Raw genomic sequence first — 131,426 nt, forward strand, 5'->3', positions numbered from 1 at the left:
AATTGCAAAAGCCTCAGCATCTCGACCAGCTGGGTTGGTGTGACTAGAAAACGGAAGCCAGCTGGAGTTGTTAAAATTAAAATCACCAAGGAAAATTACCTCACTGTTAGGAAAGTTGGACTGGAGAAAGTCAAGTTGCAAAGAGAGGAAGTCAAAGAGCTCCAAGTGATTAGTGAAATTGGGAGAACGGTAGTGACAACAGATGAATTTGACACAATGAGGTAGAGAGATTTTAAGCCAGAGATCAAAGAGAGGAGATTCCAAATTGCTAAGTCTCTGACAGGGAATATTAGAATGGACATATGCACAAGTACCACCTTTGAGGCGAAAGGAATCATACAGCGAATAATTTGATCATCTGAGATGAGCAGTATTTGAATCAACCGATAACTGAGATTCTGTCAGAAAAAGTACATGGGGTTTGGCAGACTACAAGTGGAAATGGACATCGCTGAGATTAGAACTGAGACAAATGTATATTTGTGAAATGAATAAGGAAGTGCTTGGGAGGTTTAGATCTTTTCGCAGATAAGCTTGCTCTATTAGTTTGACAATTCATGGTGTATTCAATAGTAAGAAAAAGTGGGTGGGGCATGCTGTATGAAGTAATCAAATTTTTGGATATGGCATACATAGGGTAAGAATATACCCAGATCTTTGACATAACGTGGCCTCGACAATGCTCTCCGCATACACACTACTCGGATTCCTTCCAGTCACTATCTGGCAGAGTAGAGGTAACAAGATTATACAATAGCTGATCCGGAAGGCTCCTAGACAGTTATCAATAGGTTCGGTTCGGTGTACTAACTAGCGGCCGGCCTGCGAACACCATTTTAGAGCTGTACACTCGAAATGTAAGGAATATTGGATCTCGCCACGATGTTTGTTATAACCTCAAAAGTCATCAATCATACTGCATGATGGAAGTGATAAGGAAGGTTTGGCCGGAACTTCGCTCTAGAGACTAAACATGGGTTCCACCACTTCAAGCCTCCAATAAGCAAAGTGGTGGTATTGCACCAGTTGATGAGAGTCATCTACCACCTAGTACTGCCTGGTAACATAGAGGAGCGGCATTCCTCCATGTGGTGTGGGCGCCACACCTCGACCCCTGCTTACGTTGGTTCACACCTGGGTGGTCACTCACCCTGTACTTTTGCATGGAGGTTATACCCAGGATTAGCATTAGCATTAGTAGAGGCATATGATGCAAGAAAGCAAGCTTATGCAGCATCAGCCAAAAAAAAAAAAAAAAAAAACCCTTCCACTTCACTCCTCTGTTTGTTCGAAATACCTGTCCAGCTGAGCCTTAAATTTATTTAGGCTATCAACTTCCACAACAAGGGATGGAAGTCTGTTCCACCAACCAACTACCCACTGGCTAAAGGCAAATTTCCACACATATATCCTACAGCTGTCTTTCCTCAATTTGAATTTATGCCCTCTCAGGTGATTATTCTGAGCAAGAGGCAGTATCCCATCAGCATTGAGCACGCTCAAACCATTCAAGGCTTTGTACACCTCTATCAGATCACCTCGCCGGTGCCTAGTCTCCAGACACTGTAATTTGTAAAACTTAAGCCTTTCTTCGTAAGAGCAACCCTTCGTTCCATTCACTAAACTTGTTGCACTTCTCTGTAGTCGTTCCAGCAGCTCTACAACCTTCTTGAAATGAGGCATGCAGACCTGTATACAGTACTCAAGGTGTGGCCTGACCATTGCCTTATACAAGGGAATAATCACCCCCCTATCTCTGCTACAAATTCCTGCATATCATTGATAATACACCATGAGCTACTCTCGCAGCACGTCTGCACTGCTCAGAGAACTTCATATCTGCCTGCACAATTACCCCCAGGTCCTTTTCATTCTCTACCACTGTCAGTGTAGTACCACATAGTTGATACGTTGGTCTGGGGTTGCTGTTTCACATATGTAGTACTTTACATTTGTCAATGTTAAACTTCATTTGCCACCTCTCAGCCCATCTGCTCAAGCTTTCCAGATCCTGTTGCAGCAGCATAGCATCAGTAGCGTCCTTAACAACCCTGCCAACCTTTGTATCGTCTGGAAACCTGGACATTAAGCTTGATATACCATCATCAATATTATTTATAAATACAGAAAACAACAATGGACCCAACACTGAACCCTGAGGGACTCCACTAATAACATTAGTCCACGATGAGCAGTGTCCATTAATTACCACTCTCTGTCTTCTGCCACTCAACCATCCCTTTACCCATAGCAACAATTTGCCATCAATGCCACCCTGCTCCAATTTGTGCAGCAGTCTTCCATGTGCAACAGTATCAAAAGCCTTTCTAAGATCCAAATACAGTGAAACTTCTCCTAACGGACACCTCTCGTTAACGGACATTTTCAAATTCCCCAACTCACCTCCATTGGTTTTAACGTGTTTGCAGCTTCTGTCTAGCGGACATTCTCTGTAACGGACGCAGACAGGCAATCTGCACTGTTTCGTTTAGATTAGCACTTAATTTGATCTCCCCATAACAGACAGCGGGCGAGCTCACGGCCCTTTTTCTAGGAACTTTTCTTCCATGTATTGCCTCAATCGTGTGTTTATTTTCTATTTCCGATTCTCTGAATTTTATCAAGGTTTACGTGGCGTTTCTAAACCCTTTTTCAAGAATTTTAAGGCACGTGTAAAACTTCTGATGAATTCGGTGTGTGCAGGGGGGGGGGGAAATTTGGTCGGCCTTTCGTCTTTCCAGTTTCAGTTTTCAGTTTTGTTCAGTGTCGTGTGAAGTGTACAATGTCTTCTCGTAAACATTTAACTTTAAAAGATAAAGTCGAACTCATTAATGCGTATGATCGGCAAAAAAATAGTGTTCGCAATCTCGCTGCAAAATTCAAAATTGGAAAGACGTAGGTAAGCGACATCCAAAAGAAAAAAAATGAACTGCTCAAACAATTTTGGCAACACGGAAATGATCATGATCAGGTTCAAAAATCATTCCCGAAAACTGTTGGACTTCAAATTGACAATGTTACGTATGAGTGGTTTTGTCGCGAATGTGCTAAAAAAATTCCCATTAATGGGCCTATTATTAGGGAAAAGGCTTTAGAGGTTGCGAAATCTATGGGAGTAAATGAGTTCAAAGCTTCTGTGGGATGGCTAGACAAGTTCAAACTCGGCATAAAATTTCTTGGAAAACCGTAAGTGGTGAAGGTGGATCTGTTGATACTGGGGTTGTAACAGAGTGGACCATCAAATTGGAAAATTTATGTCGTGATTTTGAAGCTAAGGATATTTACAACTGTGACGAAACCAGGTTGTTTTTTAAAGCTCTTCCTGAAAAAACAATGACTCTAAAAAACGAAAAGTGCCAGGGCGGAAAAATTTCTAAGGAACGCTTGACTGTACTATTGTGTACAAATATGCTGGGAGACTTTGAACAACCTCTTGTTATAGGAAAACCACAAAATCCTCGTTGTTTCAAGGGCATAAAGTTGAATCTTTTGAATGTTGACTGGAAGTCTAATAAAAAAGCGTGGATGACACGAGATATCATGAGCGAATGGATAAGTCACTTTAACCAAAACATGATTCGTCAAAACAGAAAAATTATTCTTTTCATGGATAATGCTGCATCTCACCCGCACATTGAATTGTCCAACATTCAAATCGTTTTTCTGCCACCAAACACATCTGCAGAGTGTCAGCCCTTGGATCAAGGGATAATAAAAAATTTTAAACTTCACTACAGAAAACGTGTTTTCAGACATCTCATTGCAAACATGAACGATGTAACATGTGCGAGTGACCTTGCAAAGAAAATCAGCATCCTAGATGCGATTCAATGGATTTCCTCTTCAGTAAACGCAATTAGAAAACAAACTGTCGTGAACTGTTTTGTAAAGTCTGGCTTCTCAAACGCAAAAATTGAAGTTGTGAACGGCAATGTGGAGCACCAAGAAGAACAAGAACTTCAACATCTATTGATAATGTACGACACTTCAGCTACAAGTGACCCTGGCTACAAAGGTATAGACTCGAACCTCACTACAGAAGATGGTGCTCTAGATATCAACGACATTATCATTGATATTTTTCTAGAAGTTCCTCATGAGGATGAAGAAACGGAAGGAGGGTCATTCTGTCGAAGAACATATTAACGACGAACCACCGATGAAATAGAAGAAGCGCTCATACAAATCAATCGTTTTAAAAATGTTTTTCGCTGCTGAAGAAGATACAGAAGGACTTTCGATGGTTTCTTCACTCCAAACAAATGTTGAAACAAAATTATCAGCCGGAAGAAGGTGCAGAAGAAAATATGTGATTACTGTATGTATTTTTCTTAAGATAAAGTCATAATATGCATAGCACAATTGTATTATATTATTTACAAAAGTATTGTGCAAATCTGTATATAATTTAATTTAATTTTACATTAAACGTTTAACGATTTTACTTTCTCTCTTGTGTATGTAATTGTATATTATTTACAAAAATATTGTTCAAATCTGTATATATTTTAATTTAATTTTACATTGAACGTTTAACGATTTTTCTTTCTTTCTTTTTTTTTTTTCTCCCTCAGACTTCTTGTTAGCGGACACTTCTCTCTAACGGACACATTTTCGTTCCCCATGGCTGTCTGTTAAAGGGAAGTTTCACTGTATATAATATCAAAGTTATTCCCTGCATCCAATTGTTTTGTGACTACATCATAGGTATCCAATCAAATTGGTCAGGCAAGACCTTCCTTAACAAAACCATGCTGTGTCTGAGCTATATTGAATTCTTGTCAAGATGATCCTGCCGTGCTTCTTTAACCAGTGCTTCAATTAATTTTCCTGGAACAGAAGTTAACCTCAAGGTCTATAATTACTTGTGTCAGCCTTTGATCCTCCTTTGTGAATTGGGGTTACATTTGCACATCTCCAGTCTGTGGGTACCTCCCCTGAAGAAGCTCTCATAATTATGGCTAACGGATTGCTTACTTCCTTTGCTGCCTCCTTTAATATAACTGGATAGATCCCATCCACCCCAGGTGCCTTTCTTGTATTTATCTTCAACAATTTCTCCTCCACTTTACTCTCAATTATTACAAGATCATCTAGCTCGCTGCCACTGTTTACTTCAGCTATGGCATTCTCCTTCCTGAATAACTCCTCATGTGTGAATCTAGATGCAAAATATTGATTTAGTTTGTTAGCTACCTGAGCAGGATCATCAACAGTTGAACCATCGATATCAAGTGGACCAATCTGATTCATCCCCTTCCTTCTAGAGTTTACATAAGTAAAGAACTCCTTGTTGTTTTTCTTTGCATCCCTTGCCAAAGATTTCTCGTAATCTGCCTTCGCCTGCCTAACCTCCTTTGTAACTTGGTTACAGATCAACTTATATCTATCATAGCCTTATGTGTCACATGTTAATTTATATGTATCCCATGCATTTTTCTTCTCTGCCGTATGTCTCATTAGTTCACCTGACATCCATTTAGGCCTAAACCTTGAACAGTATTTCTTAGTTGGTAAAGCCTAGTAATTTCCAAGATAAGTTCTTTGAATGCTTCCCATTTGAATTTGCTGTTGATAACATAGTTGGTCCCACCGTAGTCGCCTTTACGAAAGCAATAACCCTTTCCTTTACCCCTGATGGTAGTTACCTCCTTGAGTAAATCCCACTTCAGCACACTGTGATCACTGCCACCTAGTGGTTTCTGTATCTGCAGATTCTTAATGCATGAAGAATCACTACTGATAATCAAATCAAGAGTATTGATCTCTCTTATTGCCTCCCGAACATGCTGATTTAGAAAACAATCATCCAATAAATCCACAAAAGGCTTGCTAGTGTGTGAGTGACAAACCCACAAATTCCAGTCAATATCTGGGATATTAAAATCCCCCATTATAAGACTCTCTGATTTACTGGCCCATTCTATTTCCCTGTACAGTTTCTTATTATACTCATCAGAGTCATTAGGCCTATAGCATACTCCTACTGTCAATTTTGATCTCCCAATGCTTATGTCACATCAAACTGACTCGACACTGCACTGTCCAGCGATGCCGACTGGCTTCACTTCCTTGGATTTTATGTTTCTTAACTAATAGCATAACCCCTCGTCCTTTCCTATCCTGTCTATCCTTTCTGTAGACGTTGTACTCCCCAAATTCCAGTTCTGCATTACTTATATCTGTGTGACACCACATCTCTGATATCCCAACAATATCCGCCTTTGATGCTTTGAGCAATACCTCAAATTCATCAAATTTATTTACCAAACTCCTAGGATTGGTGTACACGCAAGTATACATGCACCTGTTCTTTTTCTTAGCTACCGTAACACAACCGTGTTTACTTGTACCCCAATGACTCCCAGCAGTCTCTGAAATATCCTGTATCTTATTTTCCAAGTTGCTGCTCATTCCAATCGAAGCAGTGCAAGAATCACTTTCACCTCTGCCAGTGGCTACTGTTAATCTATTAGTCCTTGTATCCCCCTAATCTAGCAGTTTTGCGACCCACCTAACACTGCCTCGATAGAATCAGCAAACATTTTTGCATCCTTTCTATTTAAGTGTATCCCCTCCCTGTAGAAGCAGTCTCTTCTGTTAACAAGTACAGACCAGGCTGAAAAAAATTCTACCCCTTGAGCCTTGCACAATCTTTCCTGGGCCGAATTGATCGACAGGGGTCTCATCATATACTCCCTCCTATCGTGTCTGGGCAGAATTGCAGACACTTTGAAATTCAACCCTAATTCACGGCTTTTTTTCACCAGTGACCTGTACTTGTTAAGTAATTCCACCGGTCTCCTACTCTTAATATCATTAGTGCCAACGTGTACAACTATATCACCTTTTGTGCCCTTAAAAGATAACATCCGCTCTACAACTAACAGTCTATTATTAACAGTCCCACCATTGTGAAGGTGCAAGCAGAGGATTTCGCTGTCACAGACCGTCCGGACTTCGCCGAAATTGGGTCCACTTGACTTGAGTGTCACCCGAATATCAGTTCCATCAGTGTTTTAGACTCCCAGATAGCAAGTGCAGCTTGTCTGGCAAATCTGAGAGAATGTCTGTGACAACCTCAAGGACCAAGTATTATGTTTTGCATCCTGTCCCTTTGTCACTGCATTAGTGTCCAATCAAATTGGTCAGACAAGATCTCACATAAGAAATTCGTGCTGTGACTACAGTATAATTGCATTCCTGTCCAGATGGTCCTGCATTATTTTCCTTGGAACACACATTAAGCTAATAGGTCGGTACTCATGCCAACTTTTGATTCCTCTTTACAAACGGGGGATATATTTGCACATCTCCAGTCAATATGGACCTCCCCTGAACTAAGCATGCACTCGTAATTATGGCGAATGGTTTGCTCACCTCCTTTGCTGCCTCCTTTAATATAATTTGAGTCTCCATCCACTTGAGTTGCCTTTCTTATGTTTAGTTTCAACAATTTCTCTTCCACTTTCCTCTCAGTTATCACAAAATCATTTAGTTCCCCATTAGAGTTTGATAAATTTCTGGCATCTCTTCCCATGAAGAATTCCTAATGTGTGAATGCAAAATGCCTATTCAATTTCTCAGCAACCTGAGTAAGGTCATGAACAGGTAACCCATTGGCATCAAGTAGTCCAATGATTTAACTTCTGCCTTCTACTGTTAATTAGCATTAGGATTATTAGAGGCATACAATACAAGAAAGCAAGCTTATGCAGCATCAGCCCCCCCCCCCCCAAACCCCTCCATTCGTTCGAGATGCTTGTCCAGATCAGCCTTAAATTTATTTAGGCTATTAGCTTCCACAACAAAAGATGGAAGCCTGTTCCACCAGTCAACTACCCGCTGGCTAAAGGCAAATTTCCGCACATCTATTCTACAACTAACTTTGCTCAATTTGAAACTGTGCTCCCTCAGGTTCTTAGTCTGAGCAAGAGGAACAATCCCATCAGCATTCAGCTTGCTCAACCCATTCAAGGCCTTATACATCTCAATCAGATCACCTTGCAGGTGCCTACTTTCCAGGCACTGCAATTTGCAGCACTTAAGCCTTTCTTGATAAGAGCACCCCTTTGTTCTCCTCGCCAATCTTGTTGCCCTTCTTTGTACTCATTCTAGCAACTCTACATCCTTGCTAAAATGAGGCCTCCAGACCTGTAAATAGTACTCTAGGTGCAGCCTGACCATTGCCTTGTATAATGGGATAATCACCTTCCTGTCCCTGCTAGCAAAATTCCTATATATCATTGACAACACTGCATGATCTGCCCTGGCAGCCCGTCTACACTGCTCAGCGAACTTCATATTTGACTGCACAATTACCCCGAGGTCTTTTTCACTGTCCACTTTACTGAGTGTAGTACCACACAGTTGATACGTTTCTCTTCAGTTACTGCTACCCATATGCAGTACTTTACATTTGTCAATGTTAAACTTCAGTTGCCACTTCTCAGCCCATTTTCCCAACTTATCTAGATCCAGTTGGAGTAGCATACTGCCTTTACTGTCATTAACAACCCTGCCAACCTTTGTATCATCTGCAAACTTGGACATTAAACCTGATATACCTTCATCAATATCATTGATAAATATAAAAAACAACAATGGGCCCAACACCGAATCCTAGGGAACTTCACTAATAAAATTTGTCCATTGGTTACCACTCTCTGTTGTCCCCCACTCCAACCATCTCTTTATTCACTGTAGCAACTTACCCTTAATGCCATACCTCTTCAATTTGTACAGCAGTCTATCATGTGCAACAGTATCAAAAGTTTTCCTGAAATCCAAGTATATGACATCAAAATTATTTTTGGCATTTATTTCCTTTGTGACCACATCATAGTATCCAATCAAATTGGTGAGACAAGACCTCCCTTTAACAAACCCATGCTGTGCCTTACTGTAGTGTTGTCTAGATGATACTGCAACGCTTCTTTAACCAGAGATTCCATTATTTTTCCCCAGAACACAAGTTAAACTAACAGGTCTGTAGTCACCTATTGAACCCCCTTTGTGAATTGATGTTACATTTGCACACCTCCAGTCCATGGGGACCTCCTCTGAGCCCAAGGAAGCTCTCATAATTATGGTTAAGGGTTTGCTTACTTCCTTTGCTGCCTCCTTTAATATAACTGGATAGATCCTGTCCACCCCAGGTGCCTGACTTATGTTTAACTTCAACAATTTCTCCTCCACTTTGCTCTCAGTTATTACAAAATTGCTTAGCTCCCTGTCGCACTTGATAAACTTCTGACACTCCCCTCATTGAATAACTCCTGATGTGTGAATGTAGATGCAAAATACTCATTCAGTTTATCAGCTCCCTGAGCATGATTATCAATAGTCAACCCATCTATGTTAAGTGGTCCAATCTGATTCATCCCTTTCCTTCTAGAATTTATATAGGTAAAGAATTCTTTGCTGTTTTTCTTTGCACCCTTTGCCAAAGATTTCTTGTAATCTGCCTTTGCCTGCCTAACCTCCTTTTGTGACTTGATTACAGACTTGTTTATATCTGCCATAGGCTTCTGTGTCACCTGATACTTTATATGCATCCCATACACTTTTCTTTTCTGCCATGAGCCTCATTAGTTCATCTGACATCCATTTAGGCCTAAACAGTTGACAGTATTTCTTAGTTGGAATGAAAATCCTAGTATCCTCCAAAAGTAAGTCCCTGAAGGCTTTCCATTTAGAATTCAATGTTGATAACATCATCAGTTGATCCCACTGTACAGAATTTAAAAACTGTCTGAGACCTCTGTAGTCACCTTTACGAAAGCAAAAGCCCTTCCCTTTAGCCTTGATGGTAGTTACATCTTTAATAATTCCCACATCAGTACATTGTGATCACTGTCACTGAGTGGTTCCTTTATCTGCAAATTCTTAATGCATATTAATATAAGCAGCCTTTGCATTCTTTGGAAAGACTTCTCATAATCTGCCTTAGCTTGCCTAACTGCCATTGTGACTTGATTACAGACCAATTTATATGTACCATAGGCTTCTGTATCGCCTTATAATTTATATGTATGCCACGCATTTTTTTTCTCTGGCAAGTGTCTTAATAGTTCATCTGACATTCATTTAAGTCTAAGCCTTGAACCGCATTTCTTAAATGGTATGAAAAGCATAGTAGCTTCTATGAGTGCTTCCAATTTAGAATTTGCTGAAGGATTTTAATTATGCATAGGTACTGCACACACATCATTTCTACTATCAAGGTAGTTTTAATGCACTGTTTTAATAGTACCTCATATTGTGAATACCTTCAAAATGGCATCCAGCTCTAAGGCATTTAGGCAAGAAATATATTTTAGAATTTGCTGTTGGTCCCACTGCATGGTATTTAAAAACTGAGACCATGGTGGTCTCATTTACGAAAGAAATCTCTTCCCCTTACCCTTGATGTTAATAATATCTTTAAATTCCACATAAGTACACTGTGATCACTGCCACCCAGTGGGTCCTTTACTTGCAGATTCTTATCACGAAGAATCACTGCTGATATATCATACAACGATGAGCCAAAACATTATGACCAGTGATCGTTATGCAAATCGAAGCAATTGCAGGTGAACTTTTTTTTTTTTTTTTGTTGTTGGCGCATAGGCTTCTGTGGCCATAATGAACCTCCCAAGGTTTTTTCAGTACTTTGATCCAAGCCCGAGGCGGGAATCGAACCTGCGACCTTTGGGTTGCCAGACAGGCACTTTACCCACCCGGCTAGCCCGGTCGGCTGCAGGTGAACTACAGTGCGTGCGCAGGTCAGGACACAGTATATAAAACACCTGATACTGAGATCTGTTAATCAGTGTTACTTTTGTTCTTCAGATGGGAAAGGCAGCAGACTTAAGCGAGTATGACAAAGGCCAAATTGTAATGGCCAGACGACTGGGTCAGAGCATATCCGAAATGGCACGGCTGGTGGGGTGCTCACGGTCAGCCATGGTTAGTACCTACTGAAAGTGGTCTGAGGAGGAGAAACCCACAAACTGCCAGTGATGTGTTGGATGACCATGGCTCATCGATGCTCAAGGTGAGCGAAGGCTCTCCCAGATGGTACATGGCGACTGTGGTGCAATTTGCCAGTAATTGGAATGCTGGTGACAGGAGTATTGTGTCACAACACACAGTGCATCGAACCCTACTAAAAATGGGGCTGCATAGCTGCAGGCCACTCTTGAGTGCCCATGCTAACAATGGTTCACCGGCGACAGTGCCTACAATTGGCACGCGAGCATCGAAACTGGACCTTGAGTGATTGGAGGACGGTCATCTGGTCCAACTAATCATGTTTCCTGTTGCACTATGTGGACGGCCAGGTATGTGTGCGTCTAGATGCACCGTCGGCAAGGTATTTGATGGTGCCTAAATGCACCGTCGGACGAAAACAAGCCGGTGGCGGCTGTGTCATGCTTTGGGCAATGTTCTGCTGGGATACCCTGAGTCCAGTCATCCACGTGCCGGGCACTCTGACGTCTACCATTTACCTAAACATCATTGCTGACCAGATACACCCTTTCATAGCAACGGTCTTCCCCTCCTCTCTGGCTGTGCCATTTTTCAGCAGGATAATGTGCCATTACACACTGCCCAGATTGTTCGAAACTGGGTTGTGGAACATGAGGAAGACTTCCAGGTATTGCCCTGGCTTCCAAATTCCCCAGACATCAGTCCCATCGAGCATCTGTGGTTTGTGTTGGAACAGCAACTCTGATCTGCGGCATTTCAACCACAAACCTTACAGAAGTTAGAGGATCTGCTGGTTACATGTTGGTACCAGATACTACAAGACACATTTAGAAATCTGGTAGCATCCATGGCTCGCTGGGTACGAACTGTTTTGGCTGCACGTGGAGGACCAACATCATATTAGGTAGGTGGTAATGTTTTGGCTCATCAGTGTATATGCTATATAATAGCATTACCCCACTGCATCATCCATCTCTAGCAATCTCTCTTAGATGATGTCACTTGCCATACATGATTGCATCATGCCAGCAGCATACACACAAGTCCAGTATTCTGTGCTACTGCAATGTCTGTGTCCACAATTAAAACCACGTAGAAAAAGTGTTGCTGCTGCACTGAAATCAGAAGAACATTCTGCACATTAAATAAAAGGATTCACCGTAATCTGTAAACAGTGGCGCATTTATTATGAAAATTATCAAAAACTGGTAGCCTAAACAGAAAGAAAGGAAGTAAATATCCACAAATGTCTTGTGTAGCTCAGGACAGATTTATGATCCATCTGTGTGTACGAAGCAGATCCTCTTTGACAGATCTCAAAACAGCATGGGAGGATACAGGAGTAAAACCAAGTACTGCTACAGTATGTAGATGCACCCCTATGGGGGTTTAGGGGCACATAAGCTGCCAGGGCTATAGTAGGATTAGTAGCATATCGCCCAAGAACAATGCTACTTTTGACACAAAAAATGAAAGCCAAGCATTTAAAGTGGGAAAATGAGCATGTTAGTTTGAAGATCAGTGGAAATGTGTTATTTTCTCTGATGAACAAAATTCAACTTACATGGTTCGGATGGCCAGCAGACTGTTAGACAAAGAAGAGAAGAATTTCATCTGACTGTATTCAGAGCTTTGCCAACCCAGTGGTGCAAGTGGTGTACCACACCAGGGCGGCAGAAACTAAGAGGCCTTTATAAAGACCAATGTTCGGCAAACACTAAAAGAGACAGCAAAGAATAATGAGACTAAAGGTTCAATGTACTGAAGAATTTTTTTTTGTCGTTTTTTTATATTAACAAATAATGAATTTTAAATTTAAAACTTTTTTTTTTCAATATTTCTCAGATGTCTGACGGAAGGAAATGACTCTGGTTATTAGCATTAGTTGAGGCATATGATGCAAGAAAGCAAGCTTATACAGCATCAGCAAAAAAAAAAAAAACCCTTCCCATTTCACCCATCCAGTCACACTAAATGTTTGTCTAGTTCAGCCTTAAATTTATTTAAGCTATCAACTTCCACAACAATAGATGGAAGTCTATTCCAGCAATCAACTACCCATTGGCTAAAGGCAAACTTCCCCACATCTATTCTACAACTGTCTTTCCTCAATTTCAATCTATGCCCCCTCAGGTTCTTAATCTGAGCAAGCAGAAGTATTCCATCAGCCTGCTCAAACCATCCAAGGCCTTATACACCTCAATTGTATCACCTTGCAGGTGCCTAGTCTCCAGATGCTGCAACTTGCAGAACTTAAGCCTTTCTTCATAAGTGCACCCCTTTGTTCCTCTCACCAATCTTGTTGCCCTTCTCTGTAATCGTTCTAGCAACTCAACATCCTTCCTAAAATGAGGCATCCAGACCTGTATACAGTACTCAAATTATGATGTATGAATTATGCAAACAGTACTCAATTTATGAATACAGAAAAGGAAAAAAATGAAAAGTGACCAAATAAAAAAAAAAAAGAAAAAAGTTCGATTACCAGGTTTCTGGACATCCAGCCACGGCCAGGTCCACCGACTTTGATATTCTATAGCTTTACTACTATTGATGAAGAAACTGAAACATGTGAATTATCACCTGTCCAAGATATTCACACTCCAATTGCAAGTGAAGAAAATTTGGATGAAGAGGAAAGTGAAGATCTTTTGTCAGACAGACACGCATTGGGAAAGTCGAATTGATGTTATAAAACCCCTAGTACACAGTTTACAACAAATTGATGATGCTCTTTATGAAATATATTCAGATTGTGATAATAAACTCGATTTAAAGACAAAACATCATTCTCAGTCATGGTCAAATAAAATTAGATCTTTTAAATTCGTGTGCTCTACTATTATTTGGTTTGGCATTTCATCTAATGTAAATTTTTTAAGCAAATTATTGCAAAATACACAATCGGATATATTAACATCACTAATGCATTTAAAAATATTAAAGGAAATGATTATAAACTTTAGAACAGATGAGCATTTTGTACGTGTACTTGAAACTGCAGCAAAAATTGCTAACTCATTACAAATTGATACTAATTTTCCGAAAGAAAACTTAATGGGAAGAAAACATAAAAAAATTATTTGATTATGAATCTGGAGATGAATTTGTGTCAACACCAAAAGATAATTTTAAAATAAACTTCTTTTTTGCCATTTTAGATACTACAAGAAACACAATAGATGAATGTTTCGAGCAATTCAAGGTTTATAATAATTTTAAATTTTTTACAAAGTTTTAACAAGCTAAGTAAAATGTCAAAAAATGAAATTTGAAAACATTGTTCAGATTTAAAATTATAGTTATCAGATGCCACCAATGAGGAATGTCCAAAAAATATTATTGCTGTTGATCTTGCAAATGAAATACAAATTTTTCAAAATTTTATGTCCATGAATCAGACTCCACAAGAAATTTTAAAGTTTTAAATTCAAAAATAATTTAACCACTCTATTTCCTAATATATTTCATTAAGAATAATGTTAACAATGCCCGTATCAGCCGCTAGTGGTGAGCGCTCTTTTTCAAAATTAAAATTAATAAAAAATTACCTGCATTCATCATTGCATCAACAAAGATTAAATAATTTGGCAATATCTATAGAAAGTGATATTTGTGTTTCTTTAGATATAAAAAAATACTATGTCTGATTTTGCTACAGCCAAAGCAAGACAAATTAAATTTATATAATGTTTTGTTATTGTTTTATTATTATTATTTTTTATTATTTACATTTTTATTTTAAGTTTATATATAGTTTTATTTTATTGTCTACAGCCAAAGCAAAATAAATGTATTTTCGTTTTTTAAATTTATTTTTAACATATTTACTTCATCTATCATAATATATGCTGTTTTGTGTTTAAAATATAAAATTATATATTATTTTGGAATTTTTTTTTAAATTCCCCAAAAAAAATTGATATAAGAACAATTACCATGGGGGGCGGCAATAAGAAGTCTGCACCAGAGCAGTTATACAGCCTGACGTGGCCCTGACTGTATTGTCTTCACAGTGAAACATTCTGCATATCAAATGATATGGAGTTGTGTTTCACACAGAGGAGTTTGTTGTCTTGAATTTGTGAAGGGGACAGTGAATGCTGAGGTGTACAAGAACATTCTTGAGACAAAATTACTTCACAAAATTAGAGATCACTATACGATACTGGCAACTGAATTTTTCAGGATGACTCTGCTCCATGTTATAGAACCAAAATGGTAAGTACTTCATAAAATTAACAAAATTTTAAATTTATGAAATGTTGCACTGTTGATTAAATAAATATAATTTATTTTGCTGTCTTTACTGTCCACAGGTGCAAAAATGGTTGAAGGATAGATCAATTCGCACAATTATGTGACCTGGGAACAGTCCAGACCTCAATCTAACTGAAAATTGCTGGAACAAAATGGGTGGTTCAGTAATGCAAAAGGAATCAAAAAAGAGATGCAGGAGACATTAATCTGTATTTGGTACCATGAGATTTCCCAGGAATATATTCTGAACCTTCTCCAGTCACTGCCACGACAATGTGCAGCAGTCATCAATGCAAGGAGTGGGCTGGTGAAATAGTGGTGTGCATTTCTTTTTCGTTTTTTGGTTATATAGTTGTCTATCCTCCTAGCATGAGCAAAGTAATGAAAAAAATCACTGCTTCCATAGAATGTTTGCTATTATATGAACCATACATAACATGTTGTTGTTTTGGAGAAAAGTACTTATTTCACTGTATATTTACCCACAATGCATAGAAGTAAATTTTTCTGCAATTAATAGTTTCATATGTGTATTGTTATTATTTATGTTCTTTCTGCTATCTCTAAACGATTAGTTGCCAGTATAAGAAAAACAACCTAAAAATGAGGTGGTAGTAGTAGAGGCATGTGATGCAAGAAGCTTATAGAGCATCAACCAAAAAAAAAAAAAAAAACCCCATTTCACACAATGTTTTTGAGCACAATTGTATAACATCAAATTAAGAAAAAAGTGACATATGGTGTATTATTAACTAATCATTAAACATTAATTCGACTGTTTAATACTCAAATATCACTAAATGATTCTGAAAGTACAGCCCATATTGTACAGGGTTGTTAAAATTAAAATATCCCTACGTAGAGGGCTCTGGAGCGAGTCTAAGGCTCATACTGAAGAGAAATTTGGACAACAGGTACAATAAAGAATGCGTGCGGCATTCATTGGAAAAAAAAAATTAGTTACAAAATTTGTCACTGTATGGTGCGTAACTATCTTAGTTATGATTATGCAAATAGCTTACGTTATTTGCATAATTGTAAGTTATGCCACAGCACCACTACTCAGCTCTGCTGTACTGCGTTTCTTCAAAATCATACAGTAGATGTTTGCTTGCACTACAGCAGCAATGCAAACAACGTTGCAGTAAAAGGTGCTATTAGTGAAGCTGTACTACCAGAACAGCAACATGCAGCTGTGGCTATCAGAGAATTCCAGTGTCAGAAGGGCATAAGGTGTGGACCTATGACTGTTTGTGCTGTCTGCAAAATGATTGTGAAATTTGAAGTGACAGGACATCTTGGTGTTCATCCAGGTAGAGGTCGAAAACGAGTGGACTCCTCTGGTGTTGAAGATGTGGCTATGGCTGTAGTGGATTTATCAGGTCAATCTCCATGTGGTAGTGCAAGTGTGCCAGCTGTTTCTCGTGAAGTGGACATGCCTTATTCCACTGTAAGGCTAGTAATGCATCAGGTGTTGCAGTACTACCTTTACAAGATGCACATGCTACAACAACTAAAGCATAGTGATGCTGATATTCGTTTCACATATGCACTTCAGTTTCTGGTGCGAATGACAGTGGATATCACCTGGCCATGGAACATCCTTTGGAGTGATGAAGCCCACTTCTGCTTCAATGGACAAGTGAATATACACATCGCATTTGAGCAACAGAAAACCCTCAAGTTATCCAAGAGGTCCCGTTGCATTCTCCAAGTGACATTGTGGTGTGAATTTACGGCCACATTCATGATTGGGCCATATTTTTTTGCACAGGCAACACCGAAATGTTGGCACATTTTGCAATACCAGAGCTGCAACAACGTGGGTGCCTTCAGGATACCATATTCATGCAAGATGATGCACCACCCCACATCCACCGTTGTGTCCAAAGATTGCTAAGGCAACACTTTACAGATGAACGGATCATCAGCCATTGTTTCCAGACATCTAGGCTTACCCAGTCACCGGACCTCAACCCCATGTGACTTCTGGTTGCGGATTTTTTTGAAGAACCAGGCGTATCAGGAAGGATGTCAAACTCTGGCAGATCTGAAGCACAGCATTAGATGATATGTGCTGCCATGTTCCAGTTGACATGTTACGTTCTGCTGTAGAAAATGCTGTTCTTTAAATGGAAACTGTTGTTGACCAAACTGAAGGACACATTAAATAATTGCAGCACTGTTCAAGTAAATGGCAAGCGCATTCTTTACTGTACCTGTTGTCCAAATTTCTCTTCAGTACAAGCCTTAGAACTTGCTCCAGAGCACTCTACATAGGGATACTTTAATTTTAACAACCCAGTACTTTGCAAGTTACCACTACTACTGTTACCATATGCAAAAGATGTAATTATTGCAGAAGCATGTCAGGATGCACTCCTGTAGTCTTCATGCGTAAAATATGCTGCAGCATTGCAGCAATCTCGTGGAATTCTAGAGATCTCCCATGGTAAGAGTTGGCTTTCTTTAGTTCAATTTAATTTTAATTATTTTATTAGTTTTCTTAATTACATATTTTTCTGCATATACCAACAGCAGGTATTATCTGAAAAATAGAGAGTACATGCTACAGTTTCAAAAATAATTTAAACTGGTAGACAACGATTAATTTAACAGAATTGTTTGGTTACGATTATCCTACAAGAGAAGTGACTGGATACTTTGACAAAAGACTTATATAAATTCTACATTATAGATCCCCCCTCCCCTCCCCTTCCCTTCTGAGTAAGCCATTTTATGTTTTCACATCACAATGTTGATACAGGAAACTCCAACAATAATTATCTACTTTATTAATCAGTATCATTTCCACTGCAAATAGGTGTCTTAAAATAAAGAGTACAGATACAGTACTAATTGTACAGAGCATAAATAATTTTCAGTCCAAATTCATTGAATTTCAGAAAGCCAAATACTATTTCTATCATGGTTAAAAGAAACAGGGGTCAGGATTTTTAAAGCAAAGGATAAAAATTCCTCAAGAATGATTGTGAAATTGTTGCGTGCGGCCTCGCCTTCGGCCAATTAAATCATAGTCACAGTCTTTTTCTGCTTCACTATTTGATGAGTTATCAGAGTCACTGCTATCTGAATAAGCCCCTAGCCCTGGCAGAATTCCTAAGCAATGCAGTCCTCCAGTTATAGAACTTGATTTGTTTATAAAATTAGTTGGTGCTTCACTAGCTGTTGCATATGGCTGGCAATCAGAGGATGATATCAGTTTTCTCTGTGGAGAACTGTCACTATTATGTTCTTCATTACCTTCATGCTCAGCATTTTCTTGTGATCCATCTACAAGGAAGTACAAACATTAATATAACATAATAATAGCAGAGTTAAATTTGCATTTCAGAATCCATTGGTATAAAAAAAAAAAATCAATAAGCAATTTGTTAATCTTGTGAACCATCACAGAAAATTTCAAGGTCCTTTTGAGCTTGAAATTTTTTGTGAAATAAAAAAGTAGGTCACAGAATTTCTTGCATTCTGTTGGAGAAGTCAGTTATTAAGAGTGCAAGAAATATTAAAAACATAAATAAACTGTAACTCAAATCCAGCATTTCTGTATAAGCTGTTTAGATTAATTTTTCCCATTTGTTCAAGAAAAGTTATATTTTATAATCCAGTAAATAAATTAATAAATGTATTTAATCTGTAAACTATTTGTGGTAATACATTTTCTCATTTGTATGAGAAAATCACTACTCTGTCAAAAAAGTATGAAACAAAAAGAACAAAAGGTGGGGGGGGGACTCAATTTCACAGTTAGATCGGCATTGGACAAAATGATGCAAGCATAAGTCACATCAGCTATTTAAAAAAATATAGGTCACAAAATGCCAATCAGTTTATGAAATAAACATTCCTCTGCCATGCCACAATACTTGAGCAGCTGACTTGCAAAACTTCTGGAAGATAGGCAAAAGTAATTCTACATATCATTTGACAGATAAAGGAATGGTTGAGTGGGAGAAGACAGAGTGGTAACAATGGACACTTTTTTGTGGACTAATGTAATTAGTGGAGTCCCCCAGGTGTTGGGTCCATTGTTGTTTTCTATATTTATCAATGATATTGATGAGGGTATATCAGGCTTAATGTCCAAGTTCGCAGACGATACAAAGGTTGGCAGGATTGTTAATGACAGAATGCTACTCCAACTGGATCTAGATAAGTTCGGAAAATGGGCTGAGAAGTGGCAACTGAAGTTTAACATTGACAAATGCAAAGTACTGCATATGGGTAGCAATAACCCCCAGAATAACATACTAAATGTGTGGTACTACACTCAGGTAGTGGAGAATGAAAAATATCTGGGGGTAAGTGTGCAGTCAGATATGAAGTTCTCTGAGCACAGTAGACAGGCCACCATGCCAGCTCATGCGGTTAATTACAAGGGCATCATCAGACTCGAGAGAGAGAGAGAGATTCCTTTGGATTGGAGAAGTGACAATGTATCGAAAATACATAAAGATGGTTCTAAGAGTGAAATTGGTAACTACAGAGCAGCTAGTCTGACTTCAGTGGTAGGAAATATCTTGGAGGTAATGATTAAGAGTGCAATCCACGGACATTAGATAGAAATGGCATTCATAAAGGCAGGCAACATGGTTTATTAAGGAGAAAATAATGTTTAACTAACCTGGTAAGCTATTACGACACAGTTACTCATGAACTGTATGTAGAGAACAATCTCAACATAGTTTATTTTGATTTTAGCAGGCAACTGAGTTAGTTCCTCACGAGAGGTTACTATATAAGCTGCAAAATGTTGGAATTACTGGAAAGATTCTATGATGGATTGCAGGGTGGCTGCAGGGCAGAAGGTAGAGGGTTCTGATTAATGGATATGCTTCAGACTGATGTAATGTCAGAAGTGGGGTCCCCCAAGGAATTGGTTCTTGGACTATTGTTGTTGTTTCTGATTTTTATAAACAACATTGACAAAGGGAGAAAGAGGACACGATGTCAAAATCTGCAGATCATGTAAAGATTTGGAGAGTCGTTAATAATCAGAGTGAGTGTGTGTGTGTGTGTGTGTGTGGCACCTCCGTTGCCAGGTGGGCAGGAACAGCAGTGTGTAGCACACACTTCTTGATTAGACCGGGGTTCGAGCCCGTGACCACCAAATACGGAGGATGCGGAAAGGTCAGGGAATGACCACCGCATATCCCTGGAGCAATATGGCCTTAGTTGCTAATGCTCCTAAAAACCAAATAACAAACAAACAACAATGATCAGTGTCAAACAGCACTCTTTCAGGAAGATTTGAACAGGCTTCAAGAATGGTCAGAAAAGCATCAGCTGTTTTTAAAGCTACAAAATTCAAGGTCTCACTCACACTTGGGGAATAAAAAAAAAAGTAAAGTGCAGCCATTATCAACCCACTGCAGGATGGAAGCCTCCTCAACAAATCATGCTGAGGGAAATGGACCATAATCTGCCACGCTGGTCCAGTGCGGGTTGGCAGATTGACCGTATTCAGCAGTCAGGGGCTTGAACCCCGGTCTACTCAAGAGCGTGTGCTACTGCACTCCCGCTCCTGCCCACTCGGCTACGGAGGCCTTGGGGAATAGTAACCCCAATTAACTTATACACTTGGTTCTGTTGAAATAAAAACAGTAGCATTGTTGTTATGGGGGTTTAATGGCGCATAAGCTGCTGTGGCTATAATGCACCTACAGTAGCAGTAGAAAGGTATCAGAGATTTATGATACGGACAGATATGAAGTTCTCTGAGCAGTGTAAACAGACAGCCAGGAATGCCCATGGTGTTGTATCAATTATTTATTGAACAATATCCTGGAAAAATAGGGAGTTATAATCCCATTGTATAAGGCAATTGTAAGACTGCATTTGGAATACTGTGTCCAAGTGTGGAGACCTCACAGAAAAAAAGACAATGAGCTCCTTGGAAGGGCAACTCACATGATGACATTGGCAAAACGGCTACAGAGCTTGGCATGCAAGGATCTTAAAGGAGACCTGACTGAGGTTTATAAGGCTCTGAGAGGGGTTAGTAAATTGAATGAAGGTGGAATTTTCACTATTATAAAGAATTCAAGAACTAGGAACCATAACTTCAAATTACGGGGGAAAGGGTTTAGACTAGATTGTAGGAAGTTTTCTTTCAACCAGTGAGTTGTTGATTACTGGAACAAGTTACCTCTGCAGGTTGTTTAATGATGACAGTTGAAGAAATTCAAAGGTCAATTGCATAGTTTACCTATGAGAGGAGAGAAGCACATAATTTGTAATTTTTTTTTTTTTTTTGGGCATTATCATTGTTCATACACTATACCCTAATTAATTCTAAGTTCATGGAACCAAAATGTGTCCATTTAGAGTTAAAATTGCTTGAAGAATCTGTACAAATTATAAACATAATTTGTACAGACTCTTCATCAGATACACATACTACTTCATACAGCATTAATTAACTGAGAACACTTTTTAACCAAATACTATTAATAATGTGTAGAACTTTAGTAATTATTAATAATCTTTTAGTTTTGTATTAATAATTTTTTTATTTTCATATTAATAATCTTTTAGTTTTGTTGTGGCAGGCATTCACGAGTAAATAGTTAACGTGTTAAATTAGACAACATGAAAAAGATAACAATTATACTGTTTGAGAAATTCAATAAATTTCTCATGTGACAACAAGATTGTTAAGTTTTGTTTTTGTAACTGTTACTAGTCACAGTTTGATGGATGCAAGCTGTATATCATCATTCTTCTCTTTCTTGGCAATTCCCTTCTACTTCTGACTCTGACTCAGAGTAATTCAGAATTTTTTTTTTTTTTTGGCTGGTGCAGCATAAGCCTCAGACTTCCTTGCACCACATGGCTAATAATGCTAATAATAATATTAATATATTAAAATAAGCATTATATTGTTTATTATGTATAATAGTACATATCCACTGAAGAGAAAGAGTATCCATGTCATGGGATACCACTTGCTGTTTAATACTCATAATCCATGCAAAAAAAAAAGGAAAAACATTTTATTTTGTGTTATTACTTTCTATAAACTTTCTAACTAAGTGCAACATGCTCTTGTTAATTACACTGTCAGCCAGTGATAAAACTGATGATACCATAGAACAGTACCCATTGTTTCTGAGTACAGCTGAAAAAATGTTTGATTACAGTTGAGAAATTTAACCTAGGCTGTGTGGAATTAAATATACAGCAGCAGACTCTCAATATTTACCGGGAAGCGGATTAACCGGGACACTTCAAGACTCCAAATTAAAAAAAAAAAAAAAAAAAGAAATCGACCAGAAATCATAAAATTCAAATAATAACTAGAATTTGTATAAACAGATATTTTGCAAGTCGTAAATAAGCGACAAGAAGCGGCGTTATAAGTCGCCATTGGGAGATTAATGTGCCTATTACCTTGCAACCTCTCATCTGGTGAGTATAGGCTTGGCACACCCAGGGTCTAAGCTGGATATCATCATTCTTCTCTTTCTTGGTGATTTCCTTCTACTTTTGTCACTCACTCACTCACTCTCTCTCTCTCTCTCAGGGTAACTAGGGATTTTTTTTCTTTTTCTTGGCTGGTGCAGCATAAGGGCTCACATCTGGTGAGTATGGGCTTGGCACACCCAGGTTCCTGTTCCTGAGCTGGATATCATCATTCTTCTCTTTCTTGGTGATTCCTTTCTCTCTCTCTCTCTCTCTCTCAGGGTAAATTGGAAATTTTTTTGGCTGGTGCAGCATTAGCCTCAGGCTTCCCTGCACCATGTGCAATAATAATAATAATTTAAGTTCTTTTCATAAAATTTAATTTTGGCCGTTGTCATGGTGCCAACTAAGAGAATAAGTGACAGCGGTACTAGTAAATCTACCAAGAAAAGGAAAGCGATCAATTTGGATCAGAAAATTAAACTAATAAGAATGCATGAAAACAGTCAAACAAGTATCACGCTGAATTCAGATTTGTCAATAATATAGCAGCAATATGTTACTATTCTTTCCTGAGTTACGTAAAACTCCCCGAAGTAAGAAGTCCTGGAACTTATCTTTTACGTATGTCGAGGACTTCTGTATTTTTGGATTAACTGGGAAATCGATTATCCGGGATTTGTTTTTTTTATCATCTATCCCGGAAAATCGAGAGTCTACTGTACATATATATTTTTTGTATATACAGGCAGTTCTTGACTTTACGAGTTAATTCGTTCCTAGCGCGCGATCGTAAAGCGGGAATTTATTTCACATAGACATAAGGTTAAAACTAGGGGTTATGTTCTCAACAATGAAATTAGTTAGCTAATTAGTTTATGTTTAAACAATGATTGATTTATCCAAAGAAATGAAAACGTAGCTTGTAAAATAAAGCAAATTATAATAATAGAGAAATTATTTACGACTTATAAATGTTAAAGAATGTTTATTCTTCATCACCATCGACTAAATGCACACTCATTGATCACTCATTATTGGCTCGGCATTCGTTTGTTTGTTGCACAAACAGTCGTCTTCTTCAGAAATGTTTCAAGAGGCATTTGTTTCCAAGATAATCTTCTCTTTTCTTTATAAATTTCAATTGCATGCATAAGCATTTTTTAACGGCACACAAATTGCAACTAACATGATTCGCGTGAAGTAAAAAGTTTACGAAGCTTAAAAAAAAAAAGGAACGAAGAGAAGATTCTGATAATTTATTTGTTTTTTATACGATTGAAGATTTCAGTAAATGGGAAACACATTTCACCATAATAATGTAAAAAACCACACAATTCCAGCTATCAGTATTTTCGCAAATGCAAGAAGATCAAGTTTACTACCAGTTTATAATTAGATACACTAATAGAAAAGCCCAATAAACCGGGAAGTGCAAATTGTTTTTATTGTTTTATGGGCGTGACCTCCAAAAATGTGCTTTAGAAAAATATCACAAAGGCGTTTAAAAACTGATTCTTATAACGGAACATATGATGACGATGAAAGAGTAGTGCATTTTAATGATTTGAATTAGTAATACAATTTACAAACCATGCACATGACCTTTTATTTGGCTGTCACACTCGTCACCTTAAAAATTACATTTTAGAGAGATAAACAGCTTAGTTATACAGTGAAAATTTCACTGTATAACTAAGCTGTATAACTTCGCAGAAGTTATATCACTATATAACTTCCACGACCTTGAAACGAATTACCAAAAAACAATGTGTTGTTGGGTTCACATTATGATATTTTAACAATACAATGGTGTCTCTGGAACGGATTAATATCGTAAAGCTGGGTACACTGTATTTATAGCTACACACATGGTTTGATTGCGTTATTTATGAATTTTTTAACATTCATTTTTTGCAATTAATGTTCATATTTTTGATTTTGTTGATACTTGATAATTGGGGGGAAAAAACTCATAAACCCGAGAACTCGTAAAGCGAGAACTGCCTGTATACAGGGTGTCTCAAAAATACACGGCATAATTTCAGGAATGAGTTCCTGATATGTAGACAATAAAAATATTTTATATCAACCTAGTTCTGGAAATGCTTGGTTTCCAAGTTTTGAAGGTCTGTCTATGACACAACTGTTCACATCACCTTATAATAATTGTTAAAAATGTGCACCTTCTGCCTGAATACAGGCCTCACATCGATGTCTCATGGACTCGCGAAGATGATGCCAAATTCCTGGCATGTTTCGTATTGTCTCACAACCTGCCACAATTCGATTGCGGAGAGTTTCCACATCAGCTACTGGAATCGAATACACCAATGACTTTAAATGGCCCCACAAGAAGAAATCTAGTGGGTTTAAATCAGTGAGCGTGGAGGCCAGGCAGTTGGTCCACTTCTACCTATCCACCAACCAGGAAACCTTCGATTCAGGTAATTGCAAGCTAGGTGGCTGAAATGTGCGGGAGCGCCATCGTGCATGAAGTGTGCTTGTTGACGAATGAACAGTGGCGTGTCGTTCAAGAAATCAGGCATGTTGTTTTCCAGAAAGTTTTTGTACGCCTGCCTTGTGAGTTTGTTTGGAAGTAAATGGGGCCCAAATAACTTATCACCAAAAACACCCGCCCAGATGTTGAGGCTGAACCGCTGTTGGTGATGTGATGGAAGAATTGCATGCGGGTTTTCCTCAGCCCATACATGCTGATTGGGAAAGTTTTGGATTCTGTCTCGTGTGAACTGTGCTTCATCTGTGAATATCACTAAGGCAGGAAAGTGAGGTGTTGTACCACACTGCTGCAAGAACCACTGGCAGAACATTACTCGTGCAGGGTAATCTGCTGGTAACAAGGCCTGTATCCGTTGCAGATGGTAAGGATACAGTTGGAGTTCTCGCAACACTCTCCAAATAGTCAAACGTTGAACAGCCAGTTGCATTGCTATTCTGCATGTGTTGATTCCAGGAGTAGCATGCACAGCATCCAAAATCTCCTCCTCTACTTCAGGAGTCATAGATCTTGGTCGTCCTCTGTCGGCAGCATGAGGTGTAAAGGTCCCATGTTCACAAAGGTGGCGATGGATACCTTCAAACGTTTTCCTGTCTGGACATCTTCGTTCTGGGAATCTTGCGTGGTACAAACGACGAGTCTCCAGAGCATTGGTGTCCGCCAAACCGTACATAAAGTGCATATCCGCTTGCTCCTGATTTGAATACATGGTCGGAATGGAAAACCACCAGATTCTGTCAGTACCTTGTGATGAAGGAAATCACCTGCGAGAGATAAGACATTCCGGTTAATAACTTGGGCACCAAGCATTTCCGGAACTATGTTGATATAAAATATTTTTATTGTCTACATATGAGGAACTCATTCCTGAAGTTATGCCGTGTATTTTTGAGACACCCTGTATATATATATGTGTGTGTGTGTGTGTGCACACACACGAGCACACGCATAAATAAGTCGCTATTTACAGATAAGATTAACTCTGGATGTTACATGAAAGAAAAATATTAAACTATTTACTAAAATAAATAATGCATAAAAAAAGAATTTCAATCAGATGTGGAGGCATATGACAAAATATTTGTAAAAATTGAATATGTGATGCTGCTGAATTCAATTCTATGGCAATTTTGGTTTCTACTAAGTGCACAATGTACCCAGTGACTTTGTTATGCTTATTCATTTTGTAGCTCAAAGTTTTCCTTTTGAAGAATTGTGAGGTGATCAATTTCAGTGAAAAGGAAAAAAAATGTTTGCATGAAGAAAATGAATTTATTTAAAATGTAATGAATGTCAGAAAAGAAGAAACAAAAAACATTAAGTGCCCTTCATTTAAAGCCACAGTTTGCTCTACTATATCTGGCAATCAGTGCTGTGTATTTCCCAATTTTGGTTGCAACATGAACAAGATGTGGCTAAAATGTCAGCTTCATATTGAAGATGAAGTATTTTATTTCAGGTAACGATTTGATGGGTGTACCATTGATTTTTATAGTTGGTAGTCTAGTTAGTTGAAGTGAACTGTTGAGCAAAAGAGACGTAGTTTTCTCAGCAAAAATAGTGAGACTGTGTGTGAGGCCCAGCTCCGGAGCTTTCCGATAGCCAGATTTGCGTTGACTTCCAACTGGGCTCTAGAACAAGCATAGTCAACCAAGGCCAGGTTGTCTGCAAAGGCCAGAGATACAACACGCTCAAGGTCCATCTCTAGGAAGTCATCCAAAACAATGGACCAGAAGAATGGTCCAAGGACCAAGCCCTGAGGACAACCCAAGGTGGAGACCAGCCTGGAGACTTGCTTGTACCTGGTGGTGAGAATGATCTGCTGGCTGAGGCATGAGGAAATACATCTGTAAAGGTTGATAGGAGTTTTGGCATGTCTAAGCTCCCAGAGGATGCTTGGCCACTACAGGCAATCAATAGCACCGGTAAAATCCACAGAAGAGCATCTTTCATACCAGTTCCGAGTATGAATCTGAATTGGTGGGAAGATGTCAGGTTTTACTGTGCGTAGTTCTTTCCATCCGAATGCAAAGGCGTCACTGAAGCAGTTTGGAGAGGCCAGGAGCAAGGAAATGGGTCCAAAGGAGTTAATTTTTTAAGATGTCCACCTCAAGAAGCTCATTTCCAGGGGTTTTATTGTCTTTGGTTTTGCACAGAGCAGCTTGAAGTTCATCCAGTAAAAATAGTGCTTCAATGTGATCAGTTATATAATCCTTGTTCCTGGTAATAATACATTGTTGATCAGCAGTCATGGGATTGCAGTCACTTGGAAAAATGAAGTCCTACGTATTGTTGACAGCCTTCCCAACTTAGGATGACGGAACCATCTGGTTTCAACGTTGAACACAGGACTTCTCGCCTGGGGAGCTTGTTATTCATGATATGGTATACTACTCCCTAGGGATCACTGTTACCCATTGAGATTCCTACCAGGACTTTTTCTTGGATTTTATCTGTGTAGGCATTTTTCAGAGCAATCTGTAGGTTTCTCTGGAAGCATCAATTTCGGGGAGATGTATTGAAGCACGAGCCCTCTGGAAACCTTTGTGGGCATGATGCAGTGCTTTTCTCTGGCTGTCCAATTCAGGGTTCCACCAAGGGACAGCAGTGTGTAATGGGCTATGTTTTGGGATGGCGACAGTGCAAGCCTGTTCAACACTTTTGGTTAGTGTTGTTGCAGTATTCTCAAGAGTGTTTGGGTCAGGGTGAAAAGACTGGTAGATAGCAAGTCTTCAAGAACTTGGTAAAAACAGTTCCAATTTGCTTTTTTTGGTACAATACCTGATGACATCTTGGGGCATGCATAGGAGGAGGAAAATGATCTACAGAGTGACACAAGGAGAAAGTGATCATTCTGTGGTCATCCACACATCATTAACTTTCCAGTTGGTGAATTTACTTGCAATGGATGGTGAAGCTATGGCTACGTCAATGGTACTGCTGAAGGTTGGCAGGTTTAAGATTTGGATGACATAATGTAGTTTCCCAGTTCTTCTTCATTTCTGGTACCTGTGTGGTCTGGTGTTGTGCTGTACCATATTGAAGAGCACAACACCAGACCACACAGGTACCAGAAATGATGAAGAACTGGGAAACTACATTATGTCATTAATTTGCATCCACTGCAATGAGAAGTTTACCCCCCACCCCAGGAGTACGTCAAGAGCTGTCTCTATTAAATTAATATTGTGAAATGTCTTGAGTACGTCAAGAGCCGTCTCTATTAAATTAATAGTGTGAAATGTCTTGTCCTAGTTTACAGTAGATAGAAAGAAAGTGAAAAGACCCAAAGGCTGATCTGAGCACAAGCACTTGTGGGTGTGTAAAGGGTTGAAATCTTAAAAAATGAGACTTGTGTTTCTCACTGCAATTACTGTCCATAGTGTTTCCAGAGTAGTTTGGATTATCCTGTAGTGGCTGGGATATCCTATGATTGCTCTTATGTGGGAGTAGGGTTCTTGTAATAGTATAACATCTATGTGTTCCTGCTGTGCCTCAAGCTTTACTTGGTCAGTCACCATCAGTGCTCATTGCACGTTTAATTGAATTAATTTTAACTCCTGTGTTTGCCTTAGTTGTAGGTCTATCCTATCCATAGTTTAAGCGTGACTGGTGCATGCCCTTGGCTTTAAGAAATATATCACAGATAGAGTTGCTGAGGAAATGTTGGTAGGGTAGATTTCTGCTTTTGCAATTGGCACATATGGTTGGTTGTTTTTTGTTTGGATTTATGTGGTATTTGTGGAGATAAGTTCCTGCTGGTTACACGTATGAGAAGTGTGACTAAATTCGAGACATCAGTAATGCTTTGGTATTGCTACATGCTTATAGAACCTATAGCTTCCCCAACTAACTCACAAAGTTTGGCTTGTTTGTTTAGAGCTTGCCAGGCCAATAGGGAGAGCTCAACAACCCAGTTTACTGCAGATGAGGATTTAGACCTGGTATTGTATTTTGGGATGATATGGGCATTCAGCTTGTCCTCTTTTGTGATTGCTGAGATTTTTGTGGTATATTAGCATTAGCATTAGTAGAGGCATTTGATGCAAGAAAGCAAGCTTATGCAGCATCAGCCAAAAAAAAAAAAAAAAAAAAGTAACATAAATAAATAAAAATAACCACTTCCACTTCACCCCTCTGTTCATTCGAAATACCTGTCCAGCTGAGCCTTAAACTTATTTAGGCTATCAACTTCCACGACAAGGGATGGAAGTCTGTTCCACCCACCAACCACCCGCTGGCTAAAGGCAAATTTCCGCACATCTATCCTACATCTGTCTTTCCTCAATTTGAATTTATGCCCTCTCAGGTGATTTTTCTGAGCTAGAGGAAGAATCCCATCAGCATTGAGCATGCTCAAACCATTCAAGGCTTTGTACACCTCTATCAGATCACCCCGCTGGTGCCTAGTTTCCAGACACTGTAATTTGCAAAACTTAAGCCTTTCTTCGTAAGAGAACCCCTTTGTCCCATTCACCAATCTAGTTGCCCTTCTCTGTACTCGTTCCAGCAGCTCTACATCCTTCCTGAAATGAGGCCTCCAGGCCTGTATACAGTACTCTAGGTGTGGCCTGACCATTGCCTTATACAAGGGAATAATCACCTCCTTATCCCTGCTAGAAAAATTCCTATATATCATTGACAATACACCATGAGCTACTCTTGCAGCCCGTCTGCACTGCTCAGAGAACTTCATATCTGCCTGCACCACCACCCCCAGGTCCCTTTCATTCTCTACCACTGTCAGTGTAGTACCACAGAGTTGATACGCTGCTCTGGGGTTGCTGTTTCCCATATGTAGTACTTTACATTTGTCAATGTTAAACTTCATTTGCCACCTCGAAGCCCATCTGCTCAACCTTTCCAAATCCTGTTGCAGCAGCATAGTGTCAGTAGTGTCCTTGACAACCCTGCCAACCTTCGTATCGTCTGCAAACTTTCTCTTTCTTTAACTCCATTGGGGGGGCGAGGGATTTGTCTAAGTCGAATATGACAACAGAAAGCCCTTTTCATTTAGGAGTCTTCACTTTCAATCCAATGGACGCCATTTGTGTACTTTGAAGCATTGAGAGCACCTCCTCCTGGCTGAGATTTCTATGACAAGACTCAGTATTGTAGTTTTTCTCATGGTCTTTATCTTTAGTTTCTTCATTTCATCCATTCAGTTTCATTGTGAGAATGTTCTTGACCACCTCACTTGTGTCTAGCTTTGCCATCTCTGTCTGTTTTACTATCATGACATGTGACACTGCCTTTGCTTTCTCTGGCTTCCTGGTCGGTTTTGTTTGTTCAGGGATGAAAGTGTTGTTATCAGGTGTCTGGATTTTCAACGCATCTGTGTAGGAATGAGGACGTCGTGGCATTTTGTTTTCCCTTTCCTGTATAATTGTTTCCAATTTGGCATTCAGCCTCTCATTACGAGTATTTTTTTTTTTTTGTTAGTTGTTGGTGCATCGGCTTCTGTGGCCATAGTGCACCTCCCAAAGTTTTTGAATTTTACTCTGATTCAAGCCCGAGGCGGGATTTGAACCCGCAACCTTTGGGTTGCTAGGCAGGCACTTTACCCACCTGGCTAGACCAGTCGGCATTATGAGTATAGAGGTGAAGTATAATACCCTCCACCCTTGACCAGATTCTGATGATATTTATTCTTACAGCTGCTGAGATTCTATTTTTTATTAAAAAATAGAATCTCAGCAGCCGAATTTCACATTCTCCACCTGTAGCTTCAAGATCATATGGTGCATGCACAATACTAATGCAGTTTGGGGTGTCTCTGTCCATATATTCTAAATCTCTGTCTGAAATTTTAGTAGTTGTTTTGTTTTATAATTGCTGTCCCCTATACATTGACTAAGGGCATCGTTTACAGAGGGAAGGTTAGTCGTTAACTTGTTGGTGCAACCATGATGCAGAAAGGAGGAAGCTCTGAGGCAATGACTTGCAATCGAAAAGCACAACTTAGAGTGAATGCATTCAACTGCTAAGGAAAATGTCACTGTGTTTAGTAGCTATTGAAGATTGCCTGACTGTAATGGTGGAGAACTCGTAGCCAGTGAAACACAGGAAATAATGTCACAGATGCACAAAAGTTTGTTGGGGCAGTGTTTGCTTCATTTACACATGGGGGCAACCCTCCCTAGTCAACAAGAAGATATGAACTTGAACCTGTATTCTACCCTTCTATGTAGTGAAACATGGCCATAACATATGGATGCAGGAATTTCTGTAATAAGCTCCAGAAGTTTGCTACAAGGAGTTGAGAGAAACATGGTCATAGCAAATGCTGGGGAGAACAAGCACTGATTTCAGAAAAAACTTTAAATTTACACATTTATTGACTGTAATAATGCCATGAGAAAATAAAAAACAGAAATATTATTTACCTAATTAGCATATAAGCCTCTAAAATTACAGAAATAAAGATTCTCAGCAATTATAATTTGATAGAACAGGTAGGTGTAACAATACTAGAGACTCTCTTTTGTGAACACATAACAGAAAACTAACTTGCCATCAATGTTTAGCATCCCATATAATAATACTCTTAAATAAACTGATGTGTTATATTATGTTGTTACATAATATATTATGATGTGTTACATATGAGAAAAGGTATAAGCTCTGCTGGTCTCTGTTTAGGGGTCTTCTGGTTGATCTTATATACTCAATGTGAATTATTAAAGATTATCATTAATGTTATAATAATGGTTGATTGATTTTATTGCATGTTATATGATGCCTTAGTGCACTACCCAATATGCATTAAGAAATTCTCAAACAAGGATGTGAATTGCATTATGTCTATTCATACACTGTTTGGCACTTCTCATATTGTGAAAATATTTCACTTTTGGGTTTGTCTACTCTATATTCAGGTTGCTTACCCACCAAAGAAAAATACCAGACTTCTCTATTTGAAAAGAGTTGTTTATTTGAAGGCTTAACAGCAACTTGTTGTGAAGTATTTTACAATGAGATGCTAAGAGGGTAATGAGGCTGTTCTACAAACTTTTTGCTGCTTTGACTTGCTGTGAGTTAAGATGCCTTAGTGCACTACCCAATGTGCATTTGTAAATTCTCTGTCATATAGGCCTTAAACACTGTGAACTGGATTATTTTTATTATTGTTATATTTGGGTTTTACCAAATTTTGATAAGGAATAGCTCTTGACAATTTTAATTTGGCTTGGGAAAGTAGTATTGAACACGAGAGGGAAAACTGAAGTGGCTTTGTGGTTAACCTTTTCTTTAAATAAAAAGATTTTTACAGCTGTTACCACACACTGAGCACTTGCACTCATTCTCTCTCTCTCCCCTCTTACTTCCTCTTACATAATGTCAAACTAGTCATCACTGGTTTACATAAAATACTCTATAACCAGCTTACATGGCTTAATTAATAACAGCAGTTGACACTAAGTTATGAAGTTTCTTGAATGACAGTCTTTATTACTTGTAAAAAACTGAAAGAGACTTCATATTCCTTGTGAATTCCTCAAGAAAAATAGATAATTTTATTTAAACCCTCTAATATGAAAGTATTCTTTTTCTGTCAAGCACATACATATAGTTACTTGCACAGAACATGTCGGGAAATCATGTGTTTTGTATGTTAGCAATCAATGTACTTTTATTTTATTTTTTTCAGCAACATGAATAAAATGGATTGCGTGTGCACCTGTAATGTGAGTTATTACAGTTATATGAATTAGCCATGATTCCACATACAATACCTGGGAAAGAATAGAAATGTAAAATGAAAGGTATCATATACTGTGTAATAGTATTATATGCAGTATGCTAGCAAAATTTTGTTATACACCATTCACTTTTGCTATAAAATTGTCTGCCAGTAGTTGATTTGGCAGTCTTTATGAATTAAACAAGCTATTCACAAGTCTTGTGCACCAACTTAAACTTTAAATTTCATTACAGTTACATATGCATTTTGAATAATTCATGCTAAAATGCATTTAAAACCCTATATCGCTGGTCAGGAAAGTATAAATTACATTACATTAAAATACATAACATTTAAAATAATTTGATACTGAATTAACAAATTAAATTAAATATACAGTACTTGTGTTTAAATTAACCAACTTCCAGTAAATAATACATAAGTAACTTTTACTAAAAATGAAAATAAATTGCTTTTTTCAGAGTATTTCATTTTGACAGTTTAATTTTTATTATAGATAATTAACAACCCACATGTACCACTGTTATATAAATTGGAGCAATGTAACATTATATTGGATAAAGAGATCGTTAAGTGGTAGGAGGCAAAGAGTGGTTGTAAATGGTTACTACTCTGGTGGTGGACAGAGCAGTTAATGACTGCTGCATAATTAGTAATAGTAGAGGCATATGATGCAAGAAAACAAGCTTATGTAGCATCAGTCAAAAAAAAAAAAAAAAAAACCATTTCACACATCCATTCCCCTAAAATGTTTCCAGTTCCTCCTTGAATTTATTTAAACTATCAACTTCTACAACGACAGATGGAAGTTTGTTCCAGCAATCAACTACCCGCTGGCTAAAAGCAAATTTCTGCACATCTATTCTACAACTGTCTTTCCTCAGTTTGAATTTATGCCTCCTCAGGTTTGTAATCTGAGCAAGAGGAAGGAAGAATCCCATCAGAATTGAGCCTGCTCAACCCATTCAAGGCCTTATACATTCAATCAGATCACCTTGCAAGTGCCTAGTCTCCAGATGTTATTGTTATTTGGTTTTTAGGAGCATTAGCAACTAAGGCCATATTGCTCTGGGGATATGCGGTGGTCATTCCCTGACCTTTCCGCATCCTCCGTATTTGGTGGTCGCAGGCTCGAACCCCAGTCTAATCAAGAAGCGTGTGCTATGCACTGCTGCTCCTGCCCACATGGCTACGGAGGCACCCCTAGTGTCCAGATGCTGCAAATTGTGGCATATGGAGACTACACTACTTCAAGATGTAGACAAACTAAGCAGATAGGCTGGAAAATTCAACTCAGGTTTAACAGACATATATGAGCCACTGCATTTGGGTAGCAGTAATCCTATAATATGTTATCATATTTAGGTGCATTCACATAATATATGTAAATATATGCATCTATTATCTTCACCATGTTTGAACTTTAACTCCCAATGGACAATTTTCATAAAATTTTATATTTTGGCCTATAAAATAACTAATACTGTAATTATTTTATAGTTTGGTAGACTAAAGTTTAGTAGTGCTTCAACTATTAAATCCTAACAGTTATTTTAATCATTAGTTCCTACTAATGATTAAGACAATCATTAGTAGAAATTTCAGATTTAGCAAAGGTCATAATCTATGATCATCACTAGCTAGTTTCACATTCATTCTAAATTATATTTCTTAGTCTGGATATCTGAGTTAGTGTCAAGTCATTTTTTCAAAAGTATGAATGAAGGGAACTCACAAGAGAATCACCCACGTAGGAATTACAATCTACTAGTTTTAATTTTTGAAAAATTTAGTTGCTTTCCATAATACAAGAGCATCCAAAGATACCACTGCACTGCTCAGATTGGAAATGCTGTTGTGAGTTCAGACCTCATTGATTGTTGTAGCTTTGCTATGTATTTGGTGGTCACTCTTGCAAGTTATCATGACATGCTTGATCTAAAATTAAAACGGCACATTAATGGACAAAACTGAGACTGCAAAAACAGATTAATACCCTGGAATAGGTTAAAACTGGGGACTGAATGGCAACTCAAAAGTCTAGCAATGTGGCAGGAGATACCCTTCCAATTGAGGTTCCAGATACAAATTGTCAAGAGCAGACTGTTCTTCAGCAACAGGAGGTAGCTTAATTAGGGGACTCAATTGTGAGGGGAAACAGCATATATTCTGTAATAAAGATCAGTGAAAAAGAACTAGAATATGCCTGCCTGGCACAATAACAATAATTAACTAACCAGCTGTCGGTTCTCATAGGAACTAATGCAGAGGTTCCCAAGCTTTCTCGGTTCACGGCACCCTTAGTGTCTTAGTAATTTTTTCACAGTGCTCCTAGGCCAAAAGAAATACCTAACAGTTCTGTTTATTAAGTAGTTAGGTCCAAACAACTTAATAAGTAAAGTTGAAACTGTGAACTGCCTCGAGCTAGTAGTTTGTGCAGTGTCCGACAAAAAAAACCCAACTATTATATTCATATACTGTGCTGTGTATGTTATGTCTGTCAATTGCGTGTGTTCTATGGTCAATTTGTCTGTCTTGCTGGACAAAAAACCCATAAAAGTTCCTCACATACGGGATTCGAACCCGGGCCTTTTCCACCCAGTGGGGGGGGGGAATGGTTACGATATCACTTTGCTACCTGCACAGTGTCCGACAGAAGTCGAGTATCACTGTTTCCCTTGAAAATTTAAAATATCTCGCAGCACCCCTGTGAATTCGTTGCGGTGCCCTGGGGCGCTGCGCCACAGAGTTTGGGAACCACTGATAATGGGTTTTGGTTGTACACATGGATATTATAAATGACATTAAATGCAAATGAAATAGGTTGAAATATTTCAACCTAGTTTCAACATTGTTGAACAATGTTGCAAGTTAGAGTAAAATATAATAGTATCAGGAGAGGGATTTTATCATGCAAGTCTTCTTGATTAATTCCAGGCTTCAGGGACTCTGCAAGCCTTTTGTGAGGAGAGGGGGAGGATTTTTTTTTTTTTTTTTTTTTTTTTTAATCAGCATTCATGCAAGTAGTTGATAGAAAGAATTTATTTTGCCTGGATGAATTACACTTGAAGAGAGGTGTGAGGATTCTTGGAAATGCTACTGGCTTAGCTTTGAGGGTTCAGGGAAACTGCAAGTGTGGAGGGGGGAAAGGAATGACCCATTGACATGCAATTGGCTACTAGTATGAGTTAAGGTTGCACTTGCATTCTCCTTGAGGGTTTGAATGAGAGGCTTGCATAGACTGTGGCCTCAAAAAGACAATGGATGATCAATTCAGTTAAGTATGTGAAAGAATGCGACAGAAGTAATATTTAAAGGCCAGTGATGGTGTAACATTCTTCTAATATACAAGGGATATATCAGAGAAATGAAAAACAAGAATATACAAAGCTTAAACTATTCACACTAATTTTAGAAGTGCTGTCAATAAAATGGATAAATTTCAACTATGAGGCATGTCTAACAATGCTGATACAAAGGGAAGACAGACTTGGTGTCACCCTTGATATTGGGGAAGACGAGTTTCACTTTGATATGAAAATGTGTACAGAAAGGGAGAAATGAAGAAGAGGGTGTTATGTTCTGATTAAAAGCTGCCTGAATGTGTTAAGATCCTATACTGATTCAGAAAAATATGTAATAGTTGTTGGTAAAGGAAGTTGAGAATAGGAGTGTTCTACAGCACCATTTCCCAATTGTGGCCTGCATAAGTTATGGAAGCGGTCTACAGTACTTGATAATAAAAAAGAATTTTTCTGACCCAAGTAGAGAATAATCAATTTCAATATTCTGAAATAGTACTGGAGATATGAAAACAAAGCTCACAGTGCATGGGACAAAGGCACCAACACATCTAACAATAACCTGTCTCCGTGATAAGTTTGAAGAACATGGAATTGTTCATAACATTAATAAGGAAAACTGTAGGAATAAAAGAACATCAAGAAGTGCTGGAAACATACAAGCTAGGAAACATACATACATCAGGATATGAAAACAAAGCTCACAGTGCATGGGACAAAGGCACCAACACATCTAACAATAACCTGTCTCCGTGATAAGTTTGAAGAACATGGAATTGTTCATAACATTAATAAGGAAAACTGTAGGAATAAAAGAACATCAAGAAGTGCTGGAAACATACAAGCTATAAGAAGAGCATATAACCAGTCATCAAAGAAGAACTGCATTAGAGTCAACTGAGTTTTATGAGAATCTTAAACAGTAGCATAGGTACCCTTTTTCGGGCCTGGAGGCAAAGAACATGTTTGGGCTGCTACTTAATTAATGAAAATTGCAAAAAGAGGAGATAGCCAAAGACGACAGGCCCCGGGCCAGGAGGCAACTGCCTTGCCTGCCTACATGGTAGCTACGTCACTGATCTTAAAGGATAAAGTTCGTACATTGATACTCTGGCTACTGTATGCAACTCAGGAAGATGATCCTGATTGACAAGCAACCAATGAGTGGAACAGACAATGGAACAGTGAAGCCAATGATTTTCAGGATGTAATCACATGGTCAGGCAAAGCAACATTAAAATTAAATGGTTATTTAAACCATCATAACTGTATTTACTTGGCCAATAACAATTCCCACCTCACTACAGAAATATGTTAATCTGCTAGGAATCACTGTATGAACAGGACTCCATGGACTAACTGGACTGTACAGATTCAAAGATACTATTGTTAGGCAGGATTATCTTGAAGTGTTAATGAATGAGGCAGTTCCATAATAAGAAATGTGTTTCTGTATACAGTGGTGTACTTTCAACAGGATAGTGCACTTCCACATTTTCACTCTGATGTTGATGTCCATGACTATCTGGATAGTGAAGTTCCAGAACAATGAAAAGGTTAGGGGCTTTTGAATATTACACCAACAAGTCTACAGTTAGTGAGGTCTTAAGACCTCACTAACCATAGACTTTTATTGCATGGGGATACCTGAAAGAAAGAGTCCTCAAAACTTTCGACACTGCAGGATTTAGCATTAGTTGAGGAATATGATGCAAGAAAGTAAGCTTTATACAGCATCACCCGCTGGCTAATGGCAAACTTCTACACATCTATTCTACAACTGTCTTTCCTCAATTTGAATCTATGTACCCCTCAGGTTCTTAATCTGAGCAAGTGGAAGTATACCATCAGTACTGAGCCTGCTCAAACCATTCAAGGCCTTATACACCTCAATCAGATAACCTTGCAGGTGCCTAGTTTCCAGATACTGCAACTTTCAGAACTTAAGCCTTTCTTTGTAAGTGCACCCCTTTGTTCCTCTTACCAATCTTGTTGCCCTTCTCTGTACTCGTTCTAGCAACTCTACATCCTTCCTAAATTGAGGTCTCCAGTCCTGTATGCAGTACTCAAGGTATGGCCTGACCACTGCCTTATACAAAGGGATAATTACCTCCTTGTCTCTATAACAAAATTCCTATATATCATTGACAAAACTCCATGACCTGCTCTGGCAGCCAATCTGCACTGCTCAGAGAACTTCATATCTGACTGCAAAATTACCCCAGGTCTTTATTTCATTTGCCACCACCCTGAGTGTAGTACCACACAGTTGGTACATTTCTCTTGGGTTACTGCTACCCATATAGAGTACAGTAAACTCTCGCTATTCGCAGGGGTTACGTTCCTGAGAAATGCCGCGAATACTGAGTTATGGCTCCCATAGTAATAAAGGGGTTCCGTTCCAAAGTATGAAATATATAAGAAAAACTAGTCTAAAATTTTGTCTATGTATGTATTATATGTACCTTCATAATATGACTATGTACATAGACAGTACATAGTGAAATGCAAGCATAAGGCAGCGAAATGAAAATAAGAAACAATTTAATATTAAATGTAATATTTATTAGAAATTTCAAACAAATCTTTCAAACCAGTGTCTTTGCTAGCTAAAAAACTTATCCCGCCAGTGCTATCACCAGTTTCTCTAAAGTGTTGATAAAGGTGTTTTGCCTTTTCACGAATGATGAATGAACTTAACGGAATTTTATTTTGAGTTCGGTCTTCTATCCACAGATTTAAAGCCTTTTCGATTTTTTCTAATTTAACGTCACGAGTTACAGAGCAAAATTTTGAAGCAATTAGCGCATTTTCACGGACACTACGGCAGATTTTTTCTTCTGATTTTTTGATTGATCGTACGGTTGACTCATTGATTTTATAATGTTTTGCCACTGAGGAGACACTTTCACCATTAGAAATTTTGTCTAATAACTCAATTTTATTCGCTAATGTCATCACCTTCTTTGATCTTTTCACATTTCCCTTGTTATTCGTAGCCATATTTTTGTACGGGTTAGAAAGAACTTGTCCACAATAAAGTCACTTTCTTCCTTTAACACACTCGAAAAAGTCTGTCTTACACTGCAAAACGGTAGATTTATCACTTTTGTAAGCATATCAATTTTTAAATTGATAAATTTATAAGCGTATAAGCTGGACAGATGTAAAATTAGTGACAGAGATGCTGTTCATATTTTAACAGCTTATGTGGATGCTATCTTGTTGAATCCCAATAAACATGTAATTAATAGATTATCTATTAAAAGAAGCAGCAAAGCATTAAGCAAAAAGGTATTTATCAATAAAATTGGTGGAAATCAACTCCAATTTTATAGTTCGTCATTGGGATTCAAAGATGTTGCCGACATTTTGGGAAAAAAGAATATCAATCAGCTACCCATGATTGCCACTGGTTTAGATTTAGACCAATTATTAGGAGTACCAGCTATTGTATCATCTCAAAGAATAGAAGTATGCACTGCCATATTTGATACTTTAAAAGATTGGTGTTTGACATTTCAGATGTTTTGTTTCAATACCACAGCATCAAATACCAGCGGTTTTGCTGCAAGAAAAATTGTAACGAGACACCTTGTGGCTACCATGCTGTCACCATATGTTTGAGATGGTGCAGCTAAGGTTTTTTCATCGACAAAGGTGACTGCAGTATCTGGTTCAAACATCCCTTTATTTAAAAGGTTCAAGAACAAATGGGAAACTATAGACAAGACAAAATATTCAGATTTCAAGACAGACACTTCTGTTTAAAAAGCTTCAAAAAATGTCGCTGCAGAGTCAAATAATTTGCTAAGCAGAAGCTAGAAGAACAGCCATGTGACAATTACAGAGAGTTTCTCCAGTTGGCTCTAGTTTTTTTATGAGATAAAGCAAATATGAAATTTTGATCACTGGGATGTTATCATTTGGCAATGTGGATGGCAAAGTGCATCTACTGCTTGAAATTTTTTTTTATTCTGTGATCAATTTGAACTAAAAAAAAATTAAAGCGATTGCAGAGATATGTGTGTTTCTAATACACTGCCACATAAAAGTTTGGCTTTCTGCACCTAATACCCTGGAAGCACTCCATTCAATGATATAGTTTTTTGAAAAATTTACAAAAGGTTAAAAAAGCAAATGAAGAAGTTGCCAAAAGGGCAATGAAAGAGTTTTTGAACCACTTGTGGTATCTGAATCCAGAATGTCTTGCATTTCCATTATTTCACAACCAAATTGGAATGGATAATATACAACGAATGGCTAGCAAAATAGTAAAATAAAATCTGGATGATAAAGGTGATGGAGAAGAAATTGAGAAGAAAATGATTAACAAAGGTGTAACACAGTTCATTTATAGGGATGTACCCACAGATTTATTATTCCCAAGTTTGCATAATTTATTTAAGAGGGTTAGAACGTCCACTGAATTTTTACTATATAATATCAGTGTAGATACACCAAAGTTTACCCATAAATTTAACTACATATATAGTATAAACGCATCATTCAATTTTATCTTATATTGTGGCTGCCTTCACAACAAAATACCAGGTATTGCACTACTTTGAATAAATAATGCTCCTCTAATAGAGGAGACTACTGTTATTTATTCTCAGTGGGCACCACCACCCAGATGGCCATTTTGCTAATTGGCTTCATCATTGGTGAGCGGGCAGGTACCCTGATAATCCAAAAATAGCATCACAGTTGAGAAGTCGTTCCACAATATGAGAGATGCCAAATGATGTACAGAATGATACAGTATTTGAAGATTAAATGCACAAGGTATAATATGATATGGGTTTAAATTAACTATATAATATTGGAGTAGATACACCATAGTTTACCCATAAAGTTAACTACATACATAGTGTAAAGGCATCGTTTAATTTTATCTCATATTGTGACTGTGTTCACAAGATACCAGGTATTGCACTACTTTGAATAAATAACGCTCCTCTAGTAGAGGAGACTACTGTTATTTATTCTCAGTGATCTACACTGATATTATATAGTTAATTTAAACCCATGTCATATTATGCCTTGCACATTTAATCTTCAAATACTGAGATTTTACATAAGGATCTGTTTTCATGGGAACGTCAAGAAGATTCAAAGCGGCAAGAAAATCATTTCTTCTTTGAGGAGTGTGAACGACACTGCTGAGAGAGGTGTCAAATTGATGGAGGAATACAATAACAAAATAACAAGGAATGAAGAACAAAAACAATTTTTGTTACAGGTATGTTCGATTATTTAAATTAATTACTATTTATTTTTCAAAAAGGACGCATTTTGCAAAAAATAATTTGCATTACTGATTTTTTTAAAACCTTTACTTAGGTCATTCTGGATTATCACAGAAAATATCCAACAGCAAAGAAGGATGCAATGAATCAGAGTACTAATTATAAAAATGAATCATCTTATTTTAATAAACACTATGAAAAAGTTCTTAATGTCTGTGTACTTTTTTTTATTAAATATGTCTCCACAATTAGAATACGATTATACCATTAGTCACTGAAATTTAGTTTAGTTGCGGCACTTGTTAATATTATCCTATTGACCTGCAATTTTGCATGTTACTATTTTACATGTGGAAGAACAAGACTAGAAAAAATGGTGATTTCTAAAAATAAGGACTACCCTAATGTTCATACATAATTCTGACTTGCCCTATATATATATACAGCAGACTCTTGATTTACCGGGATTGGATTAACCGGGAAGCAGATTAACTGGGACACTTCAAGACTCCAAATTAAAGGGGAGAAAAAAAAAAAAAAAAAAAAAAAATCAACCAGAAATCATAAAATTCAAGTAATAACTAGAATAGGTATAAACAGATATTTTCCAAGTCGTAAATAAGCGACAAGAACCATTATAAGTCGTCATTGGGAGATTAGTGTATCTATTATCTTGCAACCCCCGCCACTCAAAAAAAAAAAAAAAAAAAAAGGGAACAAATGTTTAGTTTGTTTTAGTGTGTCACGTTGATTGTTGTGTTCCATCGAACTGCAAAAAGACAAATTTTGTTTCGTTATTTATGTCAGGGATGTAGAAAATTATTTTTATAGTAAATATTTTTTTTTTGTTTAGAAATTGCAAAAATGATGGGTAAATGCAAAAGAGTTGCGCTTTCAGTTAGGCGCCTCCGTAGCCAGGTGGGCAGGAGCAATAGTGAGTAGCACATGCTTCTTGATCACACTGGGGGTTCAAGCCCATGACCACCGCATGTCCCCGGAGCAATATGGCCTTAGTTGCTAATGCTCATAAAAACCAAATAACAACAGCTTTCAGTTAAAAAATTCATTATTCAAAAGTTTTAAAACGGTGCATCCGTTAAATCTCTAATGAACCATTATAATGTTGGTGACATATGCGACGTTGTAAAAAATAAAGGGAAGTTATTAGATTTAAAATCGGCATCACAAAATATAAAGGGAAGCATCGTATTGGACACACGAGTAATACGTGGTAAGTTTTTTATCTATCGCCATATTTTTTACATAGGTTGCTGAACATTTTTTGATACAGTAAGTCCCCGACTTATGCAACTACGGATTTACGTAAATTTATTTTCACTCAATTTTTTTTTATTTTTTTATTTTTAGGATTGTAAAATTTAAAACAACAAAAAAAAATAATAATAAGCAATCAATAACGACGATCATGGCATGCACAAATTGCACAAGTGAGATCAGAGTAACAAGCAAAAAATAGGAAAAAAAGAGGAGATTCTGACAATTATTTATGGTTTTTTTTTTTTTTTTTTTTATATGACTGAAGATTTCAATGAAGGGGACACACACACTTCACCATAATAACGTAAAAACCCACAATTCCAGCTATTGGTATTATCGCAAATGCAATAAGATAGAGTTTACTACCCGTTTATAATAGATCGCACTAACAGAAACACCCAATAAAATGGAAAGTGCAAATTGTTTTTATTGTTTTTTGTTGACCTCCAAAAATGTACTTTAGTAAAATATGAGCTCGCGCAGGGAGATAATAGTGAGTTTTCGCCTTAACCCTGTGAAGTTCTTTACAGAAAATTTCATTTTGATTGTTATCATGGTGCCGACTAAGAGAATTTCATTTTGACTGTTATCATGGTGCCGACTAGACAAAACTAATAAGTGACAGCAGTACTAGTACATCTACCAACAAAAGGAAAGCGATTGATTTGGATCAGAAAATTAAACTAATAAGAATGTATGAAAATGGTCAAACATTAACAAGTATCACGCTGAATTCAGATTTGTCAATAATAATATAGTAGAATATGTTACTAGTCATTCCCGAGTTACGTAAACCTCAACGAAGTAAGAAGTCCTGCAACATATCTCTTACGTATGTCGGGGACTTCTGTATTTTTGGATTAACTGGGCAAATCGATTATCTGGGATTTGTTTTTTACCATTTATCCCGGGAAGTTGAGTCTACTGTGTATATATATATATATATATATACACACATATAGTAAGCACCGGTCACAGTGATCATGTTTGCAAATTCAATTTTGATTCAAATAACCAAAAATCGACGAATATTATCCACAGGCTATAAAAATAAAGATATAATGCACAATTTTACACTTTATTACCAATTAAATAATGCGTGAAAAGTTTATTACTAATTAAATGATGTGTGAAAATCGGAAGAATATTATCCACAGGTTAGCAAAATAAATTTATACTTACCTACAAAGCTTAATTAATATACATATTAAAACAACACTTTGTAATATGATTATAATTTTAAAGTCACTTATTTTAGATTGCTTTAAATTATCCCTACAAAGTCTATTTATAGATTTTTTAATATTGTATAACAGTCTATATTCAAGATCACTTGCACAAATTTCTTCCAATGCTCTCCTCGGGGCGGCTATAGCTTCACGAGTTTACTGTTTTGTAACTGGAATTCGTTCAAGGTAATCTTCATTTTCATCCTCCTTGGCGAAATTATCAGTAACAGACTGAGCAATTTCTTCTTCTGTTAAAGCTGTAGTAACTACCTGTTTATAACAGATTGTACAAACAAAAAAGCACAATAAACTGAAAAGAGCAAATTGTTTTATGGCTGTGACCTCTAGAAATGTGACCTTCAGAAATGTGCTTTAGGAAAATATCACTGAGGCATTCAAAATTGATTCTTATAACTGAAGATGTGATTCTAATAAATGATGAAAGTGTAGTGCATTTTAATGATTTGAATCGGTTCTTTGAAATCTGATTCTCTAAAGCGGCTGATTCTAATAACCAGTGATCACTATAACCGACGCTTACTGTATATTATATTGTTAAAGAACCCAAAATTTTACAACCGACGCTTACTGTATATTATATTGTTAGAGAACCCAAAATTTTACAATACCATGCAGATTGCAACAATGTAAGAACTTTGGAAACTTCACATCATAAAATAAAAAAATGCTATATCCCACATACAGTGGTGGGCTGCTAGGTTAGTGAAAATGAGCACTTGTATGTCTGCCATGAGAGACACAGAGCTGCATATTTTTTTAAACACAAAAGAAGCACAATGATGCTTCTGTTTTTTTCTGCTTTGTTAGAAATAGGTAGAAAATACTAGCAAAGTAATCATTGTTATATTTTAATAGAGGTAACTTCTGCCAATCCAACTCCTCTTAATTCAACTTTCAGTTAATCTGAAAATTTGAGTCCAAACACCACTCCAACAAACAAACAAACAAACAAACAAACACACCACCACCATAAAATTAAAAAAACTAAATTTAAGTGCATTTAATTATTTTGTTTTATATTTTATTATTATTTTAAAATTTTCTATAATTAATATACATTTTAAATAACACGTTTTTTGAAATAAGAATGTCCAGTTTAACATTGTGTTAAACTGGACATTCTTAGAGGGTACAAAATACATATACAGTAAACCCTCGCTATTCGCGGGGGTTACGTTCCTGAGAAATGCCGCGAATACTGAGTTATGGCTACCATAATAATAAAGGGGTTCCGTTCCAAAGTATGAAATATATAAGAAAAACTAGTCTAAAAATTTGTCTATGTATGTATTATATGTACCTTCATAATATGACTATGTACATAGTGAATTGCAAGCATATGGCATCGAAATGAAAATAAGAAACAATTTAATATTAAATGTAATATTTATTAGAAATTTCAAACAAATCTTTCAAACCAGTGTCTTTGCTAGCTAAAAAACTTATCCCGCCAGTGCTATCATCAGTTTCTCTAAAGTGTTGATAAAGGTGTTTTGCCTTTTCACGAATGATGAATGAACTTAACGGAATTTTATTTTGAGTTCGGTCTTCTATCCACAGATTTAAAGCTTTTTCGATTTTTTCTAATTTAACGTCACGAGTTACATTGCACGAGTTACATTGCAAATTTTTGAAGCAATTAGCGCATTTTCACGGACACTACGGCAGATTTTTTCTTCTGATTTTTTGATTGATCGTACGGTTGACTCATTGATTTTATAATGTTTTGCCACTGAGGAGACACTTTCACCATTAGAAATTTTGTCTAATAACTGAATTTTATTCGCTAATGTCATCACCTTCTTTGATCTTTTCACATTTCCCTTGTTATTCGTAGCCATATTTTTGTACAGGTTAGAAAGAACTTGTCCACAATAAAGTCACTTTCTTCCATTAACACACTCGAAAAAGTCTGTTTTACACTGCAAAACAGTAGATTTATCACTTTTGTAAGCATATCAATTTATAAATTGATAAATTTATTCAATTTATAAGCATATAAATTAAAAGCAAACGACGAAATCTTCCATGACAATCGCATAACACATACTGAACAAGGATTAGCGAGAAACATCCACGCTCGCGATTTTGTCACCCCTCACTCCCCCACCTACTGAGCGCTGTTTTGACCGGGAAAGATAATTTTAGCCACGCCCACGTTTGTTTATGGCGGAAAATGTTCAAGGCGCTTTAAAATTCACATTTTTTTAGGTTTCATTTTATATTAAATCAGCGACCACGAATACAGATACCGCGAATAGCGGGGGTTTACTGTACAGTAAAATGTTGGAATAGGCACATTATGTACTACAATGATAGTTACTTATCTGTACATTATACAGAAAATATATTTTTATTGAGGAACTTTAGATTATTATTTTGCATTGTACACTATTCAACTAAATATTTTTTAGAGTTGTATGCATAATAAAAAATAAAAGAAACAAACTGATTTTTGTTTAGGTTATTTAATAAATAAGGCAGACTACATCATACCCAAACCTGCATATCTTGGACTACACATTGTTATTTTGCCAGTATGTGTGTTGGTATTGCCTTGTGCAGTATCTAATAACAGGGCTTCATTTTTTTACTTTCTCAAGTAATACTATTTTTGCTTATTAACCATGGCTGACAATCGTTTAAAATCTACTCCTGAATCTTCAAAAGCTGGAAGTCACTGAATGAATGAAGCAAGGGGCACACCAAAGCAATGTAGCTAAAGACTATGGCATAGGATTGACAACGGTCTTAGATATTGTGAAGCAAGTAGATTCATTCAAAATCTTAAAATGCATTACAGAAAGTTATTTATGCAATCATTGTCAAATGAAAATTTGGATGTGGTTGCATTTCAGAAAAGTTTTAATATTAAAGTGCACTCTTCAAATTGTATTATGCTTTGGAGCAGGTCAAGAAAGAGACATTGGTGAAATGGTGGTGTAAACTCTGGCCAGGTTCTATTTTTTTGATGGCAGCAACAATGAAGATTGACTTTTAAAGATTTTGGACAAAGAGAAGAATCAAACATGTAGCCCCACTTGTTGCCATTAAAACAGTAAAATGGCCTGGAAGAGAAAGAATTAGATGAGTGGCTTCAGTAGATGATGACCACACTTACTGAATCTGATTTGACTGATGAATTTATAGTGGAAACTGTAAAAGGCTAACAAGCAGATTCTAGTAATGATGAACTGGTCACAGCATACACAGCAGCCAAGACAAATATTACTTGGGCTGAAGCTTCTTGTGCTTTGGATACCTATATTGAGTTTGTGGGGAACTTTTCGATGTACGATCAGTCTGATTTGACATGTCTGGTACTAGAGAAGTATAAGTTTGAAGAATGAAGATTGAAAGCTTTGGTACTGTCTGACATTAAAGACTTCGTCCAACAAAAGAAGGGTACCAACAGACCTTCTCTCAGTGAAGATCCTGCTGATCCCTTAGAAGAGACCAGCCAGCAATATATGTAACTTATGAACTGTAAATTAAGGTTAGTTTTTTCCATTTATTCCTAATTTTTAAATAATAACCATTGCAAAGTGCCCATTTAACAATTTGAAGTGTACAAACAGAGATCCATTATTCAAAGCAGAGACTATCTCCACAATTGTGTTTCAATGACTGTCTTATTTTTATCATTTTGTTTCAATTTTTTTTTGGAGGGGGATTAGTATCTTATCATGTCTCAATAAATAGAAAGTTACAGTGCATCAAAAAAAAAGCATATTTTTATTAATTAGGTCATTATTTAGGTCAAAAATTAAAAAAACTTGAGTGGAAGTGAAAAAAGTTGGATAGTTCAACTTTTTGCCAAATCTGACACCCCTCAAGACTTCAGGAGGTTGGATTAGCAGAAATTGCCTGTTATAACTCAACAGTAAGAAAGTAAAATTTTAAGATACAATTTCAATTTAACTGACTTAAGTGGTATCTAACTTACCCTGAATGCAAGCTACTGCTGAGCTCAAACTTTTATGTTTCTTTTCTTGAGAAGATGGGTCATCAAGCCTTAAGATAAAAAAAAAAAAAAAAAACACCATTATTCAATCCTGTCACTAGTGGTAGAGAAAGTTAGGCATTTTTTTTTTTTTAATAGCCATCTCAGTGATTTGATTAATGTTATTACATGTCATCCAGTATCATCAAAATATATTTATACATAGTGGTGTTGTTATTTATGTACTGCTGAAAAAACTACTGTTGCACTCATCACAATAGAAGACTGCCAGCAACTGAGCTCCATAAAAAAAATATATATTTAAATCTAATGAAGCATCAATATTATTGCATTATAGGAATGATTTACTATAAATATACTACTAATATTAATAAATACCTAATGACAAAAATTATGCCTGGAATTTGTGGATTATGAAAAGGCATTTGACTCCATACAGCATAAGGCAATGTTTCGGGCACTGGAAAGACAAGGCATAGGTACCCCATATATTATGATTTTGAAGAAAATATATGAGAACGCTACCTCCTTTATTAGACTAGACAAAGACAGTAGCAAATTTAAAATTGAGAAAGGAGTTCGACAAGGAGACACAATATCTCCGAAGCTGTTTACTGCTGCCCTTGAGGAAGTTTTCAGATTAGACTGGTCGCAGAAAGGAGAGTACGTAAACCATAATCCCAAAGAATTAGAGGAAAATCTTAATCAGTTATGCAGAGTTAGTAAGGATTTTGGACTAAAGATGAATATGGCTAAAACAAAAGTAATGATGAAAAAGTATGCCATAGAAAGGGATATGATGATTGAAGGAGCAGTAATTGAAAAGATGGAGTCATATACAGGTCGACCATCACTAATCCAGCCACCGGTAATCCGGTTCCACCACTAATTCGGACATAATTTCCGCGAACGTAATTTCAAATTTCCCAAGTCAGCGCACCAACCTGCTGCTACTGTTTTGGTGGTGTTGGTTGCAGCATCAGATGTTGGCGCAAACTCTTAAACACTAGCAAGCCATTCCCACTTGTTTTTCTGCAATTTATTATTATAACCTGCTCACATTTAGCCCCAGCCATGGTTCCAATGCATAAAGGAAGTGCCTCTCGTGGTGTAAAAAGCGCAAACACCGTACATTGTCCATAACAGATAAAGTTGAACTTCTGAAAAAACTCGACAGCAGTGTGTCTGTGAGAAGTCTAACTCTGCTTAATTGTAAATTCCAGCAATTTCTCTCAGTTCCTCTTATCTTAGTAATTTTCTTTTAGCCATTCCTTTTTCGATTTTTTTTTACAACGAACTTATACAAACTTGTGGAAAAACACAACACAATATGATGGATAATATAGCATGCTAACGAACTTGTTTTCACAAAATCTCTAACAATACTGGCAAACTTATTGTGATGCTTGAGAGTTTATTTTATCATAATTAGTTTTATTGCAGCGCTCGCCGCACGTGCAATAAACTAATCACCAACGACCTTCACATGTATGCCGTAATAGCATCACACTTATGTGGCCGACACAGCTTCTCAAGAAATAAATTAACCAACATATGTGGCCAAGTTGGCCACATATATGCGACATAAAATAATATATATATATATTTTTTAAATATTTAAAAAAAACGACAACACTGACATTACAATATTTATTTTAGAATTACTAATCAAAATATTTCCTAAATATTTTTTGGGCCCCTGGGGAATTTTTTTCTTAAACTAGCTTAGCAGTCAACGTGTTAAAGGTAGAAGGAGGTGGTTAGCTGTTGGGTAAAATGTATGTGCTAAAATAACCACCGGTGATCCAGCAAACTCACTAATCCGGCACCCCACAGGTCCCAACGCTGTCAGATTACTGATGGTCAACCTGTACTTATCTGGGACAAGTCATCAGCTGTAATAATGATAAATGGCTGGAAGTCAAGAGAAAAATAAATTTTGGATGGATAGCATTCAGGAAATATAGTCACATACTGAGGAGCAATATCCCAATTTGTATGGCACGTAAAATAATGAACCAATGTATACTACCCACCATGACTTATGGAAGTGAAACTTGGGCTCTCACCAAAAGAAGGGAAGAGAAGCTGAGAACTACACAGCAAGGAATGGAATGAATTATATTGGGAATCAGACTGTTAGATAAGAAGAGGAACACATGGATTAGGCAGCAAACTCAAGTCAAGGACATTCTTATCAAAACTAAAGAACTAAAATGGTCTTGGGCAGGACACAGTTCAGACATGATGACAGATGGACTAAGAGAATAACAGAATGGTACCCAAGAGGAGCTAGAAGAAAACCTGGAGGACAACGACGGAGATGGACAGATGAAATTCATGAGTTTGTGGGTAGTAAATGGATGGCCATTGCACAAAACAGAAGGAACTGGAAAGTTGCTGGAGAGGCCTTCATCCTGCAGTGGACTGAAAATGGCTGATGATGAAAGACAAAAAAAAAAAAAAAAGCTTTAAATGCATTTACAAAATAAAAAGAATAAGAAGTCTTTATCTTGAAATAAGCATCAAAGTTTAAGGATATTGATCCTTCCCCTTTCTTGACTTTCCTAGTTAAGATTTAGCCCTCTAGCTAGCATGGAAATAAAAATTAAAGAGCATGCACACTGCACTGTTTATTCTATAAATTCAGCTTTTTTTGGGACAAGAAAAAGAAAAAAAAAATCCTACACTACAATTTTTTTTCTTTATTTTGATACTATGCTGGAAAATAAGAACAAATAATATATTTAGTAACAATAATATTGTTATCCAAAAAAAATTATTTCCCAACTACCTCACTTCCAATGTTCAGTGATTAATCAACTGAAAATAAGTTAGTTTGTTTTTTAATCAAAAAACATTCTTTTCCCTTCATTTCTGTGGACACTATTATTCAGTATAGGCTGACCATAATTCCTTGAGGCCAAAATGGGACGGGGAGAAGAAATGTTTGGAAAGAGAAGAAAAAAAATAAAATAAAAAAAATATTCAACAAAATGTTTTTAGGTCAGCGTGGCGGGAGACTGCACATCAGCAAATTCACACAAAGAATATTTTTCGGATGAACATATTTTGCGTAACAAATTTTGGTCTTTTAAGATCTTGTAAAACTTATTACACTCCATATTACAATTTTGCATTATAATTAACATGGCTTTCAAGGTTTCAACATTATTATTTCTGGTTTCAACATTTAACCTGGATTTCTCCTACAGCTATGCTATTCATTATGGAAAATATTCTCTCAACGAAAGCTGTACTTCCAGGCACCTCTACCTGTGATTGCATGAATGACTACTACCTACGATGGCAGCCATTCCTATGATATAATCACGATTATAGGTTATGTTGCGCCAATATGTAAGCGTTTTTTAAAGTTATTTTTTAAAAAACGGGACATATGGTCAACCTAATTCAGTAGCATTTTTGTATTGATATTTCTATAAGCTAAGTATATATTTTAGTAGTTTTCTCAGACAATGCTTGGAAGGTAGGCACCTTTATCCAAGCCTTAATAAATCTGTAAAGAAATTCAATATTTTAACTACATCACTACCATGTGACCACTTGTTCTCCAAATTCTGAATTAGTAGCATATGCAGTCATGTAAGTTCCAGTAAAGTTCAAAAATTTGTGTAATTAAATGTAAATAATAAACAATTCCAGTTAAAGATGTATTTAAAATGATATTATAGATGATGAATCATCGCTTTTAGACTATTAAATTATTAGATTATTACAAGTTACATTATTACAGAAATTTATCGCTATTGCTCTTTGAACAATTTGTCACTTCTAAGTTATTTTTGATGCCACATTACTAAAACTGCCAAGCTACACATATCTGTTTTAAATGAATTGACAAAGGAGTAACATGCTCCTTTGTCAACTCATTTAAAAAGAAATGTATTCAGACACCTCTCCATGAATGTGTATCAGCTCAGACATAGTAATATGAATCTTGTAGGTACTGATGTTTTCTGATGTATACATTTGAATGGGAGAGTGCCGAGAGCATTTCAGTGTATCATCCCAACTATTCAGTTTGGTGGAGGAAGTCTGGAGTTTCAGCTGGTTTGGCATTGATCCAACTTATCTATGTCATTGTCCTCAGGGCAATGACATTAAAAAAGTTGGAATGGCTGGGTCATAGTGCAGACCTCAACCCAACCAAACACCTGTAGGATGTATTTGAGTGCTGGAATAGGCTAGGCTGTGGCCAAAGCCTTCTTTCAAAACAGTTCTGGCAACTGCTTGGCCAGAGAAATGTATGCAAATTCTAGTCAACATTAACTAGAATGTTAGTAGAAAGCATGCCCAGGAGGATAGTCATTCAAGTGGCTCTATTACTGTATGTATTAAGTTTTTGAATAAAAGCCCTTTTTTGCATTACCTGATGTGGGGTCAAATACTTCTGGTTATACATCGTGTATATAATTTTATGGTTTACAAGTATACAGTTGAAATTTTAACATTAAATTTTTTATTTTATTCTGTAAATTTAGTATAATAAGAATGTTACACAGTAAATAAATAACAATAAGACTTATAGGGTAATTTTTTAAACATTTTAAACCTCTTTATGGTAAGCAAACAATTTAGTTTAATATCATCTGTTTATTAGCTTACTATTACTATAATGTAATACAAATCTTGAGAGCAGAACAGTGTACTATTAGTTACAGTTTGCAGCATTTTTCAATGCATTCCAAGTTCTAAAAATCCAAACAAGAAACCTAAGCAAAACAGCATTTCGGTTTGTGGACTCAAACAGTGATAAAAAGAGCTACAGAGTAACAAATCTTACTGTCAATTAGCATTAGCAGAGGCATATGATGCAAGAAAGCAAGCTTATATATGGCAGCAAAAAAAAAAAAAAAAAACCCTTCCCATTTCATCCATCCATTCACTCCAAAAGTTTGTCTAGTTCGGCCTTAAATTTATTTAAGCTGTCAACTTCCATGACAGGTGAAGTTTTTTCCAACAATCAACCACCCGCTGGCTAAAGGCAAATTTCTGCATATCTATTCTACAACTATCTTTCTTCAATTTGAACTTATGCCCCCTCAGGTGTGGAATCTGAGAAAGAGGAAGAATCTCATCATCGTTCAGCTTGCTCAAACCATTCAAGGCCTTATACACCTCAATCAGATCACCTCGCAATGTTTCATTCCGATGGATGTATTTGAGTGGGGAGAGTGCCTGGAGAGTATTTCATTAAAATTACATTGTAATATTGAATGGAATGAATATGACAATGTAATTTTAGAATGAAGTCTAAAATTTTCCAAGACATTTCTCTTTTCATAAAATAACATTGTTAAAAAAACTAAGCAAATTCCCATAACAGATATGACAATACCTTTTCCTTTTAAGGACCCCAGCCAAACGAGCCTGTTGAGATTTTTTAGACGAAGGAGGCTGTAGATTAAATAACTTCTTTTTTAATTCTTGAAGTTTAGCTTCAGCAGCAGTTTCAGACAAATGAGCCACAGCTTTGTAAGAACAGTTAAGAAAAAAATATTTTTGCCTTCTCATAAATGCAAGTAAAGATAGAATGAAGTAAACTAAATATATTTAGAAAGCTTACACACAAAGTGATGAACATATAAGGTTATTCACTATATACTGACTAATCAGAGTGAGCAACTGTTGATTCTTCCTCTGTAATATAACAGAATTATTTTACACCTAATACTTATTTAGTGAATTTTTACTATCTGGAAATTTATTTTTATCACCAAAACAAGTTAGGAAAGTGAATGAGAGGAGAGATATGGAATGCTGGAAAGGCGTTTAAAGAAAAGTAATGAGATTATAAGTGCTAATGGGCTTTTCATAGAGGTACAGAATACAGATCTGCATATTTCGAAGTTTAGAAACCCAACTTTTGTTTATATTTTATATGAAAACTCCAAACATGAAAGGTATTATAACCTATATACTACTTAGTACTGTACATGGGTTGAAGGCCAAAAAGACAGAAAATACTTGTTGACATTAGACCTGAATTTCTGTAGATGTAATTTTCTGAAATATGTGTGAAGGATGGTTGTAGCAAAAAAACAGAAGTAGACAGGAAATCTACTCATCACATTAGTCCATGAAGAGCAGTAGCCATTTAAATCGCTATTTGTCTCCAGTCTTAACCATCCTATTATTCATAATAATAAATTCCAGCTAATGCCACAATTCTCCAATTTATACAATCATCTATGTGGTGAGGAATAAAAGGCTTTACTGAAATCTAATTAGATGATGTAAAAATTATACTTAGGATCCAGTTCTTTTGTGACAACCTCATAGTAACTAATCATATTTGTGAAGCATGATCACTCTTAAACAAAACTGTGCTGTAATTGACATATGACTCTACTCCTATCAAGATGACCTTGTATTACTTCTTTAATCAATGATTCCATTATTATGTTCCCTAGAACAGAGATTAAACTGACATCTGCTACCAGATGTGTACAAATGCTTAAAAAAAATAATAATAATAACACACGCATGCATACATGCACAGAGTATTTCAATTAAAAGACACCAAGATCCATCTCACTTACTTTTAGGTTCAGGCTATTTGTTGTTTAGATCTTTTTTTTTTTTTTTTTTTATTCATATTTAGGCTGAAATTTTTAAATTTGATGTTAAAATTGGACTAAGTATTACTGTTTAAATTTTACAATTTTTAAATTAAGTTTTGCCTAATCAAACGTCTTTTTTTTTTTTTTTTTCCCCCGATGGGAAAGTTGTTCTCCCATCTTCAGTTAGATCATAACATGCCCTCTCTGTACTTCAGAAATGAATGTAAACCGATTTTATTTTAAACAAAAATAAAAACAAATAGAATGGTTGCAGCATGAGGGGGACAACATGATTACACTCATTGCCTGCTGCAAATGGCTGACAATGTGTCTAGTTATGGTGCATAGCATCATGCCAAAATCTTAATGCCAACTTAAAAGTGTCAACAATAATTTTTTGGCACTTGAATCTTTCCATTTATTCCTATTTAAAACTAAGTAAGCAGACTATGGAAAAGGAATGGTCCAATTTTGTACTCTCCTACTTGTCACAATAAAATTCTAAATTTCTTATTCATCAACATGAATTATGCATCTTTACCTTTCAATACAATTTTCTGCACATTATCCCACCTAGACATTTAATTTATCAAATTTATCAAAACTTCACTCATTTCTTTTTTTTTTTTTTGTAACAGGGATGAAACTATGTAATTAGGTATGTATTTTCCCCCTAAGCAAACTGTACAGTAACAAATTCATCTTCAAAATATCTGAAATCTCTAATTTCTTTAAATTTGATACACAGCTTACTGAGGCATTAAAATGTAAACAACTATTCACAATAAAACCAAGATAGCCTACATTTGATGTTGAAAACTAAAAAGCCAGAGATGATATTGTTAAACACAAAAGACTTTAGACTTAAAAGGCTAAAGGTGAAATGTACCTTTCTTGTAAGATTTATGTTGGACAGTAAGTTCTACCAAAAAGAAATGTATTACTTTTTTCAATAATGTCACCCCAGGAGTTGCTTAACAGAGGGAATGGCATTTTGTGATATAATTTACAGTTATCTCTATACTTAAAAATAGTACAGAATAAGCCATTAAAACGATAAGACTGCTTATCTGTTGAAATACATACGAAACCAGAGAATTGTTTGAAATATAGGAACTTATTGGGCTTACCTGTTAGTTCTAAAACAGCATAAAGATGTGGACAGTTCCAACTGCAACAAGGTACATAAAGAAATGAGTGAAAGTTCTTGGGAACCCAAAGGGGTTGAACTGGAGGGCGATTAAAAAAACAACCGATAGTAATTCGGATAATTTGGGGCAAGGTTAAGCCCAAAGTTCAGTTATGTAAAGTTACTATCTTTCAATAAATTTTACAGAGGATGTGGTGAAAATGAATAAATAACCAAAGAAATTCTAATAGAAAAATGGTATGAAAAAAAAATTAATTTAATATTTTAAAATTTAATAAAGATAATGAACAGAACTGACCTGATGAATCGTAATCATATAGAGAAACACATTAGAATGTCATTGTCATATACTTTATAGTGGTCTCAATACTAAATGAGATAACAAGAATAAGTCATTACTTTTTTTTTAATGAAAACCCCAAGCACAAGAGGTATTAGAACCTATAGTAATTAGTATGGTTGAGAAGATGAAAGAGAAGATACTTGTTGACATTAAACTTGAAATTTTGTAAATTGTAATTTTCAGGAAATAGGTTGTTCCAGAAAACAGAAAGTGAATGAATAAATGAGGAAGAAGAAAAGTTAATTCTGTGAGTTTAGAACTGGACAGTAAAAGGATGCTGATTGGTTGTGGCACGTGTTCGGACTGCATTGGAAGAGAGAGAGAGAGAGAGAGAGAGAGAGAGCAGGAATTACAGAAGCCAAATCAGAAGAACAATGCCCATGGAAGTATCTATAAATTAAATTTCTGCACTAGACAGAGTGGAGAGACAGAGATGAGTCATTAATTAACCTAACTGCCCTCATTTGAATGAAATATAGAAGCCTGAGAGAGGTTTTGGGGGCATCACCCCAGATGTGGGAAGAATATTCCATGGTAGTAAGGGCGGATTTGTGATTTGCACATAGTGAACAGCTGTTTGGAAGAAAAGTAAAGCTGAGAGCGAAAGAGAAAACCCAGTTTTTTTAGATGCAGAGGAAGCAATATTTGTAATGTGCTTATGCCAAGAGAGAGACTAGAAGTCAGGGCAATCCCCAACAGAGATATAAGATCTTGTCTAGAAATCAGTGTCATCAAAAATAAGCATAGGAACAGAAGAATCCTTTTTGTGATATAACACAGGATTGAGTTTTTTTTAGGATTGAAATCAAATAAGTCATTTTTTCCCGACTGAAAAATTACCTGGAGATCAGCATTTAAGTAATTGATAGTGGATATTCAAGAAGTTGAAGCTGTTTATGAAGGGCAAGCAAGGTTTCTCAAACTAGAAGGTGGAATACAATGTGTAATCATCAGGAGTTATTCAATGAGGGGAGTGCCAGAAGTTTATCAAACACTAACAGGGAGCTAAGTGATTTATAATAACTGAGAGTAAAGTGGAGGAGAAATTGTTGAAGTTAAACATAATGAAGGCACCTGGGGTGGATGGGATCTATCCAGTTATATTAAAGGAGGCAAAGGAAGTAAGCAAACCCTTAGCCATAATTATTAGACTTCCTTGGACTCAGGGGGAGGTCCCCATGGACTGGAGGTGTGAAAATGTATTACCAATTCACAAAGGGAGTTCAAAAGGTGACAAGTAACTACAGACCTGTTAGTTTAACTTGTGCTCCGGGAAAATAATGGAATCACTGGTTAAAGAAGCAGTGCAGGATCATCTAGACAAGACTGCAGTAATAGTTAAGACACAGCATGGGTTTGTTAAAGGAAGGTCTTGTCTGACCAATTTGATTGGATACTATGATGTGGTAACAAAGGAACTGAATGCCAAAAATAATTCTGATATCATATACTTGGATTTCAGGAAAGCTTTTGATACTGTTGCACATGGAAGACTGCTGTACAAATTGGAGAGGTATGGCATTAAGGGTAAGTTGCTACAATGGATAAAGGGATGGTTGAGTGGGAGACGACAGAGTGGTAATCAACGGACACTGCTCTTCGTGGACAAATGTTATTAGTGGAGTTCCCCAGGATTCAGTGTTAGGCCCACTGTTGTTTTGTATATTTATCAATGAAAGTATATCAGGTTTAATGTCCAAGTTTGCAGGGTTGTTAATGACAGTAAAGACAGCATGCTACTCCAACTGGATCTAGATAAGTTGGGAAAATGGGCTGAGAAGTAGCAACTGAAGTTTAACATTGACAAGTGCAAAGTACTGCATATGGGTAGCAAGAACTGAAGAGAAACACACTAACTCTGTGGTACTACACTCAGGAAAGTGGAAAGTGAAAAAGACTTGGGAGTAATTGTGTGGTCAAATATGAAGGTCGCTGAGCCGTGCAGACGGGCTGCCAGGGCAGGTCATGGAGTTTTGTCAATGATATATAGGAATTTTGCTGGCAGGGACAGAGAGGTGCTTATCCCGTTATACAAGGCAATGGTCAGGCCATACCTAGAGTACTGTGTACAGGTCTGGAGGCCTCATTTTAGGAAGGATGTACAGTTGCTAGAACGAGTACAAGGAAGGGCAACAAGATTGGTGAGAGGAACAAAGGGGGTGCCATTACCAAGAAAGGCTTAAGTTCTGCAAATTGCAGTGCCTGGAGAGTAGGCACCTGCAGTGCCTTATACACCTCAATCAGATCACCTGCGAGGTGATCTGATTGAGGTGTATAAGGCCTTGAATGGGTTGAGCAAGTTGAATGCTGATGGGATTCACATGAATCCCATCAGAGGAAACAGATGAATTTGGCAGAATGTTGTAGTGAGATTTTAAATCAGAGAAGATTGAAAAGAGGAGATTCCAAATTACTAAGTCTCTGATAGGGAATATCAGAATGGACATATGCACAAGTACATGAGGTTTTGCAGACTGTAAGTGGAAATGGACATCATTGAAATTAAAAAAAGTGTTTGAAAGGTTTAGATCTTTTCACAGATAAGTTTGTTCTATTAATTTGACAATTCATAGCGTATTCAGTAGTAAGAAAAGGTGGGGAGGACATGCTGTATGAAGTACTGAAATTTTTGGATATGGCACATACATGGAAAGAATATACCCAGCTCCTTGACATAATGTGGCCTGAACAATGCCCTCCGCACGCACGCACGCACGCACGCACGCACACAGCTTGGACTCTCGCCAGTCACTATCTGGCAGAGTAGAGGCAGCAAGATTATACACTAGCTGATCCGGAAGCCTCCCAGAGAGTTACCAACTCTGTGGTACTACACTCAGGAAAGTGAAAGACTTGGGAGTAATTGTGTAGTCAAATATGAAGGTCACTGAGCCGTGCAGACGGGCAGGTTGGCTGTTAGAGAGTCCACCAGACTGATCCAATTGGATCAGTCTGGTGGACTCTCTAACAGCCAACCTGCGAACAACACTGTTTTAGAGCCGTACCCTGAAAAGGTAAGAAAGATTGGATCACGCCATGATGTCCATCATAATGTCAAAAGACATCAATTATACTGCATTATGGAAGATATGGAGGGGGGGGGTTGCTGTAGCTTTGCTCTGGAAAACATGGGTTCCACTACTTCAAGCCTAATAAGCAAAGTGGTAGTATTGCACTGGTTGATAAGACAAAGGCGCAGCATTCCTATTGGTGTGGGTACCATACCTAGACTCCTGCTTACGTTGCTTTGCACCTGGGTGGTCACCTCCAGTATGCTAGGTAACGTATTTCAGGACTTGCACACAGAGGTTATACCCAAGGTTACTAACAGTCCCACCATTGTGAAGGTGTAAGCAGAGGATTTGGTTGTCACAGACTGATCGAACTTCACCAAAATTAGGTCTACTTGACATGAGTGTCACCTGAATATCAGTTCCATCAGCATTTTGGACTCCCAGGTAGCAATCCCAGCTTGGCAAACCTGAGAGAATGTCTGTGAAAACCTGTCTGTACACACAAGAAATGAGAGAAAATCCTTGAGAACTGATAGGGGTTGATGGGTTTTTTAATTTGGTCACTCATCCAGGTAGCAACCATTTTTTCTGTGCGTTCCATCAAATTTGACCGAGCATATGATGACTTTTGTGTAGTAAAGGGCACACCACTCGTAATGTACTCTCACTCAAACTTAGAGAATGCTTAATGCGTGCCATGCTCTCATCTCGTTCGTAGTGCTTAAGCACTCCCAGTTTCATTTCAAGCAAAATCCTTGAGTGCTTACCACCACTTCCACTAGAACTAAGAGGATGCTTACTAGTCATAAGGGTAATAATAAAAACTAAATAAGTAAAAATAAGCACAAAAGAAAAAAATATGCACTTCCAATAGATGACTAAAGGACAACCTTTAGCAAAACAAAATGAGAAAATGGTGGGCTATCGTGCTGGTCTCCCGTTTTCCATAAATATGGTTACTGCACATTATTTTAAATTTGTGTAATTTAAACATGCATAAAGTAAGAAATGATTGTATTATTATTATTATACGTATATTATGCTTTATCACAGTGCATACAGATAAAGCAAAATATGTGTCGATAACACAAACATTCCAGAAATCTGGCACTGGTCACAACCCAAGGTTACTGAATTCAAGAGTTTGTAATGTATTTATTTATTTATTTTAAATTTATTTATCTTATGAAAAGTTCTCAGTTTTGATAATTATCTGATCTGTATAATAAATACCAAGAAAAGCATTATCTATTATCTTTGATAGAGAGAGAGCTGACAGAACAAAGCAACAAAAATGGAACTTTTGTCCTCCTGGCCTCTCATTAAAGTAATACTAAATAAAATGTTAAACAATGCAGAATAAATACTTAAATTACTAATATTATTATTTGTAACCTAATCAATTTTCTTGCACTTACTTCACAAATGTTTACGGCAGCCTCAATGCTAGATCAACAAGAAAATATCATGGTAGCAACTCTAATTTTAAAAACAAAATTCTGAAAAACAGTACTACGATGTGTTGTTTTTTATTGCATGCCATGTTCATGTAACCAGGAGTGATTTTCCCAGATATGAGAGGATGCATACCAAAACATTTATGTATTTTATTTATATGTAAAATATAAGTAAAATACATAAATCTTGAAACTATTTCATTCTCATTCTTTCAGTTTCTGAAGTTGTGCAAAAGTACATTGAGCTTTTGAGTTTGTAAATAGAATTTGAGGCATCCAACATTCATGTTCATAACATTGAACATTCATAAATTGGGAGGTTACTGTATTAAGTAATTCAACTGATAAATTTTGCATTAAAGTGAAGAGAAAAAAAATGAAACAACCACAGATTTGTAATTTGAATAGTATTCAAGCAGCATGAGCAAAACAAAGATTTCTAGGAATTTTTATTTTTCATGGCATGTTTATCCTTATCAGTTTATCCTAATTATATTTGCAAAACATTTACATGAGCAATGCAATTAAAAGCACTTGTTTATGCCAACAAGCTTCATCTAGTTACACAGAGCTCACTTCTTATTACTGTAGACTTTCCTTGTGCATTGGGTAGTGAACTAAAGCATCATTTTAACATGCAGTAAACTTAGAGAAGCAAAACTGCATCATTACTATAACATCTCATATTGTGAAATCTTTCATAGTGGGTGGCTAGCTATCCTTGCACTTTAAAATAAGCAACACTTTTCAAATAGAGAAAACTGTTACTTAATCTCAGTAGAGCTGGCTGGTTATAGTAGGGTTTTAAGTGCATCAGCAATTCAGGCCATATTGCACTGCTCAGTAGGTGCCACTAACCAGACAGCACCATTGTGGGAACAGCTGCTCCCTCTTCAGTGGGTGGATAATCACCCTGTGTGAAGGGCAGACAAATTCAGATTTGGTTTGGTTTGGGTTGGTTTTTAATGGCGCATTGGCAGCTAAGGCCATAATGCGCCAAGTCAAGACAAACTCAGAAGTGAGATATTTTCACAATGAGAAAAACAAAAGGTGTATGAATTAATGTAATGTAATTCATTGCTTTAAAGGCTGTGAATTGCATTATGATAAACTGAAACGATACATTATGTTTGTTTGTTTGTGGGCTTTATGGCACAAGGGCAACACAGTTATAATGCACCTAACTATGGTAGAGTTCAATGCATGTTTTTATCAATATGAATTCCAGTTGAAGTTTAGAGTGCATTGTAGAGTTGTATCTGTTTGAGGAAAGCAAAGATTTTGTCCACATGTGGCGTAACTCCTAGGAGGTGAGCAAAACTCAGCGTTTGTCATTAAAAATGAGGCAGAGTTTGTCACTCACTGCTGTAAATGGGGGCAATCAATGAGAATATGCTGGACAGTAAGATGGGCATTGCGGTTTGTGCACTGTAGTGGGTCAGTGGCTATAAGCAGATAAAGATGCATCAGGTGTGTGTGGCCTATCTGTAATTGACCTAATACAATTTCATGTTGTTTTTATTTATACTGGATTTTCATGGTTTAAGATCTTTCTTTATACTGAGTAGCTTGTATTGGCTTGACTCTACTAGATGTGTTGCCATTGTTCAAGACATCATTTCTTTATAATGAACTTGTAGACAGATATCATTGTAGTAGAGGATTGGTCCATATGATCTGTAGCAGTTTTGGCAGCTAGATCGGTATGTTCATTTCCAGCAATTCCAGCTTGACTAGGGATCCAAAAAGAGAACTCATTGTGATTTAACTTAAGTCAGAATATTCCAGATCTGTCTAAATAAGGGGTTATCATTTTTTGCATTGTTGTATAGTGCTAATGGAGTCTGTATATACAACACTGTGCAGTATGCCTGTTATGAGTGTGTAATTTAAGGCTATGTGGATAACACAGAGTTTTGCAGTATAGCTGCTACATTCAATAGGAAGTTTCTTGGCTATGGTAATATTGAAAAATAATGTTGCTGCACCAACATGACTGTCAGTTTTAAAGCCATCTGTGTAGATTGGTGTGTACTCAGCTTGCTGAGTTCTCAATATGGCATGAATTTTCAGTATGTTCTATTCAAATAAGGTGCATTTTTCCCAAGCAAGCTGAAAATTAAATGTCGCATAGTATATGATATGTCCAAGGAGGGATTGTTTGAGAGACAGTAGGCTGTATGTTACTAAATCAAGTTGCCAGTCAGATAGCAGCGAACAAAGATGTATCCCAGTTGGTGGGTTGGTAGTGGATAAGTTCTGTTAAAGGTTCCCCCATTTGGGAAAGAAAGGTCCATTCCAAATGGGGTTGTTTGGCTGCCCTTTGAGTTTGACTGCATAGTTTGTTAAAAGTACTTGCATGGGTAGATGCAAGGTTTTGTGTGTTTCAGCATATAGGCTCTGAATGGATGATGTATGGTATGCCCCCAATGCAAGACAAAAAGCACTGTGGTGTACAGGATCAAGCCAACGTAAAGTGCTTAGTCCAGCAGAGCTATAGACTGCAGAACTGTAGTCTCTACACTATGCATTAATATGCGACCGTATTAATGCATGGTACAAATGTAGTGGTGTGTAATAGTCGGCTCCCCACGTTGAGCTGATAGCACTCTTAAAATGTTTAGCTTCTTGAGGCAAGTAAACCATAGTGCTTTTATATGTTCAAGGAAGGCAAGTTTCTGTTCAAATATCACACCAAGAAAACAGATACTAGGAACCACTGGGATGATTTGATTTTCTAGTCAAAGTTCCGGGTGTGACTGTAGGTTATGCTTCCTACAGAAGTGTATCCCAATCATTTTTTGGTGTGAGAAGCAAAATCCATTGTTTTGGGACCATTTAATTATTTTGTTGATGGCACCTTGCAGAAAACTATCTTTCTACCATTCGCATATTAGGGGAATGGCAGGAGATACTGAAGTCATTGGTGCACGGGGCAGTGGATACTGTTTGTGGTGGTCCTGTGTTATTGAATTCATTATTACATTAAACAGAGTGACACTTAGAACTGATCCTTGTGGAACACCTTCTTCCTGGATAAAATCTGAAGATAAGAGGTTATGAACTTGAAATGAGTGGTGGTGTAGGAAGTTTCTGATAAACTGTGACAAATATCCAAATAATTCCAGACAGTTTCACATTATACCGTATCTCCAAGCCATATCAAAGGCTTTATCAATGTCCTGATCAAAATGTTGACAGTGGATTTGCCTTCATGAAAGCTGTAATGCACTGGGTTTAGGAGGTCATTTCGAGCTAGAAAACAAGATAGCTGGGCATTGATAATTTTTTCCCATGACCTTGCTTGTACAGCTGGGAGTGTAATAGGTCGGTAGCATTGCAGATTTGTAGGATCTTTTCCTGGTTTTGGAAATGCCAAAACACAAGCATGTTGTAGAGAAGTAACAGTGTCTTGAGGGCCGGTTCAGTAAGTTGTGCTATCATGATATAATGTATTCCTATTCCATTTGGTTCTGCTGCACTGAGTTTGGTGGGGGTTAGAGCATGGGGTAATTCTGAAATTGTGAAAGGAAGATTGTATGTTGCACTTGATGCCAATTCAAAATTGGTTAAGTGTTTTTTCAGCTTGTGTTTTGTTGCCTGAAATTGTGGAGAATATGATGTTGTAGCTGAACTCTCCATGAACGATTTACCCAAAGTATTTGCAATCTCCTCTGGTTTTGTAATATCATAGCCATTGACAGTGAGCATAGGAAGGTTGATGTGTGGGTGTTTTGCATAGATTCATTGTATTTTTGTCAATATTGTTTGGGTTTTTGTCATTCTTGTAATTGCATCATGCCTCCCTTTTGCAGGTCTGCTTGACACATTTTGCCCTTGCCTGTTTAAAGCAGCTGAGATTCACTGCTGTTGGCAACTTCCTGAAGATGTTCCATACTCTGTTCTCTTTTTATTAGCTGCACTGCATTCATTATTCTACCACATCTTTGAGCAAGTTTATATTTTCATGGATTGTTTTGGTCTGCTGCTTGCAGTATTTGGTTAGATATATAGTCTACTGCCAAGTTTATGGATGTCTTTGGACTTGCTTTTCTTCTAGTGCTTGCTAGCTGCTTGTATACATCTCATTCAGCTTAAAATTCCATTTGGCAATTCGGTTAGAAAAGTGGGGCATGCTGATGTCAATACAGCATATCACAGGGTAATGATCGCTGTCCAGTGGATTGCTGTGAATAGTGCATTCAAATAAAGGATATACAGTTGCTGAGCATAGAGAGACATCAATAGCTGAAGTAGATCCTGTAGGAAGATGCATATAATTCACTTGGTGGCATGGTTACCTCCATTTGGATAACAATTGTTATTTGTCTTTTGAATACTTGTGCATAATGTGACTTATTAGTATTTGGGACTGGTAGGGATTTTTTTGGCCTCTGAGTAGCTTACAGTGTATTTAGTTTTGTGTTGCTGCATCTTTCTTTCATGTTTCCAAAGGCGACACCCCTTTAAAAATCCTGGATATGCTTCTCTGCAGTTAGGACAACTGGGTGTTGTGGCTGTGCAATCAGTATTGGTGTGAGCAGTGGATCCACACGTGGCATAGGCTGCTCCTCCTCTGCAGACTGTCTGTGAGTGACCAAATTTCCAGCACTTGTAGCAGCATAAGGGGTTTGGAATGTAAGCTTTAACACAGTAGTTAAGGCAACCTGATATGATCATTGTTGGGGTTGTCAAAAGTAAGGATTATGTTCTGAATGGGAACTAGAATACCGACCTTCTTTGTCATAATCTGCGTGACTTTGACGACTCCTTGATCTTGAAGTTCTTGTTTTAGCTCTCCATCGGACAAGTGGATGAGGTCTTATTTGGTGGTGACAATTTGACATGTTCAGAGAAGCATGTGGTGAAACGGTAACAGAAGTTTCCCCAAAAGATTTTAGTTTTAGTAGTTGCTCACTGTCTTTTGTTATTGTTGTTATTTGGTTTTTAGGAGCATTAGCAACTAAGGCCATATTGCTCCGGGATATGCGGTGGTCATTCCCTGACCTTTCCGCATCCTCCGTATTTGGTCACAGGCTCGAACCCCAGTCTAATCAAGAAGCGTGTGCTATGCACTGCCACTCCTGGCTACGGAGGCGCCTGCTCACTGTCAAGTGGTGGCAACTTCAACCAAGAAGTCTTCTGATCTTAAATGACAAACTGTCATGGGTTACCAATTATGCTTTTGAGGCACCTCTGCACTAGAAATGGTGAGTTTTCCAATTGATTGTTTTGAGTTGGGTGGATAATGAGGAATGTTGGAGTCTCGATTCTATCTATGTCTTTTGACTGCAACAAAATCACGCTCCACTTGTGATTTTGCCATGTGAGGGTTTCATTTATGCACCCAGTGGATTTCTGGGCTTTAGGTACCATTTGCTCCATTTTGTCCTGGATGGGAGAGCTTTTCCACTACAAAAATTACCAGCTCTGTCGTGTGGAGGCAGGAGCAGTGTCACCTTTGTGACCAAGCAGTAGTGGGTTAGTAATAAAAAATAAGAAACTAAAAGAAGAAAGAAAGGTTACTTTTCCTCCTGATCTAGTAAAGTGCTTTCTTTACTGAAGATTATTTAATTGAGTGTTAGTGTAATGCTGTAAATACTTAAGGAAACAATTTTATTTCTTCAAGAGAGTGCAAATTCACTTGTAAAGACACTTGATCACAAAATCGCTTGGCACCTGGCACTGAAAAGATACATTAAATAATGCTGGTTATAATTCAGTTGAAACAATTCACTTTACTAACTTTGCTTATTCATTCATTCATTCTCTCTCTCTCTCTCTCTCTCTCTCTCTCTCTCTCTCTCTCTCTCTCTCTCTCTCAGGAATGTGGCTAAAAGGATATTCTATATTCTTGAATTTCGTGACATTCTTCTTTCCAACGCTGCGATTCCATTTCCATTTTTGTTTTGTCTACTAGTTCCAAGAAAGCAACTTCATCATCATCTAATCCTTTGATTAAATTCTCTATAAGGTAAAGAAGGCAATTATTCTGTTTTCAGTTAAATGATATTTCCTAAGAATAATAATCTTAAGAAAATAAATATTTAATTGGTACACAGTAATTCTAAAATGTTCTGTAACGATTCCAAAATTAATCTATATTGCATAACAAATAAAAACAGAAATACCAGTAGGAAATGTGGAAAATACACGTGGAAAACATTGAAAATTAATTTCGGTTACAAAATTAATATGCTTACATTCATTGTTTTACGCATAATAATATACTGTAGACATTTTACTTTTATCATGCAACTTAGATATAAAAGTATATATACTAATCAGTATAGTTGTATATGTCAGATAAACTTTACATGTATATAAAGAAGCTAAAAACCATGTGATGAACTGTTAGAACTAAAAAGATTTTTTCTTTTTTTATTGTTACATTGTATCAATAATGAAAATTGAAAAAGATTTACTTACCTGAGCTAATGAATTAAGTTAGATGGTTATACATGTCACTGTTTAATTGTTTCTCACTATAATTTTTTTATGAACTGACTTCATAATTTCTTTTGCTCCATACTGCCTCTATTGTTTAAGTAATGAGCACAGTAATACATCCTCAATGTTTCTAAGATAGAGAATTGCACTCTACATATCATATGGTTTACTCTGGTTCTGGGAAGATTAGAGAATCATGGGAAAACAGCAGATGATCTACATCTGTGATATTTAAGTGACCAAGGGAGAAAAGGAACATGATGGTGAGACTGTTTTATATGTTTGTATAAAAAGTTCTGAGTTTTTGTATAAAAAGTTTTTCTAACTTTTTATATGTTTGTGTTTACAGGAAAGGTGGATCAATAAAGTCATATAGTACTGCCAATAGTTATTTAAGTTAATGCATGCTGTTTTATATTAAGTACACAATCAAAGGTAGAGTTAAGGATCTGCTATCATTACTGTTATGAATATACTGATCTAGAATTTTGAAATATCATTGGAATACATATTACTTCTCAAAAAGGTATTACAACACAGAATGCACACACATCTGTTGCCAAGTCAATCTAGGAAAAAATAAGTATTAAAATGCAGGACAAAGTAAGAGAAATAAGTATTACAAGGTAGGACAAAGTAGGAGAAATAAGTATTACAAGGTAGGACAAAGTAGGAGAAATAAGTATTACAAGGTAGGATAAAATAAATAGAATATGGAACAAGGTAGGTAAACAGGTAAGTACCTATTTATCCTACCTTGTTCCTTAATCTATTATTAGGTAGAATAAATAAGTACAGTAATCACTCCTGGAAAGATTACCTGCATACCTGGAAAGTGCCACACCAATTGAAATCACATTAATCAAAAATTAGTGTTCAATACAAAATAGGGCAATTGGTTCTAAGATTTCCAAGGTAAGCACTAAATTTATAAAAATGCATTTTTAAACTATTTTTTATTATAATATGAATGCAAAGGATAAAAAAAAAAAAATGTTTTCATTAGTCAAAAGTTTATTTGAAACAAAAGCATATAGATACATACATAAAAAAGGTGTGAAAAATTATATAATTTATTTTTTTGGAAAAATACTTCAATAGCGAAGTTTGAACTGCATTATTTTCCTTCTTCTCCTCCTCATATAATTTTCTGTAGCAGCTAATATCTTCCTCCAGGTTTTGATGGACTTGCTTTAATTTCAAGTGCGAAATATTTCAATATAATTATTTTTAAAGTGAACTCCTCTGATGGTTCATTTTCATCTATTTCACAATTGTCCTCATCTTTAAAAGCACGTTGTTGTTGTTCTAATAATTAATAAGGTCATTATTACATCTAAATTAATAAGGTCATTATTACTGAGATCTTCTGTATGAAATTTAAGCAATTCACAAACATTTACAATGAATTCCTTAATACAAGCAAGCAGTATGAGAGCTGTGTTTTCATACTGCTTGCTGTCACTTCAAGCCATGATTCATGAATATTTTTAATGGCATCTTTTATATTTCTAATACCAATACCAATGAAAATACCAATGAAATTGTATTTTCTTCTGCTGTAGCTTCAATTGCCTGTGCAAAAGTTCTTCTTAAATAATAAGTCTTGAAAGCTGCAAGTACATGTTGGCCTAAGGGCTGCAATAATGATGTAGTATTTGTTGGTTAAAAATATCACTTTAGCATTTCTACACAAGTATGATAGCATGACCAGAGGCATGATCCAAAATCAAGGCTTTAAAATCAAGATTGTTTATTTTACAATATTTTTCAACTGTAGGGCCAAAATAGGTGGAAAATCAATCTTCAAGTAGTCCTTTGGTTACCCATGCTTTTTTTCATTAGCATGCCAAATTACTTGTAGTAATTATTTATTGTAGCCTTTAAGAGGCTTGGGGTTCTGAGCATGATACTCAAGCACTGGCTTCAAGTTCAAATCTTCTGCAGCATTATCTCCTAATAAAAGTGTTAATCAATCTTTCTGACACTTTAAATCCAAGCTAAGATTTTCCTTTCTTTGACAAAAAAAAGTCTTAGAAGGCATTTACTTCCAGAACAATCCAATTCCATCCACATTAAATATGTGTTTGTCACTATAACTGCCTTCCTCCACTATTTTCTTCAAAATATGAATATTTTGATTTGTAATTCTAATTGTAAATAAAGTTGCAGTGAGGATGGAACTTGCAGTACACCCTTCTCTTGTTCAAATGATTTGATTAAGCTGTTTAGATAACTAGCCTGAAACATTCTGTGGCGTAGGAAGTGTTCTATAAATTGAGGTAACGGTCCTCTCAAATCAAAAAAATGATCTTGAAGAACTCCATATCACCAGCTAATATCAAAGGCTTTCTTAATATCGAGATTAACCATAACCATTAGTTGTCTCCTTATGAAAAGCATTGCAGATGTTTGCTTCTGCTCTGATCTTCATGTCTAATGTGAACCAATTCTTCCAAAACCTGTACTGTCATTGTTCAGTAAGTTTTTAGTTTCCAGGAATCACATTAGCTGCCTATGTACCATTTTTTCCAAGACTGTGCCTAAACCACTCACTAGTCAGTGAAATCAGTCCATAATTATGTGGAGGGATATGATCCTTTTGTGGCTTCGGGAAGGCCAGGACACAATTGAGTGCAGCAAGGAATTTGGGTATTTTCTAAAAATATTCAATTTTAGAAATTTAACAGGGAACTATTTGCTTTGTTGTTTATTTTTTTTAACGTTGTAGTAGTAGTAGTGGCATGTGATGCAAGAAAGCAAGTGTATGAGCTTATGCAGCATCAGCCAAAAAAAAAAAAAAACACACCATTCCCTCCAAATGCCTGTCCAGTTTCTCCTTAAATTTATTCAACCTATCAACTTCCACAACGACAGATGGAAGTTTGTTCCAGCAATTAACCATCCGCTGGCTAAAGGCAAATTTCCGCACATCTATTCTACATCTGTCCTTTTTTAATTTGAATTTATGCCCCCTTAGGATCGTAATCTGAACAAGTGGAAGGATCCCATCAGAATTCAGCATGCTCAACCCATTCAAGGCCTTATACACCTTATTGTGTAGTAAACTATCTGGACTGGCAGCATTATTTGATGTTTTATTGAGAGATTCTAAAAGATATGAATGACTGGTTGTTCGGGTGTGATACCAGCATAGTGAAGTTGATTTTTATGCTGTTCTGCAAATGCCATTATTTGTTAAAAGAATGGGTTGTAAGGGAATACTGCACATATACTTATTATTATTATTTACTATAATTAGCCATATGGTGCAAGGAAGCCTGAGGCTTATGCTCGCCAGCCAAAAAAAAAAAAAAATTTCCCTATTACCCTGAGAGAGAGAGAGAGAGAGACAGAGAGAGAGAGAGAGAGAGAGAGAGAGAGAGAGAGAGAGAGAGAGAGAGAGAGAGAGAGAGAGAGAGAGAGAAGTAGAAAGGAATCACCAAGAAAGAGAAGAATGATGATATCCAGCTCAGGACCCTGGGTGTGCCAAGCCCATACTCACCAGATGTGAGTCCCTGGGGGTTATCAAATGATACAGCTAAGGCTATTCGGCATTTCTGCAGGTGAGGATAGCTCCCGCCCTTTCCATTTTAGTACTGAAATTGGGGACTGCATGTATTTGCCATTCGGTGTTTGAATTCTTGTTGAAGAATAACTAATAATAACAGTTGAAGAGTAACTAATTCAGGCATCTTTCTTTGCTTTTCTTCTTATTTGGTGGTTTTTTTTTTTTTTTTTTTTAGGAGCATTAGCAGCTAAGACCATATTGCTCCGGGAAATGCGGTCCCTGACCTTTCCGCATCCTCCGTATTTGGCGGTGACAGGCTCGAACCCCGGTCTAATCAAGAAGCATGTGCTCTGCACTGCTGCTCCTTCCCACCTGGCTATGGAGGCGCCTCTCTTATTTGGTGGAACTTGGCTTTGAGTCTTTTAAAGTTAATGAGGTAACTAGTTTTAGGGAATTTGCAAAACAAATTCTAAGCTCTTTTTTTTTTTTTCCCCTGTTTAGTGAGCATACATTGCTGATTCCACCAGTAATTCTTGTGTTTGCATTTTTCTGGCAAAAAAATTGGTATTATAGTGGTAGCAGCTTGTAAAATCTGGTTAGTTATACTTATTATTATTAACCATATGGTGCAAGGAAGTCTAAGGCTTTTGCTGCACCAGCCAAAAAAAAAAAAAATTTCTGAGTTACCCCTGAGAGAGAGTCAGAAATAGAAGGAAATCACCAAGAAAGAGAAGAATAATGATATCCAGCTCAGGACCCTGGGTGTGCCAATCCCATACTCACCAGATGTGAGCCCCTGGGAGAATTCAATACATTCAATAACGTTAGCTATGGACTGGGATTGAACCATCATCAATCTGAACATGTGATGCATATTCATTCCAGTGTGCATTATGAAATTTCCAAGTAGGATGAAGCAGAGGAGGCAAATTTACCTGTGTTTGGAGCTTGCAAAGAATCGGTAAATTATTGCTATTTAGAACAGATTGAAACATTGAGAACAGATTGAAAAGACTATTGCAATCATGGGTCTTGTAAAAAAAATGGATATAGGTAGGATCACCAGTGTTCAATAGGGTAAGCTGATAAGCATCATGCAGGAATTCTATTAGCTTACCTTTCCTGTAAATTGTTGGAGATCCCCACAGTGAGTAATGAGCACTAAAATCTCCAAATAGGCAGAACAGAGGTGGCAGCTGATCCATTATATTTTCCAAGTCATCTGAGGAGAACGAGAAATTGGGAGGCAGATATATAGAAGCTATTGTAAGATTGATACTGATTACAATGTGTACTGCCAATATTTCTAAAGGAGTCTGAAAAGAAATGTTTGGATAGAACATTGGTTCTAAAAAGAACCACAATGGGCTGGTGAGTCAATATTTTTATCTTGTCTAAAGATGGTATAATTTCTTTCTTAGGAAAATAGGGAATTGTTATGTCCATCTCATTCACATGGAATTCTAAAATTACATGATTTAGCTCATTCTGTTCATCAATATCCATTCTGGTAGAGAGTGTTGGTTGCAATTTGGTGGATTCTGTCACCTTTGGTTTTGTTGTTGGAGTAACATTGGCTGGAATGGTAATTGGGGTATTACTGGCTAGTTCAGTTATTTGTTGCAAAGGACACTGTTCGGAAGTAGAGAGCAAGCATGTACCCAATTAGCAATATATATATATTTGGGGAACCTAATACACTGTCTAAATACCTACTGACTGAAGTTGAGCAGCTGTGGCATATGTCCATTTTGACTCTGTTTTGATTGTCTTCTTGCCTCTGAGTATGTGACTTTTTTCTTTACTTTATATTTCTGGATTTTTTTTCCTTACTTCCATAGTTCATATGTTTTGGAGACCACCAGGCAGTTACCCTTACAGTTTGGACAATGAGCAGTGCTAATGGCACAATCAGATTGATTGTGCTCCTGTAACCCACAATTAGGACATATTGCCTTACTTCGACATGCAGTCTGTGAGTGACTATATTTTTGGCACTTGAAGCTCCTAGGATTTCAAATGCAAAGTTGAATGCAACAATGGTGATAGCCTGCTTTGATAGATTGATAAGTTGGGAGAGCTAAAAGTGAGGATTATGCTCCTTGTCAGAACAAGACTACCATCTTTTTGAGTCACAAGTCTTCTTGCTTGGATGACTCTTTGTTCAGGTAGTTCTTGAACAAATTCCTCCCGTGATATAGTTAAGTCCCACTCTGTTATTACGCATTTCGAGGAGAAGGTCGCATGGGGAGTAACTTTTATTGAATGTCTGCCAAAGGATGCCAGCTTTAATAGCTTTGTAGAATAGTTGGATTGAGTAGTCTCTACTAGAAGATTGTCAGACTGGAGTCACCTCACTGATTTTAGCAAACCTGTAGAAGACTCGATGCATTTCTGCACAAGGAAGGAAGATAGTTTACTTAAGAGGCTGGTCTGACAGAGTGCAAAATGAGGAATATTGGTATCTCCTCTTCAGGGGTTGTTTTCAACCTCTTGGGCTGAGCAAAGTAATTTCCGGTGTAATATGTCTCAGATCTTGAGTCTCAGATCAATGTCTCTAAAGGTGGAAACATACTGTTATCCATCTTTGCTTCTTTCAGAACTGGGAGAATGGATTTTTTCTCCCAGGTTTCTGGCCATGCCAAGGGGAGGCAGGAACAGTGCCACTGGAGCAAATAAGCAGTATAAAAGTTAGTGTGTAAGTCTCTAAAGGGGAAAAAAAAAAAAGAAGAAAAAAGTGGTTTTCCTTTCTAAAGCTTACAATTTGCAAGAATAAGTTTACTATTAATTAATACGAACATAGGAAAACTTTTAAAACTGAATAGGAACTGTAGTTTTGGAAAATTGCTTGATCACTGTAATGCTTGGCATCCATGGCTTTTTTTTTTTTTTAGAAGGGAATTCAGTAATTAATTACAATTTCAGGAAATTTTTCCAGCTTCTGTGACAAGATGAAGTTGAAATTTTTTAAATTTCAACCTCAAACTGTCACAGAAGCTGGGAAACCAAAGTTAGTTTGACATGTATAATTCTGCAATCTCTCTCTCTCACACATATACACAATAACAACATATACACTACTGAAATTAATTATGGATAATTTTTAAAAATAAATGTAAATTTCACTTATAACAAATGTATACTGACTTAACTTTGAATTCAAAATTTATTTTATTCTGAAAGAAAAATATCATTAGCTGCAATCTGACAAATATTTTTTAAAATAACTTAAGAAACAACAATGAGATGCAATACAAATTACATTTATTAAAATATAAATGTGGACAATCATAAAATCTCTTAAGTCAATAATAAAGTACAAACTTCATTTAAATTAATATTTTGTTGAGAAGCCTTTAAACTAAATTCACTTTGTCTTGACACAGAATTGAATAAACTCTTATTTCTTTAGCTTCTTGTATTTCTTAATGATCCAGAACCAACTGTGAATGATGGCCTCAACCAGTTTTCTTTTCTTACAGAGATTTTGGCAACAAATAATTGTTTCAGCCTTGACCACAAATTTTCATTTGGACTTAGATCTGGACTATTGCCTGGCAAAATTTATATTATGGTCTTTCAGCAATTTCATGCTGGTTTTGACTGCATGGTACGGTGCGCCATCCTGCTGAAGGTGTACTTGCTTTGTGTATTGCGATATAAGAGCTTCAAAAATTTTGAAAAGTAGTAAACTAGTTACACTTTAGCACTGATAATATAAACTACTATTTCAAGTTCTAGTTCTGCATTAAAAAAAAAAAAAAAAAAAAGGAGGGGGAGGGGAGGATTTAATTTCCAGTTCATTCCAAAAGGAATTCAATCTGGGTTTGGAATGAACCTGAGCTCGTCAGAACGCCATTCTGGTTTCTAACATTCAGTAATGACATGAACATTTTATTTTATTCAAATAAGATTTATATTTATTATAAAATAAATGTGTATAAATAAATAAATTTATTTATTTATAAAATATATTTATAATTTGCCAGACCTAGCCCGTTTTGACTTTTTTTCTCTTCTCTAAACTGCAAGTGTACTTAAGGAAACCTATTTTCAGTCCATTGACAACATTCAAGAAAAAAAAAAAAACCAACTGAAGTGTTAAAAAAGCTTACAGAAGATGACTTCCAGAAATGTTTCTGTGTTCGGAACAAACTTATGGAACAATGTGTGCAAGCCCAAGGCAATTATTTGAAGGGATAACTTGCAAGGTACAAAATATCTCAATTATATTTATTTTATTGCAACAGTATCATTATTTAATAGTCACACCTTGTATCAATCTTTAAATATATTTGGCACTACGAATAATATTTGTAAGATATAAAATATGAAACTGAAAAGTCAAAGGAATGTTTAAATTCCAGAAATTAAGTCCATTACTATATTTCTAAGGTTGAACTTGGCTATAATGAGCACGGAAATAACGAGATCACGACTGTAATGAGCAAAAAGCCATAATGATTTTAATTTACATGGATTCCCATATGCTCACTGTTATAATGAGTGTACTACATGGATATACCATACAAATTTTGGTAACTACGCAAACATTCTTAATTGCTCAGATAGTCGAAGAAACCCAATTCTTGGAATAGACAAAATGAAAAGGGCAACTTAGCTTTTATGACCACCTGCATCAGATTAGCTGCAAGTTTATGACCTTGTCCTTTTGTGGATGGGGCTATAAAATAGTGCACTGGCATTCTGCTTGTTGCATTACCCTTTTTACAGATTGTCTTGTATTCGCTGAACCATAAGTTTATTTCGGGACTTCTAAGAATTTTGGAAACGGGACTTCTAAGAACTTTGTATGCAGATGACTTTACTGTCATTTTAAAGTAAAATCAGTTATAAACGAACCCTTCTTTCGAACACGTCTACTAACAAAAGAGTGTCTCTCAATTCACGAAAAAGTCTATATTATTTATGAGTTAGAACACAGTGCAAAAAATGCTGAAGTGTGTAAAAAGTTTTCTTTGTCCTCTTCAACAGTATTGACATTGTGGAAGAATAAACATGTTTACATATAATCACTGGAAAATAACATAACCGGGAGGGGAAAAAAATTTAGAAAGTGTGAGGCTACAAATGTTAATGAAGCATTGCTTCAATGGTTCACTATATAAAGAAGTGCTGAATTTTCAATAGACAGTCTGATCTTGCAGCCCCCATGCACTATATGACTAATACTATTATTTTCATGGATATATGGAGAGAAAGGTGAAATAAATATAAAATCTTAGGGAGCAACAGAAGACTGGATCTCATTAAGTTTATCTCTGAGAAGTGTACTGTAAATTACTGGAATAAATTATCTTGCAAGGTGGCTGCACTGGAGACTTTGGTTAAATTCAAAGCAGAACTGACCAAATCGCATTTTGGCAATGAAAAAAAGTATGAGTGACTGGAAATTTTTATTTATTTATTTATTTATTTATTATTTTTTTTTTTTGAGAGATTCAGAAAAGTCAGTTTCCTTGCAACATTTAGCCATTCTAATATTAATACTATATTTCTGGACTTTTCATATTTATTTATTTATTGGATGTTTCATATAGTTAATTTATAAAACAAATAATATATATTAATACTAATTTAGAGGATATAATGTTATGACACTAAAATTTTGATCTAATAAGAGCTTTGCAGTAGACAACAATAATTATAGTGGGATGTTTATTAAGAAAAGTGGAATATATCAGGTGGAACACCTGAAGTCTCTTATCTGACATATTATATGTCAGAGAGGAGACTTCAAATGTTCAGTCTAGCATTTAAAATTGTAATAATACTGGGATAATTACATTTTCCGAACCATCTGACAATGGATATTTTTGAAATACTGCATCATACTTATGAGATTTTTTTTATACTGAGATCTCCCTCCAATGTGAAATATTTCATCATGATATAAAAATAAAATAATCTCAGGGAGTAACAGAAGGTTGGACCTTGTATACCTTATGGCAGTGTTTTCTAGATTAAAAGAATAAATTACCTACCAAGGTAAATTAGTCACCTCACCAATTATGCAGTGCCAGTTAACTTGACCTGATGATAAGTGTCACAAGGTGTACTAATCTACAACTAGCATTTAAAGTAAATAAATCCTCGTGCTAGGGATTGAAGAATCACAATCGCCTTCAAAATTTATATTTCTGTTGGAATTCCTCCGCTCTGTACTACTATCAGAAAGTTCACACTTTTTTCACTTATACAGAATAAAAATAAATTTTTTAGTTACACAGATTAGATTGTTTTAACACTGGAGTAAAAAATAAAAAAAGAAATTGGAAGTGCTACAGTTAAAAATTTAAAGCAGCCAAATTACATGAGCAATATCAATATTCCATGGAGATGTTGGTCATTTCATTTTATTGATTTTTTTTTTTTTTTGTTGATGTCTGTAAAATGCAGCATACAGGCGAACAGACTAGTTGTGTAATAGTAGTGTTAATCATCAAATCCATGATGTCCATGATGAAAGAGAGAGTGGGAATTATAGAAGCCAATTCAGAAGAACAGTGCCCATGGAAATATCCGTAGAAGAGGCATACAGCAGAAACAGTATGTCTATGAGACAGCAAATGGAGAGACTCTGTTAGAGATGAATCATTAATTCTGAATGGAATCAAGAAGCCCGAGAGAGAGAGAGAGAGGTTTTGGGGGCACCACCCCAGATGTGAGAAATAATATATTCCATGGCAGGCCGGATTTGCGATTTATACAGAGTGAGCAGCTGTTTGGAAGAAAAGTAACACCGAGAGCAAAAGAGAAAACCAAGTTTTTTAGATGCAGAGGAAGCAATATTTGTAATGTGCTTGTGCCAAGAGAGATTAGAAGTCAGGGTAATCCCCAAAAGAGATATATCATTTTGCCTAGAAATCGGAGTGTCACTAAAGATAAGCATAGGAGCAGAAGAATCCTTTTTGCGAGATATAAGACAAAACTGAGTTTTAGGATTGAAATCAACTAAGTTGTCTTTGCCCCACTGGAGAATTACCTGAAGATCAGCATTTAAGGATTGGTAGCAGATTTTCAAGAAGTTGAAGCTGACTGAGAAGGGCAAGGTTTCTCAAAATAGAAAGTGAATTCAATATGCTATCACTGGCAAAACTATGGATAGGATTTCCAGTCAATGGAAGCAGGCCATTAATATACAAGAGGAAAAGAGTGGAGGAAAGAATTGAACCCTGGGGAACACCGGCATTAGTGTAGAAGTTAGAAGACAGAGAGCCATCTACCATAACCCTCACTGAGCGATCAGAGAGAAAACTGGATAACCAATTACAAAACACAGTTGGCAAACCATAAGATGGAAGTTTGTTTAGAAGACCTTTATGCCAAACACGATCGAAAGCCATTGAGATATCAAGAACAACTACTTGTGTTTCACAGAAGTAGTTGTTCCTTTCCATTGAATTAGTCCATAAATGGGTAACATAAGCCAGAATATTACCAGTGGATCGACATTGACTGAATCCATACTGGCGATCGTTGATCAGACGGAAGGTTTCTAGGTAGTTTAAGAGTTGGCAGTTAATTGATTTCTCCATTACTTTAGAAAGAGTAGAAGTAATTGCAATGGGACGATAACTGGATGGAAGGGATTTGTCACCCTTTTTAGGAACTGGCTGGATATGAGCAAATTTCCAAGCAGAAGGAAAAACACCTTTGGAATAAGAAATTGAAACAAAGCGGCAAAGAACATGAGTACGTTCAGGAGCACAGGTTTTGAGAACAAGTGGAGAAATACCATCGGGACTTGGAGCTTTCTTAGCATCAAAATCCTTCTGACATCCTTTTGACGGAAGACCACAGGAGGCATTGAATGTGTTGGGAATGATGGGAGGGGTTTTACCAAGATCATTAATACACAAGTTGGAAGAAAAATAGGATGCTAGCAGGTCAGCTTTATCCTTGGCTGAAGTGACAAAAGAACCATCTGGTTTGGACAGAGGTGGGAGCAGAGATGGGCAAAAGTTGTGGCCAATAGCTTTGGCAAGAGACCAGAATGCTCAGCTACCATTAGGGCAAGAAACAAGTTTCTACTCTTAGCCTGTTCGAACTCTAGTTTGGACTGATTAATAACTGCTTTACAATTGTTGCGAGCTTTGGTGTAGACAGAAAATGAAACTGAAGAATTAGAAACAAGCCAATTACGATACACAACGTTCTTCTTTTGAACAGCCTTAGCACATTTATTGGAAAACCAAGGTTTAGATAAAGGATGGGATTTTAAAGTGGAGTGTGGAATAAAGGATTCCATTCCTGCAAGAATAATTTCACTGACACGATCTGAGCAAACGTTGACATCAGAAGTTTTGAAACAGTAATCTGACCAAGGAAAAGAAATCTCGCAAGTCATCCCATTTTGCATTCTTGTAATGGGAAGAGATTGGGAGAATGCCAAACAACACGAGGTTGGGAATAGCCATGAGATAAAGTCTCCATTTGAGAAGAGACAATCACCAAGTTGTGATCTGAAGTGCCAAAAGGAGCTCTCACTTCGACCGTGCACTTAGAAGAGTTGTTAGTCAGAAAAAGATCAAGCGTGTTGGCTGTATGATTAGAATTGTCCGGTATTCTTGTAAGTAAATGAACAATCTGTGCAAGGTCATTAGTAATTGCAAAAGCCTCATCATCTCGACCAGCTGGGTCGGTGTGACTAGAAAACGGAAGCCAGTTGGAGTTGTGAACATTAAAATCGCCAAGGTAAATTACCTCACTGTTAGGAAAGTTGGACTGGAGAAAGTCAAGTTGCAAAAAGAGGAAGTCAAAGAGATATAAGTGATTAGTGGAGTTGGGAGAACAGTAGAGACAACAGATGAATTTGACACAATGAGGTAGAGAGATTTTAAGCCAGAGAAGATTGAAAAGGGGAGATTTCAAATTACTATGTCTGTGACAGGGAATATCAGAATGGACATATTCACAAGTACCACCTTTGAAGCGAAAGGAATCATACAGCGAATAATTTGGGCATCTGAGATGAGCGGTAGTTGAATCAACCGATAACTGAGATTCTGTCAGAAAAAGTACATGGGGTTTGGAAAACTGCAAGTGGAAATGAACATCGTTGAGATTAGAATTGAGACCACGTATATTTGTGAAATGAATTAGGAAGTGTTTGGGAGGTTTAGATCTTTTCACATTATAAGCTTGCTCTATTAGTTTGACAATTCATGGTGTATTCAATAGTAAGAAAAAGTGGGTCGGACATGCTGTATGAAGTAATGAAATTTTAGGATATGGCGTACACATGGTAAGAATATACCCAGATCCTTGACATACATTGGCCTCGACAATCCCCCCCGCATACACACTACTCGGACTCTCTCCAGTCCTATCTGGCAGAGTAGAGGTAGTAAGATTATACACTAGCTGATCTGGAAGCCTCCTAGAGAGTTACCAATAGGTTCGGTCCAGTGTACTAACTAGCGGCAGGCCTGCGAACACCGTTTTAGAGCTGTACCCTCGAAATGGAAGGAATAATGGATCTCGCCACGATATTCATCATAATCTCAAAAGTCATCAATCATACTGCATGATGGAAGAGATGGGGAAGAGCTGATCGGAACTTAGCTCTAGAGACTAAACATGGGTTCCACGACTTCAAGCCTCCAATAAGCAAAGTGGTGGTATTGCACCGGTTGATGAGATTCATCTACCACCTAGTACTGCTGGTAACATAGAGGGGCGGCATTCCTCCATGTGGTGTGGGTGCCACACCTCGACCCCTGCTTACGTTGGTTCACACCTGGGTGGTCACCCACCATGTACTTGTGCATGGAGGTTATACCCAGGTTGTACTAACAGTCCCACCATCATGAAGGTGCAAGCAGAGAATTTGGTTACCACAGACCGTCCATACTTTGCCGAAATTGGGTCCACTTGACTTGAGTGTCACACGAATATCAGTTCCATCAGCGTTTTAGACTCCCAGGTAGCAATATAGCTTGTATGGCATATCTGAAAGAATGTCTGTGATAACCTCAAGGACGAAACTTGTACTTCATACACATCTTAAAGTGTGTATAAAGTGCTACACTTCTCAGCAGATACTGAGACAAGCTGGTTTCTCATTCATCAGTGGTCTACAGTAACAGCTTCACATTTTGTCATATATGCACATGAATGTTGGCAAAACAGAAAATAATTAATGTCTACTTCTGCAAAATGAGAAGCAGCATTGTCCACCTATTTTTAAAAAAAAATTAATAAAAATTTAGTTCATTAGAAATTCCAGTTGATAATCAGAAAGTAGTACGTCGCCAAAACAAAAAATGAAGAAGTGAGTAGATAATGATGAAAAACTGTTTGAATGAATATAATATAGTTAATAAAAATTACACTAACTTAATCTGTGTGCCTCTTCATATTCAGCTTGCCGCTTATCTTTTTGCTCTTGTAATCTTTCAAAAAGAGACTTGCAATCATATTCTTCTTCTGGAACCTCTGTTAAAAAATTAGCTGTGTTTGCATAAATGCACATGCACGCACACGCACACACACACACACACACACACACACACACACACACACAATTAACAACAAAGTAATATGAAACTGGTATACTGCATTTCCTAAATTACATTATCAACGGATAATGTAATTTAGGAATTCTGGACTGACTGGGTAAAATTCCTTAACCAAGTGGCTAAATGTGTGGAGGGCCACACCTGAAAGAGAGAGATAAATATATTTAGTTACTAACCTAATTGCTAGTTAAAAATTTTTAATGAGTCAGGTTTCATTCTTTATAATCAAGGTAACTTAACCATGAGGTGTCAGAATATAATATATGTAAATTATATTTATTAAATTTTCTATTACTAGAAACCAATTTAGCTAGTTGTTTAATAATTACTGTGACAATACTGCACCTGTCACTGTATCCTACAAAATATATATACTTATTATCAATGGTTCCCATAAATTTGAGAGAAATAAGAAAGTTGCATTTTTTGTCTTGTTGATAATGTGAGCACTCATTAAACACAAAACACAAACTTAACTATCAGAGTTGAAGTACAGTAAAAACACAGAGGTGGGTCATTTATACTTAGATATTTATGTGTAAGATAAGATAAGTCTTGTCATAAGTATGCTTAATATGTGCTCTTGCAAGGAAAACTTCTTCATACCAGTTCAAGAAAGAGCTAGGAATCTAAAATTGAGGATCATGTCTGATCTGCATAAGTTGATTTATTGCATTACTGTGCCACATCTGCTTCCACTTCATGTGATATGCTCCACATATAGAAGATTGACAGTGAGTGAGTGAGTGGAATTAAAAAATTAGTCAAATTAGCAAACACTGGGTTTTTGATAGTGTGATCAACTTGTCCATTCCCTGAAATCCCAGAATTCACTGCAATCCAGTAAGAGGTTACAAATTGCTGGCTTTCTTCAATTTGATTAATTGAGATCTGATTTTATTCAGGATAAGATGTTTATTAGAGGATCCATTTTTCAATGCATTAACTGCACTTAAAGAATTGGGAAAAATTACATATTTTGAAGCAAGAGAAAAGTCTAAACGGTGCATGGAATTGAAGAATATTGAACTCTTCTAAAGATTTCAATATTTCTTTCCCATTTAGACAGAGCCGCATCTGGAAAATGAGACTGATGCTAGAAAAAAATAATGATCCCATGTATAAGTAAACTAACCTTGGTTTATTCAAAGTAACTCTTTCCACATCCACACACTGCATGCAACGATCACAAAGCAACTGAAATGAGTGGCAGAAGTCCATGACTAGTATACTACTCAATGTTCTTGTCATAGGTCTTTGAATTGTGTTGATGTCATGAAAATAACAGCCTTTCAGTGGTGCATTGCGCTTCGGGAACAAAAAGAAGTTGCACAGGCCTAAGTCTGGTGAATACGGTGGGTGCAACAGAATGCAGATTTTTTTTTGCTAGTTAAAAACTCCCGAACAATGAGAGCTATGAGGCTTCGTGCATTGTCACATCAGTACACTGTGATCACTGTCACCTAGAGGTTCCTTGATCTGCAAATTCTTAATGCATGAATAATCACTGCTGATAATTGGAACAGAGGGAGAAATACCCTTGATCCGATTATCAGCAGTAATAATTCATGCATTCATGTATCGAAGAAAGTCCAAACTCATAAACATACTTTTCCTTGTTTATGAGTTGTTTATGAGTTTGGAAGCTCCATTTATGCCACCACAATCTACAATGATTTTAATTTCCATGCCAAAAGCAGACACCTGGCAAGTTAAATATAATGCAGAATACAAGGAAGCGTGGAAGAATTTAAAGGACAACGAATATACTAGCATTGATCGCTTCTTTAAAGAAAATCACATTCATTTGGAATCATATTATATCGATTTACTTCAAGCTGGTATTACTTGGCCAAAAGTCTTTCTGAAATTAGAACCTCATCAAAAATGGCATAACCCCTTCAATCCTTTTGTGTTTAGCTTTATAAAGTCTAATATGGACATTCAATTCATCACAGAAGAATATTCTTGTGCTGCTTATGTCATCAAATACATAAATAATATCAATCGCAGGATTAGCAGTTTAAAAAGTAAAAGTATTGAAATTATGAACGAGTATCCTGGCTTTGGATTGAAATTACAAGAAAATTATGCATTGACATGCTAAACTCTGCTGAAATTACCAGTCAAGAGGCTGCTTAGTATTTTGCTTTGTCAACCAATGTCCGAGAGTTCAGTTGTTGTAACTTATATACCTACCACGTGCCATCGAGCAACAGCGAAATAGAAAATTGAACAAAAGAAATGGAACGAGAAAATATGGGCAACAATTCCACTGACATTTGGAAAGAGAATTGGTTTGATAAGTACAAGAAAAGGATGATGAGGAACAAGTTCAAATGGGCCAGAATTGGTAACATCTTTGTTGATCTTCCACCAGTAAATAGCAGGCTTACACCCTCTACTTACTCTACCAAATCAACGTTAGTGACAGCATTGATGTCATTTAGGAAGTGATGTAATTTACTTCATTTCCGTTTCACATTTTCATCAAAGATGTTTTCACATAAAATATCACGGGTTTTTTTTGTTCTAAGGGAGATACTGTTGTCCCACCAGATAGCATTGAGGGCACAAAGCATCTTCCTACTTTGGTGAATTCGTGTGCTAACTTCCCCTTTCTCCAGTCATTCCTTAGTTATAATATAGCCAAGATAATTGAAGTCAACAGGTTTTAGATGCATAGACTGTGTGACTTCTAATTCATCTAGATATTCTGCTCTTCTTAGAAATTTTGTTTTTGTGAAATTGATAGTGAGGCCCCATTGGTTATATGTAAGAGGCAGTTTTCTTAACATGTATTCCAAATCATACTTCTTGTGCTATGATGACCTCTAATCACTGGCAAAATTGAGATTCCATAAATATCTGTCATTAATTGGTACCCTCATTGCAAGGCACATTCCAAGAAAATATTAAACAATTAAGGTGATAAGTTACAGCCTTGCCTCAGCTCCTTTGTTGGATAGATTGGGCTAGACAGAGACTTTCCAACTTTAATAAATGCCACATTGTTATCGTATAATTCCCTAACCAGTTCAACAAATTATGGATCAATTGACATCTGTTGTAGGACTTTCCATAATTCCTTTCTTGGAACAGTGTCGTAAGCCCGTTCTAGATCGATGAAGGCAAAGTAGGTATCTTTATTCCTTGTTCTTTTCTCCACTAGTTGCTGCAGAATAAACAAACTGTCCACACATGAGCTATTCTTTGCTAATTTTATCTTTTACCGCCTCTCATAATTTTAACTGAAGCATCCTAGAGTACAATCTGGACATAGTGCAATTCACACTTAGGCATCTATAGTTCCCAGGATCCTGCCTATTTCCTTTTTTTATAAATGGATGATATATGGCTAATTTTCCACTCCTTCGGTGTTTTTCTTAGCTGTACACATCTGTTGAACAGCTGTGCAATTAGATTGATTAAACTTGGTGGTCCATATTTAATAAGTTCAATCGCTATGTTCCCAGGGCCTGGAGATTTTTTGTTCTTCATTAACTTTGTGCCATTTAGTACTTGATGTTTTGTAATTTATATTTTCCCTTTATCCACTAGTGGAGGGATAATTATGTTCTGATATTGAGGTCATCTTTTGTTAAGGAGGTTATTATAATGACTTTCCCATGGTGGTAGTTCAAAAAACAGGGGTACAAATCTGCGACACACATTTTGTGCAAGGTTGAGAAAAAAATCATACTAAAGCAACTTTTCTTTTTCATGACCACACAAATTAAATGCATTTTACATTTTCTTCAATGATGTGAAAGAAACTTGCAGAAAAAAAAATTTATCTATCTATTGTTGAGCACAGACCACTTTTTTCTTTTCTTTTCTTTTTTTTTTTTTTTTGTTTTCTTTTGAAGCAATGCTGTACTGTAACCACATTTTAAAGAGGACTGTGCTTCCATCTTTTTTAAAATATCCTGAAATAAGGATTTCCAAATAAAGTTTCTTGTAAATTATACATTATGAAATCCATTCCATTTCAGTCATATTATAGGCAGTTCCCACTATAATGAATTAACTGGTATCAGAAAACCATTGGTTAAAAGAAAATTTATTTTCTTTTAAATAAAAGAAAATAAATTTATTAAACAAGAATAAGTCTCCTACTAATGCAATGGTTTTCAACCTTAGGGTGCCGCAACAACATTCCAGGGGTGCCACATAATTTGGGTTTAAGTTACTTAAACTTATTATTTTTTTTTTTAATTTATATGTTTACTTAGTACCTCTATATAAAGAATAAAATTATTATACACTGTATATATATATATATATATATAGAATATCAATAGAAAAAGTAAATCAATCCAATAATAAGAATACCATCAAGGACTTAAGAAAACGCAAAAAAAAAAAAAAAAAAAAATTATTATTATTATTATCGCTTTTTACCGACAATCTAGATGACTTCAACTGGGGCCAACCACCCAGAATGAAGGCAAAAAACGACAAGAAGTTCTCTGTTTCTGTGATGATCAATATATGCTAAGTAATTTAAATCTAAACCAAATATAAACCAGTATAGGCCGAACATAAATCGAATATAAATAAATCGAATGAAGATAATTAATTAAGAAAAATTTTGAAATATTAGAATCAAAGGTAAGAAATATAAGTAAAATATAAATGTAAGCATATATTAATCATCGTTGACCCGACAGAGAACGTAATTTAAGGATTAAAACAAGATTAAATATATAATACATACTACATTTGACCGTATCTAGGACATAATGTAATAGTCGTCAAAATAATATGTGGTGCCCCCTATGTGATGGATACGGTAAAAATAAATAATTAATTAAATTAAATTAACGCAAAGAGAAACATGCAGATAGTAAGAAGAAAAACTAAAGGAGTAGGAAAAATAGAACCTGAACTCCACAAAGGCGAAAAATAGTGGTATAGATAAGAAATAGTTTCTCCTACGTCCTCGGATTGCCCTAATAATTTCGGAGAAATAAAAATAAAGAGTGTAGGACAGCTTAAAGGCATTACAAGATATAAGTTGTGGCTCGGGTATGCCCGGGATCGCAAACCCGTTCCTATAGTAGGACCCTGAGCTGAATTTGCATGTTATCTCAGCGTGAATTTAAGTAAATTAAATGAATTTAACTATATGTATTAAAAAAAAAAAAAAAAAAAAAAAAATGATACACTGTAATTTGCAAGCCGGTGGGTACAAGTTTTCTACGCCGTAAGACACCAAGAATGCAAAGTGTATCCTATTTACATATATACATGGCACTAAATATAACGATTTTATTGAAAATTATATTGAAACGATAGGTTCAGAAAACAAATTTTTGAAATTAATTATGCTAATTGCTTTCCTGAAGTGATATTTCAGGTAAGCGATAGGGTAATTATTATTGATCAACCTGCCGTACAACGCTGTTAAGCCCGCTGAACAATTTTTATTACTATTGCAGATATAAGCAATCCTTAAACATTGCGATAAAATTATATTAGCATGCACTGATTTTGATACATTTGATTTCCAGTTTGTAAGGCTGACTACGTTAAAATTAAATGCATCTCTTTTATTATATACGTTTACGTCTATTTTATTATTATGTAATATTTCTATATGAAGATCCAAGTAATTTGCTATAGTATCGGAACTATTAGTTTTTTCCAACACAAGCTCCCCTGGATATAATCCACTGTAATCCTGGACAAAATGTGGACAATTAAAAACACATATATCATCTACGTATCTGTATATAAGTAGGTTATCTTGAAATTCTCTTTCTGTATAATACAGATAAAGGTTTGCGATTATGCTTGATGCTGGACTTCCCATAGGGGTGCCAGTGACTTGCAAATATAACGATGTTCCGTCATATACATAGTTATTAAAGATGCATAATTTTATTAGAGAATTCCAATAGGTTAAATCAACCTTTATAGCATTTTTATTTTCTAAATATAGTTTCTGGAGGACGACTTCTAAGTTATTAAGGTTAATGCTCGTAAATAGACTGTTAAAGTCAAAAGTTTGTATTTGATGAATATTATTATTTTTTAGAGCATTTATAATAGGTAAGTTATTATTTATTATAATAGTTTTATTTAAGTTATTTAATATACTTTTAAGTAACTTTTCTAACGTTTTTCCGGGAAATTTCGCATAACTATCTCTACATGATGTTATGAATCTAAAAGCAATTGGTGTTTTGTGAAATTTGGGTATGCAATATATAAATGGATATTTTAGGTTATTATACTTTAACTTTAATTTTTTATGCAATGCAATTAATTTTTTGATTATTATATTAGAAGAAGATGTTATCTGTTTATATGTATGGCTAGACTGTAGTTCATTTTTTATAATATCTATATAATATGATTTACATATGATTGCATAATTGCAAGCAGCTTTGTCAACGGGAGTTATTATAAAATGTTCATGTATATCTTTGAGCTGCCTATTTATTAATTTGGTATTATATAGATTATCCTGTACGAATTTCAATTGATTATATTTATTAGATATGATATTAAGCATTGTAAATAACCACATGTGATAAGCTTCAACCGGTATATTATGTTTGTATGCTGATCTTATGCAGTATTTTAGTAAATCTAGATATAACAATTTTTTAAAATTAGATTTATTAATAGGTGGATTAGGTCGAAATTTAAAACCCAGTGATAAAATATCTCTAAGTTCGGGATATGGGATTATATCTAAATTGCCGGTTATAATGTGATTATGGTTAGGATCCACGTATCTATGAAATGAAGGTTTGTGACAAACACATGTATCCTGTCCGATGTTAATATTGTGAAGGTTTGTAGCTATTGTTTTATAGTTACACGCTTTAAGACCAAATGGTTTAGAATATCTAAATCTGATATTAATATGTAAGTTATTAATAGGCAGCAAGTCATTACGTAAATTAATAGTTTTATGTATATCTAAATCATCCATCATTTTATTTTGAAAGTATAAGATGAGGACAGAGTTTTCAGGCTGCTTGCTAACATTCAAAATATTAATTCTGAATTTAAAAATATCCAATATAATGTGCATAAGGTGGGAGGATGCAAAGACGTAATCATTGGTTTTTCTATATAGTGCTTTGAGTACACTAAGTTTAATACTGAAAAGTGTGTTGTGAATTTTGCTAATATTTATAGGATCCGTATCCCACATTTTGAATAAATCTATAAAGTCTCCTAGATGTTCTCGGTTGCTTTTATACTTGTTGGATTTACTATATTTCCTATTGCGATTATCTTTACGAAGTTTGGCAATTTGAAACATATTATAAACACAAATATCTTTTAAATTATTCGTCATATATTTTTGATTAAATTTATTATTTAGACCGTATGGATATAGTGTTTTATATTGTAACATGCTAATTTCTTCTTGCAATAATCTTTCATTTGCGTTGTTAATTACGTTAAGTATTGAAATGAAAATATTACCAAAAGTATGTTTTTGGAAATGTCTGAATTCAATATCATGTTCCAGATTACCTGTTTTCTTACTGGATTTGTTATTATAAGTTTTAATATCGGAACGATGAAGGTTCATTCTGATATTTAGTTTATTGCTAGTTTGACCAATATATTTAACATTGCATGTACGACAAGTGATCATATATATAACATTATTCATTTTACAGAATATATGTGAATTCGTATTCATTGTAGCATGATTTGGATGCATATAGGGGCAAGTAAGACATAATTTGTTATCACAAGGTTGAAATTTAAGAGATCGGATATTAGTGCCAGAAGCATTATATGCTAAACTGCTCTGTAAAGTGTGTGATATTTGCGTATGTGTAAATGTATTAACATGGTTAGGATTACTATCCAGGGCAACAATAGTATCCTCGGTCACTTTTATCCTACTCTGCCGATGTAGTATATTATTATTATTATATTTGAGTGACATAATAAGCGCAAAGTTAATATAAAATAAAATAAAAGCAAAGTTAATATAAAATATAAAATAAAATCAAGATGCGCAATCATAAATCCATGAAGGTAAAATTAAGAAAGATCAATCAATGCAGTTAAGAAAAAAGAAAAAAGAAATATAATAGAAAAAGCAATCATAGGTAGTGTATACTTAACCTAAGCAAAGCTTTTGTATATATTAATAGTTATATTAGTGATAAAAGGAAAGCAAGAAATAAAGCAAAGCAAGAAAGTTAAAAGACAATAACTAATATTTATGGGTTAATGCAGTTGCAAGCAATCATGCAATACACCCACAATGTCTACAGAATATCAATAGAAAAAGTAAATCAATCCAATAATAAGAATACCATCAAGGACTTAAGAAAATGCAAAAAAAAAAAAAAAAAAAATTATTAATATTATTATCGCTTTTTACCGACAATCTAGATGACTTCAACTGGGGCCAACCACCCAGAATGAAGGCAAAAAACGACAAGAAGTTCTCTGTTTCTGTGATGATCAATATATGCTAAGTAATTTAAATCTAAACCAAATATAAACCAGTATAGGCCGAACATAAATCGAATATAAATAAATCGAATGAAGATAATTAATTAAGAAAAATTTTGAAATATTAGAATCAAAGGTAAGAAATATAAGTAAAATATAAATGTAAGCATATATTAATCATCGTTGACCCGACAGAGAACGTAATTTAAGGATTAAAACAAGATTAAATATATAATACATACTACATTTGACCGTATCTAGGACATAATGTAATAGTCGTCAATGGATTGATTTACTTTTTCTATTGATATTCTGTAGACATTGTGGGTGTATTGCATGATTGCTTGCAACTGCATTAACCCATAAATATTAGTTATTGTCTTTTAACTTTCTTGCTTTGCTTTATTTCTTGCTTTCCTTTTATCACTAATATAACTATTAATATATATATATATATATATATAATTTGTATTATGAAATGTAATTTTTCTAACTATATTATTGTAATAACTATCATATAACATATATATTTTTTAATATTAGATATATAGGAGTGCACACACGCATGCACGCACGAAGAGAATCAGATCTAACAAGCAGAAAATTGAGTAGGGGTGCTGCAAAATAAAATAAAAAATTACTTAGGGGTGCCATTATTAAAAAAAGGTTGAAAACCACTGCACTAATGTATGAAAAATTCATTTATTATTTCCTGAAATACTACACAATAGCAAAAACAAGAGTTATAACGTATTTGTTAATATTAAAAACACAGATATATTAAAAGTAATTTATAAATGAATATCTGTTGTGAATTTAAAAGAATTACATGGGAGAGTTGATATTTTTTGTAGCATCAAATGACTTGCCTGAGGATCTAATAACAGCAGAAGCTGGTCTTTTAGTGTATGAGGTTAGGGTTGTTTGTCTGGCCTCCATTTTTCATACACTTAATATTTGTTGGTAGCATGCTATTTGCAGATGAATGACAAACTTTCATGTTCTTCAACATCAGGGTCCTCTCTAAACCTTTGGCTTTCCCCAATAGCTTACTTAATCCCTTAATTAAAAGAGTGCTGATTGCAGAGCTCTTCAAAAATAGACAATGTAATGACTCTATGCTTTTGCAGTTCCATAAGCTCATTATTCTTCACTTCTTTGGCATGGGATTTGGGCAATTCTTCTACATCCCAAAGCCTCACTTCTAATTTCGATTGTTTGGTCATCATCGTCGCAACCCTGGCTGCCTTCATGAATAGGATCAAAGGCTGACACAAGTAATTATAGACCTGTGAGCTTAACTTCTGTTCCAGGAAAATTAATGGAGGCACTGGTTAAAGAAGCACTGCAGGATCATTTAGACAAGACTTCAGTTATAGCTCGGACACAGCATGGTTTTGTTAAGGGGAAGTCTTGCCTGACCAATTTGATTGGATACTATGATGCAGTCACAAAACAACTGGATGCAGGGAATAGCTTTGATATTATATACTTGGATCTTAGAAAGGCTTTTGATACTGTTGCACATGGAAGACTGCTACACAAATTGGAGCAGTGTGACATTGGAGGCAAATTGCTGCTATGGATAAAGGGGTGGTTGAGGGGGAGAAGACAGAGAGTGGTAATCAATGGACACTGCTCATCGTGGACTAATGTTATTAGTGGAGTCCCTCAGGGCTCAGTGTTGGGTCCATTATTGTTTTCTGTATTTATAAATGATATTGATGATGGTATATCAAGCTTAATGTCCAAGTTTGCAGACGATACAAAGGTTGGCAGGGTTGTCAAGGACACTACTGACACTATGCTGCTGCAACAGGATCTGGAAAGGTTGAGCAGATGGGCTGAGAGGTGGCAAATGAAGTTTAACATTGACAAATGTAAAGTACTACACATGGGAAACAGCAACCCCAGAGCAACGTATCAACTCTGTGGTACTACAATGACAGTGGTAGAGAATGAAAGGGACTTGGGGGTGGTTGTGCAGGCAGATATGAAGTTCTCTGAGCAGTGCAGACGGGCTGCAAGAGTAGCTCATGGAGGATTGTCAATGATATACAGGAATTTTTCCAGCAGGGATAAGGAGGTGATTATTCCCTTGTATAAGGCAATGGTCAGGCCACACCTAGAGTACTGTATACAGGTCTGGAGGCCTCATTTCAAGAAGGATGTAGAGCTGCTGGAACGAGTACAGAGAAGGGCAACAAGATTAGTGAATGGAACAAAGGGGTGCTCTTACGAAGAAAGGCTTAAGTTTTGCAAATTACAGTGTCTGGAGACTAGGCACCAGCGAGGTGATCTGATAGAGGTGTATAAAGCCTTGAATGGTTTGAGCATGCTCAATGCTGATGGCATTCTTCCTCTAGCTCAGAATAATCACCTGAGAGGGCATAAATTCAAATTGAGGAAAGACAGATGTAGGATAGACGTGCGGAAATTTGCCTTTAGCCAGCGGGTGGAACAGACTTCCATCCCTTGTAGTGGAAGTTGATAGCCTAAATAAGTTTAAGGCTCAGCTGGACAGGTATTTTGAACGAACAGAGGGGTGAAGTGGAAGTGGGTTTTTTTTTTTTTTTTTGGCTGATGCTGCATAAGCTTGCTTTCTTGCATCAAATGCCTCTACTAATGCTAATGCTAAATATCCTCTTCAGGAATGTGTTGGGATGTGAAAACAATCTTCATACTGGAACCAAGATCTCTGAGATGGGGGAATGTCCAGAAGTATTATCAAGAAGTAGCAATCTTTTAAACTGCAGCTTATGCACTTTGCAGTAATCTTTAACAGCAGAACAAAGTGCTCAGAGAACCAATCAACGAATAGTGAAGCAGTCACAAACTCTTGCATTCAACTTCTAAATGACTGGAAACATACCCTTCATATAGCCTTTTAATACTTGTGGGTTCTTGGCTTTGGTAAATGAACAGAGGCTTAAAGACTGATTTCAAATACACTCCAACCAGTGCCACCCAAGAATATTGAAACTTCTATTTGTTGCTCCAAACAGAATGTAAAAGTGTCTGTTGGCTTGGCAACAAAACCTCTCTCCCCTTCCTAACCTCTCCTCTATACTTATTAATGTTTGAAATGTTTAGAACAGCAATTAACAACCTTCTACATGTGGGACTAACACAATTCCTATCTTTACTTTAAATTTTGCTAGTCCTTCCATATATGAACTTCTTGCTGTTATCTTTAACAAATGTTTGGGGCAGAGATACTTTTCTGACTACTGGAATGAATACTCCACCTTTTATGGAAGAAAAATTCTGAACCCTTCCCAACTAAAAGATTTGAGACCTATCTTCATCTCATCCTCCCTTCTAAAACTTCTTCGGAAAATTCTTTTACCTAACGTAACCTCTCAAATCTTGTCCTTGAACTCTGATCAGGTTCTGATCAATAAAGGAATTTTCACAATTTCCAATCTACTTTCTATTACTTTTCTTGCTACTCAGGTAATTAACAGTAATGCTCAGTTGAATTTAGTCTATTGATGTCTGTGCTGGTTTTGATGCAGCTAATTTACAAGCACTTGTTCATTTTCTACACGACTATTCCACTTCCAGCCCTCTTCTCACCTTCATTCAAAACTCCATTTAATAAAAATAACTTATACTTACTCTGGGAAAAAATGACCTTGGTTAAAACCATATCAGAAGGAATATTAATTGTGTTTTAAATTTAACCTTAGAATACCATGCCTAGTAAAATTTATGACATGGCAATGTTTAATTTAAACAAACATATTGGCATACCATAAAACTGAGAATGAATTTATTCTCATAATTCTCTGTCTCATGGCGCCTCCATAGCCAGATGGGCAGGAGCAGCAGAGCGTAGCACACACTTCTTGATTAGACTGGGGTTCGAGCCTGTGCCCACCAAATAGGGAGGATGCAGAAAGGTCAGGGGGAATGACCACCGCATATCCCTGGAGCAATATGGCCTTAGTTGCTAATGCTCCTAAAAACTAAACAAACTCTGTCTCATATGCAATAGCATGATCATATTTTGTTAGCAATTATTCTTTTCTCTCCAATTATTGGTGCATCATGGTATCAATCAATAGTATTATTATAAGTTGGAATTTGGTAATTTCATATCAAATGCAATGTTAGAAGCAGCACCACATTACTAGAGAGCAAGGCTAGCCCTAGAGTATAGGGGTCCAGGTGCAAGAATTAAAAGTGCAGTCCATCTGGCCCTCCCTTTTGGGACTGAAAGGGCTCCCTCCCCCTTTGTTGGGATTTGGGGCCCTTTTCAATCAGGGGATCCAGATATGTTGCTTCTATTTCTTCCCTCCCCACAGGAACTGACTGTTCTGTGGCAAAGCTACCCAAAGGCACTGTATAAGAAGCATCAACTAGTAGTGATGATGGAAGATGCACAATGTTGCTTTCTATCCATGAAGACTGCACAGGATGACCATCATTTACTGTGAATACTGCAAGAAGCCAATATGACAAGAAAACTGAGTAAAATGCTACTTTTGTGTGCTAACATGATATAATATAGCCTCAAATATGTGCACGTTTATCATTAATATTCTTTGCAAATAAAATTCCCCCAAACAGTTTTTTTTTTTTTTGTTTGACAATCATATTTTACAAGCAGTAGTATTAATGCCTATTAATTTATCAACTGCTGACTTTCCAGCAGTCTTTCCCTGGTTCACAGAGTTCTGATGTATAGTGAAAATGTTGATAACTTCAGAATGATATATGGCATATCTCAGATAATCATAGCAGGTATGATTTCACATAACTAACTATGCAACTAAGTATAACTATGATATAAATCTTAAAACCTTCATGTAGGTATGTGTTGAAATCTTGAACAATAACTGAATTAGATTTTAACCATAACAATAACTACAATACCTAAAGGATCATCGGGTTTGCGAACTTTTTCCCATTCTTCCTGCCTTTTTTTCCTTCTCTCATCAAGTTCAGATTCTGACACAAAAGATTTGAACTTAGGCACTGATTCACTGGAAGTGCTTGAAAAACTCATAATAGGAAAACCTATATAGATTTAAACTCTGGTTGTGATTCCGAATAATCAAAAATTTTTAAACAATGTACTAGTCAATTGAAAAATACACTGCCTGAACACTTTATTAAGACCATAGAGATTTTGGCTATATGCAACGATCTACACAAAAATATGCAAATCAGTGAGTTCACAGGGTGTGATGTGCAGGAAAGAGCGATAAACTTATGTGACCTGACTAATGAATGGCAAATCTGTTAATTGGTAATGGAGAACAGGCAGGATTTCACAGACTTCCAAAGAGGACCGACAGCAGAGAGGATAGCTGCACTTGTTCAGTGTTCAAAGACTAGTGTGATTTGCATCTTTAATGAATGGAAAAATATCCACAAGACCTATATAAACAGACGTCACTACTGCCAAAAATATACAGTGACTTCAGACATCAACTGAAAAATACAGCTTCACTTGTACCAGGCACTGGAGCCATCTTGTTTACTAAGTACAGGCTTCCGGAGGAGGTGTAACTGTGTAAGGTGTGTTTTCATAACATACCCATAGTCCCCTGATCCATTGGAGGAAAGTGTGAATGCCAAGGACATATCTGAACATCACCAGATCTGGTGCACCTGGAAATGTTATATGCTTATCTCCTACAGACAGGAATACTTTCATGGGGAAGACTTCAAGAACCTTCCCTAGCCATTTCTATCCCATTGTGCATCTGTAAGATGAACTTTAAAAGAACGTTCATCAATATCATCCTCATAATCCTCTTATCTACATCACTCCATGAATTGAGAATAATTTTGTTCGATGAGTAGGCCAATATTTCTCATTGTTGTTGTACGTTACTTTTAATACCCTGACTCCATTCAAAAATTAAAATTCGTTGTGTCAGAGCAATGATTCAGGCCAACAGAAGTCCAACATGCTATTAGGTCATAGTCCTAATAACGTGGTCAAGCAGTGTAGAAATGCACTCTGGGTTTCAATTTTTAGTTCATAACCAGCATTTTTAAACTGATAACAACAAGGTTTAAAGGATTAAATTTAGTCTGCACTATGAAACTATAAGGCCCTATAAACAACTGACATTTAATGATCTGAACTTATATTTCTCTATACTGCTGCAAAATTTTTATAGTATAAAAGTGAATATTTATATTTACCTAAATCATCTATGCTTTAAGAGCTAGATACAACAAAGCACAACCCAATAGTTACATTGATGAAACAAACTGCATAAAGGGTAGAAAGACCTTTTGTTCCTCTGGAAAGAATCAAGTATCCTTTAGTAAAGTGCCATTAAACAAGTGGGACAAAAAATTATGAGAAAAATCAATGTTAAATTCATAAAGATGGGTACTAACAAAATATTAATTTTAATGCATGAAATTCATATTACCTGAAACTTATTGAAAATCCAGTTTCTTTACAAACCCTTTTTCATTTATTTCTGGAATGGACACAATGAAGAGTCCACAAAAACCAATATTACGAAAACTTATTTCATTTCAAGATTAAAGAAATACTCATCAATGCAGTCGGAAAAGTAAGAAAATAATACAGGTGGTGCTTAGAATTACAGCATATTATGTTCCCGGAAACGGCAACAATAAAATAAAACTGACTGTCCTATAGAAACCAATATAATAAGAGATTGAATTCTATTCAAAAGGTACAATATTCAAATTTTTTATTAATATAAATACAACTTACCTATTTCACTATCAATCAATCAATCATATACTGTATAAGGTATGTAACAGCTCATTATGTGTAGTACTGTCAAGCAGTCCTTAGGCTGGTTGCAAAGTGCTGCAGTCAATAAAAGCATTGTGATTTGATGTTGTCAAATTGCAAGATTGAAACGTGCACAGAAGCTTGCTAGGTTCAGTACATATTTCATTGCTGTGTGCATTTTATTGTGATTTTCCTTTTCTCATTCTATCATGATTTCTGAGTGTGGAAAATGTCAAATTACAAACACCATGCAAACAAAATTTTTTCAGTGCTTAGAGAAATCTACTTCCAAAACAATGGAAATGATGGGTTAGGTTTAAGGAGAGGATTCTCTTCAAATAATGAAAAGAGAGTTTAGCAGATGATTATCGTACTAGAAGACCTTTAATTGGGATATGCATAAAAAATTAAACAGCCAGGCAACCCATGCATTAGAAACACTATCTGACTATATAAACTTAGGAAAACTTTAAAGATATCACACAGAAGCTGTAATGTAATTTTAAGCAATGATTTAAACATCAGTTGAGTTGCTTGGCATGTGGTGCCTCGGATACATACCAATATTCAACAAAATGAGAGGATGACAACTTGCAGCAATTTCATAATGGCATTTAATAACAATCCATTGTTCACAGAGTCAACATCATTGCTGGGAAAAATAATGTGTTTTCTCTATGACCCACAAAGAAAGTGTGAACCACTGACTTCAAAACTGCTTCATTCACTGAAATAAAAAAAATTTAGCTAGATGTGTCAAAAAAGGAAAGCCTGTTAGAAGTTTTTAGGTATTGTCATATTGTGTCCTAAGAATTCATTCCTCAAGGTGCCACTATGTATGAGGAAAGATACATGCAGATGTTGTACTGACTATGACAGGCAATTTGACAAAAGCATCTAGAATGGTGGGCAATGAAAGACTGGAAGTTGTTGCACAGCAATGCATCTGCACATCACTCAATTCTTGTTCAACAAGAGCTCACCAAACACTATATTATATACCTGACCTCTCACCACATGATTTTTTCTTTTCCTGAAAATGAAACATTGTTGTTGTTTCTTGCAACAAACAAATGTTATCGATGCAATTCAGTATGTTCTCCACACTCAGCCAGCCAAAACAGTTCCAAAACTACTACCACTAATTGTAGCAATGGTAACAATAGCGTACTACCTTAAAAACAGAATACTTTGAAACCCAACTGTATCGAGGTTTAGTTACATTTGACTTCCATGTCCAGGAACTTTCTGATTGTACCATAAGTTATAACTATCATAATTACTTCTAAGGTCCACTACCTATTAGTATTTTTCTTATAACGTTTAATATCATGGTCTTCTGCTACATTTCTTTACAACATTATCATTTGGCCACTTCTTTAACAACCTTTTTAAAGATGTAAAAAAAGAAAAAAAAAAAAACCCGCAAAATGATAAAAAAAAAAAGCCAAAAATACTGCACTGGAGCGCTTCTGAAAGAAGACAGATTTTTTTTGTATGCAGAACTTGAAGCAAAATTGACTCAATGTGCAAAAATGTTACACTAGTATAAGCATATTTTTAAATACTTTTTTAAAATTCATTTTGCACTCATGCCTCATACAATAAAGTGGAACCTCCAATGACAGAAATCACTGGTCCCACAGAAAGTAGATAATCTTGGTGACTCATTGTCAGTGGAACACTGTGCAAAAATGACAGGAAGAATACAACCAGGGTGACTGCCAGGAACAAAAGTTAATGATGCTAAAGAACACATCTTTTAAAGCCACAAAAGATTACTAATGGTATTCTTAATATCATTAGTATTTCTGTACAAATCAGTATTAATGATATTAAGAATAGGCAATCCAAGGATTTACTTAACAGGTATAGGACAATGTTCTTAACAGGTATAGGGCTTAAGTTCTGCAAATTGCAGCACCTGGAGACTAGGCACATGCGAGGTGATCTGCTTCAGGTGTATAAGGCCTTGAACGGGTTGAGTGAGCTCAATGCTGATGGAATTCTTCTTTTTGCTCAGATTAAGAACATGGGGGGATATAGATTTAAATTGAAGAAAGACAGTTGTAGAATAGATGTGCAGAAATTTGCCTTTAGTAGCCGGCAGGTGGTTGATTGCTGGAACAGACTTTGGAACAGACGTCAATGTTTGCTCAGATTGTGTCAGTGAAATTATTCTTGTAGGGATGGAATCCAAAATCCCACACTCCACCTTAAAATCTCATCCTTTATCTAAAATCTGGTTTTCCAATAAATGTGCTAAGGCCGTTCAAGGGAAGAATATTGCATATCGTAATTGGCTTGTTTCCAAATCTCCAAGTTTGTTTTCTGCCGACACCAAAGCTCGCAACAATTGCAAAGCAGTTATTAATCAGTCCAAAATAAATTTCGAACTGGCTAAGAATAGAAAACTTGCTTCTTATCCAAATGGCAGTCAAGCATTCATGCCTCTACCAGATGGTTCTATTGCCTTCAGCTAAAGATAAAGCTGACCTGCTAGCATCCTATATTACTTTAAACTTGTATTGATGATCTTGGTAAATCATCTCCCACCATTCCCAGTACACTCCATTCAATGCCTCCTGTGGTCATCTGTCAAAAGGATATCAGAAGGATTTTGATGAATCTTGATGCTAAAAAAGATGCAGGTCCCAATGGAATTTCCCCACTTGTCCTCAAAACCTGTGCCCCTGAGCTTACTCCTGTTCTGTGTTCCCTTTTTTCACTTTCTTATTCCAAAGATGCTTTTCCTTCTGCTTGTAAATTTGCTCATATCCAGCCTGTTCCTAAAAAGGGTGACAAATCGTTCCATCCAACTATCGTCCCATTGCGATTACTTCTACTCTTTCTAAAATAATGGAGAAATCCATTAACCGCCAACTCTTAAATTACCTAGAAACCTTCCGTCTGATCAATGATTGCCAGTATGGATTCCGTCAGTGTCGATCCATTGGTGATATTCTGGCTTATGTTATCCATCTAGGGGCAAATTCAATGGAAAAGTTTGGTGAAACTCAAGGAATTGCTATTCACATTTCCAAAACTTTTGATCATGTTTGGCATAAAGGTTTTCTAAGTAAGCTTCCATCTTATGGTTTTCCAACTGTGTTTTGTAATTGGGTATCCAGTTTTCTCTCTGATCGCTCACTGCAGGTGGTGGTTGATGGCTCTCTGTCTTCTAACTGCTATACTAATGCTGGTGTTCCCCAATGTTCCATTCTTTCACCCACTCTTATATTAATGACCTTCCTCCATTGACCAAAAATCCTATCCATAGTTTTGCTGATGATAGCACAGTGCATTCCACCTTCCAGTTTGAGAAACCTTGCTTGCCCTGCACAAACAGCTTCAACTTCTCAAATATCCACTATCAATTACTCAAATGCTGATCTCCAGGTAATTTGGAGCAAAAATAACTTATTTGATTTCAATCCTCCTAAAATTCAGTACTGTCTTAGATCTCACAAAAAGGATTCTTCTGCTCCTATGCTTATCTTTGATGACACTGATTTCTAGGCAAGATTGTATATCTCTGCTGGGGATTGCCCTGACTTCTAGTCTCTCTTGGCATAAGCACATTACAAATATTGCTTCCTCTTCATCTAAAAAGTTGGGTTTTCTCTTTCACTCTTGGCATTACATTTTTTTCCAAACAGCTGTCTGCTGTGTGCAAATTGCAAATCCTCCCTTACTAGCATGAAATATTCTTCTCACATATGGAGTAGTGCCCCCAAAACCACTCTCAGGCTTCTAGATTCCATTCAAAAGAGGGCGGTTAGGTTAATTAATATCTCTCACAGTCTTTCCACTCTGTTTCATAGATGTTGTTTCTTCTGCATGCCTTTTCTATAGATACTTTCATGGGCACTGTTCTTCTGAATTAGCTTCTATAATTCTTGCTCTCTCTTCCAAAGTAGTCTGAACACATACTGCAACCAGTCAACATCCTCTTACTGTCCAAGTTCAAACTCACACAACCAACTTTTCTTCTTCCTCATTTAGTCATTCAATTTCCCTTTTCTGAAACTTCCCTCTTCCTGCACGTGTATTTCCTGAAAATTACAATCTACAGAAGTTCAAGTCTAATGTCAACAACTACTTTCTTTTATCTTCTCTACCGCCAACCCATGCATGGTACTATAGGTTCTAATACCTCTTGTGCTTAGGGTTTTCATATAAAAAATATATATCCTTTGTGATATTACAAGGGGCCTATTGCATTTACTTTCTGCTTCTTTTGCATTCATATATGAATAGAATTCCTTTTCCATTTCAGCATTTTTTCACTCTGCTTCTGCAAGTTCTCACACAGTAAGTAGTTTTATTATATACAGTCAAAGCTCTATATAACGATCCCCTTGTGGAATGAGAAAAATGGTCATTATATCGGAAGGATGTTATATTGATTGTTCATAAAATTAGCAACAAAACAAGTAAAAGCTTGAACATTCAATATAATTCTACTAGTACAATATAGTATAATCTTATGGATAATATATACTACAGTATTAAACAAGAAAATTATGATTGATCAATCAATGCAAAATTATTAAAATTTGCATTATTTGTAGAGTGTAGTAAGATTACAATTGAATTGTAAATTTAACTACATAGGCTGCATACCTATCAAGTGCATTGTTTCAAACTTTAAAATAATCTATCAAAACACGCCTGTTTCACTGGTAGAGCATGTTTTAAAAGAGAAGTATGAAAGTGAGCAATAGCAGTTATTTCACTTTTTGCAGTTAGGCCATGCTTGAAAAGTTCAACATACAAGTTCTTATCCTTGATGAGTACCTTTCACTGAAACTTCTTTTCAACCACAGTAGGTTCCTCATCTTCATCACTACAAATTTCAGAAGATTCTATTACACCTGCAATGAGTTCCTCTTCATTATTGCATATCCTGGAACATTCAATGTCTGTATCCACTTCAGTGTAATCTTTGAAGCTTTAGTTTTCCTGTAAGTTTAGATGACGCACATGCTTAAATATTTCTTACCTATTATCTGTCCAACATATCTTTCAGAATAGTGAACAGAGTGCTCTTAGGAATGCCGAACTGTTCTACAGCTTGCAAAATCCTAATTTTATCTGTTATATTTGGGATTTGTTTTGGCACAAGGGCCTCTTGGGCCATATTGTGCCTGTTCATTATTTGCTTGTCACTATGATCACAATCTATTATACAGATTTGTGGGTTTCAAATAATTAAACAGTTCCTCGAAATTTGCTTCATTGCCAAGAATATGTAACAAGGTTAACGGTTCCTGTAAGTTGGATAGGGAGCTAAAACTTGATTTTCTGATTGCTGAATGTTGGGGACATTCGATGAGAATGTGTTTTATTGTTAGCTGCCCATAAGCAAATATAGGTGAGTTGGATGCAAATGACCGATGCGGAGCCTTGCCAGAATCACTTCTTGCACCTGCTTCTCCTGAAACAAGATGTCCACAGTTGTGGCTCTCTTTTTATCTGTAGCAGTTTATTATTGATTTGAATTTTCAAAAGGTGAGACCATTGTTTCCTGTATGCTGTTTTTATTTTGTAGGCTGTGTAGGGCACTTTTAGTTGACTGTAGGATCCAGAGTTGGGATGTTTAGCAGCGTCATCTGCACGTTCATTTCCTGGGATGCCGACATGACCAGGGACCCAGCAAAATGTAACCTTCTGGTTGGCTGTTTGACAGTAAAATAATTTGGATTGGATTTCTTTAAGAATGGGATCAGAGGCGGAAAAGATAGATTGAATGGCAGTGATTGTACTTAGAGAGTCGGTATATATCAAAGATTGCTTGATATGGTGGTTGTTTAAGTAATCTAGTTTTATAGCAAATAATTCTGTGGTATAGATACTGCATTCAGTAGGAAGCGACACAGCTACTGAGAAGGTGGAAGAAACTGCTGCAGCACCTATGACTCCATCTGTTTTGGATCCATCAGTATATATTTGTACTTTCTCTGAATTTTCCAAGGAATGTACTCAATGTAGCTGCTGAAAATTGATATTTGCCAGGGAGGATTTTCCCCATCTTAAAAAGAAGTTGTCACAGAGAGGTGAGAATTCAGTCCAGGGAAGTTCAGGCATATCAAACTCTTGGAATATATTATGAAAGTTGATGTCCCAACTGAGCATAAGCTCTTGTAGTCGAAGCTCTGTGGGGCAGTTTTCATTAGGTTTATTGTGATATAGTATGGCATGTTCAGGTTCAAACAGGTACTGCCAGCTAGGGTGGGACAGAATACTTTTAATCTTTGCTGCACAATTACACAATAAGGATTTTCTCCTGTGATGTAAATGGGGTTCATTTGCCTCAATATACAGGCTGTGGACCGGAGATGTTCTGAAGGCTCCCACAGCTATCCTAAGGGCACTATGCTGTATGTTTGTTGTTTTGGTTTTTAGGAGCATTAGTAACTAAGGCCATATTGCTCCGGGAATATGCGGTGGTCATTCGCTGACCTTTCTGCATCCTCTGTATTTGGTGGTGACGGGCTCGAACCCCGGTCTAATCAAGAAGCGTGTGCTATGCACTGTTGCTCCTTCCCACCTGGCTACGGAGGCGCCTATGCTGTATGGTGTTCAGACATAACAGCAAACTTTTCCTAGCGGAGTCATAGACAGGTGATCCATAATCTAAGCGTGATCTTATTAAAGCTCTATAGAGATGAAGGAGAGAGCTTCTGTCAGCACCCCAGGACATAGCAGAGACTGCTCTTAGGATGTTCAGTTTTTTAAGACATGTAGTTCGAAGGAAAGCAATATGGAAAGCAAAATTAGTTTATTATATAAATATAACCCCACCAGACGAAAATTGTTAGTGACAGGAATCAGGCTGTTTTTTTAAAAATATTTCTGGATCTGGGTGGAGTTTGCATTTTTTACAAAAATGAATTGCACTAGATTTCTTTTCTGATAGGGAATAGACATTCCGCAATGCCCATGATTCTATTTTAGCGATGAAAATTTGAAGTTGTCTTTAATGGTGTTCATGGTTTGGGATTGACAAGAAATCATGACGTCATCAGCAAACATGTACGATTCTACTGTATTCGGTACATCCTGTGTCATGTTTGTAATTCTTATTGCAAATCATGTCGGACTAAGAATGGACCCCTGAGGTACACCCTCCCCTTGTTCAAATGATTTAGATAAATTGTTCATGTATTTAACCTGAAATGTTCTGTGGCATAGGAAGTTTTGTATAAAGTGGGGTAAATGACCTCTCAAGACAAAAGAATGAAGGTGTTGAAGTACACCATATCACCAGGTGGTATCAGAGGCTTTCTCAATATTGAGATTAATCATCTGGTCATGATGATCCCCTTATGAAGGCATTTTGGATGTTTGCTTCTGCTTTTATCATTACATCTAACGTGGAACAGTTCTTTCGAAACCCATACTGATTGCTATTTAGCAAGTTGTTATTTTCCAGGAACCACATTAGCTGCCTGTGAACCATTTTTTCCAGGACTTTGCCTAAACAGCTGGTCAGTGAAATCGGTCTGTGGTTGTGTGGAAAGCTGCGATCCTTTCCTGGCTTTGGGAAGGCTAGTATTATTGAATGATGCCAGGAGTTTGAATAAGTATTTTCTAGAAATATTCGATTGTAATATTTTAACAATGTTCTTTTTGTTCTGTTGTTTAGTTGGCTTATCATGACGTAGTAGATCCCATCTGGACCAGCAGCACTACTGGATGTTTTATTGAGCGCCCATAAAAGTTCTGTTAATGGCTGGTTATATGGGTGTGAAAAACTGTAGTACAGAAATTGATCTTATGCTGCTCTGAAGATTCTTTAATTTGCTGAAAGGTTGGGTTGTAGGTGGACATGCCCGATGTACTGGCAAATGATTCGGCTAAGGCATTTGCAATTTCTGCCGGTGAGGACAACTCCTTCCCTTTCCAGTTTAATACCGAAGCCGGGGACTGCACATATTTGCCATTAAATGTTTGTATTTTCTTCCAAAAGAGTCTGATATCTGTGTCCTTGTTTATACAAGAGGAAATGCTAATCCATGCATCTTTTTTTGCTTTGCTTCTTATTTGGCGGAACTTGGCTTTCATTCTTTTAAAACTAATTAGGTTACTGGTTGTGGGGAATTTGCAAAACAAATTCCAAGCCCTATTTTTTCCTGTTTAGCATATGTACAATCCAGATTCCACCAGTAATTACTGTGTTTGCATTTCCCAGGCAAGGATTTTGGTATTGTAGAGTTGGCACTTGTAATATTTGATTAGTTATATGTCGTGTGACAATCTATGGGCTGGAGTTGGATTATTTCATCATCGAACACTGAAATTTCTGTGAATTTTTTTTTTTTTTTATGTAAACCCAAACACAAGAGGTATTAGAACCTATAGTACTTAGTACCATGCTTGGGCTGGAAGTTGAGAAGATGAAAGAAGATATTTGTTAACTTTGGACTTGAGCTCCTGTAGATTGTAATTTTCAGGAAATACGTATGAAGGAAGGTTGTTCCAGAAAACGGCAGTTGAAAGAATAAACAAGAAAGATGAAAAGTTGGTTCTGTGAGTCTGCAGTTAGACAGTAAATGGATGTTGGCTGGTGGCAGCACGTGTTCGGACTGTTTTGAAAGAGAGAGCGGGAATTATAGAAGCCAATTCAGAAGAACAGAGCCCATGGAAATATCTGTAGAAGAGGCACGCAGCAGAAACAGTATGTCTATGAGACAGCGAGAGAAGAGACACTGTTAGAGATGAATCATTAATTAACCTAACTGCCCTCTACTGAACGGAATCTGGGAGCCTGAGAGAGGTTTTGGGGGCAACACCCCAGATGTGGGAACAATATTCCATGGTAGGGCGGATTTGCAATTTGTACAAAGTGAACAGCTGTTTGGAAGAAAAGTAACACTGAGAAAACCAAAAAAAAAAAAAAAAAAAAATTTGGGTCACCAACCACGATCTTGATCCCAAATGTGACTGAAATAGTAGACCACTCACGACACTTTTGCCATCGCCTATGGCTAGAGTCACTTAATAACAATCCAAAGGCCATAAACCGCTGCAAAGGCACACATCTGCACCCCATCCTAGAGACAACCATTTTAACGCTGGAGTAAAAACCAGCGCACATCCGTGCAACAACAATAGGAAATGAATAACATGCCTTACTCTCAACTCATTGCACTTATCTGTTGTATTCAAATCATATTATCAGTTGAAAAAGAGACTTGTCAGTCTTGAAAGCTTCTGCCATTGTATATTTTATTGTATTATATTAAACTGGGTTATCATTGTATATTTTTCCACAACCATGGACTCCAGTACACCAGGCTCATTCGTTACAAAAGAGAAAACCATGTTTTTTAGATGCAGAGAAAGTAATATTTGTAATGTGCTTGTGCCAAGAGAGAGAGAGAAGTCAGGGTTATCCCCAAAAGAGATATATCATTTTGCCTAGAAATGGGAGGGTCACAAAAAATTAGCATAGGAGCAGAAGAATCCATCCTTTTTGCAAGAAAGAAGACAAGATTGAGTTTTAGAAGGACTGCAATCAACTAAGTTGTCTTTGCCCCACAGGAGATCGGCATTTAGGGAATTGGTAGCAGATTTTCAAGAAGTTGAAGCTGATTGAGCAGGACAAGGTTTCTCAAAATGGAAAGTGGAAAGCAATGTGCAACCATTGGCAAAACTATGGATAGGATTTCCAGTCAATGGAAGAAGGTCATTAATATACAAGAGGAAAAGAGTGGGGGTAAAGAACTGAACCTTGGGGGACACAGGCATTAGTGGAGAAGTTAGAAGACAGAGAGCCATCTACCATCACTCTAAGTAAGCAATCAGAGAGAAAACTGGATAACCAATTACACAAAACACAGTTGGCAAACCATAAGATGGAAGCTTGTTTAGAAGACCTTTATGCCAAACACGATCGAAAGCCTTTGAAATGTCAAGAGCAACTGCTTTTGTTTCACAGAACTTTTCCATTGAATTAGTCCATAAATGGATAACATAAGCCAGAATATCACCAGTAGATCGACACTGATGGAATCCATACTGTCGATCGTTGATGAGATGGAAGGTTTCTAGGTAGTTTAAGAGTTAGTAGTTAATTGATTTCTCCATTACTTTAGAAAGAGTAGAAGTAATTGCAATGGGACAATAACTGGATGGAAGGAATTTGTCACCCTTTTTAGGAACTGGCTGGATATGAGCAAATTTCCAAGCAGAAGGAAAAACACCTTTGGAATAAGAAAGTGAAACAAGGTGGCAAAGAACAGGAGTAAGTTCAGGAGCACAGGTTTTGAGAACAAGTGGAGAAATACCATCGAGACCTGGAGCTTTAGCATTAGCATTAGTAGAGGCATTTGATGCAAGAAAGCAAGCTTATGCAGCATCAGCCAAAATAAAAACCACTTCCACTTCATCCCTCTGTTCATTCGAAATACCTATCCAGCTGAGCCTTAAACTTATTTAGGCTATCAACTTCCACGACAAGGAATGGAAGATTGTTCCACCAACCAACCACCCGCTGGCTAAAGGCAAATATCCGCATGTCTTTCCTACATCTGTCTTTCCTCAATTTGAATTTATGCCCTCTCATGTGATTATTCTGAGCAAGAGGAATGATCCCATCAGCACTGAGCATGCTCAAACCATTCAAGGCTTTATACACCTCTATCAGATCACCTCGCTGGTGGCTATTCTCCAGACACTGTAATTTGCAAAACTTAAGCTTTTCTTCGTAGGAGCACCCGTTTGTTCCATTCACTAATTTTGTTGCCCTTCTCTGTACTCGTTCTAGCAGCTCTACATCCTTCTTGAAATGAGGCCCCCAGACCTGTATACAGTACTCTAGGTGTGGCCTGACCATTGCCTTATACAAGGGAATAATCACCTCCTTATCCCTGCTAGAAAAATTCCTATATATCACTGACAATACACCATGAGCTACTCTTGCACCCGTCTGCACTGCTCGGAGAACTTCATATTTGCCTGCACACTCCGAGGTCCCTTTCATTCTCTACCACTGTCAGTGTAGTACCACAGAGTTGATACGTTGCTGTTTCCCATATGTAGTACTTTACATTTGTCAATGTTAAACATCATTTGCCACCTCTCAGCCCATCTGCTCAACCTTTCCAGATCCTGTTGCAGCAGCATAGTGTCAGTAGTGTCCTTGACAACCCTTCCAACCTTCGTATCATCTGCAAACTTGGACATTAGCTTGATATACCATCATCAATATCATTTATAAATACAGAAAACAATAATGGACCCAACACGGAACCCTGAGGGACTCCACTGATAACATTAGTCCACGATGAGCGGTGTCCATTGATTACCACTCTCTGTCTTCTCCCCCTCAACCACCCCTTTATCCATAGCGGCAATTTGCCTCCAATGCCACACTGCTCCAATTTGTGCAGCAGTCTTCTATGTGCAACAGTATCAAAAGCCTTTCTAAGATCAAAGTATATAATATCAAAGTTATTCCCTGCATCCACTTCTTTTGTGACTACATCATAGTATCCAATCAAATTGGTCAGGCAAGACTTCCCCTTAACAAAACCATGCTGTGTCCGAGCTATAACTGAAGTCTTGTCTAGATGATCCTGCAGTGCTTCTTTAACCATTTTCCTGGAACAGAAGTTAAACTCACAGGTCTATAATTACTTGTGCCAGCCTTTGATCCTCCCTTGTGAATTGGGGTCACATTTGCAAGTCTCCAGTCTATGGGTACCTCCCCTGAGTCCAAAGAAGCTCTCATAATTATGGCAAAGGGTTAGCTTACTTCCTTTGCCACCTCCTTTAATATTACTGGATAGATTCCATCCACCCCAGGTGCCTTTCTTGTCTTTATCTTCAACAATTTCTCCTCCACTTTACTCTCAGCTTTCTTAGCAACAAGATTCGTCAAAATCCTTCTGACATCCTTTTGACGGAAGACCACAGGAGGCATTGAATGGAGCGTGTTGGGAATGGTGGGAGGTGTTTTCCCAAGATCAAAACAAGTTGAAAGAAAAATGGGATGCTAGCAGGTCAGCTTTATCCTTGGCTGAAGTGACAACAGAACCATCTGGTTTTGACAGAGGTGGGGGCAGAGATGGGCAAAAGTTGTGGCCAATAGCTTTGGCAAGAGACCAGAATGCTCGGCTACCATTAGGGCAAGAAACAAGTTTTCTACTCTTAGCCTGTTCAAACTCTAGTTTGGACTGATTAATAACTACTTTACAATTTTTGCGAGCTTTGGTGTAGGCAGAAAATGAAACTGAAGAATTAGAAACAAGCCAATTACGATATGCAACGTTCTTCTCTTGAACAGCCTTAGCACATTTATTGGAAAACCAAGGTTTAGATAAAGGATGAGATTTTAAAGAATGTGGGATAAAGGATTCCATTCCTGCAAGAATAATTTCACTGACATTATCTGAGCAAACGTTGACATCAGAAGTTTTGAAACAGTGATCTGACCAAGGAAAAGAAGAAAAGAAATCTCACAGGTCGACCCATTTTGCCAAACAATACGAGGTTGGGAATAGCCATGAGATAAAGGTTCCACTGGAGAAGAGACAATCAGAAAGTTGTGATCTGAGGTGCCTAAAGGACCTCTCTCTCTTTGACCGTGTACTTAGAAGGGTTGTTTGTGAGAAAGAGATCAAGCAGGTTGGCTGAATGGTTAGGATTGTCCGGTATTCTTGTAGGTAAATGAACAATCTGTGCAAGGTCATTAGTAATTGCAAAAGCCTCAGCATCTCAACCAGCTGGGTCAGTGTGACTAGAAAACGGAAGCCAGCTGGAGTTGTGAACATTAAAATCGCCAAGGAAAATTACCTTACTGTTAGGAAAGTTGGACTGGAGAAAGTCAAGTTGCAAAGAGAGGAAGTCAAGGAGCTCCAAGTGATTAGTGGAGTTGGGAGAATGCCAAAGACAACAGATGAATTTGACACAATGAGGTAGAGAGATTTTAAGCCAGAGAAGATCGAAAAGAGGAGATTCAAATTTAACAAGTCTCTGACAGGGAATATCGAAATGGACATATTCACAAGTACCACCTTTGAGGCGAAAGGAATCGTACAGTGAATAATTTGGGCAACTGAGATGAGCAGTAGTTGAATCAACCGATAACTGAGATTCTGTCAGAAAAAGTACATGGGGTTTGGCAGACTGCAAGTGGAAATGGACATCGTTGAGATTAGAATTGAGACCACGTATATTTGTGAAATGAATTAGGAAGTGTTTGGGAGGTTCAGATCTTTTCACAGATAAGCTTACTCTATTAGTTTGACAATTCATGGTGTATTCAATAGTAAGAAAAAGTGGGTCGGACATGCTGTATGAAGTAATGAAATTTTTGGATATGGTGTACACGTGGTAAGAATATACCCAGATCCTTGACATAACGTGGCCCCGACAATGCCCCCCTCCCCACATATACACTACTCGGACTCTCTCCAGTCCTATCTGGCAGAGTAGAGGTAGCAAGATTATACACTAGCTGATCCGGAAACCTCCTAGAGAGTTACCAATAGGTTCAGTCCGGTGTACTAACTACGGCAGGTCTGTGAACACCGTTTTAGAGCTGTACCTTCGAAAAATGTAAGGAAGATTGGATCTCACCACGATGTTCATCATAACCTCAAAATTCATCAATCATACTGCATGATGGAAGAGATGGGGAAGGGTTGACCGGAACTTAGCTCTGGAGACTAAACATGGATTCCACCACTTCAAGCCTCCAATAAGCAAAGTGGTGGTATTGCACTGGTTGATGTTATGTTATTTGTTATTTGGTTTTAGGAGCATTAGCAACTAAGGCCATATTGCTCCGGGGATATGCGGTGGTCATTTCCTGACCTTTCCGCATCCTCCGTATTTGGTGGTCACGGGCTCGAACCCCGGTCTAATCAAGAAGTGTGTGCTACGCACTGCTGCTCCTGCCCACCTGGCTACGGAGGTGCCGCTCTGGTTGATGGGAGTCATCTACCACCTAGTACTGCCTGGTAACACAGAGGGGCGGCTTTCCTCCATGTGGTGTGGGCGCATGGTCACCCACCATATGCTTGAGCATGGAGGTTATACCTAGGATTACTAACAGTCCCACAATCGTGAAGTTGCAAGCAGAGGATTTGGCTGTCACAGACTGTCCGGACTTCGCCAAAATTGGGTTCACTTGACTTGAGTGTCACCCGAATATCAGTTCCATCAGCGTTTTAGACTCCCAGGTAGCAAGTACAGCTTGTCTGGCATATCTGAGAGAATGTCAGTGACAACCTCAACGAATACTACCAATTTTTACAATATAGCCAAGTAAAACAATCTTAAAGCATAAATTTGAATAAAGAGTAAAAAATCATTACAAAAATTGTGTTTACACTCTTGCACAATCATATAGGTCAGAGTAGTTTACAAGTATTAATTTTTACAAGAATATTAATGATCACGTGGACTCATACATTGGTCTGGTCAATAACATATACTACTGCACTTCTATGTTGACTTGGATATGGAGCTAGTCCAGTCATGGGTGAAATGGATATATTATACATGGGCAGCCAATAATAATTGACAGATTTTTGCAAATATATCTGATTTTTGATGTGCCAAGAAAATTATATGGAGTTAGAAAAACATTTCACTGTGTGGTCAAGAATTTATTAAATATAAAAGTCCAAACAACAGCAGTAAAAAAACAGGAATTCTGACTATAACATGCTATTATATCTTACAAGCATTTTTTTTTTGAGATCTTCAACTGTTGTTGGAAAGGAAATGGAAAAGAGCACACAAGTCTATTGTTTGTTAGCTTTCAGCTGTAGGAAACTAAAAGCTAAAAATTAACAGACTTTACATGCCCTTTTTGGTTTCCCTTCTGATTAGAATTGAAGATCTCAGAAAAAAGTGATTGTATGCTCCAAAATTGTATTAGATGCCACGTTACAGTCAAAATTTCTATTTTTTACTATACCTTACTGTTGATATTTAGATCTGTAAATTTAATAAATTTTTGCTAATCGTACAGCGAAATATTCTTCTTACTCCATTCAGTTTACTTCTGTGACAACAAATAATGCCCTCAAATCACATCTGGTGAGTATGGGCTTGGCAAACCCAGGGTCCTGAGCTGTTTTTTTTTTTTTTTTTTTGGCTGGTGCAGCATAAGCCTCAGGCTTCCTTGTACCATATGGCTAATAATAATAATAATCCTCATGTTAGATGGATGAAACTTGGCTATTAATAAAAAAAAAGAACACTAATAAACTATCCATGTGGTTATTTAGTGTTCTTCTCAGTAATTAATACTGAATTACTGAATAATTCAGCATTAATCTATCCAATTATATTAAAAGAGGCAGCAAAGGAGGTAAGTGAAATCTTAGCCATAATTATGAGAATATCTTTGTATTCTGGAGAGGTCTCTTTGGACTGGAGATGTGCAAATGTATCCCCTATTCACAAAGGAGGATCAAAGGGTATCAGGAGTAATTAGACCTGGTAGTTTAATTTTTGTTACAGGGAAAATAATGGAGCCACCAGTTAAAGGAATGCAAGTGCACCTGCACTCCTATTGAGATGGACTTGTCACAGCATGAATTTGTAAATGGGTGATCTTGTTTGGATACTATGACGCAGTAACAAAGGAACTGGATGTGAAAAATAATTTTGATATCATATACTTGAATTTCAGGAAAGCTTTTGATACTGTTGCACATATAAGACTACTGTACAAATTGGAGTAATGGATAAAGGGATAGTTGAATGGGAGAACACAAAGAGTGGTTATCAATGGACACTGCTCTTTGTGGATTAATATCATTAATGGAGTCCTGCAAGGTTCAGTTCTGCTTCCACTGTTTTCCATATTTATTAATGAGGGTATATCAGGCTTAAAGTCTAAGCTTGCAGAGGATACAAAGGTTAGCAGGATGGTTAATGACAATAATGAAGGTATGCTGCTGCAACAAGAAAATTTAGGTGGATGGGCTGAGAAATGGCAACTGAAGTTTAACATTGACAAATGTAAGGTACTGCGTATTGGATAGCAATAATCCCAGAGTAATGTATCAACTTGTGTGGTAATACACATAGGGTAGTCTTAGATTATAGGAGAAAACCTCATACCTTTTTAGTAGGGCTGTTAATCACTCAGCACTCAATCATGAATGATTATAATACGAACTTACACCCTGTGCATAGTCATAAATAAATCAAATTAAAATAGCTATTAATTAAAATAATCATGCCTTCAACTCTCATATCAGGTCAAGGGAATCGGAAAGACGGCAGCCACCAACCTCCAAAAAACCAACCAACATCACATGCCACCATGAGAATTGAAAAACAATTGTCGCAAAAATCTAAAAATGACGAAACAAATAAATATCCATTAATTCACACAAAAATTAAACTTTAAAACTATTTTTTACCTTCTTTTATGAGACCACCTTATTCAGTTTGTTACCATGATCACAAGAAGTAAAAAAGTGATTCGTGAATGATATCCCCCGTTTTATATAAAATTAACGACAAAAAACCTGACATGAGATTATTTATATAGACCAATGTATGAATTACTACTCGTGCATACGCATAAGAGTCCACGAGTCCGAAATATTATAAGGTCTGTGTATATTAATAGAGTCAACATTTAATCTCATTTCTAATGTTTCGGCAATTAATAATTTAAAATATTCCTGCTGTTTATTAAGAACTTTCGATTCATTAAAAAGGAACACATGTCCATCAGTGATTGCATGAAACGCAAGCTCAGAGGCACCCGTCCTACCTGCCCTAATTGATGCCACATGCTGCTGTATCCTTACAGAAAGTAAATTTTGGGCCGAGTCAATATAAGTAGAATTTCACCCACCACAAGAAATATTGTAAACAATATTGTGAGCTTCCATGGTAGGAACTACATACGCCCTATGTTTCAAGATGGCATGGAGCTTACTCATGGGTTGTGGAACAATCTTAAATTCAGTGTTCTTAAATATGTTAATAAATTGTCTATACCAATGCTGTATATACGGAACTTTAATAAAATGGTTGTGATCTGCCCTGTCATTTGTTGTACCCATCTCCAATTTATATTTTGCCTGTTGACTAATCTGCATAATGGTACCTAATGAATAATCACTATTTAAAAATCTTTTTGTCAGTTCTGTGAGCTCATCCAATAAGGATTCTTGAGTAGAGCTGTATCTATATGTATTATGAAACTGATTAAAAATAATGCTCCTTTTATATGTAAAAGGATGGTAGCTCGAACGGTGCAAAAATTTCCCAGTATTTGTTGGCTTCCTATAAATTTTAAAAAATGTTTTCATTAACCCTGATTAAAGTAAAATTTAGAAAATTTATGGATTTGTGATGCGGGATATCCATTTCTCGAGTGAACTTAAGTCGAATATGAATGTTATTAAATGTATCCAGGACCTTCTGTACTATATATTTATTAGTAATTATTAAGGTATCATCAAGATATCTACCGTAGAACGTTATATTTGGGAGACGTGGCGTTAAGTATACCTGCTCAATCTTATTTAGATAAATTTCAGCAACCAATCTACTCAAGCTAAGCTCCATCGGTAACCCGAATATCTGCTTGTATATTTTATCTTGGAAATTAATATAATTGGTTTGTACAAGAAATTTAATCAAATAAAATATTCATTTCTGGGTAAATTTGACATGTTTAAACAAATTGTCTGATCACTGATAAGGTCCCATATTGCGTTGCTCAGGATAGTGGAAAAAATGAAAATGACCTTGGGATAACTGTGCAGTCTAATATGAAGATATCTGAGCAGTGCAGTCTAATATGAAGATATCTGAGCAGTGCAGACAGGTTACCAGGACAGCACATTGGGTTTTGTCAATGATATACAGGAATTTTGCTAGCAGGGATAACGAGGTGATTATGCCATTGTATACGGCAAATGTCAGGTCACATCTTGAGTACTGCATACAGGTCTGGAGGCCTCATTTTAGGAAGGATGCAGAGCTGCTGGAACAAGTACAGAAGAGGGTAACAAGATTGGTGAGGGAAACAAAGGGGTGCTCTTACCAAGAAAGGCTTCAGTTCTGCAAATTGCAGTATCTGGAGACTATGCACCTGCAAAGTGATCTGATTGAGGTGTGTTTTTAAGACTTTGAATGGCTTCACCAAGCCAATGCTGATGAGATTCTTCTGCTTTCTAAGACTATACACATGAGGGGATATAAATTCAAACTGAGAAAGGATAGTTGCAGAAAAGCAGATATGTGGAGTTTGTTTTCAGCCAATGGGTAGCTGATTGCTGGAACTGGCATCCATTCATTGTTATAGTGAATAGTTTGAATAAATTCAAGAAAGAACTAGACACTATTGGATGGAACAGATAGGTGAAATGAGATATATTTTTTTTTTGGTTGATGCTGTATAACTTGCTTTCTTGTATCATTTGGTCCTATTAATAAATAATAATGAGAGAGAGTTTACACAGAAATAAACACCCAAACCTCTTGCGATGGATATATAATGCTAATGTTTCACCTTCCAACATGATCTCATTGTTAACAACGGGAAGGCAGAATCAGGGCATTTTGCCTGTGCGCATCAAAACAACAAGTAAAAAAAAAGAAAAAACAGAAGGATTTAAAAACAATATAACTTAGCCTGTGTACATTTCAGGTAGAATATTAGAGATCACTGGAATAAAGTATCTACCACAGTTGTCAAGGCAGATAGTTTGGTAACGTTCAAAAGGAAAATGGATTGTCACTTTTTAGCAATGAGGAAAGCATGAATGATCGAGTAATTTTTTCCTTTACTTGGTAGTTACACAAAAATCACTTCCTTACATTATTTAGCCATTCTAATACTGTTTCAATATGTGTTAATATTTACAATTTCAATATGTCAGAATCACTTACTAATTGATAATGTTTATTTAGAGTTAAGGGGTACAAATTTTTAAATTTATTTATTTTATTACTATTATTAGACAAATTCTTGGAGGGTATGGATGGATGAACTGTGTAAGTTTTTTTTTTTTGCCCGACGCTATATAAGCTTGACTTTTTGCATAATTTTTCATTACTATTACTAAGAATCATTATTATTTTTTTATTCTTGCGGTGCAAGAATACCTAGTTAAGGCTCCCATAACTATTGGAATAATGATACACGCGTATTCAGGTAAACATCAGAATTACAACTAACTGAAAACGTGCCGTAGTTATGGAATGATGAATCATTTTCAGGCAGCGGTCCCGATTTATGGTTCATATACAAATGTGGTAGATACTATTTTACTTTACAGTTCCCCCACTTTATATTGGCTTGGCAATTCAACCCTTAATTTACTTAATTCATCATAACTTCTAGGATATTAACATTCTTTCACGTTTTACTAATCTACTATTCTTTTTCTACTTTCCTGCCTGTTATAGTTACTGGCACCTTGTGTAACTTTCACATCCATTTATGCATACTTAATATAATTTGATATTAATACATCGTGTATATATACACTGGTGTTCAAAGAAAGTGCATCATCTAAGAATTTCACATTTCTAAACCCTTTTTCACGACAGTATGTTATATTAATGACTAGCATCACATATAGAAATATAAACAAAAGATATTTATTAATAGTTAAGGCAAAGCTAAGTAATATTTGACAGGTGCTCTCAAAATATTCCAAAATGAGCATTTGCAACCTTTATACAACAGTTTTGGTAAATATGACAATTATGGCTGAAATGTTATTAAAGCCCTCAATTTGCTTCAGTTTATCATTTTAAATGGAAAACAAAATGAAAAGTTCACCAGGTGCAAACTAATATTTAGTTGAACCGCCTCTGGCTCTGATGACAGCAGCACACCTTCAAGGCAATGACAAGATCAATTTCTGAAGATAATCAACTGAGAGTTTCTGGTTCCAAACATGAATTATGGTTTCCTGAAGTTCGTGAAGGGTCTTTGGTTTCTTTCTGGCAACTGCAGATTCCACACGATGCCAACAGTTCTCTATAGGATTCAGGTCCAGCCGGGCTGTTTCCTGGCCAGCTAACAGTTGTAATGGACCGTTCTTCCAACCATTTTTTCACCTGTAACAAATGTAAACACATTACTGTCAAACCTGTAATGCAGAAATGTTGCTAAAGTAACTACAGAAGTGCCTACTTACAGGTCCATTTGACATGCTCCTTACACCAAATTAATCGGGGCTTTTTCATTTTTTGTGTGAGGAGAGGCTTCTTAGGATGATGGGCTACAAATCCATTTTTGAAGAGGTGTCTTCTGACTGTTACTGCACTTGCTACCACTCCTACCATGTTCTTCCCATTCTCTTTTCAGCTTCAGACGAAGAAGCTTTATGGTTTTTAAGGCATAAGCACTTCAAAACGCGGTCCTGTTTTGGCATAGAGACTTGTTTGCATCCAGTTCCTTTTTTCCTATCAGCAGAACCAGTATTATTGAGTTTGGAAAGAAATCACTCACTGTCGACTGATTACAAGACACACTATAAGCAATATGATGGGAAGAACATCCTCACATAAAGCAACAATAGCACTCTTTCTTCGTGGCGTCAATTGCACGTAACTGGCCATCTTGACAAAAGCAAGGAATGACTGCAACTCTTGCAGAGCATGCTTATATAACTGAAAGTAACAGCTGATACAATATTACGTAATCACCTACACATGTCAATCTTATCTGATGCAATCTGTAAGAAATATTGCCATATACTTACGTTATTTGGACGACGATTACAATTTTAAGGGGTGATGCACTTTCTTTGAACACCAGTGTATATATATCATGAATATATATATATTATTTTTAAAAACTTAATACCAACTGGATAAATTGGAAAAATTGCATACAACTGGAGAAATTTAATAAGAATATAGAATATAAGAAATGCATTTAGCATTTATAGATTATGAAAAGCATTTGATCGAGTAAACAGACAAAAACTATGGGACATTGAGTAATAAAGGATACCCAAAGCATCTTACAAAAATAATAGAGTTTATATCAAGGAACAAAAATAGTAATAGATATAGGTAATAAATTAACAGAAGAAAGTATAATAAATCAAGGAGTTAGACAGGGATGTAGCTTGTCACCAATGTTGTTTAACATATATATCGAGGATATGATATGTAAATGGAAAGAAGAAATTAATACAGGGATATATTTGAATACAAAGAATAGGATTAATACATTGTTATCAGCAGATGATCAAGTAATTATTCAAGACAGTGAAGATAATTTGCAAAGAGCAGTATTTAAATTAAACCAAATAACTGAAGAAAATAACCCCAGGGGCTCACATCTGGTGAGTATGGGCTTGGCACACCCAGGGTCCTGGGTGTGCCAATCATCATTCTTCTCTTTCTTGGTGATTCCCTCTCTCTCTCTCTCTCTCTCTCTCTCTCTCTCTCTCTCTCTCTCTCTCTCTCTCTCTCTCTCTCTGTCTGTCTGTCTGTCTGTCTGTCTGTCTGTCTGTCTGTCTGTCTGTCTGTCTGTCTCTCTCTCTCTCTCTCTCTCTCTTTCTCTCAGGGTAACTCAGGATTTTTCTTTTGGCTGGTTCAGCATAAGCCTCAGGCTTCCTTGCACCATATAGCTAATAATAATAATATTAACAAAGTTAAAATATCAACAATGAAAACTAGAACAATGGCTTTTAAGGGAAAGCGGTGAGAACAAAAATAGTTATAGACAATAAAATATTAGAACAAGTAAAACATTTTAAATATCTAGGATGTGATATAACATATGATGTCAAAAAAGATATGAACCAGAAATTGGCAAAATTTTCAAAATATATGTGGAACAATAAAAAGAACCCTGGCTAAGAAAACAAGGAAAGAAACACATTCAATTTTACAAAGTAATGGCAATACCAACACTTCTTTATGGTTCTGAAACATCGATACCGAAACAAAGAGACATTAATAGAATACAAGCTGCAGAAATGAAATTTTTAAGATATGTTAAAGGATGTACAAAATTAGATAAAATACCAAACATAAATATTGGAAAGGAATTAAAGATTTACTCAATTATTGAAAAATTATAGAATATAAACAAAGATGGAAAGAACATGTAGAAGGAATGGAAGATAATAGATCCTAAATTAGCTTACACATATAGAGCAAAAGGAAAAAGAGACAGAGGAAGACCGAAGAAAAGATGAGCAAACCTCTTTGAGATCGGAACAGGCGGATCGCCTAATCCACGCAGGAAGATAAGATAAGATAAGAATATAAGTATTAAGGGTGAAAACTATACCCATGAGGCCAAAGGGCCAAGTATTTAGGTAACCTAAGTTGGACTTCATTGTTGTACCCTATACATAAACACATAGGTTATAATAAAATAGCAAAATTAAAATGTAGCTAATTATTGATAATAGGATACATTGAATGGAATGTTAACAAGGGCTAGCTCCACTCAATATATCCCATCAATAATTAGCTGAGGCTATCTGTTTCTGTTTGCCAATTTATCTAGCTTCAAATATACTGAGAATATAATTTTAAATTAGTTACTTTAATATATGTTAAATTTAAGAAAACTGGCCAGTTTCATGCTAGGGATAGCAGTTATTCTGCCAGTTTTCTGCTAATTTTAATGTATATTAAAGTAACTAATTTGAAATTATATTCTCAGTATATTTGAACCTAGATAAACTGGCAAATGGCAAACAGAAACAGATAGCCTCAGCTAATTATTGATGGGATATATATATAAGTTGTAATGATATTAATTATTCAATCAATCAATTTAACCCCAGGGGCTCACATCTGGTGAGTATGGGCTTGGCACACACACACGGTCCTGAGCTGGATATAATCATTCTTCTCTTTCTTGGTGATTCCTTTCTACTTCTCTCTCTCTCTCTCAGGGTAACTTGGAATTTTTTTTTTTTTTTTTTTTTGGCTGGTGCAGCATAAGCCTCAGGCTTCCTTGCACTATTATGGCTAATAATAATAATAAATATTTATTTCAGCTGACATCAGATCAAGCATTTTTTGCATTACCTATATTAGACCATTTACTAAATGTCCCCCTCCCCCCATATCTGATGACAGCTATACTATTTTCATTTTTTTTTATTTGCATTTTATTAGTATTTTGTTGTACTAATTTTACTTTACAGCTCCCCCACTTTATGTTGGATTGGCAATTCAGCCCTTAATTTACGTAATTCATCATAACTTCTAGGATATTAACATTCTTTCACTAATCTACTACTATTCTTTTTCTACTTTCCTCACTCTTATAGTTACTGGCACCTTGTGTAACTTTCACATCCATTTATGCATACTTAATTAAATTACAACTTACATATATTCTGCATCCTTTAATGCTGCTTTGCGTTTTTTGGTGCATCTGTCATATATATATATATAATCAAATCATACTTGTCATATATATATAATCAAATGGGACCATACCGTTCAGTAATGGTCAAAAATATGTATTATTTATCCTGTTACAAAAACAACTCGTGGGATAGTAAAATAAGTATTTTAGCTATTGCCCCACACAAAAATGTATTTTTTTTTAATTACTGTGTAAAAAATTACACATTTAGGATTACGGTTTTTTACAATTTATTTATATTTATTTTTACAATTAACATAACGGAAAACCGTGATAACAGTTCAATTGCAAATGCAACTTCTCTCGACCTAAAAGATTTACTACTTCAAAATATTAGCACTTACTAAGAGGCGTTTCATTTATTAACGTAACAATTCAAGAATATAACTAACTCCCTTACAAAGTAATCCACAACTTACTCGACTCATCAGCTAGAGTTCACCAAATTCATACGACCGCTACCAACGGAGTCCATTAATCCTTACATACAATCTATTATTTACAAAACATTCACTGCGTGTTACTTACACTTCGGAAGATAGGAATTAGTAGCAACTGTAAATAGAGGAATAACTATTTCGAAAATCATAACAAGTTTACAACTCATACCAAAATTCTGATTTTCACTTTTCTTTATAAAATTAAAACAGACAATATCAACAAAAAATACTACCTATTTTTCGGTTTCTTAGAAAAAAAAGCAGGACTTAAATTCAGGCAATCTCATAAAAATAAAAATACCCACGCACATTTCGTGAGCTCAGAATACCATTCTGTGGCCACGAGCAAAAACAATATTCTAATAACAATAAATGAATAGCATAAAATAAAAATAACGCAAATAATAACTCTAATTTTTTCAGATCTGATTCGTGCAATCTCACCCTCACGAGGAGCCAGGGCCGGATTTACACATAAGCTAAACAAGCCATAGCTTAGGGCCTCATATTACAAGGGGCAGCGCTCTAACTTAAGAATTCTTTTATTGACATTGTCACAATGAACCGGTGAAGGGCCGCATACATGTTATTGACTAGAGCCACAACAAGTTTGAGTCAGGCTCTGCAAGGAGCATATTATATATAATCACCCTCCTCCCACATCAGGTGAAAAAGGGCCCGGTTGGAATCCTGTCAATGATGCCAGGAATTTTCATCGGCTTTATTTCAGTGCGTGGCTAAGTTAGTCGAACTCGACGATGTCACGTGGTTTTCCATCCCGGAAAATCGGTTTTATATATATTATTTATTTATTTTATTTATTTTTTTTTTTTTCTCTAGGAAAGAGGAAAATCGACCACAGATTTATAGTCACGATAATTGTCGTCTCATAATTTGAGTTGCTTCGGCAATTAACACAAACATGCTCTCGCGCGACGACTTTGGCAAAGCAACTAAGCAAACCCTTAGCCATAATTATGAGAGCATCCTTGGACTCAGGGGAGGTTCCCACGGACCGGAGATGTGCAAACGTATCCCCAATTCACAAAGGGGGATCGAAGGGTGACACGAGTAATTACAGACCAGTTAATTTTAACTTCTGTTCCGGGTAAAATAAATGGAGTCGCTGGTTAAAGATGCATTGCAGGATCATCTAGACAAGACAGCAGCAATAATTCACACACAGCATGGGTTTGTTAAGGGAAAGTCTTGTCTGACAAATTTGATAGGATATTATGATGTGGTTACAAAGGAACTGGATGCAAAAAATAATTTTGATATCATATATTTGGATTTCAGGAAAGCTTTTGACATTGTTGCGCATGGAAGACTATTGTACAAATTGGAGCAGAATGGTATTAAGGGTAAGTTGCTACAATGGATAAAAGGATGGTTAAGTGCGAGAAGACAGAGGGTGGTAATCAATGGGTGCTGCTCTTCTTGGACTAATGTGATTAGTGGAGTCATACAGGGTTCGGTGTTAGGTCCACTGTTGTTTTGTATATTTATCAGTGATATTGATGAAGGTATATCAGGCTTAATGTCGAAGTTTGCAGATGATACAAAGGTTGGCAGGGTTGTTAATGACAGTAATGGCAGTGTGCTACTGCAACAGGATCTAGATAATTTGGGCAGATGGGCTAAGAAGTGGCAACTGAAGTTTAACCTTGACAAATGCAAAGTACTGCATATGGGTAGAAGTAACCCCAGAGAAACGTACCAAATGTGTGGTACTACACTTAATGTGGTAGAAAATGAAAAAGACCTGGGAGTAATTGTGCAGGCAGATATGAAGTTTTCTGAGCAATGCAGACAGGCTGCCAGGGCAGGTCATGGGGTTTTGTCAATGATATATAGGAATTTTGCTAGCAGGGAAAAGGAGGTGATTGTCCCTCTGTATAAGGCAATGGTCAGGCCACGCCTTGAGTACTGCGTACAGGTCTGGAGGCCTCATTTTAGGAAGGATGTAGATTTACTTGAGCGTGTACAGAGAAGGGCAACAAGATTGGTGAGTGGAATGAAGGGATCCTCTTACCAAGAGAGGCTTAAGTTCTGCAAATTGCAGTGGCTGGAGACTAGGCACCTGCGCAGTGATCTGATTGAGGTATATAAGGCCTTGAATGGGTTTGAGCACGCTGAATTCTGATGGGATCCTTCCACTTGTTCAGATTACGAACCTAAGGGGGCATACATTCAAATTAAGAAAAGACAGATGTAGAATAGATGTGCGGAAATTTGCTTTTAGCCAGCGGGGTGGTTAATTGCTGGAACAAACTTCCATCTGTCGTTGTCGAAGTTGATAGGTTGAATAAATTTAAGGAAGAACTGAACAGGCATTTGGAGGGAATGGTGTGATTTTTTTTTTTTTTTTTTTTTGGCTGATGCTGCATAAGCTCATACATTTGCTTTCTTGCAATCACATGCCACTACTACTACTACTACTTCATTGATTTTCTCCCAGAAACTCAAGATCTTTGTCCAGCAAACCAACCGAAAAATACACACAAATACGAACAATATACCGCTGCCCCCCACCAGGGCTGGCGGAAAACGGTTAGCCTGGTAAGCAGGGGATAGGGGCTCTTAAGTGTCGGGGCGCCGAAATTTAAAACTTTTATTATAATAATATTTAATTTAAGTATTTCGACGGTGCCAAATGCATTTCTGCTTTGGGGAGCCAAAAACCTCAAGCTATTAAAGCCATAAAAAGTCACACTACATGTCCGTTTATGCCTGAACACCCGTTGCAGGAATTTCGATCAGGGCTGAAAGCTTATCAAAGTATATTGAAGCAGGACCGGACCAAGGTTCATTTGCTCCACGGGCAGAATGATTTTTCGACTCCCCTTTACTAAGGATATATACTGCCCCTTTACTGCCTCCCACCCATCCAAAGGTCTGCAAGAGTGATTTGAAGGACACGAGAAATTTTTCAAGTATGTCTTCAATACAGTGCCAGATTAAGGTACGGAGTAACATGCCGCTTCACCAGGGCCCAATCTTTAAGGAGCACCAAATTTTACAAATCATGAAAAAAAAAAAAAAAAAAAAATATATATATATATATATATATCCTTAGTAAAGGGGTGTCGAAAAATCATTCTGCCCGTAGAGCAAATGAACCTTGGTCCGGTGCTGCTTCAATAAACTTTGATCAGCTTTCAGCCCTGATCGAAATTCCTGCAACGGGTGTGCAGGCATAAACGGACATGTAGTGTGACTTTTTATGGCTTTAATAACTTGAGGATTTTCCCCTAGATTTAAGTATGTCTAATTCATCTTCGCAACATCTCGCATATTCTGGATATACCTGGCCACTGGTCTGTTCGGCCCTCGTGGGTAGCACAGTTGGCAGAAAAGCCGTCATCCCCACAAAAGGTGGAAAAGACCGAAATTCGAGTCCCGTTGATGACGTGAGGAAATTTAAGGACCTTTTTCTCAATGTGGCTGAGTAAGTTGGGCTCAAACGGGGGTAGCATAGATTTTTCTCCGGGTAACCAGAATTTTCTTCCAGAAAACAGAAAATCGACGACAGAATACACGTAATTTGCAAACAGTATACATGGAGCATTATGCCCCCTTAGTCGCTAATGTTCCTAAAACAGTACCACTATATCAACAACAACTGGTTTCTTCTGGTGTTCACAGTGCCTAGCTAACCACCAAGGAGACCTCGATCAGTATCTAAACCAACGATTCCCCAATTGTGTTCAGAGGAACATTAGCATTAGTATTAGCAAAGGCACATGATGCAAGAGAGCAAGAGCACATCAACCAAAAAGAAAAAAAAAAAACAAGAAAAAAACCTTCTTTCACCCATCCACTCTATCGAAATAATTGTCAAGTTCTGCCTTGAATCTATTTAAGATTATCAACTCTGTGGTACTACGCTGACAGTGGTAGAGAATGAAAAGGACCTGGGGGTAATTGTGCAGGCAGATATGAAGTTCTCTGAGCAGTGCAGACGAGCTGCAAGAGTAGCTCATGGTGTCTTGTCAATGATATACAGGAATTTTTCTAGCAGGGACAGGGATGTGATTATTCCCTTGTATAAGGCATTGGTCAGGCCACACCTTGAGTACTGTATACAGGTCTGGAGGCCTCATTTCAAGAAGGATGTAGAGCTGCTGGAACGAGTACAGAGAAGGGCAACAAGACTATTGAATGGAACAAAGGGTCGCTCTTACGAAGAAAGGCTTAAGTTTTGCAAATTACAGAGCCTGGAGACTAGGCATCGGCGAGGTGATCTGATAGAGGCGTGTAAGGCTTTGAATGGCTTGAGCATGCTGAATGCCGATGGGATTCTTCCTCTTGCTCAGAATAATCACCTGAGAGGGCATTAATTCAAATTGAGGAAGGACGGATGTCGGATAGATGTGCGGAAATTTGCCTTTAGCCAGCGGGCAGTTGGTTTGTGGAATAGACTCCCATCGCTTGTTGTTGAAGTTGATAGCCTAAACAAATTTAAGGCTCAGCTGGACAGGTATTTCGAACGAACGGAGGGGTGAAATGGGAGTAGTGGTTGTTTTTTTTTTTTTTTTTTTTTGGCTGATGCTGAATAAGCTTGCTTTCTTGCATCATATGCATCTACTAATGCTAATGCTAATGCTAAAAGATATCAACTTTTAAAACGACAGATGCAAGTTTGTTCCAGCAATCAACCACCCATTGGCTAAAGACAAACTTCCGCACATCTATCCAACAACCGTCTTTCCTCAAATTGAATTTATGCCCTCTCAGGCGATTACTCCGAGCAAGGGAAAGCATCCCATCAGCATTGAGTGCTCAAACCATTAGTCCTTATACACCTCAATCAGATCAATTCACAGGTGCCTAGTCACCAGACACAGTAATTTGCAAAATTTAAGCCTTTCTTCGTAAGAGAAACCCGTTGTTCCATTCACTAATCTTGTTGTCCTTCTCTGTATTCGTTCCAACAGCTCTACATCCTTCTTAAAATAACGCCTCCAGACCTGAATACAGTACTCAAAGTGTGGCCTGACCACCCAGTTATACAAGTGGATAATCACCTCCTTATCCTGCAAAAAACAATCCTGTATATCATTGGTAACACACCATGAGCTACACTTGCAGACCGTCTGCACCGCTCACAAATCTTCATATCTACCTGCACAATTACCACCAGTTGCTCTTCATTCTCTACCACTGTCAGTGTAGTACCACAGAGTTGGTACGTTACTCTGGAGTTACTGCTTCCCATATGTAGTACTATACAATTGTCAGTGTAAAACTCCGTTTGCCACCTCTCAGCCCATCTGCTCAACTTTTTTAGATCCTGTTGCAGCAGCGTGCTGTCATTAGTGTAATTAACAACTCTGCCAACCTTCGTATCATCTGCAAACTTGGATATTAAGCCTGCTATACCATCATCAATATCATTTATAAATAAATAAATCGACAATGGACCCAACAATGAACCCTAAGGGACTCCACTAATAACATTAGTCCATGAAGGGAAGTTTCCATTGATTACCACTCTCTGTCTTCTCCCACACAACTGTCCCTTTATCCAAAGCAGCAATTTGCCTCCAAATGCCACAATGCTCCAATTTGTACAGCTGTCTTCCATGTGCAACAGCACCAAAGGCCTTTCTAAGATCCAAATATATCATATCAAAATTATTCTTTGCATTCAGTTCCTTTATGGCTACATCATAGTATCTAACCAAACTGGTCAGACCAGACTTGCCCTTAACAAACCCATGCTGTGCCCGAGCTATAACTGAAGTCTTGTCTAGATGATCCTGCAGTGCTTCTTTAACCAGTGCCTCCATTAATTTTTCTGGAAAAGAAGTTAAATTCACAGTTCTATAATTACTTGTGTCAGCCTTTGATCCTTTTTTGGGAATTGGGGTCACATTTGCACATCTCCAGGCTATGGCTACCTCCCCTGAGTCCAAAGAAGCTCTCATAATTATGGCAAAGGGTTAGCTTACTTCCTTTGCTGCCTCCTTTAATATAACTGGATAGATTCCATCCACCCAGGTGCCTTTCTTATGTTTATCTTCAACACTTTCTCCTCCACTGTACTCTTAGTTATTACAAGATTATCTAGCTTGCTGCCAAAGTTTAATACACCTATGACATTCCCCTCCCTGAATATCTACCCATATGTGAATGTAGATGCGAAAAAGTCGTTTAGTTTGTTAGCTACCTGAGCAGGATCATCAACAGTTGAACCATCGATATCAAGTGGACCAAATTGATTCATCTCCTTCCTTCTAGAGTTAAAATAAGTAACGAATTCTTTGCTGTTTTTCTTTGCATCCTTTGCCAAAGATTTATCATAATCTGCTTTCACCTGCCTAACATCCATTGTGACTTGGTTACAGATCAGCTTATATCTCTCTCATAGGTTTCTGTCACCTGTTATTTTATATGTATCCCATGCATTTTTCTTAACAGTCTCATGTCTATTTAGATCATGACTTCCATTTAAGCCTAAATCTTGAACAATATTTCTTAGTTGGTATGAAAAGTCTAGTAGCTTCCAAGATTAATTCTTTGAATGCTTCCCATTTTGAATTTGCTGTTGGTAACATAATCAGTTGGTCCCACTGTATAAAATTTAAATACTGTCTCAGACCACCGTAGCCACCGTTACGAAAACAAAAACCCTTCCCTTTACTCCTGATGGCAGTTACCTCTTTATGAGGAAATCCCACTTCCGCACACTGAACTCACTGCCACCTAGTGGTTCCTTTATCTACAGATTCTTAATGCATTAAGAATCACTACTGATAATCAAATCAAGAGTATTACTCCTTCTAGTTGCCTCCCGAACATGCTGATGTCGAAAACAATCATCCAATAAATCCACAAAACCCTCTAGTGTGTAAGTGACCAACCCATAAATTCCAGTCAATCTCTGGGAAATTAAAATCCCCCTTTATAAGACACTCTGATTTACTGCCCTGGAACACTAGTGTTCTATGAGAGTCAAAGATTATGTTCAGTCAAAAATCGTAATTAATAATTTAAAAAAATCAAAAAATAAATAAATTTTGCATATTTCTAGCGTACATTACTTTTGTAACATTCTAATTAAAAAAAAAAAAATTCGGTATTGGATATACTGGCAACGTCTAATAATCAAAAAGATCGCAGAACACTTTATTTTGGAATTGGGAAGTATGCGGAGAGGAAGTAGTAGTGCCATGTGATACAAGTAAGCAACTGGCAGAGAAGAAAAATGCATGGGATACATACAAATTAACACGTGACACGGATGCCTATGATAGATACAAGTTGATCTGTAACCAAGTTACAAAGGAGGTTAGGCAGGCGAAGGCAGATTACGAGAGATCCTTGGCAAGGGATGCGAAGAAAAACAGCAAAGAGTTCTTTACTTATGTAAACTCTAGAAGGAAGGGGATGAATCAGATTGGTCCACTTGAGATCGATGGGTCAACTGTTGATGACCCTGCTCGGGTAGCTAACAAACTAAATGAATATTTTGCATCGACATTCACACATGAGGAGTTATTCAGCGAGGGGAATGCCAGAGGTGTATTCAACTCTAGCAGTAAGCTAGAGAATCTTGTAATAACTGAGAGCAAAGTGGAGGAGAAATTGTTGAAGAGAAACACAAGAAAGGCACCTGGGGTGGATGGGATCTATCCAGTTATATTAAAGGAGGCAGCAAAGGAGGTAAGCAAACCCTTAGCCATAATTATGAGAGCTTCCTTGGACTCAGAGGAGGTACCCATTGACTGGAGATGTGCAAATGTGACCCCAATTCACAAAGGGGGATCAAAGGCTGACACAAGTAATTATAGACCTGTGAGTTTAACTTCTGTTCCCGGAAAATTAATGGAGGCACTGGTGAAAGAAGCACTGCAGGATCATCTAGACAAGACTTCAGTTATAGCTAGGACACAGCATGGTTTTGTTAAGGGGAAGTCTTGCCTGACCAATTTGATTGGATACTATGATGCAGTCACAAAAGAACTGGATGCAGGGAATAACTTTGATATTATATACTTGGATCTTAGAAAGGCTTTTGATACTGTTGCACATGGAAGACTGCTGCACAAATTGGAGCAGTGTGGCATTGGAGGCAAGTTGCTGCTATGGATAAAGGGGTGGTTGAGGGGGAGAAGACAGAGAGTGGTAATCAATGGACACTGCTCATCGTGGACTAATGTTATTAGTGGAGTCCCTCAGGGTTCAGTATTGGGGCCTTTATTGTTTTCTGTATTTATAAATGATATTGATGATGGTATATCAGGCTTAATGTCCAAGTTTGCAGACGATACAAAGGTTGGCAGGGTTGTCAAGGACACTACTGACACTATGCTGCTGCAACAGGATTTGGAAAGGTTGAGCAGATGGGCTTCGAGGTGGCAAATGAAGTTTAACATTGACAAATGTAAAGTACTACATATGGGAAACAGCAACCCCAGAGCAACGTATCAACTCTGTGGTACTACACTGACAGTGGTAGAGAATGAAAGGGACCTGGGGGTGGTGGTGCAGGCAGATATGAAGTTCTCTGAGCAGTGCAGACGAGCTGCAAGAGTAGCTCATGGTGTATTGTCAATGATATATAGAAATTTTTCTAGCAGGGATAAGGAGGTGATTATTCCCTTGTATAAGGCAATGGTCAGGCCACACCTAGAGTACTGTATACAGGCCTGGAGGCCTCATTTCAGGAAGGATGTAGAGCTGCTGGAACGAGTACAGAGAAGGGCAACTAGATTGGTGAATGGGACAAAGGGGTTCTCTTACGAAGAAAGGCTTAAATTTTGCAAATTACAGTGTCTGGAAACTAGGCACCAGCGGGGTGATCTGATAGAGGTGTACAAAGCCTTGAATGGTTTGAGCATGCTCAATGCTGATGGGATTCTTCCTCTAGCTCAGAAAAATCACCTGAGAGGGCATAAATTCAAATTGAGGAAAGACAGATGTAGGATAGATGTGCGGAAATTTGCCTTTAGCCAGCGGGTGGTTGGTGGGTGGAACAGACTTCCATCCCTTGTCGTGGAAGTTGATAGCCTAAATAAGTTTAAGGCTCAGCTGGACAGGTATTTCGAACGAACAGAGGGGTGAAGTGGAAGTGGTTATTTTTATTTATTTATGTTACTTTTTTTTTTTTTTTTTGGCTGATGCTGCATAAGCTTGCTTTCTTGCATCAAATGCCTCTACTAATGCTAATGCTAATGCTAAAGTGTATGAGCTTATGCAGCATCAGCTAAAAAAAAAACAAAAAAAAAAAAAACACCATTCCCTCCAAATGCCTGTCTAGTTCCTCCTTAAATTTATTTAATCTATCAACTTCCACAACGACAGATGGAAATTTGTTTCAGCAATTAACCACCCGCTGGCTAAAGGGAAATTTCTGCAAATCTATTTTGCATCTGCCTTTTCTTAATTTGAATTTATGCCCCCTTATGTTCGTAATCTGAACAGTGGAAGGATCCCATCAGAATTCAACGTGCTCAACCCATTCAAAGCCTTATACACCTCAATCAGATCACTGTGCATGTGTCTAGTCTCCAGCCACTGCAATATGCAGAACTTAAGCCTCTCTTGGTAAGAAGACCCCTTTGTTCCCCTCACCAATCTTGTTGCCATTCTTTGTAGTCGTTCTAGCAACTCCACATCCTTCCTAAAATGAGGGCTCCAGACCTGTACACAGTACTCTAGATGTGACCTGACCATTGCCTTATACAGGGGGACAATCACCTCCTTTTTCCTGCTAGCAAAATTCTTATATCTCATTGGCAAAAACCCCATGACCTGCGCTGGCAGCCTGTCTGCATTGCTCAGAAAACTTCATATCTGATTGCACAATTACTCCCGGGTCTTTTTCATTTTTTACCACCGTAAGTGTAGTACAACACAGTTGGTACATTTCTCTGGGGTTACTTCTTCCATATGCAGTATGGTAGAAGTAACCCCAGAGAAACGTACCCTTTTCCCTTAACAAATTATTCTGTGTATATCAGGCTTAGCCTATCTGCCCAAATTTTCTAGATCCTGTTGCAGTAGCACACTGCCATTACCGCCATTAACAACCCTGCCAACCTTCGTATCTGCAAACTTCGACACTAAGCCTCATATACCTTCATCAATATCATTGATAAATATATAAAACAACAGTGGACCAACACTGCACCTTGTGGGACTCCACTAATAACATTAGTCCACGAAAAGCAGCATCCATTAATTACCACCCTCCATCTTCTCCCACTCAACCATCCTTTTATCCATTGTAGCAACTTACCCTTAATACCAATCTGCTCCAATTTGAACAATAGTCTTCCATGCGCAACAGTGTCAAAAGCTTTTTTCTTGAAATCCAAATATATGATATCAAAATTATTTTCCTTTGTAACCACGTCATAATATCGAATCAAATTTGTGAGACAAGAGTTTCCCTTAACGAACCCATGCTGTGTGTGAATTATTGCTGCAGTCTTGTCTAGATGATCCTGCAATGCATATTTAACCAGCGACTCCATTATTTTACCCGGAACTGAAGTTAAACTAACTGTTCTGTAATTACTCGTCTCACCCTCTGTGAATTGGCGATACAATTGCACATCTCCAGTCCGTGGTGACCTCCCCTGAGTCCAACGATGATCTGATAATTACGGCTAAGGGTTTGCTTAGTTGCTTTGCCTCCTCCTTTAATATAACTGGATAGATCCCATGCACTCCAGGTGCCTTTCTTATGTTTAACTTCAACAATTTCTCCTCCACTTTGTTCTCAGTTATTAAAAAATCATTAAGCACCCTGCTACAATTTGATAACCTTCTGCCATTGTCAAACCTTAATAACTCCTCATGTGTGAATGTAGAAGCAAAATACTCATTCAGTTTGTTTGCTGTCTGAGCCGGATCATCAACAGTCGAACCATCTATATCAAGTAATTCCATCTAATTAGATTAGGTTGGGGTTCTAGCCGAGTATGGCTCTATGAATTTTGGCGTCAATTTTCGTGCGTGCTGCCACCTCGGTCGTTTGTTTTGCCGTTTCAGTTTTGAGCGTGTGCCGGTGAGGCGAACCGAGGTTTAGGCTTAGCTGTTGCGCCGAGGTTTAGTTGCCGATTCGGAGGAAAAAATATTTTAGTTCTTATTTCACCCGCTAGATGGCGCCACTTATTTTTGAGTTTAATTACACATAATTTTTTTTTTCTTGAACCCATGTCGTCGTTACTGGCGAACCGGTGCTTATCCCCACAGCTACCCTTTCAGTTGTAAGAATATGTGTAAATGTACCTGTTATAGTTAAGAGTGTGTGTGAGTGTGACGTAGGTAGATTGTATTTTGCATAAGAGCTTTGTTCTGATTGGAGGGGGATATGAACCGGTGTGTTGATTGGTTGAGGGGTATAAACCGAGTACGGCTCAGAGCTTGCCGGTGATTTCTGGTTGGTTGCTGCTGTAGAAATCGTCTGTTTTTGCCGCGTTGGTTTTCAAGCTAGCGTT

The 131,426-nt window shown here is 36.7% G+C and overlaps 1 protein-coding gene across 4 annotated transcripts; it reads right to left on the bottom strand.

Annotated features, from left to right (window-relative positions):
- Positions 1-18,057: 18,057 nt before the first annotated feature.
- LOC150080569 (PSME3-interacting protein) lies at positions 18,058-120,258 on the bottom strand. Of its 4 annotated transcripts, none has more exons than XM_090382054.1 (8): positions 120,204-120,258; positions 95,598-95,698; positions 94,314-94,457; positions 80,806-80,904; positions 66,327-66,449; positions 53,294-53,429; positions 47,914-47,981; positions 18,058-18,531 (listed from the first exon to the last, which is right to left on the bottom strand). In XM_090382054.1, the coding sequence occupies exons 3-8, from the start codon at positions 94,444-94,446 to the stop codon at positions 18,218-18,220; spliced, it is 873 nt and encodes a 290-aa protein (XP_090238180.1). In that variant the 5' UTR covers positions 94,447-94,457; positions 95,598-95,698; positions 120,204-120,258; the 3' UTR covers positions 18,058-18,217. The 4 variants fall into 4 exon arrangements, with proteins under 4 accessions (XP_090238180.1, XP_090238181.1, XP_090238179.1 ...); XM_090382055.1 differs by lacking the exon at positions 120,204-120,258 and adding an exon at positions 120,059-120,077; XM_090382053.1 differs by lacking the exon at positions 120,204-120,258 and adding an exon at positions 119,950-120,060.
- Between the last annotated feature and the right edge of the window lie 11,168 nt (positions 120,259-131,426).

This window comes from Mastigoproctus giganteus, chromosome 9 (genome assembly GCF_048544385.1).
Source record: "Mastigoproctus giganteus isolate SK-2022 chromosome 9, ASM4854438v1, whole genome shotgun sequence".
Taxonomy (NCBI): domain Eukaryota; kingdom Metazoa; phylum Arthropoda; class Arachnida; order Uropygi; family Thelyphonidae; genus Mastigoproctus; species Mastigoproctus giganteus.

Excerpts from the sequence above, each read along its gene's own strand:
- LOC150080569 (XM_090382054.1), bottom strand. The coding sequence starts at position 94,446 with ATGAGTTTTTCAAGCACTTCCAGTGAATCAGTGCCTAAGTTCAAATCT. Across the intron at positions 66,450-80,805 it reads TGAAGAGGCACACAGATTAA|AGAATTTAATCAAAGGATTA; the intron begins GTTAGTGTAATT and ends TTTACCTTATAG. Across the intron at positions 18,532-47,913 it reads AGCAGTAGCTTGCATTCAGG|ATGGATCACAAGAAAATGCT; the intron begins GTAAGTTAGATA and ends ACTTCCTTGTAG.